Below are 144,179 nucleotides of genomic sequence, written 5' to 3'. Positions count from 1 at the left end.
AAGTATTTAAACCTTTATGCCATCTTTATGGAATGTATCCTATTTTACCCATATGCTACCACTTAGACGTGTGGGGGGGCTTACTCGCCTTAAGCTTGTGGGCTTGAGCCCATCTTCCAACACTCCCCCTCAAGGTGGAAGAGAAAAAACATCATAGATACCCAACTTGCCACATATAAAGGATAAGATTTTATAGGTAACTGCTGGAAGAGAAACTCAAGCCCACACGACCAAGGAAGGCCCACAAGATAGGCCCAAGCCCATAAGAAGTAGGACCCACAATGATTACCTTGAGCTGACATCCTTATCACATAAGTTGGAAGATCAAGAAGGACTCACAAAAGAATCTTATCTTATGGTCACGTCAAAGAAGAGTTTTAGTTTGAGTTATGTTTGTCTTTTATCTATATTGAGTTATTTAATTATGTTAGGACTTATCTTTAAGTGTTAGAGTTTGGGTGTAATTGGGATAGGGTAGTTTTATTGTAATTGGACTCTACTACCTTCCTCTATTATAAATAGAGGTTCATGTACTCTGATTACAACAAGTTCTTGATGTCAATGAAGTATTTCACTTTTCCATAAATTCAACTTGGTATCAGAGCAGGTTCTGTGAGTTCACGGAGGTAATGTGATCTTTTTCTCTAAACCCTAAACCCTAAGTCTAGGTTCGTAGTTATTTTTTCCAGTCCCTATACCCATAGTTTTCATTGCATTATTTACCTCTTTATGGAGTTTTTCATATTGTAAATTATATATTGGCGGAAAGATATTTGAGTCTACTTTCCAAAGAAAAATGATTTGTTCAAATCAGAGTTATCTACAGAGAGATGTTGATATTTGAATGAGTGAAGGTCAGATTGCAAATAGGTTCGAGCAGTAGCAACAAGCTTCAGATTCCGAGGTATTTTTTTTGCTATCAAGAACTATACTTTATATGGATAAATATATATCAAAAGAAGGATATGTAAGTTTATTCTCTTACCTATTCAACCAATTTTTTATCTGAGCTATCTACAAAGAGAAATCGATATTTGAAGCGGAAAATGTCAGATTGAAAAAGAGGTTCGAGTGGTAGCAGAAAGCCACAAATTCCGAGGTATTTTATGATATCAAGAAAGAGACTTTATATGGAGAATTATATATCAAACAAAATATATGTAAGTCTATTTTCTTAAATATTCAACCAATTCTCGGTATGACTTTTGTATAATGAGATATTGGTCTTGGAAGAGTCAATGGTCATGCTTGAAAAAAAAAGGAAACAGTGCTTGGTTCGGCTAGATAACAGAGACCAAAATCGATCAGATTATTTATTTACTGATAACTACATTTTATGAAGTAAAGTTATAATTGGATGAAAGGTATTTAATTCTAGTTTCATAAGGAAAACATTTCATGTCAATCTTATCTATATTTAAAGATATATTCTCATTGGAAGAATCAAAGGTCATGCTAGTATTCAGTTGTATTGAAAAACCCGAATTTATGCCCCATTGTTTTGCGTCACTTTTTGAGTTGATATATCAGAAAAATATCTCACTTCTCCCTGGTTTGAGGGCTTTTTTATACATCTCTGTTATTTGGACCTATTACTACATCTATGATATTTGGTTCAAGCTGGGATCACTGCCATTACCTCGCAACTTGTGAGGGAGAAGTACAAGAAGTGCAAGAAAGAGGTATTTTATTTCATATGTTGTGAATAAGTTTATGTGACCAAAATATTCAAGAAAGGGGGAACACAAAAGATGAAGTTTGTGCATCTAAGAAGAAATTTTTATATCGGATTATTTCATGGATTCTTTTACAAAGTTTATTATTTGGTTCGTGTTATATGTGTTGGAAGATGGACGTGTTATATACAACATCTGCTATTATGTCTTTTTGGGGACATTATTATTGAAGAAGAGGTGGCCTCATATCATCATTTGTTTTATCCCGTAAAAAAATATCACGGTTGGGAAACCATGATGGGCCCTATAAAAAAAAAAATATATATATATATATATATATATCACAATTGGGAAACCATAACGAAGGATACCCTGTCAAAAAATATCACTATTGGGAAACCATGACGGAGGAACTTATTATTACATCTATGTTATGACTCTTACCACTTGAGAGTCGTTGTCCTGAGGAGGGACACGGTGGTGGACACTTCAGAGCAATGCTGATAGACACACTATCGATAGAAGACGGAGTGTGCCCTACATCCAGCATTAGGACTGGAGTATGAAACAGTGGCTTACGGGCTAGGAGTGATTTTTACTCTCACTTATAATATGCTAGTAGGGCCTCATGGAAGGACGCAACAGAGTGAGGGGGAATGTTGGAAGATGACGGCATATTGGAAGATGTGCCATTTTATACAAAAATATTTTATACATCATTTGCAACAAGCTGGAGGTTCATGTTGTTCTCTCACCCCCAGCTTGAGGGGGAGAGTTGGAAGAGAAGCTCAAACCCACACAACCAAGGAAGTCCGACAAGATGGGCCCAAGCCCATAAGAAGTAGGGCCAACAATGATTACTATGAGTTGGCATCCTTATCACATCAATTGGAAGATCAAGAAGGACTCACAAAAGTATCTTATCTTATGGTCACATCAAAGAAGAGTTTTAGTTTGAGTTATGTTTGTCTTTTATCTATATTGAGTTATTTAATTATGTTAGGACTTATCTTTAAGTGTTAGAGTTTGGGTGTAATTGGGACAAAGGTAGTTTTATTGTAATTGGACTCTATTACCTTCCTCTATTATAAATAGAGGTTCATGTACTCTGATTACAACAAGTTCTTGATGTCAATGAACTATTTCACTTTTCCATAAATTCAAAAGTAACTAGTTTAGTGAGGATATCTGCTACTTGTTCTTAAGATGAAACGTGTTTGAGGGTGATTATTCCTGCTTGAAACTTCTCCCGTATAAAGTGACAATCCACCTCAATGTGTTTAGTCCTTTCATGGAAGATTGGATTTGAAGTAATATGAATGGCTATTTGATTATCACAATGTAGACCATGGGACCTCCTTTATAAAATCCTAATTTGGTAAAAAGGGTCCTGATCCATAAGAGTTCACTAACTGTGTGGGCCATAGTTCTGTATTCTGCTTCCCCGCTAGATCTTGCAACCACATTTTGGTTCTCAAGTTCCATCCAACAAGAGTGTAATATCCAGACGTAGACTTCCTATCATCAAGGTGATCCAGCCCAATCTGCATCTGAGAAGCCTTGTATGTTGAAGCGTCCATGTTTTTTATAAAGCAATCCTCTTCCTGGAGCTCCTTTTAGGTATTGTAAGATTCTATCTAAAGCATGCCAGTGGGTAAGTTGTGGTTTGCGCATGAATTGACTCACCAAGCGTACAACATATGATATATCTAGTCTAGTTACTATGAGATAGATCAGTTTTCTCACAAGTCTTTGATATTTGCCAATATGAATATCTTCTCTAGTCGTTGAACATAATTTTATATTTGTATCCATAGGTGTGTCAACTGGTCGACACCCCTTCATTCCTGTTTCTTCGAGGAGGCCCAAGATATATTTCCGCTGAGACAATATTATCCTATGTTTGGATTGAAGAACTTCTATGCCCAAAAAATACTTAAGTAGTCCCAGATCTTTTAGTTTTGAATTCCTGACTTATCATATTTTTCACCTCTTGTATGTCATGTGCATCATCGTCAGTTAAGATAATATAATCAGCATATACAACAAATATTATTTTTCCTTTGACAATATCTTTAAAATATACCGAATGATCTACCAAGCACCGATGAAAACCAAACCGTACAAGCGTTTGGCTAAATTTATCAAACCAAGCCCGAGCAGACTGTTTAAGCCCATATAAGGATTTTTGTAACCGGTATACTGACTCCCCTTCAACCACATTACCTAGTGGTTGAACCATATAAATTTCCTCGCGTATATCAAAATATAAGAAGGCATTCTTGACATCCAGTTGATATACGAGCCATGATGAGTTTGCAACAAGAGATAAGAGGATACATACCAAATTTAATTTTGCAACAGGAGAAGATCTCCTCATAATCTATCCCATAGTACTAAGTGTATCCTTTAGCAATGAGTTGGGTTTTAAGACGATCAACGGACCCATCCAGGTTATGTTTAACAGAAAAAACCCATTTACAACCCACCATTTTTTTTCCTTTTGGGAGCAATGCTAAGTACCAAGTTTGATTCTCATATAAGGCGTGCATTTCTTCATCCATAATTGTCTTCTATCTTGGATACTTCAGGGCCTCATGATAGGACTGTAGAATGGAATTTAAAGAAAGAGATACAAGGAACTGAGAGCAATCGAAAGACAAACGATGGTGAGACATAAAGTTGGAGATAAGGTGAGAAGTAGTACAAGAATGACGTTCATTTCTTAAAGCAATAGGCCAATTATCAAATTCTAGCCCAAACATAGGAGGAGAAGGACTTACCTCGGGTGGATCCAACAATTCCATAGGTGAGGTGGTGGCCGGTGCTTCAGGGGGTTGAGTAATATCGACATTGAAAGGCACAAGTGGACAAGGCGTGGTAGGAGGAAATGACAACCCCAGAGGAGCATCATGCGAGGAGTAGGAGGTGTCCTCAAAGAAGGTCACATCCCAAGATAAAATCATCCTCTGAATGGTAGGATTGTAACAGACATATCCTTTCTAGGTGCGAGAGTACATAAAAAAAAATACACCTCATAGAACGAGTATCAAACTTACTCTTTTGTGGGGAAGTGACATGGACAAAACATGTACATCCAAAAACCTTAAGAGGAAGAGAAAAGAGATCTCCACTATGGAATAAAACAAATTAAGGAGTTTTATTGCTAAGAACAGAGGAAGGTAACCTATTGATAAGAAAATAGGCCAAAAGTATAGCTGGAGCCAATAAAAGTAGGGTACCTTCATGGAGTGGAGGAGGCCCCGAGCGACTTCAAGAAGGTGACAATTCTTTCTATTAGTAACACCATTCTATTGAGGTATATAGGCACACAATGTTTGATGGATAAGCCCATTACCCTCACAAAATGATTGGAACTCACTAGATAATTATTCCTTAGCGTTATCAGACCTAAGGATTTGAATTTTCTTTCCAAATTGAGTCAACACCATAGCATGAAAGGTTTTAAAAATAAGAGGGATTTTAGATTGTTCTTTAAATAGATATAACCAAATGACTCGGGTAAAGTCATCAACAAATGTAACAAAGTATTTAACTTGAGAAATATTAGAGACACACAAAGGCCCCCATACATCAATGTATTAAAGCAAAAGGAGTAGTACTTGTAGTTGTAAGGCGAGGAGAATATGTATTCCTATGGTGTTTACTTAATTGACAAACCTCACAATTGAAAGTAGAAAGTGGTTTTAATGAAGGAAGAAAATGATGAAGTGAAGATGTAGACGGATGGCCAAGCCAGTTGTGCCAAAGTTTTGCCTCGGATGTAGTGGATGATAGGGCAGCTAATGGAAAAAAAGTGAAGTAGTACAAGCCCCCTTTTTCATGGCCGCCACCAATCACCCGTTTCGTAGTTAGATCCTGAAATGTACAAGAAGAGTGTGAGAAGGTGATAGAGCAATTTAATTTTTTTATTTGATTAACTGAAAACAAATTTAGAGGAAATTGAGGGACAAACAAAACATCTTGAAGAGGGATAGAGGATGTAAGAGACGAGGAACTCTTGCCAAGTACCTTGGTTTGGGTACCATTAGCACTAGTAACAAATTTATGGGGAAAACATGGAGATAAGGAATGAAGCATGTGTTTGTTATCTGATAGAAGATCGGAGGCCCCGGAGTCGATGATCCAAGAGGAAGAGGATGAAGAGGAAGAAAATATACCTGAGGCAATGGTGGTAGTAGCAGTAGGTAACGGTGGAATGGAGGACTCCATTAGAGACTTCATCTTCTAAAATACGGCATAGTCTTCAATAGTGAGAGTCACTTTCCCGGGAGTCAACCTTTTCTTCCCGTTTATCAACATTAATAGAAGTTGGGTTAGTCGTGGTCCAATCAGGCTTGCCATGAAATTTCTAGCAAGTTTCCACAAGGTGATTCTGACCACCACAATAAGTACAAAGGCGAGGCTCAGTGCAAGAATGGGTCGAACATGTTCTACCACCTCTATTGCGACCCCCTCTAATATTTTTGTCATGCCCTTAGTATGAGGATGATGTACCCTATTGCCGGAGTACATAACAGATGAAGCATCAATGAGGGAAGTAGGAGATGGATCAGGGATCCGTAGCAACGTGGCACTGATGTCATTGAAGGATGGAAGAGTGGAGGAGCGAAGAAGCTGGGTCTTAGCAACCTCAAGGAAGGGCTTGATATTTTTCAAGCAAATGGTTGCTGCCAAGGCCTCCCGTTGCCTTTCTTGAACTGCAATGTCTTTTCAATATGGTTGAGTGATTTTCCATTCTCTGAGAAGGCCCCAAAATCAGACAAAAAACTCATGAATGTTCTCCTTGTTTAGTATTCAGCATACTTTGTAAGACATCGAATAATTTTTGTAAGGAGGTTGGACTGGAGTATAGCTTAGGACATGTGTCCCAAATGTCCTTTTCTATTTCCAAGTAGACCACACTGTTAGCTACATGCTCTTCCATGCTATTGATGAGCCAACTAATAACCTGGTTATCATTTTTAACCCACTTGAGGTAGGCTACATCTTCTTCATCAATCGAAGGAGGGAGTTTGAGTACGTGAGTGAGAAGGTCACGAGTAATAAGAACCCGCCGTATTGGTTGTGACCAACTAAGATAATTGGAGAGACCTTTTAATGGGATTGTAGTAATGCAGAGTATGTCACTCATACTACTTACTTGTATGTCCAATCCCCATCATGAGGTAATTCAAATTCTGAGGTCAATTGCAAGGGGCATCTTCAAATTACAATTACGCAATGCAATTTGAAGAAACCGTGGACCAAATCACGTCACTGAAATGGAAAGAATAGAAATTTTCCACGAGAGCAAACACCAAATCATCAAGGAATTTGTGTTTTTTTCAAGTGGGGACAAGATCCAGCTATCACTCAATTCCTCTTATATTCTTATAGAAAAACAAAGAGGATAGGATAGATGCAAACTTTTATGCCTTAATCCAAACTCCAACACAAGACCATGGGCAAACATGTGAGAACCACTCTCTTCTTTAGAAATACTTTGAGGCAAATTAGGACTGTAGGAAGCAAAATTTTCTCATCTCATGGGAACACTCCAACGTAAGAAAAAAGGCAATCGTTGGAGTTCAAGAGCAGCAAAGTAATAGAGATAAGTAGGTGCTGGAATTTTAACCATTTGACGGTCATCGAACAACATAACAAGATCCCATGAGCAGCTTCAAGTGAGAGAATTTACAACAACATGTGATGAAATTCCACCTAAAAGAGAATTGATCCAATTTACATAAAGGTGATCGAATCGCAAATCATCAATTTATCAATCTTGATAAGACACTAGCAACAACTAATCTTGATCATGCTTGTAATTTAGCTACAAGAATATCAAGATTATAACATCTTCTTAGTCAAAAGAGATAAATCTCCACAACCTCTCATATGAAGATTATCTTGACTTGATGTAATTAAAAAATCAAGAATTCAATAATTAAAGAAAAAGTATGTAAATAATGGCTAGAATTGACTTATCTCTTCATGGATGGAATCCTTTTTTATGAACAAATTCTTGGATAGACTTCATAAATAATTCCTTGTATACTTCACCAAGGGGGATCATAAACTCCTTGCTCTGATACCATGTAGAATTTAGGAACACATGTGGAGGATTTTAGATCAACGAAGAAGAGGAAGAAGAAGAGAGGAAAGAGAGGAGAAGGAGAAGGAGAAGGAGAAGGAGAAGAACCAAGATGGAGAAAGTTTGGATTAAGGGAGAAGAAGGTGCACCGACCAAGTGAGGAGGGAGGCTGGACAAATTTATTGAGAAAAGAGGGGAGCGCTTCAATGTTCTACCTCTTAACCAATGCCTTTATTTATAGCTTTGCCACCCCCTTAGGGCTACAACTTGATAAAGGAAGAGACATAAAAAGAACAAGTATTTACACCTTTATGCCATCTGTATGGAAAGTATCCTATTTTACCCATATGCCACCACTTTGATGTGTGGGCTTACTAGCCTTGAGTTTGTGGGCCTGAGCCCAGATTCCTACCAACTCCTTTTTCAATGCCCCAATCAAATTCAAATTTCACAACCACTTCAAATTCTCTTGTTAGACTAATCCAAATAATTTTAAAGTAATAAGACAAGAATTAAAAATGGGGATTAGGCTAAACAAATAAGAATTTAAAATACTAGCACAAAAAATGCATAAGTTCTTTCCTGTATGGATTTTCATATCACGACTTAGTCTCCAAATTTTGATTTCAAAGCATGGGAGACCTTTAGAGTCATACTTTTCTTCTAGGAGTCGACAAACCTAGGTCTAAACATCTTTAAATAATTGAGCCCTCAACTTTCAAAAATTTTTGTTGAGCTCAAAAGGGAATTTTCATCCTTTTTAAAAAAATCGTGATTAAGCTGAACTAAAAATCTAGAAAACACTAAAAATATTTGACATGAGTTCTTACTCAATTGTTGATTTCTAGGAACAAGACATAAACATAAGAGATCTCAAGGGAATGAGAGAAGAGAGGAATTCTAGCTCTTGGGAGAGAGGAGAGAAGGAAGAGGAAAAGAGAGAGGGGTGCATGGACGAATTTGAGCCATGAGGAAGAGGCTTAAAACGCTCTACACCATGCCTTGAGGTTCTAGTTATAGTTATGTGAAGGTGTTTACAATGACTATAATGCCCTTAGGGCTACATGCTTCAAAAGGAAAAAAAAATATAAGAGGATATACACCAACTTCCGTAATTCTATGTCATCTTTATGAAAGTTCTCCTTATTTACTAGCCATGTCACCCCTACACACGTGGGTGTCTTTTAAGATTCCCCCTCAAGTTGGTGTCTGTAACTTCACTTTTCAAATAATCTTGGTCAAGAAACTTGTGTGCTTGAAAAAAGAAAATTTGATTGCCTTGCTTGACTCATCTTGTTCTTGTTCAGATCTTGCTTGTAGTCTTCATCTTGTTCTCATTTTATCTCCCCTTTATTTGGATATTCTAGCCACACAAAACTTGATTACTACAACACGTGGAATTCTTAATCATTGGTTACCTCTATCTTGTACTTCTTCTTCTACTTCTCCCCCTCAAGTTGGGGTTCTCTTTGTTCTTTACCAAGAGACCCAACTTGCACAATATAATGGTGAGAGAAGAAAAATCACTCCTAGCCACACACAAAAAACTCCATACACCAGTTAAAATGATCATAGTTTGAAGCACACTCCGCTCAATTTCAATGGCGAAAATATAGCCCAAATTTCAGGCACAACAAAGAGACTAGTCACTTTCTAAGGGTAGCTCAAACAAAAAACACCTCTTGGGTGAAGAATAAAAAAACTTGAGTCAAGCTAGATGTTGGGCACCCTCTACTTTTTAGGTAGTGGGTCTATAGGCATTGCTCTGAAGTAATTTTATCAAACACAAATTGAAAAAACGTACTTTGAGGAATTAAGGGAGTGAATAAAAATATAGCAACTCCCATACTTCAAAAGGAAGGAGGCGCACAATGCAGCTCTTCATACTTCCAAGTAAGAAAGATGCACTTTTAGACCAATAGAAGGATAAAAAGTGGCCATGATTGACTCAAGAGGGATATTAAAAAACTCTTCTCTGATGATGATGAATGAGGAAACTTAAAAAAATATCTTCAATACAAAATTTGTGAGATGGGAAATAATAATGAAACTTTCTAAAAATAGACTTATATAATAAGGCAATTACTTTTTAACACAACTTGACCAATTTGCAAAGAGAATATTCAAGAGATTATTTCTTTAATGAGAGAGGTTTTATGACACTAAGATTTGAAATTTAGAAAGAGCAAACAAGACTTTCTAATTCAAAAATTTTCAGACTTTATAAAAAATGGAAACTAAACTCATAATGGGAAAGACTTCTCTTAAGAAAACTATTGTAATATGAGATCAACAAAATAATCTTTTAAGGAAGGAAAGATATTCAAGTTGGTAAAATATTTACTAGAGTTTGAAAAAAATTTGAAACTTAACCAACATTAGCAAAAGCAACTGAGTTTAGACATTTGTCTATTACACTTGAGCTCTAGTTTTCTTGTTGTCTTCTTCCTTGTGGGTGCTTCTTCTAGAGATGTTCTTCAAATGTGTTTGAGGTCTTGAGTTTTGGCTTGATGCTTCAGATCTTGAGATGCATTTACTCTTGAAGATCAAGTATCTAAAATACTTAGATTTTTAAGTTGCTAGATCAATTAAGTGTTGTTGTCATTAAAAACAATACTGGAGTCAACCTACGGTCAACAATCTCCCCCTTATTGATGATGACAAAATGTAACTTGGAAAAATAAAAAAAATACATGTCCCTATGGGTTGGAGTTAAGTAAATGATGCAAATTTAACATAAGCTCTCCCTCAATCTTTGTATAGCATGTTTTAATCCTTTTAAGCACACGATTTTTAATTTTGTGAGTGCCTAGGTCTTTTTATCTAAGTTCCCAATTTTCTCCCCCTTTTGTCATACTCAAAAAGATAGGCAATGAAATGCACAAGATATAACAAAAAGTGGGTCAAAGGCTTTTCAAAACAATGTGTACACAACATATAAGTGAATACATACAAATATATCATCAAAACATGTACACAAGGAGTAAAAAAGATGGGTGGATCCTATGACAACTAAGTTGGAGGCGGGAGTCGGCTGAGGATTGTCTCGTGGTGGTGCTCTATCCTCTATTATCTGGCTTTCAACTCATCCAAAGTGGATAGGATTGCTACCTGGGTAGCCCTTACATCATCCATGACATCCTTTAATGTTCATATCTGATCAGTGGATGACGAGCCGCCTTATTCCATTCTTCTCCTTTTCACAAATTCAAATTGATCCATTGGAGGCTCTGAACTGAGCTCATCTCTAGAAGCTGTAGGTTGAGGGTAGATTCCTTCAGTATCTTCCCCTTTAGAATCCACTGACCTCACCACTTGTCGAAGCTAAACTTTCCAACCTTAATCTCCTCGAGGGACATCTTCTTAGTTATGTCCACCAACACCTCATCTGAGAGGTCCACTCTGCTATGTAGGAGGATGCCTATGATCTCCTGAGTGAATGGTAGATTATCCACTATCGAGCTTACTGCAATATTGGCCATCCTGCTAGCCATGAAGTATCCAAAGTCGAGTGGAGCCTTCTAGAAGATCGCCACCAACCAGGAAATGTCGACCATCGTGAGCCTTGAGATGGTGCACTTTCTTGGATGAAGCACATGAGTCACAATCTCCATGTAACTCTCTGAGGCATGGTGAGGTCTCGTATCCTGATATCATAGGAACTCCCAGTTATCTAACCAAAGACTGAGAGGATAGCATCTTGAATATTTTGTGGGAGGTCCTCATGGAGATCCATCAACCAATTTTCTTTAACATACCTTGTCATGCCTGTGACGGTGGAGTCGAGGAGGTGATTCAGAGCAGGAGTCTGAATGAAAAAAAAAGTGTTTTCTTCACATAGGAAGAAATCCAAAGGCTATGAGGCCCAAGATCCCCAATTTCTAAATTTGTCTAAAACACCTTCACAAGAAGGGGATACACATGCTCCTCTCTCTCCAATAAGCCTCTATATGGCTGGAAAAGCTCTTTAAATCCATCAATTTCCCTCTCACAAAAGGAAATATCATTGTTGTCTCATATGAAAGTTCCCCCCTCCAATTTGGCATTTCTTCACAAGAATCACTCTCCTTCCTTGGCATCTTCTTCTTGATGATGACCTTGGTCCCAACCATTGTTGCTTATTTCGGTTTTGGAGAGAAAATGTGAAAAATGAGTGTTCTAGCTTCAGATTTGATGAGAAATTACTCAAAAACGAAAGTGGAATGGAGGATTCAGGTCACTGGAGCTCTGGAAATTTCTTGGAAAGAGGTTTGGAATGATTTGAGATGAAGAGATGGGTAAAAATTAGATTTTGACTCTTCTTCTCTGTTTATGCTGTGAATGATCTATCATTCTGTTTTGATTCATCGATCAATTGCTTTAGTTGATCGATTAACCAATAGGTGTTGATTTTCAAGACTCCTTGGATTAGCTCATGGAGAAAAGGAGAGATGACATATTGGGGAAAAAATAGGAGGAAGAAAGAGGTTATGGACTTGTGTCCAACCAATCCCTCCCCCCCCCCCCCCCCCCCCCCCCCCCCCCCCCCCCCGCCTGAAGCTCTATTTATAGATTAATAAAACTAAAATATTTTAATTATGACCTTGAAATTTAAAATAATTATATTAGTGCTATATTTATTAGATGACTTTTTATTTACCATCATGCCACTACTGTGTGAGCCTTCCTTGATCTATGGGCTTGAGCCCATCATCCACCCCTATTGGATGTGTGGGTCTTCCTTGGTTGTGTGGGCATGGGCCCATCTTCTAACACACTTGGACATGTGAGCCTTCCTTGGTCGTGTGGGCTTGGGCCCAGCCCATCTTCCAATACTCTCCCTCAAGTTGGGGGTGAGAGAACATCATAAACACCTAGCTTGCTGCAAATGTTGTATAGGATCTTCTTGTATAAAATGGCAATCCACCATATCTTCCAGCACTCCCCCTCAAGTTGGTAGTTTGTTTGTTCTTGTCAAGAGACCCAGTTGGCGTAATAATGGTGAGAGAAAAGATCACTCTTGGCCGCATGACAAAGCTCCATACTCTAGTCAATGTTCATAGTTATAAATACTCCTTGCTCAATTCAAAGGCAGAAAAGTAGCCCAACTATGGGACACAGAGTCTACCCACTTTCTCAGGGTAGCTCAAAAAACACCTCTTGGGTGAATAATAGACTTGACACACACTGGATGTTGGGCTCATTCTTATCCTTTGTAGGTAGTGGGTCTATAGGCATTGTTTTGAAGTGATAATAATAGGGTAATGGAGAATCACCAGAAGATAATATGATGGGACCACCATGTGCTTTCTTCTTCACTAGAATAACTAATGCTGACAATAGTCAACAACCGAGAAGTCCTTCAATAATAATTTTTTAGTCAGAGAGACATAATAACAACAATGAAATTGGGTCTGGGCCAAAATAGAACGTACAAAATAATGAAAGTCCTTAATAGGGACATAAAATAATCCAAAAAGTGTCCATCCTTGAATAATAAACCAAATAATAAGCTGTTAATAATTCAAGATAATAATCCATTCGGAGCCAAGGGACCGAGTCAGACTGAGGCAAGCGACCGAGTCTAGCTGAGTCAGGTATCATACTAATATAGCCGAGTCATGGAAGAATTGGTATAGAACTCAGGACCCGGACCCATATAAATGAGGTAGAAAACAAGTGGGATGAGTCAATTTGACCCGGTCCGAGTTGAGTTGAAACCAGATCTACTTGACCTGACTCCGTGGGTAGACTCGAGGGTTCTTTGGTTCGGGTCACTCGATGGATTAAATAATCTTAACTTGTCTTCCCTGCAATGCTCGCTTCCAAACAGATCAGGACAACAATGAAAATAAACTTCCGAAGATAGTTTCAAGATCTTTCTGAATAGAGATGACAACCAATGAAGGATAAGGTGCCAGATCAACAACGATGCCAGCTGGTTTCTTACACCATAAACTGTTGAATTTAAGGAAAAGATAAATACTTTCCTGACCTCATTAACTTATTATAATCAAAGTACATGAACCTCTATTTATAATAGAGGAAGGTAGTAGAGTGAAATTACAATAAAACTACCTTTGTCCCAATTACACCCAAACTCTAACACTTAAAGATAAGGCCTAGCACAATTAAATAACTCAATATAGATAAAAGATAAACATAACTCATACTAGAACTCTTCTAGGATGTGACTGTTACAATGTGGGACCCACCATGGTGCTCGAGCTGGTGGGACCCACCATAAGGACGTGAGACTCCAAGAAGAGTCCTCACCCAAGCTAGCACGACTTAAGGAGTTAAGAAGCACAAGCTGAAATGAGTTAGAAGACTTGAAGATCAAGTAGGACCCATAAATATCCCACGAGCTGGCAACCTTATCAAGATAAGTTGGAAGATCATGAGGGACCCATAAGGATAAGGCCACGAGCTGGCCTCCTCCCTTATATTCACGTGATTGAAGAAATAGTTCTAGTTCAACTCATGTTAGTCTTCTAGTAGATTGTTTTGAATAGGCTTATCTTAGAGAGTTGGAATGTAATTAGGAGATTGAAAGGATAATTGTATAAGGACTCTATCTCTTCCTCTACTATAAATAGAGGTGTTGTAATTCAGGATTAATAAAAGTTACACATCTCCTTCTTGAGTAAATATCTCCCTCTCTCTTTGTTTGGCGCATACCTCTTTTTCTCTTTTCTTTTTTCTTCTCTCTACCCAAGAGTTCTTCTTACCTTTTCTTCTTTTTCTTTCTACTGTCTCTTGCTCAAAATTTTGGAAAAGGGATCCTAAATTCAACATGGTATTAGAGTATTAAATTTAAGATCTTTCGTTAAAGGAATGCTCTAAAGAAGTGATGATCAACACCACTCAAAGAAGGCTCTTTTGTGAAGGAAGATCACAAGCCGTGATATAAGTGCTTAAAATTTATTTTTCTTCATGTTACTAGTTTCCAAATTTAGTAGATGATTTAAATATGAGTATGTGAATGCTTTAATGTTATTATATTATGGATATGAATGCCTCTCAATCTAGAAGAAGCAATCAAAACAGTTTTGTCGGTTTGGAAATTCTGTTAACCGAGACCAGTCCATGATCAGATTGTTGGATTATTTTTTCATGGGAACAAGAGTCCCCTAATATAGAAGATTTTTATTGATCCTCTTATGAGTGGTATTAGAGGGGAAAAAATCAGAATAATAATTTAGCATCAATGCTAAAATTCCCCATACATCGAGTTGTTTGAAGAGTACAACTTGGTGTTATTATTAGAATTTTTTGAAGAAGGGCCTATCATGGCTGAAGAGAATATGAATATCAAAAGTGATATACTGAGAATTACCACCATACCCTTATGTGGGGTATCAAATTTTATGAGTTGGTCCACATCGGTACGGAGGTTCCTTATAACAAAAGACCTACTTGGTCACCTCACCACCCGAGGACCACCTATTGATGAAGATGATATTTTTTATAAAAAATGGTTGAAAAATGATACTTTGGTGATTAGTTGGCTAATCAATAGTATGGAAAAATATGTCTCCAACAATGACATTCATCTTGACATTGCTAAACAAATTTGGGAGAAATGTGCTAAATTATACTCTTGCCTCGTGACACAGAGATTATTCAATGTTAAGCACCTAGCCAATACTACCCAAAAGACCGACCTATTAGGAGCGGAAGACATAGGTACTTAACGCCCAGGACCCTAACATTACACCCCCCTTCGTGAGCCGACGTCCACGGCGGCCAGCACCAGCGGTGGCCCACTCAAGCGGCTGCCCCACTCCTAGTGCCCCATCGCAGTTCTCCAGGTCGGCCCCTTCCACTTGGTCGCCCCTTCCGCTTTGGTAGAACACACTGGGATTCGAACTCGCGATCGAGCGCTAGCTCTGATACCAAATATTAAGCACCTAGCCAATACTACCCAAAAGACCGACCTATTAGGAGCGAAAGACATAGGTACTTAACGCCCAGGACCTTAACATTCAACCCCCATAGCAAGTGGACAATACCACACCTGCCGAGTTAACAGATCCAACAGAGGTAAGTCTTTCATCACCAGTTATGTTTGGCCCTCAATATGATACTCGTCCTATTGCTATTAGGAAAGAACCTAGATCATGTAGTAGACCTTCTACTTCTCATCCCATTTCAAATTTTGAGTCTCATCATCGACTCTCACCTTTATATTGTCAGTTTCTTTCTTCTATTACCCCCATATCTGTTCCACAGTCCTATCAGGAGCCTCTACAACATCCATGGTGGAAGGCAGCAATGGATGAAGAAATTAAGGCACTTAATGACAATCATACATGGTCACTGGTTCCTCTTCCAACAGATAAAAAATCCGTTGGTTGAAAGTGGGTTTATACTGTCAAACATAATCCAGATGGGTCTATAGCATGACTGAAGGCTTGATTGGTTGCCAAAGGTTATACTCAGTGTTATGGAATTGATTATGAAGAAACCTTCTCTCTAGTAGAAAAAATGAACTCGGTACGTATATTATTATCTCTGGCGGCCAATTCATCATGGCCGATCTATCAACTTGATGTGAAAAATGCATTTCTTAATGGTGATATTAAAGAAGAAATTTATATGCAACAACCACCAGTGTATGTGGTTGAGAGGGAGTCAATATGCCGCCTACAAAATTCTTTATATGGTCTAAAGCAGTTCCCTTGGGCATTGTTTGAGAAATTTAGTCAAGCCCTCATACGAGCCGGCTTTTACAGATGCTCTAGAGATCACTCTGTATTTAATTAAAATACACCGAGAGGCAAGGTGATTTTGGTTGTATATGTACATGATATCATTTTGACTTGGGCATCCATAAAACAAAGGAAAAAATGTGCTGAATTCAAGACGAAGGATCTTGGACTACTCAAATATTTTTTGGATATTGAAGTATTACAATCTAGACATGGGATTGTGCTATCCCAAAGGAAGTATGCCCTTAATCTACTAGAGGAGACATGAATGATGGGATGCAAACTAGTAGACACTCCTATGGACTCAAATACAAAATTATGTGGAGGCACGGGAGAAGATGTAGATATTGGGAAATATCAAAGACTAGTGGGAAGACTTATTTATCTATATGTAACAAGGCCGGATATTTCAAATGCAGTAAGTGTAGTAAGTCAATACATGAACAAGCAACAACTTAGTCATTGGCAAGCACTTGAAAGGATACTACGATATCTGAAAGAAGCTCTAGGAAGAGGGCAGACTGGACCGGATCCCTGGATGACAGAAAATCTACTTCAGGATTTTGTACGATGGTTGGAGGGAATTTGGTTACGTGGAAAAGCAAGAAGCAAAATGTAGTAGCACAGTCTAGTGCAGAAGCAAAATACAGAGCTATGACACACACTGTTAGTGAACTCCTATGGATAAGATCTCTTCTCATTGAATTGGGATTCTACAAAGAAGCTTTGATAGATCTATATTGCGATAATCAAGCAGCGATACACATTACATCGAATCTAGTCGTCCATGAAAGAACAAAGCATATTGAAGTGGACTGCTATTTTATACGAGAAAAGTTCCAAGCAAGTTTCTTATCTCTAAATCATATATCATCACAAAATCAAGTTGCAGATATTCTCACCTAGCCGGTCACTCACAAGATTATGTCTACCATATGTAGCAAGGTGGGCATTTATGATTTATTCTCACCCCCAGCTTGAGGGGGAGTGTTACAATTTGGAATCCACCATGGTGCTCGAGCTGGTGGGACCCACCATGATGATGTGAGACACCAAGAAGAGTCCTCACCTAAGCTAGCACGGGTTAAGGAGTTAAGAAGCACAAATTGCAATGAGTTAGAAGACTTGAAGATCAAGTGGGACCCACAAATATCCCACGAGTTGGCAACCTTATCAAGATAAGCTGGAAGATCATGAGGGACCCATAGGGATAAGGCCACGAGCTGGCCTCCTCCCTTATATTCACGTGATTGAAGAAATAGTTCTAGTTCAACTCATGTTAGTCTTCTAGTAGATTGTTTTGAATAGGCTTATCTTAGAGAGTTGGAATGTAATTAGGAGATTGAAAGGCTAATTGTATAAGGACTCTATCTCTTCCTCTACTATAAATAGAGGTGTCGTAATTCAAAATTAATAAAAGTTACATATCTCCTTCTTGAGTTAATCTCTCCCTCTCTCTTTGCTTGGTGCATACCTCTTTTTCTCTTTTCTTTTTTCTTCTCTCTACCCGAGAGCTCTTCTTCCTTTTTCTTCTTTTTCTTTCTTCTGTCTCTTGCTCGAAATATTGGAAAAGGGATCCTAAATTCAACAGTGACCATAAGATAAAGGTGCCTTTGTGAGTCATTCTTGATCTTCTAACTTATGTGATAAGGACTTCAACACCTTCACTAGGTATTTACTCTTCTCCGCTCACATCATTTGTTTTTAAATCAGTCCAAATGTTCTATGGGTACCTTAGAAGTGGCATACTTGGGCCATGTTATTTCAGCAGTTGGGGTGAAGGTAGACCAAAGTAAGATTCGGGCCGTCACAAATTGGCCTCCTCCCACCTCCATTACAGCATTAAGGGGATTTTTGGGCCTATCTGGGTATTACAGGAAATTTATCCGCAGCTATGGCCAGATTGCAGCACCGCTTAACAACCTACTCAAGAAAAATTCCTTTACCTGGTCCGAGATAGTGGCTCATTCCTTTCAGCAGTTGAAAGAGGCATTATCATTCGCACCGGTTTTGTAGCTACCGGACTTTGATGAGTCATTTGTGGTGGAATGTGATGCTTTGGGGGGCGGTATTGGTGCAGTGTTACACCAACAAGGACACCCGATCACTTATTTTAGCCGCCAACTTGGCCAACACCACCACAAATTAGCAGCTTATGAGAGGGAATTGATCGGTTTAGCTAAAGCAATACAGTATTGGTGGCGTTATCTCTGGGTTTGCCCATTTCTGATTCGCACCGATCATTGCAGCCTCAAGTATTTGCTTGAGCAGCGCCTCACTACCTCACCGCAGCAGCACTGGTTAAGTAAACTTATGGGGTTTGACTTTACCGTGGAGTAAAAACCTGGGAGTTTGAATGTGGGGGCTGATGCTTTATCTCGTCGGGACATTCCAGAGCTGCAATTACATGCCATCAGTCAGCCCAGAGCTCTCTTGTTGGATTATATTCAAGAGGACACACAACAGTATCCGGAAATTATTGCCTTCTATCATGAGATTCAGCAGGGGAGATCGAAAAAACATTGGACGGTTCAGGATAGTCTGGTCCCCTTCAAAAACCGGATTTTTTTACACCACATGTCACCACTTATTCACAACATTTTAGCCTCATTTCATGACAGTACACATGAGGGCCGACAAAAAACATATTTTCTAATCAGTCGAGAATTTTATTGGAGGGGTTTGAAGCGTAGTATAGCCGATTATGTGGCGGCTTGTCAAATTTGTCAACGGAATAAAGCTGAATCATTAAGTCCAGCAGGTTTGCTCCAACCACTTCAGCTGCCATTACAAGTCTGGTCAGATATTTCCATGGACTTCATAGATGGCCTTCCCTCGTCGTTTGGCAAATCCGTTATCTTTGTAGTGGTTAATCGTTTCTCAAAGTATGGCCATTTCCTCCCTCTGGCGCATCCGTACACTACAGCTCACGTAGCTCAGCTCTTTATGGATAATATTGTCCGATTACATGGGATGCCTACCTCCATTACCAGTGACAGAGATGTCATCTTTACCAATACATTCTGGAAAGAACTATTCAAGCTGCAGGGCACAACGTTAGCATTCTCTTCCACCTACCATCTGCAGACTCATGGTCAGACCGAAGACTTCAACCGGATGATTGAGATGTATCTTCGTTGTTTCATGGGGGCTCACCTAAACGATGGGTTAAATGGCTCGCCTGGGCAGAATTCTGTTACAACACCTCCTACCACAGCGCACTCGGAACTACCCCATTCAAGGTAGTACATGGCAGAGACCCACCCCGCCTTTTATCGTATGAACCAGGTGCCTCCAAGGTCGCCACTTTGGACCAAGAGTTAGCAGAAAGAGACACCATGCTCACTGAGGTGCGCACTCATCTCCAGGAGGCCTAGAATCCTATGAAGTTTTATTATGACAAGAAGCACCGAGAAGTCTTCTTTTCTCCAGGAGATGTATGGCTGCGTCTCCAACATTACAGGCAGCTGTCACTGACAGACTCCAAATGCCACAAGCTCTGTCCGAAGTATTATGGTCCCTTTAAGGTGATGGACCACATTGGCACAGTTGCCTACCGCTTGCAGCTTCCACCAGAGGCCAGGATTCACAATGTGTTTCATGTCTCCCAACTGAAGGCCTTCCAAGGTGACTCTCCCTTGCTGCACACCCCTCTGCTCCCACTACATTAGGGACGTGTCATTTCTACCCCAGCACAGGTGTTACAGGCTCATTTTATTCAGGGTGATTGGGAGATACTAGTGCAATGGGCTGATGTTGATCCCAGTGACACGACATGGGAGCCATTAGCCGCGTTCCGAGCCCTCTACCCCTATTTTGAGCTTGAGGACAACCTCTTTCTCCAGGAGGGGGGTGATGTTATGAACTCCATAGCATCACGAGTTATCCACATGCATAGGAATTAAATTATGTCAATTTACTTTTAATGTAATTTCATTTGGTTTGGTTTGGTTTAGATGTAATATGGCATGAACCAATTGACCCATGGGTCTAATTTGTATTTCCGTCCTCAACCCTATTTATGGGGACGTCAAGGTGAAGAAAAGTAAGTATTGAGAAAATTAGAATTAAACAGGTCAGATGCTCCCTCAGAGGTCTAGGTCGGATTCTCCCTCTGAGGTCCAGGTCGAGCTTCCTGCAAAGCTCAATCATTCCATTCCGAATTTCACCATTCCACGTTCAAGAAACAAGAATCCTCTTCCAATGTCAAGATTCAATATGGAGGGAAGAGAGGAAAGAAGGGTGACTCGATCCATGGCTCGGGAAGAACCTAACAGAAAGCTCGTGGTAATCATGGTGGGTCCTACTTCTTATGGGCTTGGGCCCATCTTGTAAGCCTTCCTTGGTCATGCGGCCCATCTTATAATACTCTTAGATATGTGGGCCTTCCTGGGTTGTGTGGGCTGGAGCCCATCTTCCAATACTTCCCCTCAAGCTGGGGGTGAGAGAACATCATGCACTCCCAGCTTGTTGCAAATGATGTATATAATATTTTTGTATAAAATGGTAGTCTTCCAATCTTTCAACACTCCCCCTCATGTTGGTGCTCTCTTCCAGGAGGCCCAGTTGGCCAATTCAAATATTTTTGACTGGGTATTAAGTTCCTCCGTCATGGAATCCCGACCATTGACATTTTTTATATTTTTGACGGGGTATTAAGTTCCTTTGTCATGGAATCCCAACCATTGACATTTTTTATATTTTTTTACAAAGATTATTTCAGTTGAATATAACACGAGCCAAATAATAAACTTTGTAAAAGAGCCCATGAAATAATCTGATATAAAATTTTCTTCTTAGATGAACAAGCTTCATTTGTACTCCCCCTCTTTTGAATATTTTGGTCACATAAACTTTATCCAAAATATCTAGAATAAATACCTCTTTCTTGTACTTCTTCTACTTCTCCCACTCAAGTCGGGATGTAATGGCAGTGATCCTAGTTTGAACCAAATATTATAGATGTAGCAATAAGCCCACATAACGGAGATTTAGTAATAAGCCCTTAAACTAGGGATATGTGAGATATTTTCCTGATATAGCAACTCAAACAGTGACGTAAAAAAATCGGCTTAAATTCGGATTTTTCAACACAACAGAATACCAGAATTCTTCCAATACGAATATATATATATTTAAATATAGATCAGATTGACATAAAAAATTCTCCTTATGAAACTAGACTTAAATACCTTTCATCCAAGTATAACTTCTTTTAAAAAAATATAGTTATCAAAAGATAAATAATCTGATAGATTTTGGTCTCCATCATCTGGCAGAACTAAGTATTGTTTCTCCCTTTTTTCCAGCATGACCATTGACTCTTCCAAGATCAATATCTCCTTATAAAAAAATCATACAGAGAATTGGTTGAATAGGTAAGAAAATACACTTATATATATTTCTTTTGATATATAATTCTGCATATAAAGTCTCTTTCTTGATAGCATAAAATACCTCGGAAGTTGAGGCTTTTTTTGGGCTTCTTGAACCTCTTTTGCAATCTGACCTTTGCTCATTCAAATATCTATATCTCTCTGTAAATAACTCCGATTGGAAAACATCATTTTTCCATGGAAACTAGACTCAAATATCTTTCCATCAATATATAGTTTTCTATATGAAAATGTTGAATTTAGGATCCCTTTTCCAATATTCTGAGCAAAAGAAAGAAGAAAGAAAAAGAAGAAAAGGGAAGAAGAGCTCTCGGGTAGAGAGAAGAAAAAAAGAAAGGAGAGATGTGAGACAAGCAAAGAGAGAGAGATTTACTCAAGAAGGAGATGTGTAACTTTATTAATTCCGAATTACAATACCTCTATTTTTAGTAGAGGAAGAGATAGAGTCCTTATACAATTAGCCTTTCAATCTCCTAATTACAATCCAACTCTAGGAGAAGAACCCAGCATTGTCTTCATTTTCTGAAATAGTTCATACTCTTCATCAGTAAAAAAATTCCGTGCTGCTGATTTTGTGGGTTGTTCTTCTTTTGTATCACTTACAAAGGCTTGATTATCCTTTGTAAATTCTAACTATCCATTGGCTTTATAGCTTATTTCTTTATAATTACCATATTGTCCACAGTAACTGCATGCCTTGTAATCCTTGTAATAGCATTGATCTGTAGTGTGGCCATTTTTTTTACAATGAGTACATTCGTTCCCATCTACTCTGCCAACACCAGTCCTTCCACCTCTTCCTCGGCCTCCTCTATAACCTCTGCCTCGGCCGCCTCTATAACCTCTGCCTCGGCCTCGGCCACGGTCAAATGATGGTCCTCTATGATCTGAATACATAGTGGATGATACTTCAGTAGTGGAGGAAGAAGTATCTGCAATACAGAGTAGTGTTGCATAGACATCATCAAACTTGGGGACAACAGAAGCACTCAGAAGTTGACTCTTGGCAATCTCAAGATGGGGTTTAATATTTACTAGGAAAATAGTAGTAATAAAGGCTTCCTTCTGCTTGTCTTGGATAGAAATATCTGTGGTTGAAAGCTGAGCTAACTTCCACTCTTGAAGAAAGCCTCTAAAGCGGGTCAAGTACTCATGGATATTTTCTCCTTGTTTAGTATTCAACATCCTTTGGAGAATATCATATGGTTTATGTAGAGTATCCGGGGAAGAGTACAGTTTAGCACATGTCTCCCAAATTTGTTTAGCAGTGTCAAGATGAATGGCATTGTTGGAAATATGTTCTTCCATGTTGTTGATTAGCCAACTAATCACCAAGGTATCATTTTTTAACCATTTATTATAAAAAAATATCATCTTCATCAATAGGTGGTCCTCGGGTGGTGAGGTGACCAAGTAGGTCTTTTGTTATAAGCAACCTCTAAACCAATGTGGACCAACTCATAAAAATTGATACCCCACGTAAGGGTATAATGTTAATTCTCAGTATATCACTTTTGATATTCATATTCTCTTCAGCCATGATTGACCCTTCTTCAAAAAAAATTCTAACAATAACACCAAGTAGTATTCTTCAAATAACTTTAGCATTGATGCTAAATTATTATTCTGATTTTTTTTCTCTAATACCACTCATAAGAGACTCAATAACAATCTTCAATATTAGGGGACTCTTGTTCCCACAAAAAAAATCCAACAATCTGATCATGGACTCGTCTCAGTTAACAAAATTTCCAAATCGACAAAACTGTTTTGATGGCTTCTTCTAGATGGAGAGGCATGTATATCCACAATATAATAAGATGAAAAGCATTCACGTACTCATCTTTAAATCATCTTCTAAATTCTGAAACAAGTAACATGAAGGAAAAAAATTAAGCACTTATCTCACGGTTTGTGATCTTTCTTCACAAAAGAGCATTCTTTGAGTGGTGTTGATCATCACTTCTTTAGAGCATTCCTTTTGATGAGGGATCCTAAATTTAATGCTCTGATACCATGTTGAATTTAGGATCTATTTTCCAATATTCTGAACAAGAGAAAGAAGAAAGAAAGGGAAGAAGAGCTCTCGGGTAGAGAGAAGAAAAAAAGAAAAGAGAGATGTGCGCCAAGCAAAGAGAGAGATATTTACTCAAGAAGGAGATGTGTAATTTGATTAATTCCGAATTACAACACCTCTATTTATAATAGAGGAAGAGATAGAGTACTTATACAATTAGCCTTTCAATCTCCTAATTACATTCCAACTCTAACTCTATAAGATAAGTCTATCAACACATTCTACTAGAAGTCTAATATGAGTTGAACTAAAACTCTTCTTCAATAACGTGAATATAAAGGAGGAGGCCAGCTCGTGGCCTTATCCTTGTGGGTCCCACATGATCTTCCAGCTCATATTGATAAGCTTACCAGCTCTTGATATCTTTGTGGGTCCCACTTGATCTTCAAGTCTTCTAACTCATTTCAGCTTGTGCTTCTTATCTTCTTAACTCATGTTAGCTTGGGTGATGACTCTTCTTGGTGTCCCACGTCCTCATGGTGGGTCCAACCAGCTCATGCACCATGGAGGGTCCCACATTGTAACAGAAAATCTCAGTATGGAGGTGAAAAATGTAAAGAAAACTACGGGTGTAGTGATTGAAAAAAAAAAACTACGAACCTAGACTTAGGGTTTAGGGTTTAGAGAAACGGATCTCATTGTCTCTATGGGTTGACTAAGTCAACTCACTGAACCTGCTCTGATACCATGTTGAATTTATGGCAAAGAGAAATACTTCATTGACCTCATTAACTTATTATAATCAGAGTACATGAACCTCTATTTATAATAGAGGAAGGTAGTAGAGTCCAATTACAATAAAACTACCTTTGTCCCAATTACACCCAAACTCTAACACTTAAAGATAAGGTCTAGCACAATTAAATAACTCAAACTAGATAAAAGACAAACTTAACTCAAACTAGAACTCTTCTAAGACGTGACCATAAGATAAAGATACCTTTGTGAGTCCTTCTTGATCTTCCAACTTATGTGATAAGGATGTCAGCTCGTGGTAATCATGGTAGGTCCTACTTCTTATGGGCTTGGGCCCATCTTGTGAGCCTTCCTTGGTCGTGCGGCCCATCTAATAATACTCTTAGATATGTGAGCCTTCCTTGGTTTTGTGGGCTGGAGCCCATATTCCAACATAAACATAAATGAATTAACAACACTTATATCCCAGAGAGGGAGCTTTGTAGAGAATCAAGAGTTTCAGAAAAATAGCATCGCAGCAACGTAGAAAATGAGAAATCATCAGCATAGACAGTAACAAGAAATAGGAAGATGCCAATAGATAGAAGAAACTTCCAGGAATAGAATAGCGAGATAAACAAAATGATACTACTATTGTAACGAACTGTTAGAGCAGTCTTCGGCAGTAACAATCTCAGAATGTAATCTGTCAGCATATAATGGGTTGGGGATAAACTTTTGCTTGGAATGGAAGATTCATAGAGCATGCCAGCCGGGAAATTGTCCACCAATGCATCAGTGACTTCGACAGATTAACACCGCAAAACTAGCAGAGAGGTAGTCAGCCAACAATGCGGAAGATTTTATGATAGTTGGAATAATATCAGGAGGGCGACTGTTGTATTCTTCTAGAAATAAATCATGGAAATAAATCTTCCAGTTGTTGTATCTGCTCAATCACGGAGTAGATTAGTTAGCGAGAGTCTAGAAAACCGATACTCTCGTCACATAGTAGTGGTTGCCCGAGAGATCTGTTCCATCAACTGTCATGTAAGATTCATCACGACCATCAATTTGTAGTTATAGAATCCTCCAAAGCCAATTCCCCAGCTTTGGAGCACCTTCTCTACTTGGAATCTATTTGGCTACAGAGATACTCTGAATCATGTTATAGATTTCTACAATGAATTGAAGAGATTAGCCTCCAGCGCCTAAGAGAAGGATAAATCCAACATAGCGAGAGAGAAACAGCCCATGATCGTAGAGGATAAGACCATTGCTTGTAAAATTTCGGACAATAAAAAAGACAAGGCACATCCATTAGACATTTCCTCATTGCAAGTGAGGTCATGAGGGGCTCCATCCTCTAGCTGAAGAACTGGTTAATGAAGGAGAGAAAAACACTCGATAGCACTCCAAGGAACAACATATGAAACGTTCACATTGGGAGACTCGTATCGTCCATCGTTGAGTCTCATTATTTCAGGGTTGTTGACATCATATTTGAGAATACAACTTTGATGCCTTCTCCTGGAGCAATAGGTGCTCAGGCAGAGAAATATGAGCAAAACTAGTGCAACTATTTGTATGTTGAGTAATGTGGACGGAAGAGGAAACTATTGGGATGTGAAGTTATAAACAAAATATGAGCAATATGAGCAAAATAAAAGAAAAATCCATGGGTTTCTAGAATCTTGAAAACCATACCTTTGAGTCCTGAAAATCAATGTTGATTTTCAGGATTCCGTGGATTAGCTCATGGAGAAAAGAAGAAATGACATATTGGGGAGAAAACTAGAGGAAGAAAGAGGTTATGGACTTGTGCCCTAACCCTCCCCCTAAAGCTCTATTGATAGATTAATAAAATTATAACATTACAATTATGCTCCTAAAACTTAAACTAATTACATCAGTGCCATCTTTATGAGATGTGTTACAATGTGGGACCCACCATGGTGCACGAGCTGGTGGGTGTTACGGTCTCGGATCTGACACAAGGATTCTTTGGGAGGATCTGGGGTTTGCCACGGGTTACGGGTATTCCAAGCATTACCGTAGGGGTAGTAGGAAGACATGGGGAAGACAAAAACGAAGATCAAGCCTAAGGGAAGCTTGAAAATCCTAGAGCTCGTTGAGGAGAACTCTAAGCCTCTTTATGCTAGATTTAAGCTAATTCTTAATACTTCAATGCTTCTCTTTTTTCTCATTACTCTTACCCCTTAAATAGGGTTCACCCTGTTAGGGTTTAATAAAATATTACAAAAATATCCCTATCAATAAAATATTCCAAAAATATCCCTATTAATAAATAATTCCAAAAATACCCCTATGGCCTAAAACTGAAATAAAATAAAGTAAATTAAATAAAACAACTAAAATAATAATATCATTGCGTGCATAACATTACACCCCCCTTGGAAGACGAGCTTGTCCTCAAGCTCGGAAGTAGTGTCGGTATGCCGACGTCTCCACCGGTGCTGAAGTAGCATCCGCGATAGCTATGACCCCCCTTCAGGATGCCAATTTTTTTTTTTTTTTTTTTTTGCCCGGTCTGAGTTAACCTAGGTTGACTCGGTTCAGGAACCCCGGTCCGGCACAGACCCCCCTTCTGGACGCCAATTTTTTTTTCTTGGCCCGATCCGAGTTAATCTGGGTTGACTCGGTTCAAGAACCCCGGTCTGACGCATGACTCAGCTTCGTGCGCTGATGAAATTTTCCTAACTTAGGAAAATTTGAATTGAACCATCTTCTTCCTTCAGCGGAAATTTTGTCAATGATTCTTCGGAAATCGGAATCCGACGTTATCCTCCTGCCGATCCCAAGCATAGCGGCCATCGGTAAGTGCCGAAACCTTGTCGACAACTGCTCCTTCCCTCAAGGCGACGACAAAGGCGGGCGACGGTCGTCTTCCGTCCACACGGCTCCGAACAGGGCAGAAAGTTCATGGTCGAATAGCATACAGGGGATCCAGAAAATTAAATCCCACAGCTGCAATTCGAAGATCCACATCCGCACAGGTATTGTGCCCATCCATAGAAATACAAAGCCCCTCAAAAAAAAAATATTCTGATACACTTACCCCCCCCCTCCCCCCCCACAATTTGGAACAATGGTTTGCTCTGTTATGTCGAGAGGTGGATTGAGTGTGGGAGGTGGTGGCCGGAAGTCGAATCCCACTAGAGTTGTGTCTGACGGCGCTGACGGAGCCTCCTCAGTGTCTGGTGGCAAAGGGCAGCCTTTTAGGGCTTCGCCTCTTGGTTAGTTTCCTCGATCAAGGGCTCTCAGAAACGCCTCCTTGTCAGACAAATCGCTTCTGCTGGCCATGAGGAGGGGTTTGTTGAGGATGAACCCAAATCAACCCTTACCAACAGGTTTGTGGTCGCATACCCCTCTGATTTCTGATTTCCAGGGTCCTTCTTGGCGTCTGCCTCTTCTGCAGGGACATCTGCCTCTTCTGGGACGTCGGCCGATAAAGAAGATAAAATCTTTGAATTTTCTGGCCAGTGGCCGTTCTGCCCGTCCGAGATAGTTTCTGCTACCTCTAGTGCGCATATTTCATGGTCGGATATTTGAGGTCGTCTAACCTGTTTTGCTGCAGCAACGAGTTCCTCCCTTGCATAACGTTCAATGGAAGCATCTAACCGCGCTCGTATTTCCTCCAATTCCTTACCCATAGTAATCCATCTTTCTTGGGATATAGAATAACCAATTGTGTTCCCGAAAACGAAGATCTAGCCTAAGGGAAGCTTGAAAACCCTAGAGCTCGTTGAGGAGAACTCTAAGCCTCTTTACGCTAGATTTAACCTAATTCTTAATACTTCAATGCTTCTCTTTTTTCTCATTACTCTTACCCCTTAAATAGGGTTCACCCTGTTAGGGTTTAATAAAATATTACAAAAATATCCCTATCAATAAAATATTCCAAAAATATCCCTATTAATAAATAATTCCAAAAATACCCCTATGGCCTAAAACTGAAATAAAATAAAGTAAATTAAATAAAATAACTAAAATAATAATGTTATTACGTGCATAAAAGTGGGACCCACCATGAGGACATGGGATGACAATAAGAGTCCTCACCCAAGCTAGCATGAGTTAAGAAGATAAGAAGCACAAGCTGAAATGAGTTAGAAGACTTGAAGATCAAGTGGGACCCACAAAGATACCACGAGCTGGAATCTTATCCATATGAGCTGAAAGATCACGTGAGACTGTTAGGGTCCTGGGTTAAGTACCTATGCCTTCCGCTCCTAACAGGCCAATCTTTTGGGTAGTATTGGCTAGGTGCTTAACATTTGGTATTAGAGCTAGCACTGCATCCCGACTTCGAATCCCGGTGTCCCCAAGGCGGATGCGGGTGGTCATGGACCTGGACTGACCCGGGTTCAACCCAGCTCCGGTTGCTCTATTGTGGTAGCCTCCGCGATCGTCGGCTTGGGGAAGGGCGGGGTACTATTAGGGTCCTGGGTTAAGTACCTATGCCTTCCGCTCCTAACAGGCCGGTCTTTTGGGTAATATTGGCTAGGTGCTTAACATTCATTGTTAGGATCCTCACGAGCCATGGATCTTGTCACCCTCCTCTCTTCTCTTCCTTCCATTACCTTGTTTGACGTTGAGATAGAATGATGTAAAGATGAAGATTGAATTTCAGAAAAGGGAATTTCGGAAAGGAATTGGGGAAAAACGGGAGAGAGCTTGAAGGAGCTCTCGACCTGTTTATCTAATTTACTCTAGCTAAAGTAGACTCAATAGCTATCCTCTCATTACCCTAGCCGTCCCCTTAAATAGGGTTGAGCACGCCCAAAACACTCTAGACCCCTTGGGTCAATGGTTCAAACCAATAAATGCTAAACCAACTCAAAAACAATTACATGGAAATTGAAAAACACATTAATTAATTCCTACGCCTGTTGGTAACTCGTGATGTTATAGAGTCCATAACATCACCCCCCCTCCTGGAGAAAGAGCTTGTCCTCAAGCTCGAAGGAAGGATATAGGAGTCGAAATGCTGATAACGGCTCCCATGTGGTGTCACTGGGGTCGGCATCTGCCCACTGGACGAGAATTTCCCAATCACCTTGATTGTGGCGTGCTTTTAAAACCTAAACTGGAATAGAAAGAAGTCTGCTCTCATGTAGTGGCGGTAGTGGAGTGTGCAGTAGGGGCGAGTCACCCTGGAAGGGCTTCAATTGGGAGACGTGAAATACATTATGGATCTTTGATTCCGGTGGTAGCTGCAAGCGGTATGCCACGGGCCCAATTTTGTCCAATACCTGAAATGGACCATAATATTTTGGAGATAGCTTATGGCGCTTGGATGCAGTCAGGGACAACTAGCAGTAGTGTTGAAGCTTTAACCACACATAGTCTCCAGGGAAATAAGATACCTCCCGGTGCTTCTTATCATAATAGAGTTTCATAGAGTGTTGGGCCTCCTGGAGATGAGTACGTACCTCAATGAGCATAGCTTCTCTTTCAGGTAACGCTTGGTCCAAAGTGACGACTTTGGATGCCCCAGGTTCATATGATAACAGACGAGGTGGATCTCTGCCATAAACTACCCTGAAAGGAGTAGTTTCCAGTACTATGTGGTTAGATGTGTTATAGCAAAATTCTGCCCATGAAAGCCATTTCACCCACTGTCTAGGTGTGTCCCCCACAAAACAACGAAGATACATTTCAATCATGCAATTGATGACCTCTGTTTGTCCGTCCATTTGTGGATGATATGCAGACGAAAATGCCAATTGGGTGCCCGATAATTTGAATAATTCCTTCCAAAAGATACTTGTAAAAATGGCATCCCTGTCACTGATAATGGATGTGGGAATTCCGTGTAATCGGACAATGTTGTCCATAAATAATTAAGCGACCTGAGTAGCAGTATATGGATGCGCCAAAGCAATGAAGTGACCATATTTTGAAAATCGATCAACGACGACGAATATCACAGATTTACCTGAGGAAACGGGAAGGCCAACAATGAAGTCCATTGAAATGTCTGACCAGATTTGAGATGGTAGTTGCAGAGGTTGCAGTAGGCCGGCAGGACTTAAAGATTCGGCCTTGTTTCGTTGACAAATCTGACAAGCAGCTATATAATCAGCAATTGTGCTCTTCATGCCCCTCCAATAAAAGTCCCGATTGATTCGGAAATATGTTTTCTGTCGACCCTCATGTGTGCTATCATGGATAGAGGCCAGGATGGTGTGAAGAAGTGGGGATGTATGATGCATAAAAATCCTGTTTTTGTAAAGTATGAGACGATCCTGAATCGTCCAATGAGGAGTTGTTGTCCCCTATTGAATATCCTGATATAATGACATGAGATCCGGATATTGATGTATTTCCTCACGAATAGAATCTAGCACCAGTGAACGTGGGTGACTGATAGCATAAACTTGTGTTGCTGAAATATCCCGACGTGATAAAGCATCAGCCCCCAAATTCGAACTACCTGGCTTATAGTGAATCGTAAAATTGAAGCCCATGAGTTTAGTTAACCAATGCTGCTGTGGGGATGTGGTGAGGCGATGTTCAAGAAGATACTTGAGGCTGCAATGATCTGTACGAATGAGAAATGGTCATCCCCAGAGATAAGGTCACCAATGTTGGACAGCCTTGGCTAACTCAATCAATTCCCTCTCATATGCAGCTAACTTATGGTGGTGTTGTCCCAACTGACGGCTGAAATAAGCAATGGGGTGTCCCAATTGTTGTAACACTGCCCCTATACCTCCCCCGGATGCATCACATTCACCATAAAGTCTCCCTCAAAATCTGGTAATTGTAGGACTGGCGCTGAGGCTAAGGCCTCCTTTAAGAGGTGAAAGGCCTGTTCCGCTGAAGAAGACCAGTGGAAGGCATGTTTTTTGAGAAGGTTGTTGAGTGGTGCTGCTATCTAGCCATAAGATTGGATAAATTTTCTGTAATATCCCGCTAGGCCCAAAAATCCTCTTAATGTTGTGATGGAGGTGGGAATCGGCCAATCTGTTACTGCTTGTATCTTGCTCTGGTCAACTTTCACGCCCACAGTTGATATGACGTGGCCCAAATATGCCACCTCAGATGTACCCATAGAACATTTGGATTTATTCAAAACCAAATGATGAGAGCGTAGAATGGTAAATACCTGATGGAGGTGTTGGAGATGTTCTTCCCAATTTTTGTTGTAGACCAGAATGTCATAAAAAAATACTAACACATAGTTGTGCAGAAGCGATGAAAATACCTCATTCATGAGGGCCTGAAAGGTGGAGGGTGCATTGGAGAGACCAAAGGGAATGATGAGGAACTCGAAATGACCGTGATGTGTGCGAAACGCAGTCTTCTCCACATCAGCTGGGTGAACTCTTATTTGATGATAGCACGATTTCAAATCTAACTTGGTAAAAATTGTAGCACCATGTAACTCATCCAGCAACTCGTCCACGACTGGAATGGGGAACTGGTCTTTAATTGTTTGCAAGTTGAGTTGCCTATAGTCAACACAAAACCTCCATGATTTATCCTTTTTATGTACTAGTAACACTGGTGAGGAAAAAGGAGATCGACTGGGTAGGATCACTCCGTCTTCCTTTCTTGGTAATAAATCTCCTTACTCTATATTGTTACCAAATGATGATCCATTTTCACTGCCCTTGAAAATATTTGGGTGTCAATGTTTTGTCCATATTTTCTCCCCAAAACAGAGTTAACTTGATCCTAATCTATCAAGTGTATCTTTCTAGGATACTCTCATACACAAAAGGGTTATGTTTGTTATAATCCCACTCTTCAACATTTACTTGTGTCCATGGATGTCACATTTTTTTAAGACTCTCCATACTATTTTGACAATGCACCTCCAAGTTTATCTTCAGTACCAAGTTCTCTTCAACCGGTTGTATCCCGTGCTATAGAAACTTCTCAGCCCCCATAAACATCGACTGACACCACACCTACTGTGTTTATGGATCCCACTGAGGTAAGTCAATCTTCTCTAGTTGTTTTTGGCCCACAATATGATACTTGTCCTATCGCACAAAGAAAAGAACCCAGATCATGCACCATACCCTCTACGTCTCAACCCATATCAAATTTTGTGTCTCATCATCATTTGTCCCTTACTTGTTGTCAATTTCTCTCTATTATTTCTTCCATATCTCTACCACAGTCCTATCAGGAGGCTCTCAAACATCCAGAGTGGAAGGCCGTAATGGATGAAGAAATGAAGGCACTTTCTAAAAATCAAACATTGGCTCTAGTCCCAATTCCATTAGATAAGAAACCCGTCGATTGCAAATGGGTGTTTACTGTGAAACACAATCCGGATGGGTCTGTGGCTCGGATGAAGGCTTGCCTTGTGGCTAAGGGCTATACACAATGTTATGGAATTGATTATGAGAAACATTCTCTCCAATGGCAAAAATGAACTCTGTGCGTGTGTTATTATATCTAGCAACTAACTTTTCCTGGCAGATATATCAACTTGATGAGAAAATGCCTTTCTGAATGGGGACATCAAAGAAGAAATTTATATGCAACAACCACCTGGGTATGTGGTTGAGGGGGAGTCAATATGTCGACTAAAAAAATCTCTATATGGTCTAAAACTGTCCCCTCATGCATGGTTTGAGAAATTTAGTCAAGCCCTCATATGGGCAGGATTTTATAGATGCTTTGGAGATCACTCAGTTTTTATTAAAAACATACCTAGAGGCAAGGTAATTGTGGCAGTATAAGTTGATGATATCATTTTAAGTGGTAGTGATTCCGAAGGCATCCAGAAAATAAAAGAAAAAATATGTGCTGAATTTAAGACAAAGGATCTTGGACAACTCAAATATTTTCTGGATATTGAAGTATTACAATCCAGACATGGGATTGTGCTATCCCAAAGGAAGTATGCCCTTGATCTACTGGACGAGATAGGACTGCTGGGATGCAAACTAGCAGACACTCCTATGGACTCAAATACAAAACTATGTGCAAGTATTGGAGAAGATGTACATATCGGGAAATATCAAAGACTAGTGGGAAGACTTATTTACCTATGTGTAACAAGGCCAGATATATCATATGTAGTAAGTGTGGTGAGTCAATACGTGCACAAACCACAACTTAGTCATTAGCAAGCACTTGAAAGGATATTACGATATCTTAAAGGAGCTCCAGGAAGAGGGCTTCTCTATAAAAATCATGGTCACTTCAACATCGAAGGATTCTCAGATGCAGACTAGGCCAGATCCCCGAATGACAGGAAATCTACTTCGGGATTTTTTACGATGGTTGGAAGGATTTTGGTTACATGGAGAAGCAAGAAGCAAAATGTAGTAGCACGGTCTAGTGCAGAACCAGAATACAGAGCCATGGCACACACTGTTAGTGAACTCCTATGGATAAGATCTCTTCTCACTGAATTGGGATTCTAGAAAGAAGCTCTGATGGATCTAGTCTTCCATGAAAGACCAAAGCATATTGAAGTGGACTGCCATTTTATACAAGAAAAGTTCCAAGCGGGTCTTTTATCTCTAAAGCATATATCATGACAAAGTCAAGTTGTAGATATTCTAACCAAGCCGATCACTCACAAGATTATGTCTACCATCTATAGCAAGTTGGGCATCTATGATGTTTACTCACCCCCAGCTTGAGAGGGTCTGTTACAATGTGGGACCCACCATGTTTCACAAGTCGGTGGGACCTACCATGAGGACATGGGATGCCAAGAAGAGTCCTCACCCAAGCTAGCATGAGTTAAGAAGATAAGAAGCACCAGCTGAAATGAGTTAGAAGACTTGAAGATCAAGTAGGACCCACAAAGATACCATGAGCTGGAATCTTATCCATATGAGCTAGAAGATCACATGGGACCCACAAGGATAAAGTCACAAGCTCACCTCCTCCCTTATTTCCACGTTATTGAAGAAGAGTTATAGTTCAACTTATATTAGAACACTATTAGATTGTGTTATCCTTTCAAGATAGACTTATCTTAGAAAGTTAGAGTTGGAATGTAATTAGGAGATTTAAAGGTTAATTGTATAAGGACTCTATCACTTCCTCTACTATAAATAGAGGTGTTGTAATTTAGAATTACTCAAGTTCTACAATTCTCTCATGAGTACATCTCTCTCTCTTTGCATGGCGCACACCTTGTTCCTCTTCTCTTCTTCTCTCTACCCAAGAGCCTTCTTCCCCTTTTCTCCTTTTTCTCTCTCTTCCCTTGCTCGGAATATTGGAAAAGGGATCTTAAATTCAACAAGATGACTCTTTATTTACCATCATGACACTAATGTGTGGGCCTTCCATGGTCAGTGGGCTTGAGCCCATCATCCACCTATCTTGGATTGTGGGCTTGAGCCCATCTTCTAACACAGTTAGATGTGTGGGCCTACCTTGGTCATGTAGGCCCAATGGACCCATCTTCCACAAATAGGCATTGATCGATCAATGAGCTTCGTAGAGTGACAAAAATGTAATCTTTTGACTTCCACTTCATTCTATTGACACTACACTCATGAGATGTGTTCATTAAGCTCAAAATTTTTAGCCTAAGTGTATGAAGGTGGGTTGCTCATGCCTAGTTCTACTAGAAGCTTAGAGAAACAGTCAAATCCTAATGGCTTTTAAAGATATCCGCTAATTGATTTTTGGTGGGGACAATTTCAATCTTAATAACCTTGGTTTAAACTAGTTCTATGATATAGTGATGTCTAATTTCTCCATGTTTTGATTGAGAGTGGTGAACCGGGTTCTTACTTAGACTTATGGCACTCATGTTTTCACAATGGATTGGAATTTCTTTATGCTTTTTGAGCCGTAGTCATTTAGTTGTTGTTTCATCCAAGGAAGTTGAGCGACTGAATGTTGTTTCTTGGAAAACCAAGAGACAAACATATTTCTGAGTAATTGGCAACTACTACTACTAGTACTCTTTCAGTCAATTTTGCAATTGAAAAAATCAGCATCCAAGTAACCGACTAGATCAATGGTTGAAGAGTTTGAGTACCAAAGACCAAAGTTAGGTGTCCCAAGTAGATAACTGAAAATTCTTTCACTGCCACTAAGTGAAATTCTCTAGAATCAGATTGAAATCTAGCACATAGGCATACCGAGAATATTATAACTAGTCTACTGGAAAAAAGTTATAGTAGGGATCCTGTCATATTTCAATAGAGTTTTTTATCTATGGCCCTACCGAAGTTGTCCATGTGAAGTTTCAACGAAGAACTCATGGGTGTACTAATTGACTGAAGATTTTCTATATTGAATCTCTTAAGCAATCCCTTAGTGGTTTTTGACTGATTTATAAATTTTCCTTTTCGGTTTGTGTACTTGAAGTCCAAGGAAGAATAAGTTCACCCGTTAAACTTATTTCAAGCTCATTCTTCATTACACTAGCAAATTCTTGACATTAAGAGGGGTTTGTAGAACCAAATATGATATCATCCACATAAATTTGAACGATAATCAAATCGTGATCATGGTTCTTAGTAAAAAGTGTTTTATCTACTCTTCCTCTCTTATACCCATTATTTTCTAAGAATTCGCTGAATCTTTCATACCATGCTCTAGGAGCTTGCTTTAACTCATATAAAGCTTTATGCAATTTGTACATATAGTCAAACTTGCTCATATCTTAAAAATTTTCAGGTTGTTCCACATTTAATTCTTCTTGAATGTACCCATTTAAAAAATGCACTATTTACATCCATTTGATACAATTTGAACTTCATGTGACAAGCATAGGCTAGAAGGATTCGAATTGCCTCTAATTTTGCCACGGGTGCATTAGTTTCTTCGAAATCAATACCTTGTTCTTGGTTGTATCCTTTGGAAACTAACCTAGTTTTCTTCCTCACTACTTGGTTTTCTTCATTTTCTTTGTTCCTAAAGACCCATTTTGTTCCTATGACGTTGATTTTCAGGTCTACATACAAGAGTCCAAACTTTATTTATTTTATATTGATTCAATTCTTCTTGCATTGCCATAATCCCAAAAACATCCTTTTTTGATTTAGCAAAAATTTTGGGCTCTATTTGAGAAATGAAGGCACTATTTGCCACGGTCTCATGAGTTGCTCTTCTAGTTGAAATTTTACCTTGAGGGTCAACAATAACTTTTTTCTAGAGGATGATAAGCCATGGACTTGTAGTTATTTGGCTCTATAGGTGGTTCTTCTTGGTTATTAGGTTCATTTTGATTCTCTTCAAGATTTTGGTCTTGAGGTTGAGATCCAAGGGATGAATCAAAGGGGTTTCCCTAGTGGTCATAAAAAAATGGAGTTGGAGTTGGATTTGGTAAATCAAATTCGTCAAACTCAACATGAACCAACTCCTCCACTCTCATAGATCTCTTGTTATAAACTCTATAAGCTTTGATATGAGTAGAACAACCCAAGAAAATTCCTATATCAATGCTAGAGTCAAATTTCCCTAATGTTTCATGTGGTTCTTTGAATAGAATACTTTGCATCCAAAGATTCTAAAATATGTAATGCTGGGAAGGGTGCCCATATACAACTCATATGGAGTTTTGTTGAGAAGTGGCCATATGCTAACTTGGTTAAGGATATAACATGTGGTGTTTACAGCTTTGGCCCAAAACCTATGTGGCATGTTGTATGCACAAAGCATACCTCTAGCCATTTCAATTAAGGTTCAATTTCTTCTCTTAACAACACCATTTTGTTGTGGAGTTTGAGGAGTTGAAAATGTATGCTCTATACCATGCTTTATGAAATATTCCTTGAAGTGTGAATTTTCAAATTCTCCTCCATGTCCACTCCTAATTTTGACAATGTTATAGCCTTGCTCTTTTTGAAATTTTTACATAGTTTATGTTACGGTCCCGGGTCATGGAGTAACACGGCGTGGAACTTGAGACTCCAACACTCAGAATTTAAGCTCACTTCACGTCAAGGGTCTGTATATGAGTCTTTCTCTTTGACCAGTGCTCGGCCAGGAGGAAAGCTCCTCTTTTGATGGTCCTACCGAGTTGTTGTGATAGGTAGGATACCCAAAGCAACGCTGAGCTTGCTAGAGCAAGCTACCCACTTTTCTTTCTCACGGCAAAGAGGGTTTGGCCCTCTTTGTTTCTACTCAAGCTAAGAGTGCAACCCTTCTTTCTGAATTAACTTGAAACATGAGTTTGGGATAGACTATTACCTCTTCTTTGCTGCTATGATCAGCTCCCACCTTGCACCAGGATTGCTCAAGATCTGAGGATGAAGATCCTCACTTTTCTGCTCAATAAGAGAGGAATTGAGGCCTCTCTTGCTGTTGCTGCCGAGAGGGAGGACAGACCTCCTCTTTGGACTCAAAAAAGGGGCAGGAAGCTCCTTTTCTTAGTAGGGATGAAGGTGGGTGAATTTGGATGGATGGCAATGGAGGGTGAAGGATAGGTTGGATTTTTGGAGTAAACCCTAAACTCGAGATCAAGAGGTGATCTCAACCTGTTTATACTAGGTTATTCTAAAATCTCAAAGCTTACCTATTTCATTCATTTCTTTCCCTTAAATAGATCACGTCATGGAGTTTTAGGGTTAGGGTTACAATAATTCCCCATAATGCCCCTACATATAAAAGTAATTAGAAATAACTCCTACTTAAAACAATATAAGAAATAAATTCTACTCAAAGTAATATAAGAAATAAATCCTATTGAGTGAGTTGTTGTTGCCTCCTTCGTTATGTGACTCGGTGTGCTATTGAGTCCACAACATCTGCCTCCCCATGGAGAAAGAACTTGTCCTCAAGCTCAAAAGCTAGGTAGACTTGTTTGAAGATGTCCACACATTCCCATGTTGCCGTGTCGGGGTCAGTGTCCGTCCACTGAACGAGAATCTCCCAATGGTCATTGGTCAGTCGATCCCATAACACTGCAGTTGGGTTAAGAATAACCTCGCCATTATCAACGGGTGGTAGGAATGGAGTGGATGTAGGCTACACCCCGGAATGTGGCTTCAATAGAGAGACATGAAACACATCATGAATTTTGGCTGTGTCCGGTAATTTGAGCTGATAGGCGACTGGTCCCACACGTTGAAGAATTGGAAACGGCCCAAAAAATCTGGGAGAGAGTTTATGTCGTGAAGGTCCCGCAAGAGACTACTGACGGTAGGGTTGGAGTCGTAGCCACACACACTCCCCAACCTCAAAAGAGACCACACGGTGGCCTTTGTCGTAGACATCCTTCATCCGAGCTTGGGTGCGTCGTAGCCGTTCTGTGATATTCTGTAGCAACAGATCCCGGTCCATGAGTGCCTGATCAATTGCGTCCACGCGGGTGGACCCTGGGTTGTACGAGATAAGGCAAGGTGGATCCTGGCCATATATAACCCGGAAAGGAGTGGATTGCAAGGCAAAGTGGAACGAAGTGTTGTAACAGTATTCGGCCCACAGAAGCCATTGAACCCATTGCCGCAGACTATCACCCACCAAGCACCGTAGATACATCTCGATGGTGTGGTTCACCACCTCTGTCTGCCCGTCTGTCTGTGGATGATAGGCGGAGGAGAACTTCAATTTAGTCCCGCTCAAGAGAAAAAGTTCCCGCCAAAAGGTGCTCGTGAAAACTGCATCTCTATCACTCACAATGGATTCTAGAATGCCATGTAAGTGGACTATCTGCTCCAGGAAAGTCTGAGCAGCCCGTGTTGCTGTATAAGGATGAGCCAGCGGCATAAAATGTCCGTACTTGGAGAATCTATCAACCACCACAAAAATTATGGATTTGCCGGAGGACAAGGGTTAGACCTTCCACAAAATCCATCGAAATGTCGGCCCAAACCTGCGTAGGAAGGGCCAAAGGCTAGAGAAGACCGGCTGGACTCAAGTGCTCGGTTTTGTTGCACTGGCAGACCTGAAAGTCGCCCACATAAGTTGCAATAGAGGGTTTCATGGCTTGCCAGTAAAAATCAGCTCGAATTTTGTGCAAGGTCTTCTGTATCCCCTCGTGTGTACTGTCATGGTAGACCGAGAGAATAGCTGGAATCAACTCGGACTCAGGTGGAAGGAAAAGTTGTTGCTTGTAATAAATAAGTGAATCCTGGATGGACCACTTCGAATTCATTGTCCCTTCCGAAATCTTCTGATGCAGTTCCTGCAGTGCAAGGTCAGTGGCATGTGCGTCTCTCACCAAGTCCGGAATGAGAAATCTCGGCTGGCTCATCGAATAGACCAACTGCTGATCCTCAAAACACCGTGACAAGGCATCTTCCGCCTATTTAATCTCCCCGCGCAATATTCCACTGAGAAGTCAAACCCCAACAACTTACTAATCTAGTGCTGCTATGGCGACGTCGTCAAAAGCTGTTCTAGTCAGAATTTAAGGTTGTAGTGATCCGTGCATATGAGAAAAGCCCTACCCCAGAGATAAGGCCTCCAATGTTGGACCGCCTTGCCCAACCCAATCAATTCGCGCTCATAGGCTGCCAGCTTGTGATGACGGACTGCCAACTGTCCGCTAAAATACGCAATAGGATGGCCCAGCTGCTGTAAAACGGCGCCAATGCCCACGCCCGAAGCATCACACTCTACCACGAACAATTCGTCAAAGTTGGGAAGTTGTAATATTGGCGCAGATGCGAGGGCAGCTTTGAGTGCCACAAACGACTTAGTGGCCTCCTCATTCCAAATAAAGGATTTTTTCTTGAGTAGACTGGTCAATGGTGCTGCCATTGGCCCATAGTTCTGAATAAATTTGCGGTAGTAGCCCGCAAGACCCAAAAAAACCCGTAATGCATAACACAATTGTGGCTGCGGCCAATCGTGAATAGCTCAGATCTTCTCGGGATCCACCATAACCCCCTCATGTGAGATAATGTGTCCCAGATACCCCACATGTGAACACACAAAAGAACACTTGGAATGTTTCAAATAGAGTTGATGTGCTCGTAACAAGTCAAAAACAACCCTCAAGTGTGCCAAGTGCTCCTCAACCGAGTTGTTATATATCAACATATCATCAAAAAATACAAGAACAAATTTTCAAAGATAGGGGCTAAATACCTCGTTCATCAAAGCTTGAAAAGTGCAGGGTGCATTGGATAACCCAAACAACATGACGACAAACTCAAAATGGCCATGGTGCATGCGGAACGCCGTCTTCTCGATATCAGAGGGGTGCATCCGGACCTGATGGTATCCCGAATGGAGGTCGAGTTTAGTGAATAACCACGACCCATTTAACTCATCTAGGAGCTCATCCACTACCAGAATCGAAAACTTGTCTTTTACTGTCTGCACGTTCAACTCCCGATAATCCACGCAGAACCTCCATGTCCCATCATGTTTCTTCACAAGTAAGACGGGTGAAGAGAATGGGGAGCGTGTTAAGCACCTAGCCAATACTACCCAAAAGACCGGCCTGTTAGGAGCGAAAGACATATGTACTTAACTCAGGCCCATAACCAGGATGTCCCATAACATCACACCCCCCCTTCGCGAGCCGACGACCACGGCGACGCAACAACACAGGCCCGACCCGGGTTTTTATCCTATGACCTACCTGTATTTTAATCCAGCCTTTGTGCGCGATGCAGTGACACTGGCCCGACCCGGGTTTTTTTATCCTACGACCTACCAGTATTTAAATCCAACCTTTGCAGCGTTGCCAGGAATCGAACTTGCGACCGAGGGTCGGCTCTGATACCAAATGTTAAGCACCTAGCCAATACTACCCAAAAGACCGGCCTGTTTAGAGCGGAAGACATAGGTACTTAACTCAGGCCCATAACCAAGATGTCCCATAACAGAGCGACTGGGACAAATAAGACCTTGTTTCAACATCTCCTGGCACTGACGCTCTATCTCGTCCTTGTGAAGGTGTGGGTAACAGTACGGTCGCACGACCACTACCTCAGATCTTGTGGTCACAGTGCCTCAGGGGAGGCAACCCCAAAGGCTCCTGGAAGAGGTCAGAGAAATCCTCAACAAGACCCTCACTAGTATTGTCAGGTTGTTCCTGTGTCTGCAAAGTGTGCATGTGGTGGGCCCTGACAGCCCTGTAAGAGCACCCGACTCCCGGCCAAATCAAAGCTCATAGTTAAAGCCAAAAAGTCCGACAGAATGGGCCCCAATGTTTGTAACCATTTAATGCCTAATACCATATCAAATCCTGCCAGTGGAATAACAAAAAATTTAGCATTAAACGAAATAGAGCAAATGGAAAAAGTTACCGCCTTACTAATCCCATAGCTAGGGACCTTCTCGCCATTGGCCACTGAGACGGTGGCTGTCGGATGAGTGTGTATCTGAAGCTGGAGATGTTGTGTGGCTGTCAAACTCAAAAAATTGTGTGTACTCCCCAAGTCGACTAGTCCCACCAGTTCTCGATCGATGACATGAGCTCTGACTTGCATTGTATTAGGCGATTTCTGCTCAGTCTATGTAGAGTATCCGGGCTAGAGTACAGCTTAGCACATGTCTCCCAAATTTGTTTAGCAGTGTCAAGATGAATGACATTGTTGGAGACATGTTCTTCATGTTGTTGATTAGCCAACTAATCACCAAGGTATCATTTTTCAACCATTTATTATAAAAATGTCTTCTTCATCAAAAGGTGGTCCTCGGTTGGTGAGGTGACCAAGTAGGTCTTTTGTTATAAGAAACCTCCGAACCAATGTGGACCGACTCATAAAATTTGATACCCCTCATAAGGGTATAGTGGTAATTCTCAATATATCACCTTTGATATACATATTCTCTTCGGCCATGATAGGCCCTTCAATGAAAATAACTCTGCAAAAAAATTCTAACAATAACACCAAGTAGTATTCTTCAAACAACTCGATGTATGGAGAATTTTAGCATTGACGCTAAATCGGTATTCTGATTTTTTTCCTTAAATTTCACTGATAAGAGACTCAATATCAATCTTCTATATCATGGGACTCGTGTTCCCATGAAAAAAAAATTCAACAATTTGATCATGGATTGATCTCGGTTAACAGAAATTTCAAACCGCAAAACTGTTTTGATAGATTCTTCTAGATAGAGAGGCGTGCATATCCACAATATCATAAGATGAAAAGCATTCACATACTCATCTTTAAATCATCTTCTAAATTCATAAACCAATAACATGAAGTAATAAAAAGAATGAAGAACTTATCACACGGTTTGTGAGCTTTCTTCACAAAAGTCTTCTTTGAGTGGTGTTGATCATATCTTCGTAGAGCATTCCTTTTGACGAGGGATCCTATATTTAATGCTCTGGTACCATGTTGAATTTAGGATCCCTTTTCCAATATTCCGAGGAAGAGAAGAGAGAAAGAAAAAGAAGAAAAGGAGAGAAAAGCTCTTGGGTAGAGAGAAGAGAAGAGGAAAAATAGAGAGGTGTGTACCAAGCAAGAGAGAGAGATTTACTCAAGGAGTTGTATAACTTGATTAATTCTGAATTAAAACACCTCTATTTATACTAGAGGAAGTGATAGAGTCCTTATACAATTAACCTTTCAATCTCCTAATTACATTCCAACTCTAACTCTCTAAGATAAGTCTATCATGAAAAGATAACACAATCTACTAGAAGTCTAATATAAGTTGAACTAGAACTCTTCTTCAATAACGTGGCCACAAGGAAGGAAGCTTAGCTCATGGCCTTATCCTTATGTGTCCCACATGATCTTCTTGCTCATATTAATAAGATTATCAGCTCGTGGTATCTTTGTGGGTCCCACTTGATCTCCAAGTCTTCTAACTCATTTCCGTTGGTGTTTCTTATCTTCTTAACTCATGCTAGCTTGGGTGAGGACTCTTCTTGGCATCCCACGTCCTCATGGTGGGTCCAACCAACTCATGTACCATGGTGGGTTCCACATTGTAATAGAAATCAACACATTTTTCAGTGCCTTGGCTCAAAGACATACCTGCACCTTGAAAGATTTAACCCTTAGAGATTGTGTTAGAAGGCACCCATGTGAAGTGTAGCACAACTGGTAAAAAATAGGAACTCCTCACCCACATCTAGAGGTGGAAAAGGAGGTAAATAAAGTAATCTTCATAAGGATGGCATAAGGGTGTAATTATGTAAGATTATGTATGTCCACTTATGTCTTTTCTTTCATAAAGTTTGTAACCCTAAGGACATTATACTCATTGTAAACCTCTTCCCACAACTACAAATAAGAACCTCAAGGCATGGAGTCAACGTATCAAGCCTCTCCCCTTCTCATAATTCGTCCATGGCCTATTCTCTCTTTTCCCAAGAGCTCTCTCTCTCTTTCTCAACCTGTCATCACATCTCTTGCTCTTCTCTTCTTCTCTCTGCTTCCTTTTTTCTCTTCTTTTTCCTCCTCTCTTTCTCCACCACCTTGATCGAGGAATTCCACCATGGAATCCTAAATTCCATATGGTATCAGAGCAATGGTTTTTGGATTCTAAGTCCCTTGGTTAAGGTGTTAATCATATGAGTTTATGAAGCTTACCAAGTTGGAGTTTCGGTTGAAGCAAAATTGAGCAACTCGTGCTCATCCAAGATAAGTGTTCTTTTTTTTTTAGCTGAGATGATTATTTATGATTAATCTCGTGAAGAAGGTTGGAGGATGAGTATTCTCCTCTTATTTTTCATTAACATTAAGTGCTGCTACTGTATATGAATCAACTTAAGGGTATTTTATTTGGTTTCCTCTCATTCATTCAAGTTTCGGTTAAGGAACAACTTTATATCTTAATGATGTTTTTTTTATCTTTGGAATCAATATGAGTAGATTCTCTACTGAAATCATGATTTATTAAGCTTAGTACCATGGTAAAAATAGCCCCTAGAAGACTGCTACTCTTGGTAGTTTGTTGCTTGTTTTCCTCTACCTTTGAGTTCTTGGTTGATGCAAGGCAAGGAAGATTTATTTATTTTTGCAACAAGGGTTGCTGAATTCTGAAATGTTTAGGTCCTTCTAATTAGGACTATTTCCTAAGATTTATTTCTCTAAGTACTCAAGAGCCAAAAGAAAGTCCAAAGGCTGATATTTCTTTACATATGGGGCATGCACTTAAGGAGGAAGATTTCCTTCTTTCGAATTGACTTGATTTTAAACAAGATTTTATGATTTTAATTGTTCTTCTTTTTTATTTGGAGATTATGTCTTGATTAAGAATGATATGAGACTCCTTATAGATTGAATGGGCCAGCATGTGGAAGGATTATTCTTGTTGGATGCATGCATTAGGATTTAAGAAAAACAATAAACGGTATTTGTTCTCCTTGTTTCATTTGTTGCTCTCTTAGCTTAATTATGGATTGTATCATCTTATACATGAATCTATGTTTGTTATCTCTTTGTTTACTTCATCTTTGGCTTTAAAACCAAGAGGAAGTGCGGTTAAGAGATTGTTGTCCCGTGTCAAAAGGAGAAAAAAGGTGCTGAAATTTCTGTAAGTGTAATAGATTCTTGAAGATACAACTTCAGCCCATACATTCTTTGTGGGATTATTTGTTTAGTGGTTAACCTTTAATGTCTGAAGATATTGGATTTAATATGGCTGAAAAAAGTAACCTACTCAAAATCAAATTACTTGAGTTGGCCGCAATCTGTGAAGAGATTTTTCATCACTCATGACTTTGAATAAGCCACCACCTCTTTTAGATGAGGAAGATAGTGTATACACCAAATGGCTTAATGAGGATACACTTGTCCTTAGTTGGTTGATTAACAGCATGGAAGAGACTATTGCAAATAATGTGATGCATCTTGAGACTGCTAAACAAGTGTAGGATACTTGTGCAAAGCTATACTCTAGTGCCAACAACTTGCAAAAATTATATGGTGTTTTCAAAACAATGACTATCATGCGTGGTTTAGAGGTCTGATTGAAGAGTACAAAATTGCTCAACCCTATTCCACAAATATTTTAGTTCAAGAGAAACAAATGGAAGCATTAGCAGTAGCTATCTATCTCGCCAATATCAAACTGTATCTTGAGGTAGCCAAAACTTAAATCCTCAGCTTAGGAATTTTTCCCTCCTTTGATGATATAAGTGCTACACTTATACGTATCATGGATCCATTCACCAACTCCCAAGTGATGTCTCATCGGCCATGTAATCTAATAGTAAAGGTGGTAATTCAAGTAATCAGGGACAGGGAAGAAATACTAGAGGTGGTCTGGGAAGAGGTGGTAGGAATGGGTAACGCTCTTCTCAATCTGAAAATGAAACCTGCTCTCACTGTAGAAAAATAGGTCACATAGTGGACTCTTGCTGGAAAATCCATGGGAAACCAAACTGGGTTACAATTAACCAAGCTTCTACCAATAGTAGAGATAAGGTAGAAAACAAACCTGACACATCTAGAGGCAAGAAAACTGTATCTGAAGAAGACTATGAATTACTTCAAAAGATGAAGAGCATAATGATATCTCCCTCAAACAAGACTTCTCCCACTATTACAACTACAACTATTTCAGGTATGATCTCAGCTACTTCACCCTCTCCATCCTAGATTATTGAATCTGGGGCCTCCGAGCACTTGACAAGGAATGGTAGTCTTTTGTGCTCTATCTCCCCTTGTTTATCTAATAAATTCGTTTCCAAAGTAGATGGATCCCAAACCAAGGTCCAAGGGATAGGTCCACATATGCTACACCACATTGCACTTACAAGGTGTCTATCAACCAGTCAATTAACGAAAAGATTTAACTGTTCTCATTGGGCCACAATATTCCACAAAAAGACCTACCATATATATCAGCACCTGACACTTTTCTCTCTTACTACAAATCACTCACCTGTGGAGCCTCCATATGTTTCTAAGGACCACTCTTCCTCACCTTCTCATGTTGTGTATGGAACTCCTTATGACACTGGACCTATTGCTCTTTGTAAAGAACCGCGCTCATGTACCTCTCAATATGTTACATATTTTCTATCCACCCATCAATTGTCTTCAAGTTATGCTTCCTTTTTAGCTATAGTATAATCCTCTATCACACCTTCCATTTATGAAGAGGCATCAAAAGATTCAAGGTGGAAAGTTGACATGGAGAAAGAAATGCAAGCAATATATAAGAATCATACTTAGAAGTTGTCCTCTCCTCCCCCATCTAAGAAGGCATTCGATTGCAAATGGGTGTTTACACTGAAAATAAGCCTTGAAGGTATGGTTGCTAGATACAAGGATAGGTTAGTTGGTAAAGGATGTACACAGTCCTATAGTATAGACTATGATGAAACCTTCTCTCCCATGGTCAAGTTGAATTTCGTATAGGTTCCTATTTCTCTAGCAGCAAATTTTAAATGGTCTATCTATCAGTTATATGTTAAAAATGCTTTTCTGAATAGTGATTTATCGAATGAGGTATATATGATTCAACCATCTAGTTATGTGGTTGAGGAGGAGAAAGTATATTGTCTGAATAAGGCTATTTAAGGGTTGAAACAATCTTCTCATGCTTGGTTTGACAAGCTTACAATAGTTGTTATTCGCCTTGAGTTCACAAGATGTGGAAGTGATCACTTTGGATTTTACAAAACCAACTACAAAATGTATGATTCATATAGTTGTTTATGTTGATGATATTATTATCATAGGGAATGACACAAGGTGGATTCAATAATTGAAGAAATATTTGAATAAAGAGTTTCAAACCAAAGACCAAAGACTACTCAAATATTTCTTGGGTATAGAAGCTCTTCGGCCTAGTTAAGACATAACTTTGTCTCAAAGTATGTCCTTGATCTTTTAAAACAACTGGAATGTTTCAGAGAGAGGGGGGGGGGGGGGGGGGGGGGGGGGTTATGGACTCCATAGCATCACGAGTTATCCATAGGCATATCCATAGGCATAGGAATTAAATTATGTCAATTTCCTTTTCATGTAATTTCAATTCCGTTTGGTTTACTTTATTTGGGTTGGTTTATTTTGGGTTGGTTCAGTGTAATGTGGCGTGAACCACTTGACCTAATGGGTCATCTTTGTATTTTCGTCCTCAACCCTATTTAGGGGGACGTGAAGGAAAAGAAAGGCAAGTATTGAGAAAATTATATTTTACAGGTCTGATTCTCCCTCTGAGGTCAAGGTCGGATTCTCCCTTTGAGGTCCAAGGTTGAGCTTCCTCCAAAGCTCTTTCATTCTCATTGAGTTCCACCATTACTCGTTCAAGAAACAAGGGTTCTCTTCCAACGTCAAGAACATCCATGAAGGGAAGAGAGGAAAAAAGGGTGACTCGATCCATGACAATGGAAGAACCTAACATCTTGGTATCAGACAGGTCCACCCTTGGGGATTCCTCTTCCCCTGACGATTTGAGACAGTTAGTGGAAGATACTAGGCAAAAGACAGATAACCAGGCTCATGCCCTGGAAGAGGTGCGTCAAACAACCTCTGATTTGCGTGAGGCAATAAAATCAATGGATGCTGCCATCCAAGCTCTCCTCCGGCGACAAGAGGACAATGATACACGAGTCCAACATCCAGCTGCCTACTCTCCACCGGCCGAACACCATCCATTGCACCCACCACCTCCCCCACAACCACCAATGCGTCAACACCACTCCCATCTGGGGCCTGCCGTTCAAGGACCAAACACTGTACCCAGGTATTTAAAATTTGGCTTTCCTACGTATGATGGGTCTAAGGACCCTTTGATTTGGTTAGCCAAGAGTGATCAGTTCTTTTACCATCAAAAAACACTTGCGGATGAGAAAGTGTATTTGGCCGCCTACCACATGCTCGATGAAGCGCTTCTATGGTACCACCAATTCCGAAATGACCAAGTGGTTTAGGATTGGGCAACTTTTAGACAGTCTTGCATGATGAGATTTGGTCCTCCTGCTAGTAGCAATCCATTGGGCGAATTAATCAATTACAAACAAACTGGAACACTAGAGGTGTACCAAAAGACCTTCCAGGAAAGGTTAGCCCGAGCAAACCAATTTGTTAGCCACACACAGTATGTTCATATTTTTACTGTTGGTTTGACAGAAGCTCTGCGTTTAGAAGTTGAATTACATGCTCCTACAGATTTAGACCACGCTATGAATTTAGCCAGGGCAATTGAGCACAAGCAGCGTGTTCTAAAGGAGTCACTGATCAGAAAACCAGCTTGGCCAGGGAGGCACAATGCCTCTGCACCAAACCCTTCCTATGGACCTCCAAGATTTAGAGACAGTGCAGCCCCACGCCCAGACATCTCTAATTCGGCTCCACCTGCTCCTTACTTCAAAAAGCTTACTAGACAAGAAATGGACCAGAGAAAGGCCAAGGGCCTCTGTTTTAACTGTGATGAACAATATGTCTTTGGTCACCACTGCAAACGATTATTCAGTATATGTCTATGGGAGGATGGAGAAGAAATACCACCAGAGGAAGAAATTGTGGAAACTGACCAAGAAGGTCCAGAGATTTCCCTACATGCTATGACTGGTCTACGCAGTGCAAGCACAATGCAGGTTAAAGCCCAATTACATAATTTACAGTTACTGGCTTTAGTTGACTCGGGTAGTACACATAATTTCATTAGTCAGCAAGCGGCAGAACAACTTGGGTTAGTAGTACAGCAACAGAATGGTCTTTCTGTATCAATAGCCAATGGGGCTAAAATTACTAGTGTAGGCATATCACCAGCCACACACTTTGATATTGAGGGATATGAATTTGTTGCAGATTTTCTGGTGATTCCACTATCAGGATTCGATTTGGTGCTAGGAATTAAATGGCTACAATTGTTGGGACCAATACTATGGGATTTCCAAGCTTTGACCATGTCTTTTATAGAGGACCAACATCAGATTATATTGCATGGCACACAAGCACCACTCACCTGCGCACTACAGGTAGCCCAGGTCCAGTCCACAAACACATGTAAGTTATCTCACTTACTTACAGAATTTGAAGATATCTTTCAAGACCCTACTGCCTTACCGCCACTTAGGCACTGTGATCACCGTATCCGTTTGAAAACGGGTACCGAGCCGATAGTGGTACGTCCGTATCGTTACCCTCACTTACAGAAGGATGAGATTGAAAGGCAGTGCCAGCAGATGTTAGCACAGGGTATTATTCAGCCCAACAGGTCTCCTTTTTCTTCACCGGTATTACTAGTCCGCAAGCATGATAAGTCATGGAGGTTCTGTGTGGACTACCGACAACTCAATGCCTATACAATTAAAGATAAGTTTCCTATTCCAATGGTGGACGAACTGTTAGACGAGCTACATGGAGCTACTATTTTTACTAAACTCGATTTGAAATCTGGCTATCATCAAATCCGAGTTCATCCATCAAATGTGGAGAAAATAGCGTTCCGCACGCATCACGGCCATTTTGAATTCCTCGTAATGCCATTTGGTCTGTCAAATGCGCCTTCCACATTCCAGGCCCTCATGAATGAGGTATTTTCCCCTCTCTTGAGAAAATATGTGTATTGGTCTTTTTTTACGATATTTTGGTCTATAGCAACAGCTGGGAAGAACATCTTCAGCACCTTCACCAGGTATTTTCTCTTATACGCTCACATCATTTGGTTTTAAATCGATCAAAATGTTCTATGGGCACATCAGAAGTGGCATATTTGGGCCACGTTATTTCAGCATCAGGGGTGAAGGTAGACCAGAGTAAGATACAAGCGGTTACAGATTGACCTATTCCTACATCTATTACAGCCTTAAGAGGCTTTTTGGGCCTAGCTGGATATTGTAGAAAATTTATTCCTAGCTATGGCCAGCTTGCAGCTCCGCTCAACAATCTCCTCAAGAAAAATGCTTTTACCTAGTCAGAGACAGCAGCTCATTCCTTTCAGCAATTGAAAGGCGCCTTATCATCAGCCCCAGTTTTGCAGCTCCCCGACTTTGAGGAGTCCTTTGTAGTGGAATGTGATGCTTCGGGGGGCGGTATTGGCGCAGTTTTGCACCAACAGGGCCACCCGATTGCTTATTTTAGTCGTTAACTAGGCCAACACCACCACAAGTTGGCAGCTTATGAGAGAGAATTGATTGGATTGGCGAAAGCTATACTGCATTGGCGCCCTTATCTTTGGGGACGTTCTTTTTTGATTCGCACTGATCATTGCAGCCTCAAGTATCTTCTTGAGCAGCGTCTCACTACTTCACCACAACAGCATTGGTTAAGTAAGCTTCTGGGGTTTGACTTTTCTGTCGAGTATAAACCGGGAAGTTTGAATTTAGGGGTCGATGCCTTATCTCGCCGGGACGCTCCAGAGCCGCAATTAAATGCCATCAGTCAGCCCAGAGCTCTCTTGTTGGATTCTATACGGGAAGAGGCACAACAGTACCCGGATATTATCTCCTTAGGCCAGGATATCCAGCAGGGCACAGCGGCACCACATTGGACAATTCGGGACAATCTCATCCTTTATAAAAACAGAATTTTTCTACACCACACATCCCCTCTGATTAACAACATTTTAGCCTCCTTCCATGACAGTACACATGAGGGCCGATAGAAAACATATTTCCGGATCAGTAGGGAATTTTATTGGAGGGGCATGAAGCGCAGTATAGCTGATTATGTGGCGGCTTGTTAGACATGTCAACGGAATAAAGCTGAAACATTAAGTCCAGCGGGATTGCTCCAACCACTTCAGCTTCCGTCACAGGTCTGGTCTGATATTTCTATGGACTTCATAGATGGACTTCCATTTTCGTCAGGTAAATCTGTTATCCTTGTAGTGGTGGATCGTTTCTCTAAATATGGGCATTTTATTCCTCTAGCACATCCTTACACTGCAACTCAGGTCGCTCAACTTTTTATGGATAACATTGTACGATTACATGGGATGCCTAATTCAATTACCAGTGATAGGGATGCAATCTTTACAAGTACCTTCTGGAAAGAACTCTTCAAGTTACAAGGCACAACGTTAGCCTTTTCTTCAGCCTACCATCCACAGACTGATGGTCAGACAGAGGTCGTCAACAGAACCATTGAAATGTATCTCCGCTGTTTCGTGGGGGGCTCACCTAAGAGGTGGGTTAAGTGGCTCGCCTGGGCTGAGTTCTGTTACAACACCTCCTACCACAGCGCACTCGGCACAACCCCATTCAAGGTGGTATATGGTAGAGAACCTCCCCGTCTTTTAGCATATGAACCAGGGGCCTCTAAAGTCGCCACTTTGGACCAAGCATTGGCTGAAAGAGACACATTCATCACTGAGGTGCACACTCATCTACAGAAGGCACAACATTCTATGAAACAATATTATGACAAGAAGCATCGGGAAGTCTTCTTTTCTCCTGGAGATTATGTTTGGTTGCGTCTCCAACACTACAGGCAGCTGTCGTTGACAGCCTCCAAACGTCACAAGCTCTCTCCAAAATATTATGGTCCCTTTCAGGTGATGGACCGCATTGGGACAGTGGCCTACAGATTGCAGCTTCCGCCAAAGGCCAAAATTCACAACGTCTTTCATGTCTCACAATTAAAGGCCTTCCACGGTGATTCGCCCTTGCTGCACACCCCGCTGCCACCACTCCATGAGGGACGTGTACTTTCTACCCCGGCACAGGTATTACAAACTCGCCGTATTCAAGGTGATTGGGAAATCTTAGTGCAATGGGCAGATGCTGACCCCAGTGACACGACATGGGAGCCATTAACGGCGTTTCGCACACTCTACCCATACTTTGAGCTTGAGGACAAACTATTTCTCTAGGAGGGGGGGGGGGGGCACACTCTACCCATACTTTGAGCTTGAGGACAAGCTATTTCTCTAGGGGGGGGGGGGGGACTCCATAGCATCACGAGTTATCCATAGGCATAGGAATTAAATTATGTCAATTTACTTTTCATATAATTTCAATTCGGTTTGGTTTACTTTATTTGGGTTGGTTCAGTGTAATGTGGCGTGAACCACTTGACCTAATGGGTCATCTTTGTATTTTCGTCCTCAACCCTATTTAGGGGGACGTGAAGGAAAAGAGAGGCAAGTATTGAGAAAATTATATTTTACAGGTCTGATTCTCCCTCTGAAGTCAAGGTCGGATTCTCCCTTTGAGGTCCAAGTCGGATTCTCCCTTTGAGGTCCAAGGTTGAGCTTCCTCCAAAGCTCCTTCATTCTCATTGAGTTCCACCATTACTCGTTCAAGAAACAAGGGTTCTCTTCCAACGTCAAGAACATTCATGGAGGGAAGAGAGGAAAGAAGGGTGACTCGATCCATGGCAAGGGAAGAACCTAACGGGGGGGGTGTTTAATCAACTGGTATAGCTATGGTTGAATCAGGTGATAATATTGATGTTTGGTTGGTTGGGAAACTAATCTATCTCACGGTTACGAGACCAAATATTTGTTATTTTATAAATGTCATTAGTCAATTTATACTTCAACCTCGATAGATTCATTGGATGGCATTAGAAAGGATTCTCTAGTGTTTAAAGAAAAATCAAGGTCAAGTATTGTTATATAAGTGTCATGGGATTATTGACAGCGAAGGTTTTGTGTATGCAAATTGGGTTGGTTCTCTTGATGATAGAAAATCAACTTCTGGTTATTTTACAACTATAAGAGAAAATTTGGTCACTTGGAGAAGCAAGAAACAAAGTGTTATGACAAAGTCAAGTGTCGAGGTAGAATACAGGGTCATGGCACATATTGTAAGTGAGTTATTATGGCTTAAGTCATTAATGACAAAATTTGGGTTAAAAAAAAAAACGAAGCCCATTCAACTCCATTGTCAATCAGGCGACAATTCACATAGTAGCCACCCTAGTCTTCCACGAAAGAACAAAACACATTGAGATTGAATTTGAGAAAAGTACAAGTTGGTGTCATATCTACGCAACACATTCCTTCAAAAAATTACCTGGCAGATTTTTTACAAAAAGGTTATTGCAACAAGACCTCTCTCTACCACTTGCTTTAAGTCGGGAATATTTAATGTGTTTGTACTAGCTTAAGGGAGAGTGTTAAAGAAGCACTAGTGACTTAACTTCATTCTTTCTTTCACTTGTACTAGGATTTCTAACCTTCTTCTATAAATAAGAAGGGGGAGAGGCCCATATCCAACAAGCTCCCCTTGTGTGGAAAAACCCTAACTCCTACAAGTTGAGCTCTCTTTCACAACCTATCCTTCTCCTCTATTTTTCTCTTCTTTTCTTCTTCTTCTTCTTTCCTCTTAGAGTTTCTTTAAACCACAGAATCTAACATGCATAATTTTATGCTAGAAAATGTATGTACTTAATCTTTTACCAGAAATTGAAATGTTTGGGTATAAGCCTACAGTTACACCTTAGGAACCAAACGTAAAATCATGTATTGAATATGAGGATAATATTTATATTGGTCGATTCTAAAGATTAGTTGGAAGACATACATATCTTACAATAACTAGACTAGACATATCTTGTACCGTTAGTGTTATAAGCCAATTTATTCATCAAACTTTACTGTCACATTGGCTAACATTAAAAAGAATTATTTGATACTTTAAGAAAAATCTGGGAAAAAACATATGTCATGGACATATTAATATTGAATGTTTTGCTATGCCTATTGGGTTGGGTTACTAGATAACCAAATCCACCTCAAGTTACAGCACTACAATAGGAAAGAACTTGGTCACTTGAAAGAGTGAAAAGCAAAATATAGTGTCTAGATCTAGTGTTGAAGTAGAATTCAGGACCCAAGAAATATCCTTGGAAAAGGTTTTCTATCTACTCCAACTTGAAAACCCCTTTAAAAATAATTTCATTTTCTTTGACAAGTGTCCTCTCCTAAAAAATTAGTTTCTTTTTCACCTAAAATTAACAAAAAAAAAAAAACTCTTCAAATTGCATTCCAGAAAAAATGCTTTAGGGAATCACATTCTAGGACTAATTTCTCAAAAAATTTCTGGAAAAATTACCTATGCAATCAAAGATAAAATACATCTCATAATCTTTTTCCAGAAGTTTACCAATACAGTCAAAAATTCACATTTCGAAGCACGCGAGTAAATCTGTATGGACCATAGTCTGGTAACAGACATCACCAGCATTACTCGTCAGCGATGGCTTTTGTTCTACACAAGGATCTAAACCTAAGGTATATTCGTTAGAAGTATCTGAACCTAAGGTATTTAGTGGAGGTAGCTAGTCAAACGAGGACTTACAACTCAGATTTTAACAGTAGCAAAGAATAGAAAGGAGTGAGAGAGAAGTGTGTAGAAGTCGAACATATAATAAATCAGATTTGCAGACTAGCATGAGGAAACAATAATGAGAGGTAGAGATGAAATTGCCAAGGACTATAAACAAGCACAACGTGCGCACAAACCGATATCAATCCAAAGCTCATCCAGATGCACAAGTTTTGGCTGCAAGATGTAGGAGTGCCCGCCTGTGATAAGTCATTCTCAACTTCTTATACTTGTGTACAAATACTGTTAACTCTATTTCCTTCTCAAGGAGTTCCGAGTGAAATTCTTCAGACTCTTTTTCTACTTTATCCATGGCATCTGCAAAATGGACCCGATCACTAATTGCATTCTAATGAAAATAATAAAACAAAATCCATTCCAATTTGGTCACAATTTATTCAGGTATCTGTTTTGCACTTGCTGCATCAACTATACAGCACATAGTGGAGTATTTCCAGATTATGCAAGGAAAGGAATGTACGGCCAACATACAAGGAACGAAGTGTACCATCATCACCAACATTCAAGGAAAGTGCACATTGCTTACCATGTAACCTCTGGATCTGTGCAGATGGAGCATAGCTTTTTAGGATTTCATCCTTCTGCTTCTCTAAGTCATTTAGTTTTTCTTGGGCAGCAGCTAACTCAGTAGTCCTGATAATTCTACACTGTATGATCAAGTAAGCAGGAAGACAGTTAAGAGTTAATTTAAAATTATATCAAGCAACGAGAAAAATGGCATATATAAAAACCTGGTTCCGGAGCTCCAGGATTCTTGGTTCTTTTTCCAAGTTATGCCCTACAATAGAGAATGAGCCAGATCATATCCTTCCATGTGTTAAATACAAGACCACAGTACCAGTATGCAGCTAGGCAGGCAAGAATCAGATCTACGAACATGTTTTCATAGATACAAAAAAAAAAAAATCAAGATATGAAAGAAAAGTATAGATATTATTACACAAAAATGTCAAAATTTTAAAGATTCTTATCTACTCTTGTTCCTTATCAACAAGATGAACCCTCAACCCCACCACAAGAAACATTTTGAGACCAGTTTGAACACAATAGCATTTACTTCAAACTGCTTAGGTAGAGAGCATACAGGGAAAAGATGAGACATGTAAAAGAGTAAAATCAGCGAGGATGCCAATAGTATTCAGTTGCGTCAAAAGACAGGCAAAGACATCTAAACTTTTTCCATCACAAAGCTCTAAGAACAAACAGGATAGAGGAAGATTCCTGGAAACCAGGAATGCAGATTAGAAGGTCATGGCAGCCAAAGAGAAAACGATGGCGGGCACGAGCAGATAGAGAAAAACAGTCCAGCCGGGAGAGAAAAAGACAATCATGAAGGAAGATAGTAAGACAGGACTTTAGGCTTCACAAATACCTCGAGCTCCATAGAATGTCAAAGTACTCTTGAAGAAGCATCCTCAGAAAGAAGAAGAAAAATTGAAGACTAGAGTTTAGGAAGTATTGAGATAAGTCAAAAAACTCGGTCTATGTAAGAGAGCAGCCCAATTCTTCCAAAACTTGAGGTACAATTTAAATTTTGGAGCTTTAGGACATACTTTGCATCCAAACATGTTTTTTTATAAAAGTATACGCACACTTCATAAATGTTAGAATCACTTAGGATCATAAATTCCCATGCTTTAAAATTCACATAGTGAACTAGTACTAGAATGTTCGATCAACATCTACTAGAAGTGTGTTATGAACACAATAACATTATTATTTTATTGTTTTTCTTTAATTTACTTTATTTTATTTTAGTTTAGGCCACGGGTATTTTTGGAATATTTTATTTATAGGGGTATTTTTGTAATATTTTATATTAAACCCTAACAGGGTGAACCCTATTTAAGGGGTAAGAGTAATGAGAAAGACAAGCATTGATATTAGGTTAATTTTAGGTTAAACAGGCTTGGAGCTCTACGAGTTCTAGGGTTTCCAAGCTTCCATTTGGTTTGATCTTCGTTTTCATCTCCATGTCTCCCTACAAATCCATGTGTCAGATCCGGGACCGTAACAACTTGGTATCAGAGCAGGGTAACACGGCAGAGATCAGCACCAATGAATTACTTGAAGCGATCCTCAAAGGCCAAGCAGAGAATGATAGAAAATTTGCTGGATTGGAGGAGAGGTTCTCTAAATTGAATCTTGATATAGAGAGGTTGAACTGGAGGATGAACAACATAACAAGTCTAACGAGTGGAAGGAACACAACGCCGGCACAAAGCGGAGAGGACTACTCGTATAACAGAGGAGGAGATGAGGTTGCTTCGATAGAGAAACTCGCTGCCACAGTCGCTCAAGACGCTGTCTCGGAAGGGCAGGAGACGCAAGAAATTAGAGCGCCCTCTGTCTCTCCGGTGGCGGTGAAATCCGAAATTGGGGAAACCAATCAGAAATCAGACTCCAAACTTCCAAAATTTGACGGCAGGGACCCGGGAAATCCAAAATCGGAGGGGTTTTCTGCTAACACCTCATCGGCGTTGGACAAACTGGGTGAGACATCAAATCCGAAATCACACCAACAAGGCTCACGGCAAGCAAAACACCTTGCCGACCAGGAGAAGGTAATATTTACGGTGCTTCTTCCGACCGGGATGTGTTTCCGAGAGCACTCTGTCTCAGCAAATATCCAAGCGGCGACGCCTCCAAGGGCTGTTGTTCGCCACAGGAGAAGGAGGCGACTCCGTCGGCTCCGTCAAACAAATTTTTGCTCCACCTCTCCGTTGGCAGTCCAGCGGGGAACCACCATCAACGTTTTGTAAACTTCTAACATGGCCTCATTCGATATGTATAAACTATTTTTCCATGGGGGTGAAGGGGCTACCAGGGGCTGAGCAGCAGCACCTTTGCTCGAATGTTTGGCCAGGAGGTTCTCTGTTCCGTGAAGCAGAGAAACAGTACCCAATTGAAGGTATTCGGGCTTGGGTGTATGTATTTCGAGAGGAAATTTTCTGGGGATGCCGGGATTCATAGGAAAAATTTTATGGGAACTGCTGAAAATTTTTTTTGGGGGGCTATATTTTGCTGTTGATGAGCACAGTCACTGTGCGTGTAAAATGCCTGGAATTTTCATGGATGGTAAAAATGAAGATGGGGCTGTACATGCCGTGAGCCCCACACTGAAGGAAAATTCTTCTGTAAATAAGTTGACAAAGAGTACTCTTAGTCCTCACAGTCCTCGAAGCGAGGCTATTAATCTTCCTGAAGAAGCTTGTGTGGATACCTCAATTGAACGGTTGTATGATATCGTCTGTGACATGCACACCTCTGCTGATGGGTCCCCATCAAGGCCAAGTTTTGGATCTGAGGGTGATGACTCAAGGATTGATTCTGAGTTATGCCATCTTGTTGGTGGAGATAGGTGGGTGTTAGAGATAATGGAAGAGGAGTCAGAGAAAGAGGAGCCCGTTGCAAAGAATGCAGCTTCTAAAGAGGAAAATGGCTCTCCAAGTGCAAAGTCCGAGCAGACCCACTCTTCTGGTCATAAGTCTGTTTCTTCTGGACACTCAAGAGAACCATCTCAGCTGCAGTTGGATGCTGAGCCGCCAATACAATCTGGTATAACGAGTAAAGGGTCCAATATAAAGCCTTCTACAGAGGTAAAGGCTGATAAAAACGTAAGAAAATTGAGGTTTTGTGCTGCTTCCAACAACAAAGAAAAGAATTTTACCTTAGGAGCATCAAAATTACACAATGGAATTGCAGATCCAGCTGAAGTAGCACTCAACAACCCTGATCTTGGACCTTTCCTACTCAAGCATGCAAGAGATTTGATCTCCTCAAGAGATAATCCACAGAAGGCTCTGAATTTTGCTCTTCGAGCAGCAAAATCTTTTGAAAAATGTGTTGATGGGAAACCAAGCTTAGAGCTGGTGATGTGTTTGCATGTGGTAGCAGCACTATACGGCAGCTTGAGACAGTCCAGTCAGGCTATCCCCTATCTTGAGCACTCAATTGAAATTCCCAACTTGCATGAAGGTCAGGAGCATGCTCTTGCCAAATTTGCTGGCCATATGCAATGGGGTGATACTCATGCAATGGTCGGCCAACTTGAAAATTTCATACAGTGTTACAAGATGGGCCTGAAAATCCAGAAGCAAGTATTGGGAGAAACGGATCTAAGGGTGGGGGAGACTTGCCGTTATGTTGCTGAGGCCCTCCGAGCACTTCGGTTTGATGTAATAGGCAATATGGCTTCCATAGAAAAGGATGTAACGACAAATATTGAAGAGATAACAAGTCCTGAAAATATGGGGAAGCGCAACCCCGTAAACTATAGCGTGTTGGCCACTAATGAAGCATCCATTACTTCAATAACTAACAAACAGAAAACAGTGGACCCAGAGGCAGCTTCTGATCTTGTGGAGGGCAAAATGGCTGAAAGTACATCAGGAGTCCACCCAAACATTGGGATTGAAGTTCCTATTACAAAGCAAAGTTTCTATTCAGGCAAGGGAGAATTAGAAGCAGATGTTGCTGAAAACAGTTGGTCTCCTATTCATCAGGAGTTATACATGAAAGGAATTGAGATTTTTGGAAGAAATAGTTGCCTTATAGCTAGGAACTTAATACCTGGCTTGAGGAGCTGCATGGAGCTATTCAGTTACATGTTGAATGATGCAGACGCTGCTTCAAACAGAACTTCCACATTGCCCAGCTTAACGTTGGACGACAAAGAAAAAAATGAACTGGAGTATATGGAACAGGAAATACCAACAAGAACAAGATTCTTCCGCAGAAGAGGTAGAGCACGTAAAATCAAATACACTGGGAAGTCAGCTGATCATATGTCCATACGCAAAAGAATAGCTGTTGGAAAACAACAGTCTTGTAGGCAGTTCACACCATGTGGCTGTCAGTTGATGAGTGGGAAGCAACGTCCATGTCTTCATAATGATACTTGCTGCGAGAAGTATTGTGGGTGTTCAAAGCGCTGCAACAACAGATTCAGAGGATGCCATTGTGTAAAGAGCCAATGCAGCAGTCGGCAGTGTCCATGCTTTGCAGCAGGACGGGAATGTGACCCTGATGTTTGTAGGAACTGCTGGGTTAGTTGTGGAGGTGGTTCGCTAGGTGAGCCACCAGCACGAGGGGATGGCTACCAATGTGGAAATATGAAGCTTCTCTTAAAGCAACAACAGAGAATTCTATTAGGAAAATCTGATGTTGCAGGATGGGGAGCCTTCATAAAGAACCCTGTGAACAAAACTGATTTTCTTGGAGCATTTGGTGGCAATCCAGCAGAAGTGTCCTTCCATACTGTCACTGTTGGCACTGCTTGTGTCTCTGTCCCTACAGGGGAGACATTAGCGCTGTCGTGCATAGGAGGCCGCACCTTCTCTGAGATTCCGTTTGCCAGCTACGGGGATGCTACTGGTTTATGTGGGACGTTTAGTGAAGTCACTTAAAGGTCGGAGACTGCTCTCTCATATTGCTACTGCTATTGCAGTGAAGTTAGGGGCACCCTAGCAGTAGCTCCAAACTGCGAAATATTATGCCGCTTATATTGTGTACAGCAACAGGTCCATGGATTGGACATGGCCTTGGATACGAAATTGCTAGCTTCATGCACACCAACTTTGAAAAGTGGCCTGCAAGTATACATAAATCTGCCTTTTCGCACTACCTTCGAGCTTGAGGACAAGCTCGTTCTTCCAGGAGGGGTGTAATGTTATTAACACAATAACATTATTATTTTATTGTTTTTCTTTAATTTACTTTATTTTATTTCATTTTAGGCCACAGGGGTATTTTTGGAATATTTTATTTATAGGGGTATTTTTGTAATATTTTATATTAAACCCTAACAGGGTGAACCCTATTTAAGGGGTAAGAGTAATGAGAAAGACAAGCACTGATTTTAGGTTAATTTTAGGTTAAACAGGCTTGGAGCTCTACGAGTTCTAGGGTTTCCAAGCTTCCCTTTGGCTTGATCTTCGTTTTCATCTCCATGTCTCCCTACGAATCCATGTGTCAGATCCGGGACCGTAACAAAGTGCACAAGCCAAAAATATAAAGCATGATCGATCTACCAAGGTCGATTAATCAATCATCCAGAACATGGCTAAACTATACAAAGCATGATCGATCAACCCATGTGGACTGATTGATCAATATTGTCCAAGCAGAGCAAATTTTTGTTGATTGACCAATCAACCCTCAAGGACTGATCGATCATATAGAATTTTGCCAACCAAGGACATAAAGCATGATTGATCATTGAAAAGTCATTTATCGATCATACTTGTTATGCATTGCTAGTGAATATTCTGATTGATCGATCAACTTAAAATGTCATATCCAATTGGAAAATATTGATTGGTCATACCATCGATCAATAAGTCACATTCTGACAGAAAAATAGTCGTTATACATGATTGATCGATTAATCACTTTACACTGATCGATTAATATAAAATCAACTTTTTGCAAACGGGCAAAAAAGGGCTACTTTGGCTTGGGGAAATTATAAATACCCCTCCAAACCTCCCATTGAGAAATTAATGAGCTTTTATTGGCATACCTACTTCAATTTATTATCAGTCATTTGAAAATTTTCCGAAGTTCTATTTTGAGAAAGAGAGTCATACTTAGCAGAATTCTGCATTCCTTTCTCATTCAACACCTTTGCATTCATAATTAGTCAAGCTCCTATCTCTCCATTGTGCATCAAAGGCTAAAAGCTCAAAACTCTCAAAGGAGAAGAGTATTTCTCCAAATTCAATGGTGTAAGTTTTACCTTCCTTTGTAATTTTCATTTTCTGACAGGTTCATCTAAAACCTAGATAAATCTAGATAGAAAGGACCTAATAAAACTAGAATCTAGCTAATCTCTTGGGAAAATTAAGTTGCAATCATATATTTGAGCATACACATGGTTTCAAGGAGAGATGGAATCTCTTTCTTGTAATTTCAAGTTAATAGAGCGATTATTAGTGGAATTTCCCAAGCACGGGTTATTGGGCGGTGAATACCAATAGGGGAACATCGATAACAAAAAAATTGGTGTTCAAATTTGGTGTGTGAATTTTTGTCTATTTATATGCATTTTTATTTGATTTAATTCTTGAACGCCTTAAATCTTAAAATTTTATTTTATTTTTATTTTATTTTTATTTTATTTTCATTTTATTTGCAGATGTCGGAATGCGAGACCAAGTACAATAAAAAAGAGAGGCGATATCCATGATCAAGAAAAATAAATCCCAGTGACGCTAAGGGGGAGTGGAGGTATCAGCACACCAGCCAATCACTACTCTCTAGTGTCCTTCAACCTGGAGAGGGCCACCCCAATGGTCTCGAAAAAAAATGCAAATGCCATGGAGAAGGCTAGAAAACTCAGTGGTCATCGAATCAACAATTCCCAAGGGCCCAACAAAGGAGATAATCTAATTGCCAGTGGAGTCCCGAATGACACCACCAAACCCAGCCATTCCAAGATTGCCGAGAGAGGAACCATCAAAATTTAGCTTGAGAGAACCAAGCCGGGGGGATAGCCATTCCTGGATGGTGGGGGGCACGAGTGAGCCTGAAGTTGAGCCAAGCACAACCAGTTGTCCCGAATAGACAAACCAAAGAAAGATGAGAAAGCCCTCTTAGTGCGCAGTTAAGAAGAAATATGCCCCGAGATAATGTCAACAACTCACTAAATAGAATCAAACTTTCCTTTGAAGCGCCTGAAATTCCTCTCAGTCCAGAGGCCCCACAGGATATAGGCCACGCAAGTAGATATCAGCAATTTCCCCAACCCTGGTAGGGCAATGCCCAAAAGCATCCAACTGGCAATGATCAAATCTGGGGGCAAACAGAACTGTAAACCAATGCGGCAAAGGACTAAAGACCAAACCTGCCACGAAAAGGGGCAGAGCAGGAGATGAAAACTGACTCCACTAAGCCGCAAAGGGGGCAAAGGGGATCAACTGAAAGGTTTCCACGACATCGAGATTGTCTATCATAAGGACAAGCTTCAACCACAATGATCTCCGACTGTAAGGATAAGCAGAAAAGTCCAACAAAAGTATTCACCAAATGTTAGGAATTAGACACCCTAATTCCAAACTAATGAGAGCAATAATAATAATCGAGGAAGAAAAGAAAAACAAGCACGAAAATACAACAAGATTTATACAGGTTCGCCTCAAGATAAGATTACGTCCTGTCTTCCGCCGCTGCAATAATCTACTATAAAGCTTACACATTTTATTTTAAAAAAAATAATCTACTATAAAGATGAAATAGTTTACAAGAGAAATTGCACATCATTGTTGACTCAACGACGGCAGAGATTCAAGGTCTTCTCAATGGGCTTCGCGTTTACCGTGACCATTACAATAGTCCTATTCACATTGAGGGGGATTCGAAAGTGGTTATTGGTTGGTGTGATAAGGCTCCCCCCCCCCCCCCCCCCCCCCCCCTATGGCGCCAGTGGGATTCCTTGCGGGAAATCCTTGAAATTTCTTCTCAATTTTCTTGTATTTGGTCTCACATTCCGAGATTTGTTAACTCGGTGGCAGATGTACTTGCCAAGTCAGGAGCTTCCTTACAATCTCTTGTTCTTAGGGAATTGCTCCGTCCCTCTATAATTCTTTGTTCATTTGTTAATATATACATCCTTTTTCAAAAAAGAGAAATCGCACACACTTACAAGTGATTTCTCTAACCGCTCTCGGGCTGCAACTCTAGCTCTTTCTCGGTGATGATCAAACCCTAATAGCGGCGCCCCTCGATTATAAAGAGAAAATTAGGGCAACCGCGATACAAGAGTAAATTCCTAAATTGCCCTTAATGAAACAACAATTAATATATCGTGGACCAGGTGAGGGCTCCACCCCCACACCCCCCAGGAGAGGGGCTTCCCGCCCCCCTTCCAAGCTCCACGGCGACCTTACCGCAAAGGTCGATCCGTGTACTGACTCAGCATAGGGCGTTGATTAGGGTCCACAACTTAACACCAAAAGCTCATCACCGGCCCACCAATCCCCCCAGAATTTGATAGATTGGTCATTGCCCACATAATATCTGATAGCCGAGCAAAAAGTCGGAAGCAGCATATAAAGAGACCTCCATATAGGCAACAAATTTCTCCTTCTACCCCCCGAGGTCCACCAAGAAAAGGACCAACTGAGCTTCGAAGCCACCATGTTCTTCCAAAGGTTGGGGAGCGGGAATTAAACCTCCAAATCCATTTTAGAAGAAGTGCACAGTTCATATCCTTTCTGAGGCGAGTACCCAAACTTGGGTCGACAACCATCCTTCTAATTCACCAAATGATACTTGAAATCAGCACTAGAACCTCTCCAAAGAAATCAGCTTCTGATTTTTTTCCAAATACTAATAGATGGAGGCGAAAGATATCACATTGTTCGAGGAACCCTAGATGTTGTCGGAGTAAAGGATCATCAACAAGGGCGTTCTAGTGCGTTGTAGATTCTTATCCAAGACTTGTATTATTTGATGATGCCATATGAATCGCTAGAAACATGTGAAGTGTATGGCCAACCCAATCACGAAAGTTTCGTAAGAGGATTGGAGCAGGCTTCCATGACATAAAAGATCAGGGTAAGGGCAAGAAGGATAAGTAGTTTGGAATACCAGCAATACAAGAATTGAGGAGGGTGAGTCTCCCTGCCTTGCTGAGAAGACGTCCTTTCCAAGTGGCAAGACGCAACTCAAGCTTCTCAACCAGAGTCCAAAGATCCTTGGAAAGCTGACCAGTGAATAAGGGGAGCCCCAAATGTTGCAGGGATGGAGGAGGTCGAACAGCACAATCCGCTAGCCATCTCAGAGAGACTATCTCAATCAATATTGATGCCCAGCAGTGTAGTCCTCCCCCAATTTACCCTTTTGCCCGAGGCCATCTTAAACAAACCAAGCATTGCCTTGATCCTTTTAATTCCTTCAAGGTTACCATACCCAAAAATAATAGTATCATACGTGTACTGCAGAATAGGAACATCAAAGGTCAAGAGCTAGCTGATTAGAGGCAGCCACCAGCCACACTCTTTAGCCGAATATATCATGGAGCATAGGAATTCTGCCAAAATGTTGAACAAAAGCGGGGAGAGGGGATCACCTTGCCTTATGCCACTAGAGCCTCTGATTGAAAGCCTTTTCCAAATCCAACTTGAGGCCAAAATGAGGATCCTTTGAGCAGCTGAAGTAACCAATGAGCTCATGCGAAGCCATGGTGGAATCGAGGATATTCCTTTCTTTTAGAAAAGCGCCCTGCCCATGATGAATCACCATAGGAAGGAGCACATTCAGCCGATGAGCAAGGAGCCGAACAATGATCTTGTACATACTGGAAATAAGACTGATGGCCGGAAATCACCATGAGAGGCACCCATGTTGCGAAAGGTAATATCCCGAGAATAGAATCCTCGAACCATAGCAAACACGTCCTCCTTAATAATCGGCTTAGCTCGAATATAAAATCACCATTGAAGCCATCCACGGCCTGGTGCCCTATCGCACGCCATTCCCAGAACAGCCCTTTCAATCTCATTTCTAGAGAAAGGAACCTCCAAAAAAGAAGCCGCCGCAGGGGAGATATTGGAGAAGTGAAGGTGCTGAAATTTTTGCCTGATTGTGCAATCTTCAGTGTAAAGATCTGAGAAAAACTTGAGCAATTCGATAGTAATGGAGGTTATATCCAACGTTTCCTTGTTATGGACACATAAGGAGGTAATTCGGTTAGATCTCCTCCACGCCCGAGGCGAGGGTGTGAAAGAAATTAGTATTCGCATCCCCATCAGTCAACCACTTGAAACGAGCCATTTGCTTCCATCGGACCCACTCACGGTGCAAAATGGACTTGAGGTCATTTGAAAGAGAAACACAAGTTGAGAATTCAGAATTGAGAATTCAGATATCTTTGCTCCTCGAAAGAATCCAGGTCAGCAATCCGAGCAAGAAGGGAGACTTTCTCACACCCAGCAAAAGACGACAACAAGAGGACCATTCCTTAAGTTTTCCTTTGAAGAGCTTCAGCTTAAGAGGGAGGAACCACTCATTTCTGCCATGAGAATGAAAATTGGACCACCAATCCTTTAGAACGGTGTCGAAGTCCGGTTCCAACATCAAAGCATTTTCAAAACGGAAGGGCGAGGGCCCCCATCTGCCAAAGGAGGTAGAGAAAAGGATGGGTCAGTGATTTGATCCCACCAGGTTGAGAACCATCCCATTCACATTTTCATACTGCCACAGCCAATACGAAGATGCGAGGAAGCGATCTAGCTTCTAAAGAATCGAGTGTTGCTGCCTGTTGGACAGCCACCTATAAAATCAGTGAAACCCTGCATGGAGGAGGAAATGCTGGCAGCATGTGGCATCTTCTCATTACAGAACCGAATGGCATTAAAATCCCCTGCAAAGAGCCATGGATGAGGGCAGAGTTGATTGAGGTCCAGTACCTCATCCCAAAAACAAAGCCTCTCACGATATCTAGAGGGACCTTACACACAAGCTAAGCACCAATCTCTACTAGAAGAATGGTCACAGAAATGGACACCAATGGAAAAGCACCCATGAGTGACGTCCAGTGCATCAAACAGAGAGTCGTCCTACAGAATGAGAAGACCACCGGGGGTGCCCAATTGTGTCAACAGCAGTCCAATTGAGAGAGGGACAATTCCGGAGCTTCCTAGCGAGAAGATCATCCATAATTTGACATTTAGTCTCCTGGAGGATCATGATTGAAGGCTTGAATTGTGCAAGGCAACGACACATAACGGGCCATTTACAGACAGACCCAATTCCTCTCATGTTCCATGAAACTACAATTATTTATTGTTCTTTTTTTTTTTTACTCCCCAAGTTTTTTCATTTTTCGGTAAGTAACCGCTGTAGACGACTCCTATGATTCTGGCCAAATTCATCATTTGCTGTCAGGTTTCATCTTTATAACGATGTTGTTCTGATTGAAGTTCAGCAACAAATCGGTGGGACCTTTCATTCGAAGGGAGGAAAGGGATTCGGCTGAGTTCAGCATCGGATTGCGAGTTTGCGGCAGCACTGGATTCACCCTGTTGGGGAGACCTGTTCTGACCTCTTCGGCGCCTTTGGTAAGTAGCTAGAATTGGGGGGGACAGGTGGGTTATACGAGGGCCAGCACCTGTAGTAGATTCCGAATCAGAATGGTAGTTTTGCTCTGGTGGAGAGTGGGGAGGGGAGCAGGAAGGGGCAACCATATCGTGGGGAGAGTTGCCGATGTAGAGGTTCGGACGGGGATTTAAATCATGGGTTGTATTAATTTTTTGGGGGGGCGTGGACAGGGTAACCAATGGCTGGGTTTGCCCTCCAAACCTCTACATCGGCAACTCTCCCCTCCATTGCACCTTTCCTTCTCACATTTGAAGCTATGCTCTGCAGAACTTTGGGATTCAATTTTGCTTATCTCTATCTCCTCTCCAACTATACGAAGGGTCTAAATTTTCCAGCGGATTCAACTGCTAGGAAAGTTTGGCTGGTCTTTGAGACAGCCACTTATTGGTGGTTTGGGAAGAGATAAACAAAAGAACATACATCTAGGTGAAGCTCGACCTCCATTGGTAGCACAATTAAAAAATAACTCATAATATCCTCTTTAGAGCAAGAAAAATCCTTGACCTTGAGCACCTCCAAGGTGTTGTCATAATAGGAGACCTGTCACCTCATTTTCCCTGCATCATGTTTCTATCCCTTTTTTTTAAATGATGATGATTTTATTTCAAAAGAGAGCAAGAAAATACATTAAGGGAGTCCTCCCCTTACAACAAGAGATTGAAGGGAGGGACCCAATTTAGCACAACAGTCAGCAGCCGTATTGGCAGATCTAAGTACATGCCGAGAGGACCAAAGTAGGAAATAAAAGTTGTGCCTCTAGGATCAAAGATCACCCCACCAAAACCCGCCATCCCAGGAACATTGCCATCAAAGTTGAGCTTAAAGTGACCGGCAGGGAAAGGCGTCCAAACAACCACCCCTGGAGGGGGGGAAGGAGTGGACATCTGAGCAATTACCTTCCAATTGGTGCAGAGAGGGGCACATGAAAGACAAGTAAATTCTTGCTGAGTCCAAATCCAGGTGGAGATGAGGCCCGTAACAGTACAAATGATCTCAGCGGCTGAGCGAAAGACACAATCACAACATCGAGAGTTCCTCTCTTTCCAAAGCCAAGCAACATAGGCAGATAAAAGGAGCTTGTCCAAGCTGGGAAGGCGGACCGCGGAGGGGTAGCGACACTTGGTGCTCAGGTCGTGAGGGATGCAAAACTAGAGACCCGTATTGTAGATCAAAGAAGTCCAAATCTGCCAGCCGAAGGTGCAGTGCAGGAGGAGGTGGCTAGTGGTCTAATTCTCCAACATGCATAAAGGGCAAAGGGCATCAGGAGAGGTATTGCCTCCTGAATGAGATTATCAAAAGTGAGGATTCTATTGTGGCAAGTGCTCCAAAGGAAGAACCTCACCTTGGGAGAAGCCATGAGACGCCAAGCAATGGCAGCCAGGTGAGAGGTGGGGGGCCTGGTCCAGCCCATCAGGAGACCATAGGCAAAGGAGACTGAGAAACATCCGTTGTCATCAAGAAGCCAGATCATCCGGTGGGCCACCTAAGCATGAAGCTTAATACCGTCAATCAAGATCCCAAGAACCATTTCCCCAAGTGTCAACAACAAAGAGATCATGGCAAGGGGTAAGTTGGAGAAATGGGAGGAAGGATGTGGCAAGAGGACCGTCACCCGACCACCAGTCAGTTCAAAAACAAAGGTTGGATCCATCACCAACAAAGTAGCGAATGGCAGTGCGGAAGGTGGGGAGGAGATGAAACATGGTCGTCCAAATGGAGGGGAGGTGGCAACTGCTGCCATCGGTAATCCATCTATCCCCAAGACGTCGAAGCTTTGAGGCCACCATCGGTTTCCAAGATGCCGTCGAGGGGAAGTTAAGTTTCCATAACTACTTAAGCAAAAGGGCAAATCCCATCTCCTTGGTACGTCTGATCCCCAGACCGCCCAAGGACTTCAGCATACAAACATCTTCCCAGATGACAAGATGATAGTGAAAATCATTACTAGTACCACACCACAGAAATCATCTCTTGACAATATCAATGTGTCGGTAGACAGAGGCGAAGCAAGGTAGGAACGAGAGGAAATAGTTGGGTATACCAACCAAACAACAGTTTATGAGAGTCAATCTGCCAGCTCTAGAGAGCATCCTACCCATCCAAGTGGATAGCCGACGCTCAAGCCTTTCAATAACTTGGGGCCCATAATCCCATCAGGGGTCTACAGTCAATAAGAGGAAGGCCGAGATAGGAAGATGGGGGAGACACAATCGAGCAACCCAAAGTGTGCACCATGAGCTAGAGGGGAGGGTCAATATGGAAGCAACAGAGCGGGGGGCAACTGTTGTAGACTACGGCTGAAGGAGAGGAGGTACAATGTTGTGGAGTAGGAGGGACAAGTTGTGGGAGGCTCATGGTTCCGGTTAAGACAGGCAAAGGGGGGAGCAACAGGCAGGGCGGGGGCAGTTGAGGGATGTAATGAAGAAGGGGTACAAAGTTTGGCATGTGGGTGGGTTCACTAGATGAGGGGGACCTCCAGGTGGGAGAAGAAAGGGCCAAGTGGTAGAGGCAGTGGGAGGGTCTGATTTCGTAGCAAGGCTAGGCAGGGGGAGTTTTGCAAAGGTGGGTCAGGGTTTGAATTCGAAAGAAAGTGTAGGGGAGGCAGCTCTGGCAGAGTGCCAGGAGGCTGTGAAGGGGTTTAGAGGTGACAGAGGGGTGGGGGGGTGTCTACAGGCCGGTCGGGTGGCTCACTGGGTTGGCTGGGCTACAACGGTTGGTGAATCGGGGTGGGGTTTCATCATTGCTGCTGCTGCCAGTGGAGGTACAACAAGGCCTTTGAATGAGATCCCGAGCCAAAAGGAGGATTGGCTGGTGTCGAGCAGTAAGAAGGATGTCTCAGATTGGACGTTGCAAGGGTTGATGAAAAGTCGGGCATGGTCAAGCCTCCAGCGATCAGCAATGCACTTATCAAATCTGATGAGAGTGCCGAAATGGTTGGCAATGAGGTTGAAGATACTCTCGCCACACAGTTCAGGTGAAAGACCCGCAATTCGGATCCACTGTCCGAGGCATCGTCGGTGCAAAGTTGGGCTCCAATCCCGGACTAGAGAAATGGGAGCCGAGCCGCCATCTAGTGATCCCTGAGTGAGCGAAAAGTGACTATCCACTCACCCGGAGAAAAGTAAGAAGACAATGGACTGTAGTCAAGGCATAGCTGACGGGAGAACTAGTCAAAGATGGTCACATTCCACTCGGTCGAGGCCAGAACAAAGCAAGTGTGGGGGGGACCAAAATGGTTGGGTGGTCCTGGTCCGAAGGTTGGCATTTTGGGTTTTGCAGTGAGGATGGATAACGGAGGGCGGTTTCGGGGTTGTCGGATTGGGTAGCAGCGGGAGGTAATCAGTTACAATGGTGGGGGATTGGGTGCTAGCTGGCGACTAAAGTGGGAGGAAATGTCGAAGGCATTGGGTAAATTTGGTCCAACTAAAGGTGGTATTTGTGGCCTCCAGGATGGTAATGCTGGACATGATGATTATGGATCTGTACTGGACGATGCAGCAGTTGGTGGTTCCTCTCTGGTGAACAGTGGGGAAGATGAAATGCCAGGGTCCAGACCAGAGCTCTTTGGTTCTTGACGGGGAGTCGTGGCCAGCAGCAATAGCTTTTGTGAACTGGGAGATGAAAGAGGCACAAGCAACAACCGGGATGGTGATGAAGGCACGACGAGCCCCAGTCCTTCCTGTCACCCGAACGCAGGGAGTGTCGTGGAGAGCCACTCGTGCAATCGACAGTGAGGTTGGGCAATACTCAAAGCAGAATGGACCAATGGGGGCGTCGCAGAGCCGAGGGGGTGCTGGTCTCAATGCTGTGTCGTCAATGGATGGTGGTCCAGTTGACGTTGCCATCATCGTCTTCGGTCCTCGGAATGTCGCACGGAATGCCAGGCCTAGAAGTCCTCTTTGTGTCTTCAACAATGCGGCGATGAGGTGACATCGGTCATCGACAGCGTCGCCGGGAACTAGAGCCCGGCAGGGCTGTTGGGCTTCTTCCTCGAGGTGGGTGTGTTTGTGATGTCCGTCGCGATTGGGTGGAGATTCCGATCAGAGACGACGATTGCCCTTCACGCTCTTGCGTTGCTCCTCTCTCTCTCTCTCGCTCGTCGCTCATCTCTCTCATGCCGCTCGTTGCTCATCGTGCATCGCTTATCTCTCATTTTCTAATCCCAACTTGTCACTAATGGATACGTTCATCATGTTTTCATCCCTATTGAGGATTCCCTTTCTAAGACATGAGAAACTTAATTTTGATCATAGCTCAAGAGCAACCCCAAGCTGCCAGGCGGGTATGTAGGGGTAGAGTAGTTAGAGACACCAAGGGTGGTACTCATTTGGTCTTCTCTACCCCTTTCAACACTTGTGACTCTATCGTAGTAAAGCTGAGGGCCCTCTTGAAGGGTTGAGAGTGTACACCGGGAGGTTCTGTTCTCCCATCCTTGAGGAGTGCAACAATCCCACAATCATTATTAGTTGGGCATTGAGGAAGGTCGTTCCACCTAGGCACCTTCTCCCTATCAATGATAAAATTCAGGATATTTGTGCTGACCTTTGCATTAAGTGGAACCATGTAAGTCGTTCTACCAATAGCATCAGACTCTTGCAAGAAAGGGTGTGACCGTCCAAGTCTTTGTTGTTAGGAGTTCCCTCCTTTTGGCTTCTTAAATTTTCCCTTTTTTTTCAGAATGTATTCAATGGTGTGCTCAGAATCGTCATCTCTCCTTAATAAATCACTGTTCTCATTAACGTAAAAAAAGGGGTTTATCTGCCTCTATATAATTCTTAAGTAATGGGTTCATATCTGCTTTCACCAACATTTTCTAATTTTTCTAATCATTGGGCAAGTATCCTCTTGGGTACTAATGCGGAAGGAATTTCAGAACTTAAAAAGATCAAATTTGCGTGGAAATTGGCGTCTCATTGCGGAAATGTCTTTCCCGTCGCGCCCTTCTCCTATGACAATTTGGTCTCCACCCCCATTGGGACACGTCAAATTAAACTTTGACGGAAATGTGTTTGGTTGCCTTGGGCCAGCTGGATTTGGCGCAGTCATTCATGACGAGAAAGGGAATCTTCTTTTATCATATGCTGGACCAATTGGTATATCTGATTCAACCAATGTTGAGCTACACGGGCTGTATAATGGGTTAAAACTCTTCAAGCAAAAGATGGAGGGCCCTCTCTGTGTTGAAGGCGATTCAAAAGTTGTTATCAGTTGGTGTATGAATTCTTCGAAGCCTCCTTGGCGACATTGGGAACTATTTGAGGATATTTGTACTTTATGTTACCCAAATGCATTGTAAATGGAATTATATTCCTAGATCTGCTAATCATTTAGCACATAATCAGGCTAAACAAGGCATTTCCCTCCAATAGCTTGTTGTGGAGGAAGACCTTCTTTAGCTAGGTATGTATACTTTCTTCTTCTTGCAATACATATTCACACCTTATTTAAAAAAAAAACATTTTCTAATTTTTCTAATTTTAGAACTGAAACGATAATACTTTTAAAGATTTTACATGTTATTTACAGGTTGACAAAGATACATGCTATCTTCAACTTAATTTTAAAATATATGATGCATATTGTGCCACTCAACATGTATGAATAATTTTTTTATGTAGAATATTTTATTAATTAAATATAAGATTAATACTTGTAAATAAACGTCTATATTTGATATACACTGATTACATAAAATATATGTATATCTAATGTCAAGACATGTCGAACCCAGTCCAGTGGCCTCACTGCATTGGCTTGTGAAACATTAACAATTACACTAAGAGAGGGAAGGGGAAAGGGGAAAGAGAGAGAGAGAGAGAGAAGGTTTACTTTCATACAGAAACAAGCTAGAACAGAAAATGCAGGAAGTATGAATAGATACTTACTTGCAAGTTGGACTGTCTCCTTTCGTAGCTCATCCCGTAGCTGAGAGATAAGGAAACAGCTTTATTATGTGAACACGTGTATCTCGCAAAAAGAAGCAACATGGCAGCATTACATTGATACAAAGAGAAATTTTAACACATAAGAAGTATACACACAAGAAGAATGAACTAAAACCACAGGAAAATTAAGACATGAGAAAGCCGTACATCTTTTTTTTTTAGATTTTCAGTTAACATCTGTAGTTAGATATGAGAGAAGATGAGGGAAAATTTTTGTCAAAAAAGATAAGGGAACCAAATTTGAAACTAACAATATAGAGGCAAAAAAAGTTAAGAGGGCTTTGACAAGAATATCAATTCCCTAAAGATTTGTTGTACCTGTTTGAAGGTAAGAAGATACAGCAAACATTAAAAGTACAGAAATAGAAATTATTTCCCCAACAATTCAATACTGCGCTTTCAGAAACAGAATTCATTAAAATAAGTTAGCATCACGTATCCTCATTTTATCTGAATTTTGAAACCTAAAATCACCAAGAGTTAGCCGGCTGTCATAATGGACCAGAAGGTCTTGTTTTGTGCAATGAGAAATTCTCAAGAGAGAAAAAGAACACGAGAGGAGGAAGAGGAAGATCCTCAAGTCTCAACCAGGTAAGAGAAGACTACCGACTTCAAGATTCTGCTAGGAGACTACCATGTTAGCCAAATTAGTGATACAATTGCCACCTCTAAGGGTGTACATCCAAGAGATAGAGAAAGATCCAGGAATATCAGATATCTCTTCCTTGAAGGAGAGGAGTTTCAAGCGCCCTTTTATCCAACTAATTAAAATGGAGAAGTTTCCTCCGACGACAAGTGGAAAAAAGCATCCTGTAAGAAAATTTTCAACTCCACCAAATGCACAAATTTCCAGTTTAACTGAACCACGGCAATCAGCTGGGCCCAAGAAACATAGCACACCATAATCACTGCTAAACCACTCACTCCCATGGGCCCAGTATACTACATAGATCCAAGATCAACTGAAATTGGATGACAGAGCAAGGGTAGAGACTAAGGCCCTTAAGAAGCTTGCCCACTACATAATGATGCGAAATATACTTTAAATTAGGCATAGAATGGAATTGGAACATCTTTTGAAATGTTCTTTTATTCTGCTCTTTCCAAGGCCACAAAGGGACAACTGCCACAGGATCCTTTTTAAAATGTTTTACCTACCTTCAGAAGAACATGGAGAATGAGGTTAGAAACCAGAAGTGCACTTAAAAATTGTTGAAGACAAACCCCCCAAACCAAAGAAGCCAAAGGGCAATGCATGATCTTACACTCCATGTTGCACAAGTTGCTTAAAAGGGTTGTCCACATGAAACCCACTTTCTAGCTGGTTACTTGAGAGGATTTAGTCTCAAAAAGTTAGAGCATTAAAAACTAAAATTTCAGTAGCAAACAATCTCAATCACAAGTTCATATTGAATGACAAGTTAAAGGCCTATATGTTAAGGATTTCTTCTGCCAACTATCCTATCAAAATAGAACCCATCTGAACTCCATCATTAACTTCTTCCATTCAGATTGAATCCTGTCATTCTTTTTGTCTCTTTTCTCGTGTATGCTATGCATGGGAGAAGAGATGAAGCCAACCTCCAACAATAGCTTTTCAAAATCCATCAAATTCAACAATTACAATGAATTTTTGAGAGGATGACTTGACATCGGAGAGCAACAAATGATTATTAGTTTAAAGGATGACTTAGAAAACTTTGTTCATCAAACTGTAGGACAAAACTAAAATATCTGCACTTATTTTAGCATCAAACTTATTAGGTGGGCAGTAAACTCCTGTATTTGATATAGGATGACCAAATACAAAATAAAGTATCATCAAACTTATTAGGTGGGCAGTAGACTCCTGTCATAATAAAGTATCAAAATTGGGAACTAACGTGTCCCATATTACAAATCATATGGCCCACTATGTAATGTTAGACAGTACATCATATACATTGAGCTCAAATTAAGGCGAACCTTCAGAATAGGATTTATTAGATGGATTCATACATATGACTTGAGACAACTACAAGACTCAATATCTAATGTTTTTTTTTTTTTGAGAAAGATGTATATATAAACAAGAAAAAACAGAAATTACAAAGAGGGGAGCATATCCCTGACAACCAGCGATTGTAAGGTAGCTCCGTATTTAGCAAGAGCATCGGCTGCTGAATTTGCGGATCTCGGAATGTGAGACCAAATACAAGATAAAAATGAACAAATTTCAATAATCTCCCAAAAAATATCCCAATGGCGCCACGGGGGAGGGGATGCACACTCGCACCATCCAATGACCACCTTCGAGTCCCCTTCAATATAGAGGGGACCTGTGCACTTATCTCTGAAAACACGGAGTCCGTTGAGGAGACCATGAAGCTCCGCAGACATAGAGTCGGTGATTCCTAAAGGGCCAGCATATGAGTAAAGCTGGTTGCCTAAGTGATCCGAGATAACCCCACCGAATCCAAAGAACCCAGTATTACCTAGAGAAGAACCGTCAAAGTTCAACTTAAGGTAACCAGGATCAGGAGGGGTCCATGCCTGCATAATTGGGACCTTTATCCTTTAGTGCATCCTAGCCAAATTAAACCAGTTCTCACGGATAGGGGTCCCCACAAATGAGGAGAAAGATTTCTTCGTCAGGAGCCAAGAAGAAATATGCCCCCACCACTCGGTCCGCTGATTCGATTTTACCTTCGAACCTCCTACGATTGCGTTCATTCCATATGCCCCACAGTATGAAACTGGCACAAGCCGAGAGCATCACCTTTCCAAGCACAGGAAGGGATATACCAAGTAGCAACTTACTGAATGAGAGCAAATCGGCCGCCATACAGAATTGGATCCCCAACATGCTAAGTATGGATGTCCACACCTTCCATGAGAAGATGCATTGAAGCAAAATGTGACTTGTGGACCCAGCTTCTATATTGCAAAGAGTACTGAGGGGTGACCTCTTCTTCTAAGCACGTCTGCCGAGAGAATCTTGTCGTGACAAACACTCCACATAAAGAATTTAATCTTAGGAGGAACACATAGGCGTCGTACAAAAAAGATCTCATGATCCTGATGAGGCGCATTCCAGCCATTAATGAAACTGAATACAGATGATACTGATAAAATGCCTTTTTTCTTCGGCCACCAAACGAGTTTGTCTGCCGCCAAAAGACGATTTTTTACCGACATTACAGAGTCCATCAGTCAACTAGCCTCTAGCACCTCAGTGTCCAAAAGACCTCTTCTAGGATGAAGGTTCATACCACCCCCCTCGAAAGCATCTGCTACTAATATATTTCTACGGGTGGATAGGAGAAACAAGCTTCTGAAGGCATTCTGTAGTGGCTCCTACCCCATCGATAGATCATCCCAAAATTTGAGGGACCTACCGTTTCTAAGATAGAATCTGCAGGCAGTTGAAAATTTTGAAAGAAGTAGATATAGTGCTCTCCAAATTGAAGATAAACCTCTCTGATTTCCCTCTGACATCCTCCAGTGAGTAATACCCCCAAGTTTGGCGATAACCATTTCCTTCCAAAGATTTGAGGAATGAGTATTGATTTTCCATAACCATTTAAGGAGCACAGCTTGGTTCATATCTTTGGATTTCCGAATCCCCATGCCACCCAATTTTTTTGGCAAACAGACTTCATCCCATTTTACCAGGTGATATTTAAAAGTATCGCTTGATCCTCTCCATAGAAATCTTCTTTTGAGTTTATCCATTGTCTTACTTATGGATGCAGGGCAGGGCATAAAAGATAGTGCATAATTTGGAATACCTGCAATGCAAAACTTGAGAAGGGTGAGCCTCCCCGCCTTACTAAGTAACCGCCCTTTCCAGGTTGCCAGCCGGGATTCAATCCTCTCAACCACCGGGTTCCAAAAACTTTTACAAATGCAGCCGTAGAATAATGGCAGGCCAAGATATATGGTCAGTACGTGGCTTGTTGTACAGCCAAATATACTAGTCATCTCTGTAAGAAGCTCAGGGCTAACATTAAACCCCATTAGAGAGGTCTTTCCCCAATTGACTTTCTGGCTTGATGCTAACTCGAAAAGACCCAAAACCGCTTTGATCTTTCTGAAGCCCTCAATGTTACCGATTCCAAATATAATAGTATCATCTGGATACTGAAGGATGGGGATGTTAAAAGCTTCTTGAGGGCTGATTGGAGGAAGCCATCCAAGATTGACTGCCGAATAAAACATAGTAGAGAGAAATTCACCAACCATATTGAAAAGAAGAGGGGAGAGCGGTCACCTTGTCTAATTCCTCTAGACCCTTTGAAATATCCGCAGACAGTGCCATTTAGGAGGAGAGAATATGAGGCCGAGCCCACACAGCTCCTGATCCAAAATCTCCATCTTTCTCCGAAACCCATTTTTTCCATGATCTCGTCGAGGAGGATCCAATTGACTCTACCAAAAGCCTTTGCTAAATCAAGTTTCAGAGCAATTCTAGGTTCTTCATTATGCCAGAAATGATCAATAAGCTCATGCACAGCCATAGTGGAATCCGAAATTTCTCTTCCTTTGAGGAAAGCACCTTGCCCTCTGTGTATGACAGTTGGAAGAAGAACTTTTAAACGATGAGCCAGAATTCTAGCAATAATTTTGTAGGCGCTTGTGACGAGACTGATTGGTCGAAAATCCTCCGGCCTCTCAACACTAGCCTTCTTCAGGACCAAGGCAATGAATGACACGTTGAGACTGCAGAAGGTGACCCCATTTCTGAGATATCCTCCTTGAGCCGGGGCCAAAATCTTTTTAGAAAATCTCCATTGAAGCCATCAAGGCCCGGCGCTCTATCACTTTCCATGCCTAAAACAGCACGTTCAATTTCCCCGGCCGAGAAAGGTAACTCTAAAAGAGAAGCGGCGGCAGGAGATAGACGAGAGAATCTGATGTGCTGCAATTTAGGCCTATTGAAGCATTTCCCCGAATATAGGTCTATAAAATACTTAAGCAACACTTTAGTAATCGAGGTCCGACACAACATTACTTCATTATTAATACATAATAAGGTAATTCGATTGGACCTACGCTTTGCCGATGCCACGGCATGAAAGAATTTTGTGTTGGCATCTCCTTCTTTCAGCCATTTAAATCTAGCATGTTGCTTCCATCGGATTTTCTCTTGTTGAAGGATAGAATTAAGGTTAGAGTTGAGAGAGACTTGGGAAGAATATTCCTCCGGAGTCAAGTACCTTTGTTCCTCCGCAAGGTCCAAGTCCGCAATCTAAGCAAGGAGAGAGGACTTCTCAGTAGCCAACGCGGTACGGTGGTAGGTGGCCCATTCCTTGATTTTGGCTTTTAAGTATCGAAGCTTCAGAGAAAAGGCCCATTCTTGTCTACCCAAACTTGGGGCCTTCCGACCAACCATCAATAAGGGTAGCAAAAATTTTCACAGACAACCATGAGTTCTCGACCCTGAAGGGAGAAGGTCCCCATTTCTCAAAAGAAGTAGTTACCATGATTGGCCAATGATCTGACCTCACCTTGTTGAGAACATGACCCGAGACATTTCCAAAGAGCTGCAACCAATCGGGGCATGCCAAGAAACAATCCAGCTTTGATAAAATTGGTTGTTGTTGGCAATTTGACCATGTGTAATTTTTCTTGGATAATGATATCTCGTCCAATCCACAGCTGCCAATGAAGTCTGAGAAACCCCTCATAGAAGCAGATATGCGGATAGCTAGGGGTTTCTTCTCATTACAATATCGGATTGCATTGAAGTCACCCGCAAAAAGCCATGGGAGCCTCCAAGATTGATGTAATTCACACAATTCTTCCCAAAAAAGAGCCCGCTCTTGATATCTGGTTGGGCCATACACTCCCCCTACACACCACATTCTGTCGGAGGAGAGATCCCTGAACTGGATGTCCAGGGAGAAATGACCTTCAGTCACATGGAGGGAGTCCGAAAGAGAAGAGTCCCAGGCGACAAGGATGCCCCTGAAATGGCCTACTGTGTTAACAACCGCCCATTTAATAGAAGGATTCGACCAGATCTCCTTTTTTTTTAAATGATGCTGAATTTTATTATGAGAGCTCAAACGAGGTGATTACACAAGGGGAAGCCTTCCCAAACAATGAGAGATTGCTGGGAGCTCCGAATTTTGCCAATTTATCAGCCAAAGAATTGGCTGATCTAGGAACGAGGTTCCAATTACAATAAATGGATGACACAATGTCAGGAATACAATCAATGATTGGCCAGTGGCGCCAAGGAGGGGAGCTTTCTTTTGAACACCAGTTGATGATAGTCTTTGAATCGCCTTCAATAATCAGCTTGCCATGGAGCCGCTCTTTAAAGATTTGGAGGTCGAACAAAAGAGCACTCACTTCAGCAGTATTTGAATCAGTGATACCCACTGGCCCTATATAGGATAAAATAGGGTCTCCACTGCTATCTCTGAAAACACCACTAGCTCCAGCCGGCCCAGGATAGTCTAAAGCACTGCCATCAAAATTGAGTTTGATGCAGTCATAAGGGGGAGGATCCCAGGTGGCCATAACCGGATTCCTATGAGGGCCCGCCATGTGCGCTATCAAACCCCAATTTTCTCGAAGGGAGACGCCCGATAGAAAAGCAAACTCTTTCCTAGAATGTAGCCAGCCTGAGATAAGGCCCACTGCCTGAGAAGCTATATTATCCAGGTTGCTAGCCTTGGAATTGAATCTCCGATTGTTTCGCTCTAGCCATATACACCATGGGACATGCCCAAGGCATGCCAAGAGAATTATCTTGCCCAACTTAGGAAGGCGCATCCCCATTACCATCTCAAAGGTGCCAAAAAGGTCCTGATGTAGCCCCATTTAGAGACCAATCTTCTGAAATATCTTCATCCAGACATGCCATGAAAAGTCACAATGTAAGAGAACATGCTGGACTGTCTCATCGCACACACCACAAAGGGGACAAGTGCGATCGGGGGCGGTGTAACCTCTTTTATGGAGGTTATCATAGGTAAGGATTTGTTGCCTGATGGTTGTCCACACGAAAATTTTGATTTTATTAGGCGCTGAGAGCTTCCATGCCAGGTTTGCCTTGTGTTCATGTATGTTGTAATCTTGTTTGCTAATGTGAGAGTAGGCAGATGCAACTGTGAATCGGCCATTAATGCTGGGCTTCCATATCAGTTTATCAACTGCATGCTCACGAATAGTAGTGTTGCTGAGCCTGGAGAGGAGAGAACAAAAAGCAGTAGTTTCCTCGTCATTTAATCCCTGGCGAAATGTAAGATTCCATGAGCGATCTCTCCAAGAGTCAGCCACTGAGCAAGAGAGATCCCTCGCCCCCCTAGAGAGCCCCGGGAAATCCTCAGAGAGGGGGCGGGGCCACACCATTCATCCAACCAAAGGAGGGTCCTTCCATTTCCTGTGTGAAAGGAAGTTGCATCTCTAAATATTGGGAGGAGCTTTTGAATTGATTTTCATATAGGGGATAGGAGCCGAGTAGCGCCATCCTCCCTCCACCAGGCACCCAAAGGTTGAAGATAGAACCTGACCATATCACCCCATATATGCTTGATGTTGAAGTTCCAGATCCATTTGAGCAATAGGGCATTGTTCATCTCCTTCGTAGGCCGTAGGCCTAATCCACCCCGATTTCGAGGCATGCAAATATCCTTCCAACTCACCAAATGGTATCTGAAGGTGTCCTCTGATCCTCTCCAGAGAAAGCGTCGACAGATGGCATCAATCCTGTTGCAAACTGAGGCCGGACAGTGCATGAATGATAATAAGTAGTTTGGCAGTCCTGCCAAACAAGACTTGAGGAGAGTGAGCCGCCCAGCCGACTAGATCTCCTTAACAATAAGATCAGACATCTCCTGACATCTTGTCTCTTGTAAAATAACCACAGAGGGTTTGAACTGGGAGAGAAAATTTGATACCATTTCCTTCTTCTGAAAGCCGCCAATACCCCTTACATTCCAGGATAACACAATCATCTGGAATCGAGTGTTTGAACTCCCGACGAGGTGTTGTCTCCAGGCAACTGACCTTTGTAAACTGCTCCCAAAAGATATGCGAGACTCATCATTTGTTGCCATGTCTCGCCATCATATTTGTGACGCTCGACCTGGAGTTCTTCCACCAGATGATCAGGTCTACCAGGTGAGGGAGGTGGGAGCTGAGGACTATCATGTCTCTCAGGCATTTGGAGGTTGTACAAAGGCGTACTTTCTTTGTTGATCTCTGCCTCCAGGCGTCGCCGTCTTCTTTGATATGTAGCGAAGACAGGGGGGACGCTGGGTTTAAGAAAGGTGAATGTTCAGGGATTTCAGGATCCATAGATGGAGGGAGGGACGGGATGGGAGGTGCCGATGGTTCTGATTGTTTGGGGAGAGGTGAAAGGTTACGGGAAAAACATTGGGTGTCAAAATGGGAGTTATGTTAGACTTGGTTGAGCTGGATTTTAGGAAGAGGCGAGGGAGAATAATTTGTCCCGAGAGTTGGAGGAGAGAAATTTGTTTTCTCGAGGCCAATAATCCACTTGAAACCAGCGGTTTGCAGGTCTCTGGATTTCTGGCTTTAAGAAGACTCTAGGGACAAGGAGGAAAAGGAGTGAGAGGGGAGGTTTTTCCGAAAGAGGGGATTAGTCAGGTTTGAGAAGCGTGAGTGGGATTTCGGGGATGTAGGGATTTCGGGGTTTGGGAAATTTGGGTTAGATGAAGACGTGTGGGAAGATGGAGAAGTTGGAGAGGACGTGTGGGAGGATGGGGTTACGGGAGTTGAAAAAGTAGATTTTGGGGGGATTTCTGACGAAAGGACGGGAGAGGACAGAGTTAGGGGAAGGGTATCGGGATTTGGGAAAGTAGGATGTTGAATTGAGGGAGGCCGGCATTACCGTTTGTCCCTTGTTTGGAAAAAAAATTGTCATGCTACTATTTGACTTCTGCAAGGCAGTCAAATTGTACATTAGTAACGGTCGGCTCACAAAGTTCTGGTTAGATTAGTGGCTGGAAAACAGTAGTCTAGAAAGAAGCCATGGTTCCATGTCAAACCTGGCCAGAAGCAAAGATGTTTGTTTCTCTGACCTTTGGTCTGAAACTAATGGCTGGATTTTGAACCTTCGAAGAGCTCTTACAGACTTTGAAGCCATAACGGCATCAAATCTCCTTACCAGCCTCTCCAATGTAAAAATCCGGGTAACCTTATTTGGACCCCATGGCCCAAAGGATCTTTTACCACCGCCTCGGCCTATGACTTCCTTTGCAGTCCCAACTCCCCTCAACCTTGCCACCCAATGGCCATTGCCAGGACCTTACTTGCCCACCTCGTGTGAATTTTTTTATTTGGTGTGCCTCTAGAAATAGAATTCTCACCTCTAATTCCCTCATTAGGCACGACACTTCTGTCTAGGACCCCTCCTGTCCCTTTTGCCTAATTACTCCCGAAACACCCAACCATGTCCTTCTCCACTGTCACTTCTCCCATGCAGTTTGGGCTAGCCTCCTTAACAAAATCAGACTTCAATATTGTATCTCCCAAAATTTGCCATCCACGATCGTATCAATCACAAGTTCTTGCTCATATCTAGTTGTGTGGACCATATCCTTTGGGCCCTATGAAAGAAAAGAAATAGCCAGAAATTCAAATTTAAATCTTCCATAATTGAAGTACTGGTAGATAAAATTGTTGGTCAAGTAATGGCCTGGCTTATGAATCGGAAGGAATTCAGTTACCTCAATGGCACAAATCTCAGAGGGAATTGGCAATTGATTGCTGAGATGGCGTACTCTACTCTCTTGTCCCGTCCTCCTACGGGTCACTACAAGCTGAACTTCAACGAAAGCACTTTTGGCTGTCCAGATCCAGCTGGTTTCAGAGGAGTTGAAAACAGTTGTCTCCTTTACTCTTTCACCGGCCCTTTGGGAATCTCCAACTCCACCACTGCAAAACTCTCCAGATTACTCAACGGGCTTTAGGTCTTCTAGGGCCATCTTGTGGGTCCCCTCCTTATCGAAGACGACTCCAAGATTGTCATTGAGTGGTGCACAAAGGCAAACCATCTTCCTTGACGGCATTGGGACATTTACTTTGAAATATGTAATATAACATCTCATTTGAATTGTACTTGGACCCACATCCCTAGGTCTGCCAATCACTAGGTAAATTCTCAAGCTAAGTAGGTTGTTTCCCTCCAACACCTTGTTGTGGAGGAAGACCAACTTAGTTAGGTTTGCATATTTCTCTCTCCCTCTTTTATATAAACTTTACATCCTTTCATAAAAAAAAAAAAAAAACAAATTATTGAAGGAGATTCCAAGATTGCCATTGGTTGGTGTTCAAATGCTACCAATCCTCCTTGTTGGCATTAGACAGTTTTTTATCAGATTCTTATCATTGTTTTTTACTTTAATTGCTCTTGGTCTCATGTGCCTAGATCAACAAATGATGTTACTGATTCTTTAGCTAAACAAGGAGTCTCCCTTCAATCTCTTGTTGTAAGGGGAGTTCTCCTCTAGCTTGTAATCTGATTCTTTAATTAATTTATCATCTTATTAAAAAAACAAAAAAAAAGGATATACAGGCGTGAATTTTCCAGCCCCAATGTTGTCTGCCCTCTCTGTGACACCTGCAATGAATCGGTCCAGCATGTCCTTCTGCATTACAGCTATTCTTGGAAAATCTGGATGGGCATTTTTCAGAAACTTGATCTTCAGCTCTGCCTTCCTCAAGATTTAATTGGAACCGTTCCTCTGGTTATGAGCACCCCTCTTCCCAAGCTTGGCAAAATCCTCTTATCTGCCTATCTTGCTCACTTTCCCTTGTGCATTTCATTGGAGTGTAACAACAGGCATTTTAATCATAAGTTCAGCAGCATTGACAACACTATTGAATCGATCGTGGGACTTATTTCCAGCTGGCTTCACTCTCGTCATGAATTCTTAGCGCTGAAGGGGATGCCACTTCGAATTAATTGGCGTATCTTCGCACACATGTCTGATCCATCCAAGCTTCCAGCTATGGTTGAATGATTTCCCCCTCCATGCATTAAACTGAACTTTTTTTTTTTGGATGAAAAAAAAAAAATCAGCTAAATGCTTTAGCGCTTTGGGGGACCTGTTGGCTTTGGGGGCATCTTTCGAAACTCCTCAGGTGAGGCAATTTTGTCTTATGCGGGACCCTTAGGGTTTGTTGACTTGTTAAGCACCTAGCCAATACTACCCAAAAGACCGGCCTGTTAGGAGCGGAAGGCATAGGTACTTAACCCCAAAACCATAACAGTACACCCCGCCCTCCCGAGCCGACGACCACGGCGGCCTTAGCACGACAACGGGGACCGGGTCAGGAGCCCATACTCCCTTACGACGCCCCGCCAAGGGCGTGCGGTCCACCTGCGCATGCAAGGACTCGAAATTGGGACATAGCGCCTGCTCTGATACCAAATGTTAAGCACCTAACTAATACTACCCAAAAGACCGGCCTGTTAGGAGCGGAAGGCATAGGTACTTAACCCCAAGACCATAACAAGACTCTACCACCGCCAAAGTCTCTGCTCTCCTACATGGCCTGGATATTTTCAAGGAATGGCTCTTTGGACACATCCTCATTGAAGGTGACTCCAGAGTTGTTATGGGCAGGGGCTCGGGTTTGGCTTTCCCCCCTGGCCCCCCTGGCTTACCTTGCATTCCATCTCTAACATTGAATCTGTTTTCTCTTGCACTTGGAAGCATGTAAAAAGATCGGTAAACTCTTTTGTCAATTTTGTCAATAAACTAGCTAAAGTTGGGATTTGGAATGGGACCCTCCCCCCCCCTTGATGTTTTTTTGAGAGGTGCATGGCGCGATTCGAATTCACGACCTGACGCACATGATGTAATGAGAATACCACTAAACCAAACGGCCTTAAGCCCCCCCCCCCCCCCCCGGATGTAATTGCTTCCTTCTTATGAAATTATCAGCACCGTTTCAAAAAAAAAAAAAAAAAAAACCTGGTGAGCACCCAAACCACTATGTAGAAGTGACCAGATTAACATGAGAGGACCAAAAAACAAGTCCAAAATAAGTTAAGAAAGTTAAGTGACATTTATACATTAGTCTATTTAGTTCTTCTTTCTTCCCTTTTATCAATAAAACATCAATCATGACCTCATAAAAGTTCAAACAATAGGCGAACCCATTAGAACCAGGTTGGATAGGAACCAGAGGGAGCCACTACATCGATGACCCATCAATTTGTGCAACTTCGCAGGGGAAGCAATGAAAGCATAAGAAAATTGTCCACAACGGAGAACTCTATTTGATATCTTTTGGCCTAGTTGGTACATTAAGAATTGATCTATTATGTGATTAAGTAACGAAACTGAAGGCAAAATAGGTAAAGTGATGCACAAAATCAACAATTAAGTTCCAGAACTTACATTATTTTGAATCTTCACTTGATCAAGGGAGTGGAAGAAAGCATCATATGCACCTTTTTCAGTTAGAAGTTTCCGCAACTCATCAACACTAACAAAAATGCAGGAACCAGTCATGTAATATTAAGCAGTCAGAAAAAATTGTGCAAAAAGAATGAAATCAGATATATTAACATGGAATTCAGATATTTAATAAAAAAAATTCAGTATTTGTTCAGCCCTCGCCCCTATCACAGAAACTCTATAGGTTCCTTCAACCATTTCATAAGTTTACCCACTTTCCATGTATATAAGAACATTCAAGTTAACATAAATGAGTCATAGAACCCCCGCAGAGTTGTTGTATGGGAGCCTCCCCCCACCGGACATTATAAACTAAATTTTGATCGAAGCGCCTTTGGGAACCCACGTATAGCTGGCTTTAGCAGGGTGATTTTTATCCAAGCGGCACTGCCATACTCTCTTACTCTGGCCCTCTTGGAATTGCTGACTCGACCACTGCTGAGCTCTCTAGTCTCCTTCACGGCTTGCGTATCTTTCAGGACCGCTTCAGTGGTCCTCTTATTGTGGAGGGGGATTCCAAGGTCGTCATCGGATGGTGCTCCACCTCATCCTTCCCCCCATGGCGTCACTGGGAGATTTTTCTTGATATTTTGGACATTGCTTCCACCATTTCTTTTACTTGGTCTCATGTTCTTAGATCAGCCAATTCGGTTGCTGATTTGTGTGCTAAGCTTGCCCTCCCCCCTTCAATCTCTTGTTGTTAGGAGAGGCCTCCCTTGATGTATTTTCCCTTTCTTTGAAATAAAATTATCATCGATTCAAAAAAAAACAAAAAAAAAGAAATGAGTCATAGAAAAATATTCAAATAAGTTCTAACCTAAGGCCTTGTAAGTTTAAAACATGAAGATCCACTGAATAGCTTAATGTACATAGGTATTCCAACATTCCATAAGCGGATTAGCATGACCAAATTATGGAGTTTTAGCCAGTGCAGTTATTGGGCATTTGCTGAAATATATGGCACATTTGGCTAGAAACTCCATCCCACTGTTGAATCTTGGACTCACAAACTGCCAGTAATCTGAGTATTAAATTGGAAGCTGTGGACAGCTATCTGTGAGGAACCACTGAAATAGAAACTGGCACAAAGAAGCACCCCTAGCCTCCTTGTAGGATTTCTGGCATGGATCTCACTACATTTAAATGAATAACAAAAACTTAGAATGTGCAGGGAGTGTGAACCATGGCTACTTAGAAGTGAAGACAGGATCTATAGGGCAGAGTTAAATCAGTTGAAGCAACATGAGAAAATATCAAGGCATTTTGCACTTTAAAACCTAAGGGAGAGATCTACAGGTCACACAAAAATATGGAAGATTCAGCGAAAATAAAAGGTCAAGAAAGGTACCCTGGTGGGACATGGACATAATCCCTCATTCTAGAAACCACCCATGTCATCATTGAGCCAAAGGGTACATATTGCCTTAATATATTTGTTCTTTTACTGATTTTGGGAACAAAACTGCCACCAATGTCTTCACACTGTCATTTACCTCTTGTTTTTCTTTTACCAAAAAAAAGCCTATTTTGTTGCTTCAATTTTATTTTATTTTTTTGATACAGAAAAAGATGATTTATTAAGAAAACACAAGAAATACAAAGCCCTCTAGAGGAGGCCACCCTTTACAACAAGTGATTGGAGGGAGGCTCTCTATTTGGCAAGCGAGTCAGCTAAGAAATTAACTGAATGAGATAAATGAATCCATGAACAGTGGAAAAGGGATACAATTTCAGAAATGTGGTGAAAGACAACCCAATGTCTCCAAGGCGGGTTTATAAAGGAAGAACACCAATTGATTACCACCTGAGAGTCACCTTCAATGATGAGAGGGCCACTTAGGTGACCATGGAAAATGATGAGCCGGGCGAGGGCAAAGAGCTCAGCTGAGGTACAGTCTTAAATACCCACCGAACCAAGATAGGAGATGAGAGTAGTACCATCAGCATCTCTGAAAGCTCCACCTAATCCAGCAATGCCTGAATTACCACAAGCGCTCACATCAAAGTTTAGCTTTATCGAACCAGGCCAAAGAGGTTTCCAAGCAATGTGAGCAAGAGGACACGAAGAGTCAGACATATTCGCAGTAGTGCACCAATTGGTGCGAAGAGGGCTGCCCAAGAGGTTGGTGAACTCCTTCATGGTGTTAAGCTAGGAGGAGACATGACCGACGATGATGCATGAGACAACCTCCGCACTGCAGAATTTGTGGTTGAACCTTCTGTTCGCTCCTTCCCAAAAGCCCAAGGGATATGGGCGAGGTAGGCAGAGAGCAAGATCTTCCCCAGCTTGGGTAAGAATGAGTTTACTAGCGCTAAGAAGATCACCAGGGACATAAAGCTGAAGCCCGATTTGACAGAGGATGCTGGTCCAAACATTCCAGGAAAATTGGCAATGAAGGAGTAGATGAGGAACCGTGAGGGGGCCGAGATTCTCCAAGTGATGGCAGTGTCTTGAGAAATAATGCTATCAGTCCAGCCATTGATAAGTTTGTATGCCGAAGTAATCGAGAAGAGACCACTGCTTTCAAGTCTCAAAATTGGTTTGTCCTGGTTACTTTGCCGAATTCTAACTAGTTAGAACTCAGCAGGAGCCTTGTAACTTGCTGGGCCTCGTCATCAACCAATCCCCTCCGGAAGTTAAGATTCCAGCAAGCATTTGGAGCCCACAAATCAACAACTGAGGCGTGCTTCCTAGTACTGATTTGAAGTAGAGGGGCATACGCATTACAAAGTGGGCCAATGTCACTCCACCAATCGAACCAAAACTTAAGTACAAGCCACAGCCAGCAAAGAATTTAATCCCATACTCAAAGATACTGAGGAGAGGGTAGAAAGACCACCACAAGGGGGAGAGACTCTGACGTTGTCCACCAGAAATCCACCATTTCTCGGACCAATTTAGTTTGGCCATAATCGTCTCCAAATATATTTTGAGGTAAAGTTGAACTTCTAAAACCATTTAAGGAGGAAGGCCTGGTTCATGTCCCTAGTTAGCCGAATGCCCAATCGACCAATCTCCTTGGGTAGGCAAACCTTGGACCAGCTGACAAGATGATACTTGAATGTATCACTAGATCCTTTCCATAGGAAGCGCCTATGAGAGCTTCAATTTGGTGACAAATAGCTGCTGGCCAATGGAGGAAGGAGAGGAAGTAATTAGGAATCCCGGCAATGGAAGACACCCTCTCCAAGTGGCCAGCCTCCTCTCAAGCTTTTCAAAAACCGGGCTCCAGAGATGCCTGTGAGGACGGCAATGGAATAGAAGAAGACCGAGATTAGTCGAGGGCAGAGTGCTGATCTTGCAACCAAGATAGGAGGCCATGGCTTCCAGCGTCCCATCCTCAATGTGATAGCCCATGATTGAGGACTTTTCCCATTTGACTTTCTGACTAAATGCAATTTCGAAGAGGCCAAAGAGATCTTTGAGTCTCTTCACTTCATCTAATGCTCCCACACCGAAGATTATCATGTCATCAACAAATTGCAGCAATAGGATGCCAAATTCCGGTGAAGAGGAGATGAACTGCAACCAACCAAAGTTCTTTACAGAGTAGATCAGGCCCAAGAGGTATTCAGCAACTATGTTGAATAAGAGGGGTGAGAGCGGATGCCCCTGACAAATGTCTCGGGAGCCCCTGAAATAGCCCACCACAGTACCATTGAGTAGAAGAGAGTAAGAAGTGGATGAGATACAGCTATGAATCCAGAAACGTCATTTGGTTCCGAATCCCATTCTATCAAAGAGATCATCAAGGAGCGTCCAACTGACACAATCAAACGCCTTCTCCGATCCAATTTGAGAGTGAAGTTGGGCCATCCTGCCATCTTGAAGTGATCAAGGATTCCATGGGTGGCCATTGCGGAGTCAAGGATGGTGCGACCGCAGATGAAAGCACATTGTCCAGAATGAATAACTATGGGCAATGCGACCTTGAGGCAATGAGCAAGAAGAGGGCCTATGATTTTATATGTATTAGGCATGAGGCTGATGGGCCCGTAGTCACTAGAATGCCCAACTGAGTCTTTCTTAGGAACAAGCACCATGAAGGAAGGTAGCCCATGCCTCTAAATGTTATTCCTTGGTTGTAGAAGGAATGGACCATGGCCATAATCTCCTCCTTCAAAATAGGCCAGCAGCGATTATAAAATTCCCTTTTGAAGCCATCCGATCTGGGCGCACAGTCAGCAGCAGTATCCATCGTGGCTTTCTCAACTCCTTTGGTAGAGAAAGGAAGTTCCAACAGAGCTGCAACCGAGGGGGGAATTTGGGAAAGATGAACTTGTTGAAGCTTGGGGCGAGATGGACATTCCTCCTCGTGGAGACCTGCAAAAAAACTGAGAAAAGCGTTAGAAATAGTGGACCTATCCAAGGTCACTTCACCATCAAGACACAGTGATGTGATTCAGTTAACCCGTCTCCTAGCCGAGGCAATTGCATGGAAAAAAATTGTATTTCCATAACCCTCCGAGCGCCACTTGAACCGAGCTCTTTGCTTCCAACGAATTTGCTCCTTGTGAGAGAAGGCCCGATATTGAGATTGAAGAGAGATTCGATCATGTGGAGAGGGGGCAGAGCTCTTCCACCGAATCCTGATCAGTTATTCTAGCAAGAAAGGAGGCTTTTTCAATGGTTGTTGTAGCATGGTGATTCAAAGCCCACAACTTTAAGGCGAGGTTTCAGCAGCCTTTGGGGAAGTTTCCACCTAGTAACACCCAGGTGGTAAGGGTGGGCCAAAGGTCAGAAATGAACTTGTCAAACCAGTCCCATGGATCCAAGAGCTCTCAAACCTGAAAGTCTTGGGGCCCCATTCTCCGATTTTGGTGTCAAGAAGGATGGGTCAGTGGTTTGAGTAGATATAGTTTAGGAGCCTTCTAGTGGCATGTTGATAGAGCAGGAGCCAATCGCCATTTGCAAATAAACGATCCAGCTTGAAAAGAATAGGCCGACTCAGCTGACCCTTGGTCCAAGTGAAGCTCTTCCCCGAGAGGGCAATTTCTTCCACTTCGTAGCTGCCAATGAAATAGGCATATTTTCTCATTGAGGCGAATATGTGGTTGTACAAGGGGAACTTGTGATTGCAATACCGGATGGAATTAAAGTCTCCAGTAATGAGCCAGGTTTGCTATCAGTGTTGAGAAAATGTGAGTAGCTCATCCCAAAAATAGTTTTGGTGTTTGTACCATGTAGGACCATAGACGCGATGAGACCCCAAGTGTTGTCAGTGTTCCCGTCTCGATAGCCTAATGCATTAGGCTAATATAGTAGGAGTCATGTTGTTCACCCAGAACGTCGACCAAACTGGAATTCCAGAGGGTGAGAATGCTGCCATAATGACCAAGGCAAATGAAGGCAGCTCTACAGCTAGTGTGGGCCAACTGATCATTCACACAATGAATTTTTGTTTCTTGAAAGATGATAGATGCCTTGCACGAAGCAAGTACGCTGCGAATTGCAGAATGCTTTCTAGAAGAACCAATTCCACAAGTATCCCATGAAAGAAAATTATTTCTTCCTTCCTTTTTTTGACTCCTGATTTCTGATTAATGCCTGGGAGTTGTCCCTTGTAGATGGCTCCCATAAGCTTAGCAAGACTCATCATTTGGGCCCAGCTCTCCTAGTCACATCTATGGTGCTCTGACTGCAAGTCAGCTATGAGTTTTTCAGAGTTCTCTCCAGGGGGAGGTAATATGAATCTTCCCAAGTCTAGATCAATTGAAAGCTGGAAGGGGTATTGATTGATTCCCCCTATAAGAATCTTCTAGGTTGGGATCTTCCTCTTCTTTGGTATGTGGCGAGCTGGGGACAGGGGGTTGCTTGATTCAATGTCTGAAGCCTGGTCAAAAGGGTGGTGAGATGAGGCGGGTGGTAGTTCTGTTTTTGTGTCTAAGTCCTGGTTGGGATGGTGATGGGCGGGAGCAAGTGGCGGTGTGTGTGTGTGTGTGTGTGTGTGTGTGTGTGTGTGTGTGGGTGGGTGGGTGGGTGGGGGGGTAGTGCAACTCAGGTTGTCGGAATGGATTTGCAGGAGGGGAACATGGTAAGGGCTTTTTGAGGTGGTGGTAGTGGCTACAGCGTTATCTGCGATATGTAACTTTGGCCTCTTTTGTGAGGTGGCCAGTTTCAGTGCATTGATGAGGAAAGTGACACCTCAAAGAGTTAGTGGGAGATTGGTTATTTTGAGGCATTGACCTGGTGGCATTGCTTGACCAGTCAATTTCGGATTCAGGTCGTAAAGCAGGCAGGCCATGTGAAGTAGGCTGACCAATTGCTATTTTGGGAATCAGGACGTAGTCAGGTTTCATGAAAGGAAAGGTAGGGCATAGATTATTTGGGTCATGGGGTTCAAAATAACTCTCAAGATAAGGGGACAGGTTTGTCAAGATGGGGTCAGTGGCGACAGCGGCAGGGTAGCAATGTGGGTTAGGTGGGAGGTTTAAATTTGATTTTTGGTCGTTTTGACTGGGAGATCAATGGGGGTCGATTCACTAACTGCCAGTGGTGAGATGGGTGTGGCTGTGCAGCTGGGTGGACTCGGTCAGCACCAAGTGAGCTCTCCATAGTTGAGTGGACTCGGTGTCGTCTTCCTTGCAGGTTACCTCCGGTGTCCAAATTCTGCTCACGGCCAATGTCTTGGAAGCAAATTTTGATCCAGAAGAGCATGTTTCTGATTGAGACCTCAAGGAGGGTGGATCCCCTGCCAGTTGCTGAACGGAATGATGAATAAACTTGCAACATCCAGCCAAGTTTTTATGGAAGTGGTATCAACGAGCTTCACAAGTTTGTCGAATCCCTTGACAATTTGGGTGAAGACCTGGTTTTGCCAGAGCTCAGCCAGAAGCGCAAGATACTGATCCAGTGTCTAATGGTAGGGTTGGGAGAAAAGGGTCTCCATTCACAGACCTCGTGGAGGTTTCTATCAAGGGTAAGTGGGATTTTGTGGGTTGTGTCCTTTCTTCATGGGTGTAGAAATGGAAGATCCAATCCTGGCCACTAAGGAAGGAGTGCGTTGGAACATAGTCGAGCTTGAGATTGTCAACCAACTAGATAGAGATTGGGGATACACCTTCCATTAACCACTCCACAGTGAAACTAAGGGAGAGGGAGAGCTTTTCTCTTCCCTCATCCAAGATATGGGTTGTCAGGGTGATAGTAGGTGGGTTGGGTGTTTGAGCGGTATACGATGTTTTTTGCATGGTGTTCATGTGAGGTGCAATGGTAATCGGGATGTCTGGTTATTTCAGTGGATTTGTGTGTACAGGGGGGGGGGGGGGGGGGGGGGGGGGGGGGGGGGGGGGGGGTGGTGAGGAATATTTGGCTTTGGAATAGTTGTTGTAGTTTTTTGGGTACACAGATAGTTTTTGGATTTTCTCTCTAAACCTCCTCCATCCAAACCCAAAAGTTGGTGAGCTCAGGGATGTAGATGTGCGCCATGATTGACCCTTCCCAGCATTGTGTTATCTTGCATCCATTTGTTCCCTTGTATGGGAAGACTGATAGGTAGAAAACTATCTGGCCCATCCATAGTCCTTTGGTTTGTCTTCCCGACCAATGGCCACTAGTAACTCAGTCAAATTAATGTATGAACACATCACAGGTAAGCAGGGGGGTGGAGATGAAGGAGCTCTTTTCACTAGTGGTTGTCGTCACCCTAATCAGTTGGCCAGATCGGTCAGCAATTTTGGCAATGGTGAAAGATGACTAACTCGGAAGTGCCCTCCATCATTGGCTTGATTTACTCCAAAAACTTGCCATACCAACTTCAAATCATTCAAGAGTCGGATGAGAGGCATGCTCTCTCACCGACCTCCCTCCCTTTTCTTTTTCTTTGATTTTTTTTCCGTTTCAGTTTTTGGATCATATTGTGTTTCCCTATTAACCTCTATATCGATTCTACTACCATTATTGTCGTTCAGATGCCGAACCTGTCCTAACGAGGTTCAAGGTTCCTCTTCTCGCCGTCATTGGTCCTTCTCTCCTCTTCTCGTCTCTGTCTCTTTTTTTTTCTCGCCGCTATCTCTCTTTGCTCCCTTTCCAAGCCTAGGATTGCTTCAATATTTTCATTTCCCTCATTTTGTTTGATCACCTACACAATATCCATCTCACCTGGTATTAACACGCAATTTTCCATTCTACTTAGCATTGGGTTTATAAGGTTTGATGATCAGCTTGATAAGATTGTCCTATGATTTATAGGTTTAATCATCAGATTATTAAGAGCTCCCAGGCCAGAGGTCAGAGCAAAATTGATTCAGATCCAGGTGCCAACCTCCAGATGCTCTAATAAGCTAGATAACCAAGCAGAACCTTTAAGCTAGAGCGAATCCATAACTCAAAAGGATAGGACAAAGCTTGACATGTAATATCTGATGACTATGTGCAATAAAAAAAAACAAAAAACATGATGCACTTAAATCACAAGACATAAATAGACACTACATGGGACTTTACACAAAATTAAAAGTCCAACAACTAGGTCATGATCAAAGTTCACAGGTTATAATAACAGTGAAACCCAATAAAATGCATGTCCGATTTTCAACTATATTAAATGCCCGAATGTAGCTAGTAAGATTGGTCGTAACAAGATTAAGAAACAATATTGAGTCCAGCTCTACCTCTTATCCTTTAAGAGAGCAATTATACCCGCAGCCTCAGCAGGCGGAAGCTGCCCATATGGAGATGAATGCGCGCTGTCCGAAGTTCTGTCATGTGCATTAAAAGAAGAAGAGCCCGGAGGCGAAGCTCGAGATGAAGCTGAGGAGGTAACCACTGATGGAGGATACCAAGATTGAGAAGGGATCTCTTGTGTAGGTCGCTGCGACTGTTGCTCCTGAGAACCCCTGTTTCATGTTCATCAGCCATTACCAAACACAGACCAGGATTATTTCGCTCAAAAATATCTAGTTCTAGAAGTTAAATTGTTATATGGATAAAAAAAGTTACGAAACTGAAATTATTAAAAAAGAAAAAGAAAAAAAAAAAAGCTAGACGAACCATGTAACAGTATATCCCTACGTGGAATCCGATTCTAGGAAGATAAACAGAAGCTCAAAAAATCACATTGAGATGATCTACAGGTGACTAAAGGAGAGAGAAAATATAGACATCAAAGAGAAGTACCAAAACGATTTAAACATGGCTCAAGAGGATAAAAAAACTGATTGAAGACGCAAAGACGTAGTGGCAAGCCTGTTCCTCCAACAAAAAGAGAAGAAGAGCGATCTTTCCTCAGCAATTGACAAATAGCAAGCAAGAGGTTACTCAATTCCTCCTTCCTGCCCCTCGCCGGGTGCTGCAAGGGTGTCCGCGACCGTGAGGACAGTTTCTTCGCGTTTGCTGCAAGGACGCTTTTGACAATCACTCGACGCGTTATTTTGTCCTATTTGAACGTGGCACCTCCGGGATGGGCGTGGGTTGGGTTTTAAAGAACCAATTCGATCTAATCGTTTGACCCTGATAAAGATGGTTCCTCTTCACATAGCTGATGGATTGGTTTAAGAGAAAAAATCCCGTGCAACTATAGGACGGAAACGGGTTTTCCCTTTACCTGAACTTGGACTAAACATTCTAATTATTTTTATTATTGGAGGTCAATTTAATTAATATATAAGGTTTGTAACAATAATTATTATATATTATAGAATTTTTATTATTCATTTGTAATCCAATAATTTAATAGCAAGATTACAAATAAACACAATTAAATGTAGCGTAGGGATGATAACTCTTCAATCCATAACGTCTTTTATAAACTCAAAATAGTCTGCCTAAATAGGTATAACACGGAATGACAGTAAGTTGAACATTAATTTGAATCCTAGTTGACTTAAATCTTGTATATAATGATACATATTGCATATTGTGGAGAATAAGAGTATTTTCATATATAAATTCCAATTCTACTTCTCTGTCACTAATAACTTGAATAATACTGAAATTACCCATTGTAAAAATTCTCCCTTTTAACCTCTTAGTAGGAAGAAAAAATGAAATATCATAACAAATACGGATAGTTACTCCTATTTTAAGCTACCCATTAGTTCGATTAAATGTCAGATTTATCTCTAAGTCCCATCATATGTTCCAACTAAACTATTCCCAATTATCATGTTTACTTGAAGAGTCGTAATATCATCTTACTCTTTGTCTTTCTCTTTTCTATGTTTACACTATTTAGCAAAGTGACCCAAATTTTTATAAATATAACATGCCATCATGTTCTGTTCCTTTTAAATTTTCTATTTAGGCTTACCAAGGTATTTCTTGGGTTTCTTATATGTGAAGTTAGTCTTCTTAGATTCTATCCATTTTATTTTTCCACTAACTTCTAAATCATCACTCAAATTTTTCTATTTGTTGTTTTCGTGTATTTTTTCAATCTGCATTGAAACTAACAGTTTGTCTAATGAGGGAAGTTATCTTTTAAACGTCATTTGGAGTTTGAAGTCTAACCATGATAGTAGAGGTTTTTCTATGAGAGTAGATGTTTGAAATCTATCATTTATTTTTTGAATCTCATATGTTTGATCAACCATCGATTTTCCATCTATCATCATATAGGTGAAATACTCTGTTATACAAAAAAAAAAAAAAAACTTTTGTTTAGACTCAATTTCTTGCCTATATTTTGTCTCTAAAGTTTTCTGTAAACCTCTCACATTTTTTGCATCAGAGTATAGGTCATGTAAACTATTACTCAAAGCGCTAAGTATTAGCCATGATACAAATAGTCATCCTTATCATATTTGTGTTTAGCTCATAATATTCGAAATTACTTACTGGAGGTTCATTTAGTATCAAATAAAATAATTCTAAGGTTGTTAACCAATATTTCATTCTTTTATGCTATCTTGAAAAATAATTTCCATCAAATGGCTCGAGTTCTAGTGTTTTTATCCATTCACTAAATTCTTGGATTTTTCCATTCTAATATTCTAGAAGTTTGAATCTCTTTCAAAATTGTTGGTGGTAATAATATACTCACGTAACTTAAATAACACTTTAACGAATCCAAATAAATGTCGGTGCAGATCCATACCTTTGGTCCAACCGCTTTATTAACCACATAAATCAATAAATAAATTAAATAATACCTTTTGATTTTCTACAACGACTCTAAACCCCTAAGAAAACCACTAGTCGAAGTTTCAGCTTGAGAAGCTGCCATTTTACTTTCTAGGCTCTTCACCATGGAAATAAATGAGAAGGTTAACTGGAAAGTAGGGTATGTTATTGGAGGCATATCAAGAGAACATATCATTTACCCTCATGTGTACTCAAGAGAAGCTGAAACTCGGTCTTAGACTAAGTGTATTATTGCTATTTCTAATCGTGATAGTTTCTCCAAACTTTTCATACTTGATTGAATCTCCATTTTATACTAATCGCCTGGGATCCTTTTCTCTATTATTGGGTTTTTTTTTGGAAGTTGTTTTCTCTAAGAAGCCAAGAGATCTTTACCTATTGGGTCTGTTTTCTTAATGAACTTGCATATTGTGCAGCTTCTTATGAAAGCAACGGGTGTGGGGTTAACCTTGACTGCTGCAAGTATAGTCATCTTTGCAGAGTTATCATGGAACCTAGGTGATATCACTCAAGCAGAAGACGAGACTCATCGGATAGGCCAGGTATGAGAAAAGACGTTTGTGTTTGTGGGGTTTGCAGCATAATATTCCTTCAGCTGAACATTGTACCATACCAGGATCCTGACATCCAGTTCACATTGCTTACTATCTAGCATTTGCTTATATGCCTATACGTTTGGACTTTGGACCATATTGTACGGTGATAAACTACTATGCTAGTTCTCCTATCTTATATCTGGGACAGTAGAGCCGCTACGTTATTTTCCATCTTATACCTCAGACAGTTAAAAAGCACATAAGATTTACCATAGAGTGTAGAAAAATATTTGGTACTCAAACTTGGTTAAAATTATTAGACTCGAGCTTATTCCAATTTTAGGCTCGAGGCGGGGTTCGGCTCATGCTCGAACATATGCAGGTTCGAGCTCGGCTCAAACTCGATGCTACCCCTATTTAAAATCGATGCCATCGAAATTCCCAGTTTTACTGGCAGAGTTCAGAGTCTATGCCAACAAATGAGAACTTCACTAGCATGATTCAAATTTTACTTCAACGAAATAAAACTACGGTGGTAGAGTTTGCTAGTGAAATGAAAAATTCGCTAGCATAGTTCAAATTCTATGCCATCGCTTTTTCAAATTTGTATCTTAATTTTTGGACTATGCAATCGATTTTGTCTGCTAACTGAAATGAGAGCGAATTTTTCAATGGCAATTGGCAAAGATTATGCTAGCGAAAATTAAACTTCCACCAACAATTTTTTTTGCTGGCAGAAGTCGGCACACATTGTAGTGAATGGGGTTATAAGGGGGGACTTTTAATTTTTCCATGAATGTGTATTTATTTTCACAACTAGAAGTTTATGTATAAAATTTTAAATGTGGTTAGATAAAAAGGGGGAATTTTTGTCTTCAAGTTGCACACATTCCTGATCTCTCATTGAGTAACATATCTAAGTAGTTACTTCATATATACTTCCTTTGTAAGGTCGTCTTTTTTTACGTCTATTTGTAATAATGCATAATCTTTGTTAACAAATATAGAGATTAGAACACGTATTGAACTATTGGGGAAATGTGTTAATAAAGTCTACACTATATGTCCCAAGTATACCATTTTGCTACCAATGAAGCCTTGAAATATTCAATTAACACATGGTTCGTATTTGATGGTGTATACCCACTAACAATCTACAACAATCACCTTGTCACCTTGTCTAGAGGAGGACGAAGTTGCCCTACCTATCTAGAAACCAAGGTTCACATTTCTTCGTCCATGGCAAATTTCTACTCTAGAATACTCAAAGCCTTCAGACAAGGAGGTGCCAAAGGAGCTATAGTTATTTATTTTCCACATATTCTGTCCGCTTCATTATTTTCTTACTTCTCATAAATTCTCCATCCAAATAGAAGAAATGACCATTAAATCACATGAAACACTTTACGAAGTTATGTATATTCAAACAAGAAGAATATGCTCAGCCTCACTGCCCCAACAAGTTATCGTATAACCTTAATTTCAGTTTACAAAATCAATATTGGTTGTGTATAGTCAAATCTTCACATCCATAACTCTGGGTCAAATCCCATGTTTAAACCTCAATTGTTAATTTTCTGAATCTATAACTTCTAACTGGCAAAGTAATCGCCTTTAATGAAGAGATATATGATATGTTACATGCCCTTTAACCTGGTTTGACAGTCAAGCTTGTATAATCATCAAACCCAATGGCAATTGAGAAGGTGCTCAACAAAAAATATAAGGCACTTTCTGCAGCCACGGATACTGAAAGAGTTGAAGGCTTACTTCTCTATGAATTCCTGAGACTGAATTGTCCTATAAAGCTCCTTCAAATTAGCCAATACTTGACGTGGTCCCAAGCTTTCAACTCCAATGTAATTCAACAGTTGCTCTAAATCCTACAAAATCCAAAAGATTGGGTCACTTACACTCACTAGAGTTGTTGGAACAGCAAAACAGCAACAACCAAAGATAAATTAGAGAGCCAAAGGGGCAATAGCGTCTTATCAAGCAAACAAAATATTCACAGAATTTAAATACAATCCAAAGCAATCATGTAATGTACTTGTCTCCACTGAAGGTTGTCATTCGTACCAAAGAGCACATCTAGACAAATCTTTTCTCAACAGACAAAAAGGAAGAAGTGCACAAGTATGCACTTGATTAAGTGGACTGGCATAAAATCATTCCCACCTGTTGTTTCTGGCAAATGAAAAGATGATAATTCAAGGGCAGAAAAGTATGATCTAGCAGACAGAAAGAACAGATTGAGAAGAAACTTTTTTCATGCAGAACTACTAATAAGATCTGTTGAAATAGAAGAGAAGCAATGCGACATAATATAGTTTCATAATCCTTGGGGTTAGATAATTTAGTCTCTGCAGTAATTGTCTTTGTTTATTAGAAATATAATGTATTAGATAGTGTCTTTCTTAGGAGTCTCTTATTTCTAACGATGTTTATTTAGTTTAGGAGTTTCTTCTTTCATTCTTATCTTTCATTTCTAATTAGGAGTTTCCAATTTTAGGTTAAAATTTTCTACAGGAGGAATGCTTAACTTGTAATTTCTGTTTAAGGGTTTTGACTTGAAGAGAAGTAAAAGTCCTGTTTGAAGTAAGTTTCTATGTAAAGCCCTCTCCACGCCCTGGATAGAACATTTAGTCTTGTTTATAGTTAACAAAGTTATTTGAGTTTTATTTTTTCATTGAAAGTCATCTTGCATTTTGTTGTAAACCTTTTCTCAGGTCAAGTTGCAATTATAGAGCAAGTTGGTCTGTAACATGTTTTTCAAGCATTTAAGTGCAAAATTCTATAGTTTCCCTATTCTTCCAATTCTAAACCAGAAAACACAAGAATTTTTATAGATATTACTGTATTTCAGTACAGAGGTTAGTCATCCTCACTGCCCGGTATGGGTTCTTTGTGTTAGATACATCCTCTAACCATGTGTGCATCACTTAACATATTTCATTTGGAATTAATTTATAAAGAGGATTTCTGAAATTACTTATTTAGACAGATGATTCTATTTAAAAAATGGTTCCATTCACTCACCAAGCCTAAGTACATTATGTACACCTGGCTATAATCAGGAGCCAATTAGTAACCGGGCCCAGATTTGGCTCCTTCCTCTGGACTGGGATCAGTAGAAGCGGGTACAGATCTAGCTATTATCTAACCTCAAGCTGACCCAGTTGACCTGTTTTATTATTTTACTATAAGAATTTTCAATTTTTTTTTTTAAAATGGTGACCTTTATTAAGCAAAGAACAAGCTATAAACAATCAAGGATGGGAGCCCGAAACAACAAGAGATTGGAGGGGGATCCCATCCTAAGCAAGAGTCGCCCAAAGAAATTTTAAAATGAGACCAAGAGTCTAAAAAATGTAAATACTTTGATAGGTAACAACAACAAATTTAGGTAGTTTATAAGGAACTAGTATGAAAATACCAAGCAGGGAAAAACCAGAACAGAAACAACTGTTTTTAGCAGTTAATACCTTGTTCAACAGAAATATTGCATAAGCAGCTCGAGTAGGGTCTTGGCCTTCTAAAAATAGAGAAAATTCAGCAGGCTTCACATTGATTGCAACTGCTGAATTAACAAGCAAATCAGATGACATGGGTTCAATTGAAGGAGCACTGTCAGAAATATATGAGTGTGAACCACCTAAGCGCAAAGGGTAGCGTAAAGGAACATCAAGGTAAGATGCAACACGTGAAAGAACCTGCAAACATGTGTCAAACAACCTTAGGTGACTTGTAAACCACTTTAATTGTAACAATTTGACATGTACAAGAGTCTTGATCAAGTCAGTTATTTCATAGTTTCCTATTTGTGTTTAAATTCTATGTAGGTAGTTGATTTTGTGCTAAATTACCGGAGTATGAAAGGAGGCCCTCATCCCTCTTGAAGGCTCAAACACTTGTCTAAAGAAATTAATGATTCCTGTAGTTCCTTGGTGGCCTCTGAGGTCCACATTTTGAAAGAGCTGAACTCTACCATGGATTCATTAGCAAAGGAAAAAAAATCTCTAATAACATTCTTTTGCTGACAATACTCATCTTTTGTTTAAGATTCTTTATGTTATGATTTGGAAAAGTTGTTGATGGGATTTCAATTGCGCCTCCTTTAAATCTTCTCCATTATACTAATATTTGTGGGTCAGTTTGCAACCTATTCAAGGTATAGAACAAAAATACGTGTTAACATCAACCAATACTGCCGACATAATTGGAGAGGTTAGGAAGATGCAACTGAAATTGCTGCAACCATGGATAAATGTTCTCATTGACATATTTGTTGGCACGTAATGTGTAGAATTGTCAAACACATGTTACAGTTTATAGCTACATAAACAGTGGATGTGTATACATAAACCATGAAACTACGTATTGTCCAAACACATGGCAAGAGAAAAAAGAAAAAAACACAGACATAGGTAGACGCCACATGGGAGATTCGCACAAAAGAAAGGATGCAGGCTTGGGGATATTCACAAGCATGCCACAAAGAAATGAGTGGCACCACATCAATAACACTTGGGAAGAACAAATGGGACATTAAATTTTGCACGAAATGTCCCCCAAAAGTGAACAAGTACATGTGCTTCCTATTCAAGAAATTTATGGAGAAGAAACGAAGAACAGCATAAGCATGGAGGAACCATTGATGATATCATGCATCATTTATACCAAAAAGATAATACTGACAACAAGGACAAAGACCCTGAAGCCATCATGGTGAATACGTGATTATTTGACCCAAAAAGAATGGCAAGGTCAAATACTCAGGGAGACAATAGGCAGAGTGGACCAGCAAAAGCCAAATATCCTCCTCTAATAGAACAGTGGGTGGGCCTGCACCCAAATTTGTCCACGTGTAAGAGCCATAAAGTGGGTCCACATGTAAGGGAGAGTGAACAATAGCCCCATATGGATTAAAGATTAGAAAAATGTTGTAGTCACTAGTTTGGGCTTGCTTCAAGTTATTCTCCACCACTTCCATCCATATGATTTTTTTTAATAAAGTACAACAGAAATGGAACAGGCTGCTATAATACAAATGAAATGAAAGAATACAAACTAATGAACATCAATAGAAAAGGAATCTGCCACTAGAACTTCTAATAGATCAACTCCATGTCTCGCTAAAGAATCTGCCATGCTGAACCCATTGAATGTCAAGATGCTGAATTTATTGAACAATCTCATCGTGAACATATAAAAGTGAAATCAAGAAATAATTACCAACGAATCACCTTCAATAATGAGGGGAGCCGAAAACTTCTGGAGAGAAAATCCTTACACACCAAAAAAGGGCACGGAGCTCAGCTTCAGTCAGATCACAGCAACTAAAGGCACAGAGTACACACAGAAAACTAGACCGAAATAGCCCCAACCACACCCCCACCTCTAGCGGGACCTGGGTTACTCCTTGTACTCCCATCGAAGTTGAGCTTGTACCCTCAGGATGGGAAGACCAAGGCACTTTAACAGCCATCCATAGAGTCAGAAGAAATAGTTATTTCATGCCAATGCATTCTGAGGACAGCTTAAAATCGTTGAAGGCCATAATGCTAACTAACTGAAAACTGTATATCATGAATTATCCTCTCAATCTCCCTCCCAAAGAACACTGCATGCTATTAAAACCCCGGTCATTCCTCTCCTTCCAAAGTAGCACTAACAGTAGCAGCAAAAGAAGCTTGCCATAAAATCCAACCTTAGGAAGGCAAAGATCGTTTTAAAAACTTGTTGGAAAACGAGAACAAGGGTATTTTGGTCATTTTACCTTATCGTTATTTATATTTCTTGATGTAATCTTGTTCTACATGTCAAACTATGTCTATGGGCCAAATTTCATGGAAAGGGGAAACAAAGAATAGGAGATATAAAAAATTAGGGTTTTCACTTAAAGTAGGGGCAATGATGTAAATTGTACTCAACCCTAAGTTATAAATAGAGGCTGGGGGACGTGCAGGCCACCCATCTCAATCTCTTTCTCAATTTTTCTCTTCTCTACTTCTTCTCCCTCTCATTCTCTCTCTTCAACCTTCTTTCTTCTTACTTTTTTCAAGGTATCAGAGTAGTAGATCACATCAGGGAAATATTTTTTGTAAGTTTTTTCTCCTCTTTGAAGCAAACGTCTACATAAAGGATATTTTTCCAGTTTTTCGGTTACTGGCTAGTAAAAATCCAATTTTCTCCCTTTCTCTCTGCAATAACCCTAGGGTTATTGGCTCTAATGTTCTAAGAACAAATTTTGATATTCTAAACTGCCAAAAGAGGGTTCTTTTATGCTGATCTAGAGGTGTGCGGCAAAGTTCCAAAATTGTGACTGCTGACATCATCTACACACTTACTGACATTAGCCCTAGTGCAGGCTCCAGTGCACTTTATCTTGTGAATTTGATCCCCTTATTGGATTTTATGGATTTTTTTTATCAGCCCACATCTTATATCTGCCCTAATTGTGATTTTACGTTGTGGGGTCAACTTGAGCAGGTTGATTTGGAACTTTTTAGAAGGTTTATTTGATCTGTTTGGTATTCTTATATATCCGATACGGCTGACTCTAGTGAGGTTTACACTCCAACAAAGGAGTCATATAATCTGGATGGTAAAAATATTATTACTATCACCTCTGAAGAGTTGAATGGTGATAATTACCTTGGTCCAGATCTATTAAAATGTATTTGAAGGGCAGGAAAAAGCTGAAATTTATTAGAGATGACCCCCTGTTCCTCGGGCTGATGACTGGGAGGCTGAAGACAGTCAAGTGATGACTTGGCGTGTCAACAACATGGATCTAATATCAGGAGCCAAGTTATGAATTTTGAAACTACTAAAGCTATGTGGCTATCCTTGGAAGCTCTTTATGGACAAGAGAGCAATCTTTCCAGGGTTCATGAATTATATACATAATTTTTTGGCTTAAAAAGGGGTAACAGAACTGTGACATACTACTATAGTTTTTTTTTTTTTTTTTTAAAAGGATATATATAAACAAAAAAACAAAGAATTATAGAGGGACGGGGAGCAATTCCCTAACAACAAGAGATTGTAAGGAAGCTCCTAACTTGGCAAACACATCTGCCAGCGAGTTAGTAGATCTCGAAATGTGAGACCAAATACAAGAAAATTGAGAAGAAATTTCAAGGATTTCCCGCAAGGAATCCCAATGGCGCCATGCGGGGGGGAGGACGCCTTTTCACACCAACCAATTACCACCTTCGAGTCCCCCTCAATGTGAAAAGGACCACTATAATGGTCACGGTAAACGCGAAGCCCATTGATAAGACCTTGAATCTCTGCCATCATTGAGTCAACAATGCCAAGCGGACCAGCATATGATAAACATTGATTGCCTGAGGAGTCTGAGATAACACCCCCAAAACCCGCCTTTCCGGGATTACCCTGAAAGGAACCATCAAAATTTAACTTAAGGAAACCAAGCTCTGTGGGGGGGGGGGGGGGTCCATTCTTGCATGACCGGGGTCTTGGTCCTACACCGCATTTTTGCAATAATGTTCCAATTATCGCATATGGATGAACTAGCAAAGGAGGAGAAAGACTTCTTTGTAAGGAGCCAAGTAGAGATTTTGACCAGTCACACAATCCGCCACCCTAATCGCAGAATTACTTCTAGCATCAAAATGCCTTTGGTTACGTTCATTCCAAAGCCCCCACGGAATAAAACCAGGGAGGGGAGTACTAATGAGCATCTTAATAAAAGAAATCAGATCCACTGACGTACAGAATTGTAATCCTGTCTTACTGATGATGGAAGTCCATACCTTCTACGAAAATGAGCAATGAAGCAAAATGTGATTGACTGTTTCGACCTCAGAGTTGCATAGAGGGTCAATTGCTGGATGACCACTTCTTCTGAGTACGTTTGTCGTGAGTATCTTTAATGGTAGGCACTCCAAACGAATTTTTTTATCTTTGGCGGGACATAAAGACGCCATGAAAAAAGAACCTCATGATCCCTTTGGTTTGTATGCCAACCGTTGATGAAGCTGTAAGCAGAGGACACTGTGAAAAGACCACTTTTATTAGGCCACCATATCATCTTGTCAGCAATTAAAGGCCTCAGTCTGCAGGATTGTAGAGATTCCATCAACCTTCTTGCCTCCAGAGCCTCGGTATCAGAGAGACCCCTTCTAGGGTGTAAGTTCAAACCATTCTCTTCAAAAGCATCAGCAACCGATATATCCTTTTGCACAGATAGGAGGAGAAGGTTCCTGTAAGTTGACTGTAAAGGCTCTTGACCCATCCATCAGTCCTCCCAAAACTTTAAAGATCTTCCATTACCAACATAGAATTTGATAGCTGAAGAAAACTTGGGGATAAGTAGATATAATGATCTCCAAATTGGAGAAAGACATCTCCGATTGCCACCTGAGATCTACCAAGGAGAAGGGTAGCCAAGTTTCGCAGATACCATTTCCTTCCAAAGATTAGAAGAAACATTATTGAACTTCCAAAGCCATTTTAAGAGCATGGCTTGGTTCATATCCTTTGATTTCTGAATCCCTAGACCTCCATATTTTTTGGCATGCAGACATCATCCTATTTTACCAAATGGTACTTATAAGTATCATTCGATCCTCTCCATAGAAATCTTCTTTTAAGCCTATCCATGGTATTGCAAATTGAAACAGGACAGGGCATAAAGGATATAGCATAATTTGGAATACATGCAATACAAGACTTCAAGAGAATGAGTTTGCCTGCTTTGCTAAGAAATCTGCCGTTCCAAGTTGCCAGACGGGTCTCCAATTTTTCCACTACCGGATTCCATAGACTTTGGTAAATGCGGCCATTGAAGAGAGGAAGACCAAGGTAGGTTGATGGGATAGTGGAGGTTTTACAACCAAATATATTTGCCAGCTCCTCTAATAACGTAGGGCAGATATTGAAACCCATAATGAAAGTTTTCCCCCAATTAACTTTTTGCCCCGAGGCAAGTTCAAATAGGCCCAAAACAACTTCGATCCTTCTAGCACCGTCTATATTTCCACTCCCAAAAATAAGAGTATCATCTGCAAATTGAAGAATGGGGATGTTAAAAACTTGCTGAGAGCTGGTTGGGGGGAGCCACCCAAGATTTACCGCCGAATAAAACATAGAGGAAAGAAATTCCCCAATAAGGTTGAAAAGAAGCGAAGAGAGCGGGTCTCCCTGATTGATCCCCTTGTCCCTTTGAAATAACCGCATACGGTTTTCCGAGATAAGTGCTCCGGCCCTCTCCATATTGAAGGGGACTCGAAGGAGGTCATTGGATGGTGCGAGCGTACATCCCCACCCCCGTGGCGTCATTGGGACATTTTTTGAGAGATTATTGAAATTTGTTCATTATTATCTTGTATTTGGTCTCACATTCCGAGATCCGCAAATTCGGCAGCCGATGCGCTTGCTAAAAACGGAGCTACCCTACAATCCCTGGTTGTCAGGGACATGCTCTCCTCTTTGTAATTTCTGTATTTTCTTGTTTATATATATACACATCTTTTTCAAAAAAAAAAGAAATAACCGCATATGGAGCCATTAAGAATGAGAGAGTAGGAAGCCGAACCCACACAACTCTGAATCCAAAATCTCCATTTTGGGCCGAATCCCATTTTTTTCCATAAGCTCATCTAGAAGAATCCAATTAACCTGATCAAAAGCCTTTTCCAAATCAAGCTTGAGGGCGATTCTTGGCTCTTTACTACGGCTGAAATGATCGATGAGCTCATGTGCAGCCATTGTAGAGTCAAAAATTTCTCTCCCCTTGAGAAAAACGCCTTGTCCGCGATGAATGACGATTGGGAGAAGGGCTCTTAGCCAATGTGCTAGAATTTTTGCAATGATTTTGTACGCACTAGTGACCAGCCTGATAGGTCGGAAGTCTTCTAGCTTTTCAACATTGATCTTCTTCGGCACCAGAGTGATGAATGTTGCCCCAATGCTGTGGAAGGTGATACCATTCCTATAGAAGCCAAGCAACATAGCAAAAAATATCCTCTTTGAGCAGTGGCCAAATTTTTTTTAGAAAGTCTCCATTGAAGCCGTCTAGGCCCAGAGCACGATCACTTTCGATTCCCATTACAGCACGCTCAATTTCAGCAGCAAAGAAGGGGCACTCCAATAGGGAAGCGATCGTAAGAAAAAAAAGAACCTGATGTGTTGAACTTTAGACCTATCTGAACATTCCCCGAATATAGATCTGTGAAAAACTGAATCAACACATTAGTTATCGAGGTCCGACACGAAGTTTTTTTTTTTTTGATGAATAAAGCGTATATTGATAAGACAAAGAAGAGAATTACAAACCTAGCCTTGGGGGCCTGTCTCCACAACAAAGTGTTGGAGATAAATGCCAGCCTTGGCCTGAGAGTCTGCTAGGTGATTAGCAGAGCGCGGAATGTGATTCCATTTATAGCTTAATTGGGAAAATAAATTACATATTTCGTATTCGCATAGCCTTCTTTCAGCCACTTAAATCTAGCTCTTTGCTTCCATCTAATTCACTCTTAATACAAAAAATTATTTAAATCAGAGTTTAGGGAAATTCGGGAAGAGAACTCAAAAGGAGATAGGTACCTTTGTTCCTCCACCTGGTCCAGATCTGCAATCTGAGAGAGGAGAGTAGCCTTCGTGGAAGCCCAAGAGGAACGACAACTTACGGCCCATTCCTTCAAGTTCCTTTTTAGGGAACGCAATTTTAAAGGAAAGGCCCACTCTCTTCTGCCAAAACTCGGACCTTCACCCCACCAACCATCAATAAAGGATTCAAAGTTTTGCACAGAGAACCATGAATTTTCAAAACAGAATGGAGAAGACCCCCATTTCTCGAAAGAGGTAGATAGCATGATAGGTCAATGATCTGAGCCCATCTTATTAAGCACCCTTCCAGAGACGTTACCAAAAAGTTGAAGCCAATTTGAGCAAGCCAAAAATCGGTCCAATTCGAGAGGATGGGTTGTCTCTGGCTGTTGTACCAAGTATAGCATTTCAAAGAGAGAGGAATCTCATCAAGATTGCACCCACCATTGAAATCTGAAAAACCCCGCATTGAAGCTAAATAATGGTTTGACGGGGGTTTCTTTTCATTGCAGAACCGGATGGCGTTAAAATCTCTCGCAAAAATCTAGGGGAGATTCCACAACCGATTGAGATCCGCAAGCTCATCCCAGAAAGATTTTCTCTCCCGATATCTAATCGGGCCATAGACTCCACCTAAACACCATATACTACTAGAGGAGATATCTCGGAACTAGATTCCAATAGAGAAAACGCCCTCAAAAATATTGATAGCATCCAAAATGGTAGAATCCCAGGCCACCAAAATGCCACCGGAGTGACCGATGGAATTGACAGCCACCCACTTAACTGAAGGACATGTCCACAACTCCCTGGCAATGTGGTCTGACATCTCCTGGCATTTCGTCTCTTGGAGAATTACAATTGAGGGTTTATACTATAGTTTTTTTCTGAGTATCTGAGAAGAAATTAATGTCTTTCATCCTTTTACTACGGATGAAAGGGAACTCCAAAAACAGGAGAGTCAACTTCTTGTGGCGAAATTTCGAGATGGATTGTGTGTTGAATTTGACAACATAAAGGCACAGATTTTGGCCTCAAATGAAATGCCTAACCTCTCTACTACGTTCAATAGGGTACAGAGAGCTGAAAAGACAGTTGTGCCTAGAGCTGAAAAAGACAATAAAGTGGGGGAAGTTACTGGCCTTAATAAATCAGCTACAACATCTGATTCTACTGATACGTCTAAGGGATGCATGGGAACTGGTAGAGGTAGAGGCAGCATTAGAGATAATTCCGGAGGGACGAGGCCAAGAAGATAGTAAAAAAATTTGAGCGCAAGTGTGTTAATTGTGGACATACCAATCATTACTCAGATAGATGTTGGATGAAATTTAGGAAGCCTGGATGGGCAAATGCTATTACACATGAAGGTACAATACCAGGGTCTAAAATTATAATCCCACCTGGAGCTCCAAATGAATTACAAAAATTGATTCAACATCAACAACAAATCTCATAGTAACAACAACAGATTTCCCAATGTATGGCACAACTATCTACACCCTCTGCATCATTGGCACATACGACTCCTCCGATAGGTATGTTTGCACTCTCAGTGTCTCATTCCCCATCTTGGGTTCTTGATTCCGGTGCCACAAAACACATGTTAGGTATGTCCTCACTATATTCTGACTTAAAAGAGTTTGTTCTCATTAAGCATGTTAATCTTGCTGATGGGTTAGTTTCACCAATACAGGCAGTGGGAAATGTTACTCTTGCACCTTTTCTTTCCTCTCAATTTGCACAGTTAGTTCATAAATTTCTTTTAAATCTACTATCTATCAATCAAGTGGCTAAGTCTATGAATTGTTCTCTAATTTTTTACCCTACTCATTGTATCTTTCAGGATCTTGTGATAAGGAAGATGATAGGTTCCACTCGTGAGAGAGGGGGGACTATACTATCTGGACAACCATAACCCAAACAGTACTTTACATGCACTACACACAGTTGATTCACCCCTTTAGTGGCATCTCAAACTTGGGTCATCCATCTTCAGCGTCACTGATTCAAGTAGTTCTAGATCTTCCTTCTAGTATTACTTTTCAATTCGAGTCATATCAGCTGAGCAAACATCACCAAAGCTCCTATCCCGTTTCATCTCATAAGACAAGTAAACTTTTTGAGCTTGTCTACCCAGATTTTTGTGGTCCTTGTCCTGTGACTAGTTAGTTTGGTCATAGGTATTTTATTTCCTTTATTGACGATTTCAGTAGATGTACCTGAATTTATTTCATGCGAGAAAAATTTGAAGCTTTTGATGTATTTCAACTATTTTATAATGAAATAAAGAATCAGTTTGCAACTTTTATCCAGATCTTGCAAACAGACAATGGTCTTGATTTTATGAATTGTAAATTTGACTCTTTCTGTTAGTCAAAAGGAATCGTACATCAGACTTCTTGTGTGTTCGCTCCACAACAAAATGGAATTGTTGACTGTACGAATCGTCATTTACTTGAGGTAGCTCGCATTATGCTGATTTACATGAATGTACATAAGCCTTATTGCAGTGATGTTGTTATTAATGCATGCTTTCTCACAAATAGAATGTCGTTTTCTACTCTTGATGGCAAGATTCCTATGCAAATTGTTTTACTTATTGCACCTTTGTTTTCAGTGTCACCTCGGGTCTTCGGGTGTGTATGCTTTACACATGTATTTGATCAGTCCAAGGATAAATTGTCTCCACGGTCTATTAAGTGTGTATTTTTTGGGTATTCTCAAATGCAAAGAGGGTACAAATGTTATTGTCCGTCTATTAGAAATGTATCTGCTAATGTTACCTACTTTGAGGATGTTTCATTTTTTGAATCTTCTAAATCTAAGTCGGTTCCACCTGAACCCTTTGTACCTAGTTTGGCTATTCCTCTTCTTATATGGTGACCTTGAGGAGGAAGTCTATATGGAGCAACCTCCAGGGTGTGTTGCTTAGGGGTGGATACATAAGGTATGTCGACCCAAGAAAGCTCTTTATGGCTTAAAATAGAGTCCGCGAGCTTGGTTTGAAAATTAGCCAAGTGGTTATATCCATGGGATTTCGTACAAGCCATTGTGATAACTAATTATTTATTCTGAAACAACCGCCGGGATAATTATCTTACTGGTATATATAGATGATATCATCCTATCTAGGAGTGACAGATCAGGCATTGAAACAGTTAAATCCCATTTGGCAAATCACTTTCAGACAGGATTTGGGTCAGCTGAAATATTTTATAGGTATTGAGGTAGAGAGAAGCAAGGAAGGAACAATACTAACTCAGAGGAAATATGTTATTGACATGCTTCAAGAACTAAACCTGCGGATACACCTATGGAGGTAGGACTTGATCTTCATGATCATCAAAGTCCAGAACTGAAAGATCAAACCATGTATCGAAGGATAGTAGGTAAACACATCTACGTTACAATTACTAGACCAAATATTTCATTTGTAGTGTGTAATGAGTCAGCTCATGGAGCATCACACGTAAGATTCACCTAGAGACTTCACAAAGAATCTTGAGATATCTAAAGGGAGCTCCAACAAAAGGTCTCCTTTTCAAACCTAATCACTTGAGGATTTAGGCTTTCTCTGATGCTGACTATGCAGGCTCCAAACTTGACAGAAAATATACCACTGGATATTGTGTATTTCTGTGAGGAAATCTAGTCAGCTGCAAAAGTAAACAACAGAATATTGTTGCTCGATCCAGTGCAAAAGATAAATATAGCGTAGTGGCCCACACTTTCAATGAGCTAATGTGGATAAAATCTATTGTCCAAGATTTGGCCTCGATTAGAAGGATCCTATGACCATGTATTGTGATAACCAGGCGACGATCTTCATTCCAAACAATCCAGTCTTTCATGAAAGAACAAAGCATATAGAGGTAGATTGTCATTTCATTTGAGATGCAGGAATGAGGAAAGAGGTAACTACTCTATTTGTTCGGTCTGGTGATCAACTTGACGATATCCTAACTAAAGCACTGGGAAAGCGTGAATTTTTGAACTTTTGTGGCAAGCTGGGATTGTTCGACATATACTCTCCAACTTGAGGGGAGGTATTGAAAAACAAGAATAGGGGCATTTTGGTCATTTTACTTTGTCGTTATTTATATTTCATGATGTAATCTTGTTCTACATGTCAAACTATGTCTATGGACCAAATTTCATGTAAAAAGGACACAAAATAGGAGATATAGAGTATTAGGGTTCTCACTTAAAGTAGGGGCAATGATGTAAATTATAGTCAACCCTAAGTTATGAGATTGGGGGATGTGCATGCCATCCATCTTAGTCTCTTTCTCAATTTTTTCTCTTCTCCACTTCCTCTCCCTCTCATTCTCTCTCTTCAACCTTCCTTCTTACTATTTTCAAAACTAAAGCATAAAATCTGGAAAATAATTAGGAACACAACGAAAAACCAAACTTACTCCAATATGGCACCCCTGACTGCAAAAAAGCAAGGACAATGGCTCAAATAAATTATGCACTAACTCCTCAATTACATTACAAAATCTACATCAAGTATCCTCAACAACTTGACCTCACCTAATCAGTTTGTCTGTTGTAAGAAATTTTCCTTTGGCCACACACTAGAGGAAACGAACAACCTTAGGTGGGGCAGGAATTTTCCAGACTAAGAGTAAGGCATGATGACAAGATGATAGATCAGTCATTAGGTGACTATAAAAAGATGAAACAGAGAAAACTCTGACGCACAGATCTTCCAAATGAGCTCAGCATCCTATGAGAACCTCAAAGAACGAGTCTGCAATAAAAAAAAGAGACTTGCGACATCAACCACTCTCTCATCAGTAAGATGACCCCGGAAATTAAAACTCCATGCACCATCGGCATATGGGTGTGAAATTAAAACCTCATTGTAAGATCACCTGAAACAGACACAGAAAAGCCATAGCCAAAGAAGAGGTCCCAATCATCTCGTCTAGCCAGAATCAAACTTTAGTGCCACATCTAACATTAAACCCAATTGCAGAAATGAAAGAAGGTTTAACATGAATAATTGGTTTCCAAAAGCAAGATGCACAAGAGAAATCAAAAGGCATCCAGCAGTCCTCTGGATAGTTATACTTTAGGGCATCCAGCTGTCTTTTGGATAATCAAAATGCCATAACCATTTAACCAACATGCTGTGTTCATCACATTAATAGACCTCAGACCTAACCCTCCTGATTTAGACATGCAAATCTCATCCCAATTGACTAAATGATACCAAAAACAATCCAAAACACCCCTCCATAAGAAGCACAGCATGATTGAGTCTACCCTTAAGGATACATATCGAGGACAAGTCATAAAAGAAAGAGAAAAAGTAGGAATGCCCCACTAAAGTCGCTCTCCTACAAAAGCTAAGTAAATTTCCCTCCCCACGTACTTAACCTTTTCTCCATTCTTTCCACCACTGCAGCCCAAAGATCTATATAGTAGGTCTACCTCGGAACAAAGGAAGCCCTAAATATAAGGTGGGTGAAGTGGATACTCTACAACATAGAGTACAACCGAAAGAATTCTGAAATCTTCAATAAGGTTGACCCCGATGAGAGCTGATTTTACCCAATTGACTTTCTACCCTGATATCATTTCATCGATGGACAAGAGTGCTTTAATTGTGAAATCTTTGTCAACACTGCCCTCACAGAAACAAAAAGTTTCATTAGCAAACTGAAGGAGAGGAAAAGCTAATTGACCAAACATATTGGGAAATGGACATAACCAACCATAAGTTTGCACAGATGGAATATAACAGCAAATGCCAACAATTTCTAAAAAAATCAGAAAAAGAGGGCATCCTTGCCTAATTTCCACCGACCCTTTCAGAAAACCTTTAGGCTCCTTATTGATAAGCACAAAAAAGGATGCCAGCAATGCAACTTTGAATCCAGAATTTTTATTTTCCACCAAATCCCATATTGCTCATTATCCAATCAAGGAAAATCCAACTTAGTCTATTGAAAGCTTTCTCCATGTCAACCTTTACGAGTACCCCTTGACCACCTGACCTATGAAGAGAATGCAGAAGTTTATGAGCCATGAAAACTAAAGGCACTTTTACTAAAACTAATGACAGAATGAAGAACCTTCCTAAGCCTATTGGCTAGAACCTGAGTGACCAACTTATAAGCACTAGACAAAAGGCTTATAGGCCGGAAGTCTTGAGGGTCCTCAGCACCTGAATCTTTGGGGACAAGTGCAGTGAATGAAGCCCCAATTGCTTCCACTGTTACACAATTATGGCAAAATTTATCAAAAGAGGCCAATTTTTTTTTTAAAAATCAAAAGCAAATCCATCAGGGCCTAGAGCCTCGTCACTGGGCATTGACACTTTAACTTCCTCCTTTGTAAATAGAAGTTCAAAAGTATTGGCCTCCACTCACGAGATGGAATGGAAAACAATGTTGGTGGGAAGAGATTGATCTGGCATGTCATCAATATATAACTTGGCAAAATAATTAATCAAAGAATTAACTATAAGGTTCTGATCCAATGACAAAACTCCATTAACGCTTGATGAGGTAATGGAGTTTTTCCTCCTATGAGCAGAAGCAAAAGAATGAAAGAACTAGGGTATTAGCATCTCCCCCGCATGAAGCCACTTAAAAGGTGCCCTCTGCTTCCAGTAGGTCTGCTCATTATACACCAAATCACAGAGATGGTTTTTGTGTTGATGTCTAAGGTCCTCTTCAGCAGGCAATAAAGGTAGATCCTCCATAGCACGATCCAAATCACAATGAAATGAAGGAGATTTTTCTTTTGGAGCTTGTGCTAGCAAAAGAAACCTTTGACCACCTTGGTCTTCACATTAAGCTCCTCAAACCTGAAATAAAACTTAAAAAGAAGAATTACCTACAACATCAATTTCTCTCCACCAACTCTTAACCCTCCCCAAAAAACCATCCTCCTCAAACCAAACTGTCTCAAAGAACCATCATCAATGTTGAATTTCTGGAAAAGAGAAAAACTTCACTAACTTGATGTAATTTGAATACAACGAGTTTCTATTTATAATAGAGTTTTCTATTTATAATAGAGGAAACAAATAGAATCCAATTACAATTAAACTACCCTTATCCCAGTTACACCCAAAGTTAAACACTAAAAGATAAGTTTTAGAACAATTGAAGAACTGAACATAAATAGAAGACTAATATAACTAAAATACCATTAACTGAGACTCTTTTGTGAGACCTCCTCTTGTAAGACTCCACATTATTAATTCTTGCTCTGTGAGACTTCTTATTGTGAGAGTTATGTAATACTCTTCCATATTTTCTCTTCAACACTCCCCCTCAAACTGGACTTTTTAACTTCAGCTTGCAATTAAAAAGATTCTTGGTATTCAATTTTCTTCTGATGAAAAAAACATCTTCATAGATGCAAAAATTTCATCTTTTGTGCTTACCCTTTTTTGAATATTTTGATCACACAAAAATTACCATAACATGTGGAACAAAATACTTCTTTCTCGTACTTCTTCTACTTCTCCCCCTGAAGTTGGGGATAAAAAGGACATATAGACCCAACTTGGACAAAACACAATATGGGAGAAGAAAATCACTTTTAGCCGTACGATAAAGCTCCATAAACCAACCAAAACAGTCATAGTCTAAAACATACTTCGCTCAATTTTAAATGCGGAAAAATGCCCTACTTTTGGGCTTAACAAAGGGACTACTCACTTTTTAAGGGTAACTCAAACACAAATCACCTTTTGGGTAAAGAACAAAAGACTTGACTCAAACTAGATGTCGAGCACACTCCCATACTTTTTAGGTAGTGGGTCTAGGTATTGCTCTGAAGTGATACAAACACCAGATGATAAACTGAAGAAATACAAGAGGAAAACAACTTTAACCGGAAGGAGGTGACTATGCAACACTCATACTTCCGAAGTGACTTTTTTTTTTCTTGAAAACTAGGGAAAACTATAATGGTAGAACTTAATAAACTTGTCCCACCTGAGAGTGACACTTCAATTATTGAGAACCGATCACTTGGTATTAAACCTAAAAAAGTGTGCCTTCGGTAAACAACAATTGGATTATCTAGGTCACTTATTTCAGGTAGAGGGGTATCAGTTGACCCCTCTAAGGTAGAAGGTATGCTACGATGGGAAGTGCCCTTGGATGTCAAAGGCCTAAGGGGATTTCCTGGCCTCACAAGCTATTATCGCCGGTTCATGAGATTACAGAAAAATAGCGGCGCCCTTACCCAGTTGCTTAAGAAGAATTCCTTCTTGTGGAATGATGAAGTGTAAGCAGCATCAGTTGAAGACAGCCATGACCACGATACCTGTACTAGCCTTGCCAAACTTCTCCAGGACATTTGTTCTTGAGACCGATGCCTCGGGACGAGGGGTGGGGGCGATCCTCATGCAGGAAGGGCGACCCGTAGCTTATTTTAGCCAGGTCTTATCAGACAAAACAAGGCAAAAATCAGTATACGAAAGAGAACTCATGGCCATGGTCTTAGCAGTGCAAAAATGGTGTCATTACCTCATGGGTTGGCACTTCATAATAAGGGTAGACCGGGCAGTCTATGCTTCTTGTGGGAGCAAAGTGTGATGGCTGATGAACAACAAAAGTGGCTTGCTAAACTCATGGGTTACGATTTCGAGATCTAATATAAACCCGACCAAGACAACAAGGTGGCAGATGCCTTGTCAAGAGAATCAACAACCCTCACCCTCTCAGCTATATCATTCACCTGCTTCACGGGACTGGAGAGCATGAAATCCATCAAGATGACTGCCTCCGCCGCATACATCAAGACCTACTGGTCAATCCCAAAAGTCACCCTAACTACTCCCTTATCAACGGCTATCTTGTGTTCAAGAACTGCTTGGATCTCCCCCTTTCTTCAGCATGCATTCCACGTCTACTCAAGGAATTTCATTCCACTCCTGCCGGTGGCCACTCAGGATACCTTCGCACCTACAAGAAGCTAGCTAGCATACTGCATTGGAAGGGCTTAAAACAAGACATGCAACAATTTGTCAAGTCTTGTGATATCTGCCAACGAAACAAAGCCAGCAATCTCACACCAGCCAGGTTACTACAGCTGCTTCCAGTGCCCCTTCAAGTGTGGGCGGACATCTCCCTTGATTTCTTAGGTGGACTCCCAAAGCTAGAGGCTACAACACTATCGTGGTGGTGGTAGACAGATTGAAAAAATATGGTCACTTCATCCCACTCAGTCACCCTAATACGAGAAAACAGGTTGCTGCAATCTTTGCCAAGGAGATCATTCGCTTACATGGTTTTCCCCGATCCACCATCTACAACAGAGACAAGGTTTTCACCAGCCATTTCTGGAAGAAACTTTTTTCTCTCTGGGGCACAAAACTCCATATGAGCTCTGCCTACCACCCATAGACAGACGAACAGATTGAGGTAGTGAACCGCTGCCTAGCAACATATCTTCGATGCTTTGTGGGTGACCATCCAAAAATCATGGCCCAAGTTCCGTGGGTAGAATTCTGGTATAACACCACATACCATAGAGTAGCAGGGATGACCCCATTCAAGGCCCTCTACGGGAGAGACCCACCTTCACTCCTCAAGTTTCCATCCACCTCCCTCACCATCTCCCCGGTCCAAGAAGTCAACCAATAGTTGCAAGACATAAAAAGGAATAATCCTTCCCAGGACAGTTAGTTGAGGCCGAACAACCGTAGAAGAATAAAGGAATTGGAGGAGAAGAGGATAGCAGAGAAGAACCTGGAATTTGGGAGGTCAGGACCCTCAAAGTCTCAGGTAACTCACTCTCTCTTTTCTGGTTTTCCATCATTTTATAACTGGAGTTTGCGACACAAGGGGTGGTTGAAGCAGAACATCTCAATATGACCTTGGAGACATCGTCCTGAGATTATTAACATGTAAACAGTCCTGAGATGGAGAAGACAAAGGATGCTTGGATTGTCTTTCCAAGGACGACTAGGAAACGGAAACCTGCAATTCCATGAGGGTGCATGAAAAGACTTCCCATCCAAATCCTTCAAAAGTTACCCTCAAAATGTGAATTGCTCCAATCCTCTGGCCATGTCCATGCTCTGCAATTCTACATGTTCATGACTCAGCCCATGGCTCAACCAGCAATCGAAATTGGAACTCCCACACCAGTCCAATCTTCAATCTTTGCCAGCAATATCTTCTTTTAAAATGAATCTCAAAGAAAGGATGATTGAGTCAAGAATTTGTTACAGAAGGCAAACAAATCTCTGTCGTGGTTCCTTTTTTTTTCAGAGACTTTAACTGCATAGGTTTTTCTCCTCCTAGAATATCAACGTAGATATGAAGAGAGCCGTGATGGAAGAAATATGAACGACGGTCCCAAAACATTTTGTACTGGATGTCTATCAAACATGTCCAAACCATCTGAAACAAATCTCATCTTTTCCTTGAATATTAGCACTATTTCAAACTACTCTCTAATAGTTTTCTCCTTGCTATTGTGACACACATCCATCTCAATATCCAAATACATGCCACTATCTACTGTTCTTCATCACTCAACACTCTGGTCTACATAGTACAGTTGGTCTAACAATTGTAACACTCACTTTTATCACCCTTTGCAGCATACACCTATCAGAAAGCAAACTATGTGCTAATGTTCATTGCAGTCATCCATTATGTACTGTAAAATGTTTCATCCTTTTCTACCTACCTATCTGAAGCATTTTATGTGAGAGAAAGTGTAGATGCACGGTGTTGCTTGGCACTTGTTCTACACTGGAAATATGCTCCCTTGAATCCATCAATTAAAATTAGACCAACTAGCTACTATGCATATGTATACTTAACCTGCCCTCCATATTTCTAATTGTCTAGCTACTTTGTCCCTAGATTCAGCAACAAATGCTATACCATGTACACACAAGTTACAAAGGGGTTGTATCTAGAGATTGTTTCTTAAATTTAAGATGAAAGTTTATCCTTTTGTTTTTTTTTTACAAAGAGCTGTACATTCATTCATTATATGTATTAAAGGTCAAAGCTGGAAAGTTTCTCTAGTTTACCTGAAGGTAAAGCATGTCCTCCCCCAGTCCCGTCCCAATTTTTCTCACCCTAATCACACCCTTATGTCTTCCATTATCAAAATTATCCTATTTCCATGATGATAAACAAAATTGTGCCATCCAAATACCTGTCCAGAATAAGAAGAAGCAAACTTACATGTGCAACATACCCCAAAGCAGACGCAGACCTCTGAGCCTCTTTTTTATGACTGAAAAAGCTCATCTTCTTGAAAGGAGGCACAAAAAGATGTAGTCCTGAAATGGTTAATGGCGACATTCCTGAATTGCTGACGTTTGGTAAAATGGATGGCTGTGAATTGGAATCATCAACACCTAAAAATAGGAGTATCTGGCTCAGCTTCCAGTGGTAATACAAACTATGAACTTAAAATACCAAATTGACATTAGCAAGTAGCAAGCACAAATGCACAAACAAACACTTGGATTTTCACATTGAATATTAACAAGTCAAAGGGTATATGCTTCCTGCAAATGTCAAGACCTATCCATCCTAAAAACTTGCATTTTATTTCTCCATTTCTATTTGACAAATCCTAAAAGGAAAAGCAGTCTTACCTGATCTGTTAACTTTATTTTGTGACCGAACCTTTCCAGGGGCCAGTCCTGCCGAGCCTTTCACAGGATAAAGAGCTGATATTTGCGTTACCATATACTGTTGCCTCATCTTTAGCATCTTCTCCATATTCTTGAGATGAGTATAACCCCTGTCCCCAGCTAATAATCTATGAGTTTCCTGTCAAAGTTTTGTGTCGATAATCAGTTCTCATTTATTTTAACAAAAGATGTTTTATGTAGTTAAAGATGAAGCGCATATTTTGTTAATGACTCAGGACAGCTGCTCCCTGCTTTTTAACTGTACATCTAAGAATGCTTAGGCTACATGAAATGAACATATTCTGTCATCCAAAGTTGTCTTTGGTGTTTGTATACGTCCTGGAAAGATAGAAGGGCCCATTTATGCTACACATAATTGAATTGCAACAAAGAATCTCAGGAAGGATTAACAATAAAAAGAATGAGGTTCACTGGAAAAAGGGCAGTCAGCCTACAGAAACATTTATGACTTCCATTTTGTATGAAATTGCAACCAATATAATCTTTTAGCCAGTAAACAAATAAAAAATGCTCCTAAATTGAGGTAACATAAATCCAAGGAGGGTAAGATAATCAAGGCATGATTATATCAGTCACCATTACATGCAAGAATTGCCTCCAGAATTACCTGCAATCGCTTGCATGCAGTGGAAAGGGCTTTGCTTGCAGTCAACAATGGCCTGACTGCAACACTAAGCTGCTCCCTTTCAGTTTTTGAGGCCTCCACCATGACCTTTGAGTGCATCAGCAGATTCTCAAACGCCAACTTTTTATCTTCAAGTTTCAAGCCCATCTCCTCAAGCTGGTTGAAGCGATGCAGTGGTTCTTTCCTTACCTGCCTTCAACCCGCTAAGCAGCGAACTAATCAATTAAAGTCCAAAAAATTAAACAAGAATAAAGACAAGAACAAAGGACAACACTGACATCGAAAATTGCAGAGCATTTGTTAGCTAAGCAGGTTCTACAAGGCAATTGACAAGTACTTGAGCTTCAGAAAGTAAAAAACCAGGGTATACTAATGTACCATTATATAAATTACCCTGAAATTTTTGCAAATCAAACTATGGACTGTATCTAGGTGAGCATTCTCGGGTAGTTCATTCCAACATCATCTCACTTCTGCATTTCAGCTTTTAACAACTTCAAGGAGCCTAAAAGCCTACTGCATAAAATGGATTTTACCAAAAGAACTGTAGCCAAGTTGAAAATGGAAGGAAAGGACAACCAATTCACAAATATGTCCACTTCCCCAAGCATTCCCACATCGACCACCCCTCCCCCAACCTTCCCACATCGACCACCCCTCCCCCAACCTTCCCACATCAAATCATCCATCATCCCGTTCCTCTTCTCACCATCCCATCAGACCCTACCCCTCTGACACAAATTTCCCCATATGCAGATCCTCCTCGAGCCCCGTCAAGCCCCCCATATCCATCCCTCCCTAGTTTGAATCCCAATTCCACCTGGGATTTCGACCCCCCATATCACTCCCCACCCACTCTATATATCCACTCCCCCACCACTCTCTGCCCACTCCCCTCCAAATTATCAACCCATATACTGACACTATGGAGGCCTCAACCCCCAAAACAACCACCCCTTCCCCACAGACCAATGCTGAAAGAGAATATGCCACAACCCCTTACCTGTATACCTACTCCAGAAAAAAAAAAAAAGGAAAAGACAGCCAAAGTTCCCCCCCCCCCCCCCCCCCCCCCCCCCATTTTAAACTCCCCCCCTGTCCTTCCCATGGAGACCCCTCCTGATTGGCTCGATCTCCCCCCAGTCTTCCCCTCTGAAATCCCCCCAACTTGGTCTGACCTCCCACCAACTATAATCCCAAAACCTACCCCAACCATGGCCGTACCTCTCACTTCGCTGGATGATCTTCTCCTGTTTCTGCTGGAGCAAGAACAAGACTTCCCACGGGAGGAATTTTCGGAAATGACGGAGCTTGCTAATATCTTCTGTTCGAGCTACCTTGAAGCTGGCTTGGCGGAGCGGAATATCAGCACCCCCCGATCTACATGATTGTTCTATCCTGGAATATCAGAGGACTCGGCTCTCTGTCTAAGCAAGCCCTCATCAAAGCAGTGCTTTTTTATATGAAACCAAAAATTGCTATTCTTCTTGAAACTAAGCTGCAGTTTTTTTATTTTTCAATTGTATGTGATTTATGGTATGACACCAATCCTGCGTGGGCCAATTTGGATGCAATTGGCCATTCTGGTGGCATAATTGTCATCTGAGATCCAAATGCTTTTGATGCAATATCCGACGTTTCGGGACACTTTTCAATCGGTCTCCAATTTCTCGATCATAATCTCGGAACATCTTGGGCGCTAGCCGGCATCTATGGGCCTACCCTATAGCGTGACCGGGCATCTTTCTAGGAGGAAATCTTCCAACTTGTCCAGTTATGGGACCTCCCTTGGCTTCTTGGAGGAGATTTCAATGTGACACTTCTTTGCTCAGACAAAAACCCTCTTGCCACTAGAACCTCAACAACCATGAGAGCTTTTTTCTGATTTTATTAACAGTCTTGCTCTCTCCGAGCCTCCTCTCTCGGGAAAAAAAATTTACCTGGACAAATTGCTAGACCCCCCCCCCCCCCCCCCCCCCCCCCCCCCAATCTTATCTAAACTGGACCGATTCTTTGTCAACAATGAATGGAACCTCCTCTTTCCAAGCGTCTCTGGTCAAGTTCTAAACAAAATCGTATCTGACCATTGGCCTATCCAAGTCAATACTCGTCCGATTGCATGGGAAAGATCTCCTTTTTGTTTTGAGAACGCCTGGCTGTTAACTGAGTCCTTCATTCCTTCCTTCAAAATCTGGTGGCTTGAGAAGGAAAATCATCCGAACCAGGGCTGGGCCCTCCCTCTGAAACACAAAGCCCTCAAGACAAAGATCAGACTGTGGGAAAAAAATCACCGAATTTCTGCTGCTTTCTAGAAAGAATCGATTCGCCGCCGCATCTCTGAGCTGGATCTACTGGAAGAACAAAGGTCAATCTCTCCTTCTGATTTACTGGTTAGAAATAATTTAAATTCCAAATATCTGATGATTCTTTGTTCTGAGTCTGTTCGTTGGAAACAACGTTCTAGATTTAGATGGATGGCTGAGGGAGATGGAAATACAAAGTTTTTCCATTCCATCGCCTCGGCCAGAAGGAGGACTAACAGTATCACTGCTCTATGTAATGGAGAACAAGTGATTACGGATAGTGCCTCCATTTCTAACCTTTTGGTGAAGTACTTCACAGAACTATACTCAGAAGTCTGTTTTAGAAGACCAAAACTCCATCAGCTCGACTTTGAGAGTATCTCATCTGAAGATGTTGCAGATCTTGAAAAGCCATTCTCATCAGAAGAAATTGAATGGGCTGTCTGTGACCTACCTAAAGATAAAGCCTCCGGACCCGATGGATTTAATGGTGAGTTTTACCACTGTTTCTGGGACCTATTAAAAAACGATGTATGTGCTTTCATTAGCAATTTTCACCAAGTGGGAATAACTCATTCTAGGATCGGCGCATCCTTTATTGCTCTTATTCCCAAAAAAACAAACTCGGAGCTGCCCAAAGACTTTCGTCCCATTAGTCTCACTTCTAGCTCTTATAAAATCATTGGGCGCCTCTAGGCAAATCGGCTAAAAGTAGTCATTTCCAAGGTAATTAATCCTTGTCAAAATGCTTTTATCCGAGACAGGAACATCCTGGACTCTTCTCTAACTGCTCATGAACTCCTTTATTCTTTCAAAAAATCCTTCCTTCCAAGGTTTGTTCTGAAAATTGATTTTGAGAAAGCTTTTGACCAGGTTGACTGGAAACTTGTTGATTATCTTTTTGATCAAATGGGTTTTGGCACAAAATGGAAATTTTGGATGAGGAGTTGTATTTACTCTCCTTCTTATTCTGTCCTGGTAAATGGAAAACATCGAGGTTATTTCAAAGCTTCTAGGGGAATAAGACAAGGAGACCCTCTATCTCCATTCAATTTTACTCTCGTAGGTGAATACCTTACCTCAATGATCCGTTTTGCAAAACGCTCGGGTTGGCTAAATCCTATTTCTGAAGATCCGAATCAAGATATTCCTATTTTACAATATGCTGATGATACTATCCTTTTTGGAGAAGGGTCCATGAGACAAGTCTCTCACATGAAAGCAGTTTTGAACATTTTTTAATTGACCACTGGTTAAAAAATTAATTGGGAGAAAACTTCACTTTTTGGATTTAACATTGAATCCTCTATGCTCAATTCGATGGCGAGTTATCTGGGGTGTAAGGTTGCGTCTTTTCCTAGCACATATCTGGGCCTGCCTCTAACTCCGCTATTGCCTTCAAAGAACTCCTGGTTCCTCGTTGTTGAGTGTCTCGAGAAGCGGCTATCTTCGTGGAAAGGAAATTTTTTATCCAAAGCTGGTAAGTTGGTTCTCATCAAATCTTGCCTTCATGGTATTCCATCCTATTTTTTATCTTTGTATCATTGTCCAGCATCTATTCGGGATAGAATTGAGTTTTTAAAAAGAAGATTCTTATGGGATGGGCCAAATGGGGAAAGAAAATTCAATCTTGTAAAATGGGGAGATGTTTGTAAACCAATTATAATGGGGGGCCTCGGGATTCGGGACATTGCTACGACAAACAAGGATTTGCTTTTGAAGTGGATTTGGAAATTCAACATGCAACCCAATCTGCTGTGGCGCCAAATCGTTAAAATTAAATCAGGAAAAGACCATGAATGGTGGATGGACGGGGGAAGACTTTATAAATTATCTCCTGTATGGAAGAAAATCTCCAAATTCTTACCTATCTTCAAGTTTGTCGTCAAATGCTATATCAGGTGTGGAAAGGAAGCTCTGTTTTGGACGGACTGGTGGCTCGGCTCAAGCTGCTTAAAGGAAAGCCATCAACGTCTATATCAATTGTCAAGATCCCGTAACACAATGGTTTCTGACCATTGGCAGTCTTCGGGTGACTGGAATCTACATCTTAGGCGAGCGCTGAATGATTCTGAAGCTCTGGAAGCAACTAGCCTGGTCCAGCTGCTCTCCGATGTAAGAATAAAAAGCTCTCCCGACACACTCATCTGGACGCCGAATAAACAAGGTATGTTCTCTTCGGCCTCTGCGTACCACCATATGATCTCGTACCCAACCCCCCAGGCAGTACATCCAGCTGCTTTTGCATGGTCACTGCATATTCCTCCTCGAGTAAAGTTCTTGATCTGGACTATATGCCGCAAGAAAATTAACCTCTGACGCGTTACAAAGACGAGGCACAAATATTCTTAACCCTCAGTGCCCGTTTTGCAATACGTCTCCTAAAACCACAGACCACACCCTTTTGCACTGTGAATATGCTCATAAGATTTGGACGGAATTGATGGATAAAATCGGAATCTTATATTGCCCATCGCAAAATTTGCATAACACAATCCTCACTTTGGTCAGCACTCATCACCCGAAGTTGGGGAAAATTTTAATCTCTTGTTGTGTTGGGCACATTGCGTGGAATTTATGGAAAGAGAGGAATAATCGAAAATTCAACTAGAAAGCTCTCCCTCGGAAAATTCTTTGTGATCAAATTATTGGTCACGTAACCTCTTGGGTTCTCCTTCATAAGGAATTCTGCAATTTAAAAGGGACAAATATTCGTGAAAACTGGCGAAATGTTGCAGGTATGTCTCCCCCGTCAAAAGCCCCTAAAATGGTTGAATGGTCTAAACCCCCTCCTAGGCACTTTAAATTGAATTTTGATGGAAGCGCCCTGGGATGTCCGGGTCTGGCTGGATTGGCGGAGTCATTCACGATGAAAATGGTAATCTTCTCTTCACATATGCGGGCCCAATTGGTATTTCTAACTCTACTAGTGCGGTGTTACATGGGCTGTACAACGGTTTGAAACTTTTCAAACAAAAAAAGGAGGGTTTTCTCTTAGTTGAGGGAGATTCTCAAGTCATTATCAGCTGGTGCACAAAGCCATCCAAACCTCCTTGGCGTCACTGGGAGTTATTTGAAGAAGTCCGTAAATTAATTTCTGCTTTACAATGTAAGTGGCAACATGTTCTGAGATCGGCTAATCATTTAGCCAATGCTCAAGCGAAAAAGGGTGTTTCCCGAAGAATAATTTGCTTGAATGTAAGCACCCAAAATTTCCAAAATCGCCTATTTGTTTTTATTAATTTCCTTCTAGCTACCGTTAATCCCATCAAAATGTATCCACGATCCAGAAGGAAACAATATGTGTTACTGAAAGCTAAATAAATAAAATAAGAAAGATTCGTACCTGGATTGCAGATTCTAGCTTCTGCGCAAGGTACTCCTTCCGCTCTTTAGCTTTCTTGAGAGCAGATGAGAGGCTCCAAAGGCGCACGAGTTCTTGCTGGAGCTCTTCCCATTCGATGATCTTGGGTTGATCCTGCCCATCCATCTCGATTTCCTCCGTCGTGGTCATTGTTGCCATGGTATCCTCTTCCGATGCCGCCATGAGCAGTAGCAGACCGGAGAAACGGTGAGCTTCGACTCAATCCGAGACCATGGATTGTCGAACTCATATCTTTCCGGAGAAAGCCGAGATCCGACGCTTGCTGATCATCGACCAATAGCTGGAACTTCGCAGGAGGGTATTTTGGTCAATTGCATGAGGAGGCTACAGGATTTGCTCAGAACTCAGGAATCAGGAGCACCTCTGTGCAGTCTGCTGCTTCATTGTATTAGGCTTTAAAAACCTATTACTTCACTTTTTGGAGCCAATATAAATCAGATATCAGCATATCGGGAACCGGAGGATCCGATACAATGTTGACGTTACCGTTAGAAATCTAACGAGGGGCCTCTCTGGCTTCTCCGGTATCCCCAAAGAGACTTTTTTTTTTTTCTTGAGGCCGTTTGGCATTGCTTCATCAGACCGCATATCCGGAGTACTTGATAGAAAAGCATAAAATTCATTAAAAGTTGCTTTTAAAATAAAATGCATGTTTGGAAACATAATTTTTAAAGCAATTTTTGTTCAGCTATCCGAACTTCGAATTAGGCAGTGATCATTACTCTTAAAATTCTCTTGTTTATTTCGAATCCTACTGGAACAAAATCTATTTACATCCAAGTGAAAAATGCAACCACAGAAAAATGTCCCAACAAAAATGGATAATCAAGCCTAGAAGCCCTAGGTTGCATGCTATTTAGTTAAATTTTGATCATTTGAGCAACCTTGAACCCCATCACCTTAAATTCCTCTATATTCAGTCTCAATATGGATAGAATTCACATAAAAACACAAACAAAGTCAAGGTATACAATTCATCAAAATGCCCAATGTATGGGAGAGAGTTTTGAGAGCAGGACAAAAGATTAATTGCTTGTGGAGGAAGTACGAGATGGAGGGGCAAGCCATTTGTGTACTTTGTATTAGAAGAAGTTCGTGTTCTAGCCCTTCTAATTAAGTTTTTTTTAGCTTTTTTTGAAGTGTTGTATTTTAGTTTTCAATTTTTTGAACACTATGTTGAAACATGGGCCCAAGGCCACACGACAAAGGAAGACCTACAAGTCCATGTATGTGGAAGGTAGGCTCAAAGCCCATAGACCCTAAACCCTAAACTTGTAGGCCATTTGTGTACTTCGTATTAGAAGAAGTTCGTGTTCTAGCCCTTCTATTTAAGCTTGTTTTTTAGCTTTTTTTAAAGTGTTATATTTTAGTTTTCAATTTTTTGAACACTATGTTGGAACATGGGCCCAAGGCCACACAACAAAGGAAGGCCTACAAGTCCATGTATGTGGAAGATAGGCTCAAAGCCCATAGACCAAGGAGAAGGCCCATAGGCCCATAGAGTGATGGCAGAATGGTAAATAAAATGTCATCTCATAGAGATGACATTGATGTAATTAGGTTAAGTTCCAGGGACATAATTGTAATGTTAAAGTTTGATGAATCTATAAATTGAGCTTAGGAGGAGGGTTAGGATAACAAGTCCATAACTTCTTCTTCCTCTTGTTTTCTCCCAATGGGTCTCTCCCTCTTTTTCTCCATGAGCTAAATCCATGGAGTCCTGAAAATCAACATGGTATCAAAGTATTCATTTTCAGGACTTCATAGCTATGGTTCAAAATTTTTTTTTTTATCTCATTGCCTTGTGCCCTTGTGTTTTGCTTTTTCCAGTTTGTTTTCTTCTCTACCCAATTTTTGTTAACATTGCATGAACCAATCTTCAGATGTTGCTCGATCAATGATTTCTTCTTTCTGAAAGTAATTTGAATGTTGCTCGGTGGATGATCGACTAGTTGATGCTCGTGTTCCTGTTTTAAAACAAGAATCAGGTGATCATGTTTCTGTTCATGCATACTTACATTTTGAAGGCAAGACGCAATCCTTTTGTCCTTTCATGAATCTAGGAATAAGGAGCTTTGTTCTTCATCAGTAGAAGCTTGAACATGGTGTCTGTTTTTTTTTCCTCTTGGATCTTTGCCAGTATGAAAAGGTAGGAATTCGATTCTCTTGTTTCTAAGTTGCATATTTATCATGAACTCACTAGCGTTGCTGGAAAGACTCTGGTATGGTGTCAAGGACTCTCCAAGGTGCTTCTAAAATTCGTTTTACTGATGTTGCTCTAAATCTCTGAGTATCTGGATAGTTTTTCAGAAACCTTGTTACCGTGTTTCAGAAAGATTTGCTGCTGCATGTTAAACTTGAACAACAGAAGTTCAAACATTTTCTTCTCTATTTTGTGGTTGAGAATTTAAGATACGATGGTATCTACTGAGAGGCCTTCTTGATTCAGAAACCTGAGGATCATTTTTTAGTAATCTTGTTATGGACTCAATAAGACTGAGTCATCTACTTTACTTTTATTATTTATGTTGCTTTTAATTTCGAATTTTATTGATTTGTAATAAGACTTAAAGGTAGGGGTAGAATTGGGTTTTATAACCCTAACCTATGTTGATGTTAATCACCCTATTTAAGGGGTAAGGATTGAGAAATAAAGAAAAGTTCGGAATTAGCATAAACTAGGGTAATTTAGGTTCCTTCTAGGCTCTCTATTCTAGGGTTCTTGGTGTGAACTCTCTTGGGGGTTTGCTGCATCCATTGGGGAGTCTTTGAGGAGATCTTGGAAGGAAAAGGAGGAGGAATCAGCCTTCTCTTCCATGCTGCAATAGTCATCCATCTCTTCCACGAACCAGCAGTGAGGGAAGAAGGATTTGGTTGAGTCTTAGCATCAAGAAAGGGATTTTCGAGTTGCTGAATTGAAGGAGGTCTTCAAGAGGTATTTTTGTCTATCTTTTCCGAATTTAGAAGAGCTAGAGACTGCCCTCTTTACATTCAGCATTGGTAGTTGCATGAATTCAGAAACCCTACTCATTGACGTGAGGTATAAAGTGGGGTTTCATAATTGGATCCTTAAAACAGTCTCTTGCTGGAATTGGTGCATTCATAATTAAGAAAAGGAAACTCCTTTTCAAGGGGAATGAATTCAGTAAAGGGAAAGGGGTTGTTCTTGAGTAATTACAGCAAGTAAACCCTCTTCACATGAATCATAAAAGAGGGGTTTCATATCTGAGTGCTTAAACAGTCCTTTAACTTGCTGGTTGCATCTATAATTGAGAAAAGGAAACTCATTTTCAATTATAACGTGTGAGGGAAGAAAAAGAGAGTTTCTTTTCACAAAAACGTGTTAAGAAACCCTCTAACAGTGCTGGATTCATATTCAACTCGCCGAGTTACTAGATCCATGGCTAGGGACCATAACAAATCTACTCAGAGAACATGGCCCAAAAGGAACCTACACATTGCTGCTATTTCAGGAAAGCTTCTTACACATTGCTACTATTCAGGGAAATTTTTGTTTCTTCTTGAATTGATATTGGAATGTTCTATTTTGAATCAATAACCTTCTATATTGAGATCCTGCAGACTACAACAAGTTTATATTTTGCTGGTCACATTACTGTTATTCAGAAAAGTTTCCAGTTTCTCTTTGAGTTGATATTGAAACGTCATCATTCTGAAACATCAACTTTCCATACTAAGAACATGCAAGCTAACTGTTCGTATCTGTCATCTTTCCTTTACTGCTGCCATTTCCATCACTGATATCATCGCAGAGCCTTTGGATATTAACAGTTCGGCAGTTTCGCTCATCTACTTTGTTGGCTCGATCATTGGATTATTTTGCTATGCCACATAAACCGCTGGTTGATAATCTATCAACTCTTGATTGATCTTCTGCTTCCGAAAATACATTTGATCCTCCCCTATTTGGAAAGTTCTCTCAGGATTTAACTTTGTTCGAAAAGCTTGTGGTAGACTCCAACCTCGGTTTCCATTAGCAGTCGGAAACTAGTTCGGAAGGTTCTGCCTGGATTATCTGCGAAGTATGTCTGTTATTGCCAATGATTTTCTTCCTCTACTGTTTCCGTTACTTCTAAAGATAGAGTCTTTTCTGCTGGCCTTTCCTATGCCAGTTGGGTTGCCGCTGTGTGGCCATTTCTGGAGGACGAATATTCAGCCATCTCTGGTTCATCTTTGTTCTTCTGCTGATGGGAGTTTATCATTGGTCAGAAAGTTTCCTTCACTGGTATTCAATCTCTACTAAAATTTTGAAAGTTCTTTGCTGGCATTTTCCCTTCTTTGGCGTCGCCTCTTGTGACTGGATTTGTATTTTTGGAGGTTTCCTTCTCTGGTTCATCGTTATCCCGCTCTGTTTGAAAGTGGAGACGACGACTGCCAAATTGAATGTTTCCATAAGTTAGGAAACTTATTTAATCAGGTGCTGGATTAAACCCAAATCAAGCATGTTCAGACCGAGCCAAGAGTCATATATTTCACTGGGTTAACCTAGCGGGCGGGCATTGACTCATTCTGTTTCTGCAGTAGGTTAACCTAGCGGGTCGTGTCAACTTGGTTTGAGTCAACCCGGTCTGGTATTCTAATGAAGAAGAAAGCACACGGTGGCCCCAAAATATTATCTTCCGGGTGATTACCTGTTACCCCCCCAAACTGTTGGGTTCTCTAGCCATGGATTGAGTCACCCGACGTTCTCCTCTTGATTCCAGTGTTGAAGAAGATGAAGGAAGTGTTGAGTGTCTCTTTGAACGTCCTATAGTTGCTGGTGAGTTCAGAGAGAAGGATGAATAGAGAGGTGTGCGTTGCTGGCGAGTTTGGTGAGGGAAAAGAATGTGAGCGTGAAGAGAGCTTGAGCTTCAAAGGAGCTCTACCTTAGGCCTCGATTTAGGAGAGAACTTGATCCAATTAATCTACTGAAAATGCTTCCTTCTTCATTCCATTTCACGCCCCTTATAAAACCAGGGCGTGCCTTAGACAGCTAACATCAAAAGACATGAGTTTTTAGCAAAATTACATCCACATGCCACTCAATGTGAAATCCAAAAATTACACCAATCACCCTCTATGTCTATCTGCTACTCTTGATGCTATGAAGTCCATAACATCACCCCCCCTTCCTGGAGAAAGAGCTTGTTCGCAAGTTCAAAGGTGGGTAAAGGGTCCGGAACTGCTGGAGGGGTTCCCATGAGGCTGGAAGCAATGCTGCGTCGACCATTGGACGAGCAACTCCCATGAGTCTTGGGTGCGGCGAGCCTACAAGACCTGAGTCGGGCAAGGAAGAGTATGCCCTTCATGGAGTGGAGGCAAGGGTGTATGCAGCAGGGGAGAGTCACCGCGAAAGGGCCTCAAGAGAGAAACATGGAAGACGTCATGGATACTGGTGTTTGGTGGGAGCGGGAGGCGAAACGCAACACTGCCAACGCAAGCCAAGACCTGGAAAGGCCCATAATACTTGGGAGAAAGTTTGTGCCAGCGAGCTTTTTTAAGTGACCGCTATCGGTAAGGCTGGAGGCACAACCAAACGTAATCGCCCGAAGCAAAAGAAAGGTCCCTGTGACGCTTGTCATAGTGGAGCATCATAGTGGCCTGAGCTTTTTGCAAATTCGCCTTGACCTGTGCTAGCAAAGTATCCCGTTCACCCAAGGCCTGGTCGATCATGGGTAGGGGAGATAACCCAGGTTCATAAGAGATGAGGCAAGGAGGGTCACAACCATATACCACACTGAAGGGGGCTGTATGGTACGACGTGTTGTAACAATACTCTACCCATGCTAACTAGTGTACCCAACTTTTGGATTGATCCCCAACGAAGCACCGCAGATAGACCTCAAGAGTACGGTTCACGACTTCAGTCTGCCCATCAGACTGAGGGTGGTAGGCAGAGGAGAAGACCAGTTTGGTACCTTGTAATGTGAAGAGAGTTTTCCAGAAGGTACTCGTGAAGATAGCATCGAGGTCGCTGGTGATGGACTCAGGCAAGCCATGGAGGCGGACAATGTTATCCATGAAAAGTTGGGCGACCTGAGCTGCTGTATACGGATGCGCCAAGGGCAGGAAGTGGCTATATTTAGAGAAGCGGTCACCACCACCAGAATAATCGCTTTGCTGGAAGACGTGGGAAGGCCTTCGATAAAATCCATGGAGAGATCTGCCCATACTTGGGACGACAGGTGGAGAGGTTGCAGCAGGCCAGTCGGGTGGAGGGACTCAGCTTTGTTCCGTTGGCAAACTTGGCAGGCAGCAACATAATCAGCAACCATCTGTTTCATTCCTGCCAATAGAAGTCCCGGCTAAGATGAAAGTAAGTTTTCTGCTGGCCCTCGTAAGTACTATCATGGAGGGAAGAGACAATGCTGGTGACGAGAGGGGATGTGTGCTGTAGAAAAATACGGTTCTTGTAGAAGATGAGGTGGTCCTTAACTGTCCACTTGTTGTCCATAGTGCCTTGCTCAATTTTCTGTAACAACTCGATAAGCTCAGAATGTTGTGGGGTCTCACCGTGGATGGAGTCGAGCAAGAGAACCCATGGCCGGTTGATAGCACGCAGCTGAGATTCCAACAAGTCATGGTGGGACAGCGCATCTGCGCCTCTGTTGAGGTGGCCAGGAGTGTACTCCACGTAAAATCAAACCCCATGAGTTTAGTGAGCCAATGTTGCTGGAGGGACGTCAATGGAGTAAAATACCTTTTTCTTGTACTTCTTGTACTTTTTCCCTTAAGCTGGGAGGTAATAAAAGTGATCCCAACTTAAACCAAATAACATAGATGTAGTAATAAGCTCATCCATCATGGTGTCCCAACCCGGGTACCTCCTCTCAAAGGTAGAAATGGGTGATAAGTGGGTAATGCCAGTCATTCACAAGATGGCGATAAAAGACCCATAGATACATATAAAAAGTCTCAATGGACTTAAAACACCTTTATATATATATATATATATATATATATATATATATATAAAGGTCAACCAACCGAAGCAACACACAAGAGATTGGCCCAAAGGGGTGTGTGAGAGTCTAAAAAGGATGGTAGAAGAAAGGTAATCGACAAAAAAGGGTAAGTGAGATATTTTCCTGATATTTTTTATCAATAACAACAACTCAAAAAGTGACGCAAAAATACAACTTAAATTCGGATTTTCACTGCAACAGGATACCAACATAACTTTTGATTCTTCCAATGCAAATATATCCTTAAATATATATAAAATTGACATGAAATTTTCTCTTTATGAAACTAGACTTAAATAAATTTTATCCAATTATAACATCTCTTCATAAAATATACTTCTTTTGAGATAAATAATCTGATAAATTTGGGTCTCTATAATCTAACCAAACTAAATACTCTTTGTCCTTTTGCCAACATGACTATTGACTTTTCCAAGATCAATATCTCAGTATAAAAAACTCAGACAAATAAATGGTTGAATAGTTAAGAAAATAGACTTACAAATATTTCTTTTGATATATAAATCTCCATATAAAGTCACGTTCTTTATAGCTTAAAATAGCTCAGAAGTTGAAGCTTTATGCTGTTGCTCGAACCTCTCTTGCAGTCTGACCTCTGTTGCTTAATATATCAATTTTTTTTTGTAGAAAACTCTGATTGAAAAATTTTCTTTATGTTGGAGAGGAGACTTGAATATATTTCTTTTAATATATAATATGAAATATGAAAATCTCAGTATAGAGGTGAAACTCAAATCAAACAATGGGTATAGGGACTAAAAAGAGAGAGAAAAAGATACGAACCTAAACTGGTAGAGATAATAGATAAGAAAAGAATCACATTATCTTTGTGGGTTGACTGAGTCAACTCATAGAACCTTCGCTGATACCATGTTTAATTTATAGACAAGAGAATGACTTGTTGTAATCAGAGTACATGAAACCCTATTTATAATACAGGAAAGTAGCAGAGTCCAATTACAATTAAACTACCCTTGTCCCAATTACACCCAAACTCTAACACTTAAAAGATAAGTCCTAGTATAATTAAATAACTCCACATAAATAGAAGACTAACATAATTAAAATACCTTTAACCTGAAATTCTTCTGTGGGACCTCCTTCCATAATAATTGTGGCTCTATAAGACTTCTTATTGTGAGAGTCATGTAAGACTCTTTCATATTTGCTCTGCAACACTCCTCCTCAAGGTGGAGTTAATAATTTTAGCTTGCAATGAAAAGGATTCTTGGTCTTCAATTTTAATTTGCAGAAAAAACTCTTGACAAATACAATTCTTCATAGATGCAAAAACTTCATCTTTTGTGTTTCCCATTTCTTGAATGTTTTGGTCACATGAAACTTACCACAACATATGGAATAAAATACCTCTTTCTTGTACTTCTTCTTGTACTTCTCCCCCTCAAGCTGGGAGGTAATGGCAGTGATCCCAACTTGAATCAAATAACATAGATGTAGTAATAAACTCCTCCATCACGGTGTCCCAACCCAGGTACCGACTCTCAAAGGTAGAAATGGGTGATAAGTGGGTAATGCCTGTAATTCACAAGATGGCGATAAAAGACCCATAGATACATATAAAAAGTCTCAATGGACTTAAAACACCTATATATATAAAGGTCAACCAACCGAAGCAACACACAAGAGGTTGGCCCAAATGGGTGTGTGAGAGTCAAAAAAGGATGGTAGGAGAAAGGTAATCGACAAAAAAAGGGGTAAGTGAGATATTTTTTGTCAATAACAGAAACTCAAAAAGTGACTTAAAAATTCGGCTTAAATTCAGATTATTCACTGCAATAGGATATTGGCATAACCTTTGATTATTCCAATACGAATATATCCTTAAATATATATTAGATTGACATGAAATTTTCTCCTTATGGAACTTGGGTTAAATAAATTTCATCCAATTATAACTTCTCTTCATAAAATATACTTCTTTTGCGATAAATAATCTGATATATTTTGGTCTTTGTAATCTAGCTGAACTAAGTACTCTTTCTCCTTTTGCCGGCATGACCATTGACTCTTCCAAGATATATATCTCCATATAAAAAACTCAGATCAATAATTTGTTGAATAGTTAAGAAAATAGACTTACAAATATTTCTTTTGATGTATAATTCTCCATTTAATGTTTCATTCTTTATAGCATACAATAGCTCAGAAGTTGAAACTTTCTGCTACTGCTCAAACCTTTCTTGCAGTCTGACCTCAGCTGCTGCTCGAACCTTTCTTGCAGTCTGACCTCTGCTGCTTAATATATTGATTTTTTTTTTGTAGAAAAATCCGATTGCAAAATTCATTTGTGTTGGAATGGAGACTCGAATATATTTTCGTTAATATATAATTTGAAATATGAAAATCTCAGTACAGAGGTGAAACTCAAATCAAACAACGGGTACGAGGACTGAAAAGAGAGAGAAAAAATGCGAACCTAAACTGCTAGAGATAATATATAAGAAAGAATCATATTATCTCTATGGGTTGACTGAGTCAACTCACATAACCTGCTTTGATACCATGTTTAATTTATGGAAGAGAGAAAAACTTCATTGACTTGTTGTAATCAGAGTACATGAAGCCTTATTTATAATAGAGGAAAGTAGTAGAGTCCAATTACAATTAAACTACCCTTGTCCAAATTACACCCAAACTCTAACACTTAAAGATAAGTCTTAGTATAATTAAATAACTCAACATAAATAGAAGACTAACATAACTAAAATACCTTTAAACTGAAACTCTTCTGTGAGACCTCCTTCCATAATAATTGTGGCTCTATAAGACTTCTTATTTTAAGAGTCATTTAAGACTCTTCCATATTTGCTCTTCAATAGGGTCCTAAATTCAACATGGTATCAAAACATAAAATGTAGGATCCCCTCATCAAAAGAATGCTCTACGATGTTATGATCAAAGTTACTCATAAAAGGCTCTTTGTGAAGCAAGATTGAAGCTTGTGAGATAAATTTTTCATTATTGTATTATGACTTTATGCTCTTGGTTTTCTGAACTTTAGAAGATGATTTTATTTGTTTCTTCATCTTATGAAATTATTGAGATTTATGCATCTCGGATTAGAAGAAGTAGCCAGTTTTGTCAGTTTGTAAGTTCTTAGTAGAAAATTGGTTTATGTTGAGATTTTCTGCACAAAAAAAATTAATTTCATGGGAATAAGATTTTCCTGATGAAGAAAATTTTTCTTGAGCCTATTATGAGTTGTTTTTTATGCATTGGATTTCAGAAATTTAATTACTTAGCTTCTATGCTAAGCTTCTCCATTAACTGAGTTGTTTGAAGAACTCTACTCGGTTTTGTGGTTTTTTGGGGAATTGTTTTAGAGCCTTGAGTTGGTTGATTGTTCTTGAAATATCAAGAATAGAATATTGTGTTTTGCATAGAAGGAAACCAGCACAAAATAAGTAAGGAAGTGGTCCTTTGTAAAGTCTAGTTGGCGCCAATCTATGTGAAGAAAGATTGCTGTTTTTTTGAGATCTCACATTCAATCAATATCTTCTTGATTAGGCCTAATTTGTTTGATTCCCAATCAATCATAACTTTCCTAATTCATGAGGAACTGAATCTAGACTAGTTTATTCTAAGTTGGAGTCAAATATATTTTTGGAATGATCTTGGAAAGATCTAGTTCGGAATTGCCACCTCACCTTACTTGATCTCTTGCTTATTAATTGATTTTTGCTATTCTTTACAAGGAAGACTAGAGAATTGATTATATAATTTTTTACCAGAAAGTTTACTGGCCTAAGAGTGTTCCCTTATTTCCTAAAGGCTTGATAAGCTCGGGTTCTCCTCCCATCTACCCGAGCTAGTCTTGGCTGCATTTGAATCTCCAAGCCTCTTACTTAGGCTACTTCAAATTTGAGAACATTATTACCCTTGAATTGCCTCTTATGGCTGAAGAATACATGGGTAGCAAGAATGATATTCTCAAGATTAGTACCATACCCTTGTGAGGGATATCAAATTTCTTGAGCTGGTCCACATCGGTTCGACGGTTCCTTATAACAAGGGACCTACTTGGTCACCTCACCAAACTTGGGCCACCCATCGATCAAGAAGATGTTTCTTACGCTAAGTGATTAAAAAATGACACTTTGGTAATTAGTTGGATCAACAACAACAGGGAAGAATCTATCTCCAAGAATGTTGTTCATCTCGACACCGCCAAGCAAATTTGCGAGACATGTGCTAAGTTTTACTCTAGATCTGACGACTTACACACGTCATATGATACTCTCCAAAGAATGTTCAACACTAGACAAGGAGAAAATATCCATGAATATTTGGGTTATTTTAGATGCCTTCTTCAGGAATGGAAGCTAGCTCAGCCTACCTCCACCGATGTCTCTATCCAAGACAAGCAGAAGGAAACCTTAACCACTGCCATTTGGCAAGCAACTATTTAGCCATATCTCGAGGTCGCTAAAAGTCTACTCATTAGCACCTTTGCTATTCCCACCTTTGATGATGTATGTGCCACATTACTCAGCATTCCAAACTCTACTTTATCTTCTCCTTCTAAAATGTCATTTTCTATGTACTCCGGGCATAGGGAAACATCAACCGACCGTGGCCGTGGAAGAAATTATAGAGGGGGATGAGGAATAGGTGGAAGGAATGGTTTCTTCAGAATAGAAGGCAGGGATTGCAACCATTGTGGGAAATATGGCCACACTATAGATTAGTGTTGGAAAATCCATGGCATGCCAGAATGGGTAAAGGCTAATCAATCCTCAGTAAGTGGTACAATGGAGGACCAATCTACCCCACCAATAGAAAAGAAAACCCTTATCGATGATGAGTATGAGTTATTCCAGAAAATGAAAACTCTGATGGTCTCTCCTCCAAGTTCCTCCTCAACTATTGCTACCACCATCGCTTAAGGTATACTCTTATTAACAAAAAATTACTCAAGGGCCTCTGAGAATATCACAGGTAACAAAAATCTACTCCACTCAGTTTCTCCTTGTCTCTTGAATAAATTTGTTACCATAGCTGATGGTTCCTACACTAAAGTTCTTGGGAAAGGATCCATCTTTGTTACACCATCACTTCCACTCATAGATATTCTTTTTGTTCCTACCTTTCCCTCTAATCTTTTATCTGTTAGTCAGCTAACACAATATTTCAATTGCTTAATTACCTTCTCACCCACTTCCTGTGTGTTTTAGGATCTTACATCGAAGCAGGTTGTTGAATTTATGGAAAAAATAAATACTTCATTGACTTCATTAACTTATTATAATCATAGTACATGAACCTCTATTTATAATAGAGGAAGGTAGTAGAGTCCAATTACAATAAAACTACCTTTGTCCCAATTACACCCTAACTCTAACACTTAAAGACAAGTACTAGCATAATTAAATAACTCAATATAGATAAAAGACAAACATAACTAAAACCAGAACTCTTTTAAGACATGACCATAAGATAAAGATGCCTTTGTGAGTCCTTCTTGATCTTCCAACTTATGTGATAAGGATGCCAGCTTGTGGTAATCATGGTGGGTCCTACTTCTTATGTGCTTGTGCCCATCTCGTGGGCCTTCCTTGGTCGTGTGACCCATCTTATAATACTCTTAGATATGTGGCCCTTCCTTGGTCATGTGGACTTAGGCCTATCTTCCAACACTCCCCCTCAAGCTGGGGGTGAGAGAATAACATGAACTCTGTGCTTGCTGCAAATGATATATAAAATCTTTTTGTATAAAATGGTACATCTTCCAATATGCCTTCATCTTCCAACACTCCCCCTCATGCTATTGCATTCTTCCATGAGGCCCTGCTGGCATAATATAAGTGATAGTAAAAATCACTCCTAACCGGTAAGACATTGCTCGATACTCCAGTCCTAATGCTGGATGTAGGGCACACTTCGTCTTCTATAGGTAGTGTGTCTAACTACATTGCTCTGAAGTGTCCGCCGCCGCGTTCCTCTACAGGACAATGACTCTCAAGTGGTAGGAGTAATAAAATCGATTAAAGGGGGGGGGGGGGGGGGTAGTGGGTTTATTTATAATGGTGTCCCAATCCGGACACTGACTCTCATGGTATCCCAACCGTGATATTTTTGAGAGATAAATTTATCATGGTGTCCCATTCTAGGCACTGACTCTCATGGTGTCCCAACCATGATATTTTTGAGAGTCAAATAATTTATGGTATGAGAAAATGTACTGAAGCCACCTCTTCTTCAATAATAATGTCTCATCCAAAGAGACATAATAGTAGTAGCTGTAATGTAACATGACCATCTTCCAATATATATAACACGAACCAAAATAATAAACCTTATAGAAGGACCCATGAAATAATCATAATTCGATGTAAATATTTTTTCTTAGATGCATAAGCTTCATTTTTTGTGCTCCCCCTTTCTTGAATATTTTGGTCACATAAACTTATCCACAACATATGGAATAAAATACCACTTTCTTGTACTTCTTCTACTTATCCCCCTTTAGCTGGGAGGTAATGGCAGTGATCCCAACTTGAACCAAATATCATAGATGCAAAAATAAACCCAAATAACATAGATGTAGTAATAAGCCCTTAAAACTTGGAGAAGTGAGATATTTTCCTGATATATCAACTCAAACAGTGACGCAAAACAAAGGGCATAAATTCGGATTTTTCAATACAATAGATACCAGCATGACCTTTGATTCTTCCAATGCGAATATATCTTTAAATATAGATCAGATTGACATGAATTTTTCTCCTTATGAAACTAGACTTAAAATTTTTTCATCCAAATATAAATTCAATTTATAAAATATAATTATTATTTTATAAATAATCTGATATATTTCATTCTCTGTCATTTGGCTGAACTAAGTACTGTATACGATTTTTTTCCAGCACGACCATTGAATCTTCCAAGATTAATATCTCCTTATAAAAAACTCAGATCTAGAATTGGTTGAATAGGTAAAAAAATATACTTACATTTATTTATTTTTATATATAATTCTCCATATAAAGTCTAGTTCTTCATAGCATAAAATACCTTGGAAGTTGAAGCTTTCTACTGCTGCTGAAACCTTTTTTTCAATCTGACCTTCGCTGCTTCAAATATCGATTTCTCTTGGTAGATATATACGATTGAAAATTGGTTGAATATGTAAGAGAATAGACTTACATATATTTATTTTGATATATATATCTCAATATAATGTCTCGTTCTTGATAGCATAAAATACGTCTGGATTTGAAGCTTTGTGTTGCTGCTCGAACCTCTTTCATAATCTTACCTTTGCTCATTCAAATATCGAGTTCTATTTGTAGATAACTCGTATTGAAAAAAATAATTTTTTTGTGGAAAGTTGACTCAAATATATTTCCGTCAATATATAATTTTCAATATGAAATTCTTAGTATAAAGGTGGAAAACGCAAAGATAACTACAGGTGTAGGGACTGAAAAAAAAACCACGAACCTAGACTTTGGGTTTAGGGTTTAGAGAAAAGGATCTCATTATCTCTGTGGGTTGACCAAGTCAACTCACAGAACCTGGCTCTGACACCATGTTGAATTTATGGAAAAGAGAAATACTTCATTGACTTCATTAAAATTTTATAATCAGTGTACATGAACCTCTATTTATAATCGAGGAAGGTAGTAGAGTCCAATTAAAATAAAACTACCTTTGTCCCAATTACACCCAAACTCTAACACTTAAAGATAAGTCCTAGAATAATTAAATAACTCAATATAGATAAAAGACAAACATAACTCAAACTAGAACTCTTCTAGGACGTGACCATAAGATAAAGATGCGTTTATATGTCCTTTTTGATCTTCCAACTTATGTGATAAGGATGTCAGCTTGTGGTAATCATGGTGGGTCCTACTTCTTATGTGCTTGGGCCCATCTCATGGGCCTTCCTTGGTTGTGTGACCCATCTTATAATACTCTTAGATATGTAGTCCTTCCTTGGTCACGTGGGCTTGGGCCTATCTTCCAACACAGGTGATTGTTGGAGAGCGTGTATAAGGGGGGCTCTACTACATAGATTGGACTTGCCTCAAATAAATTCCGTCTCAACCAAGGAAACTGAGAGAAGTCTATGGTACAATCGATTCAGACATCCATCCCCACAATCTCTTCATCTTCTTTTTTCTAACTTTAAGGGTAGGTCACTTTTAAATTGTACAGTGTGTCAATTGAGCAGACACCAGAGGACAAGATACTCACATCATCCAAAACTTAAGAGTGTTGCTCCATTTTCATTGATTCACATAGATGTATGGGGAACCTTGAGCATCTCAAACATTTCCCGAGTCAAGTACTTATTACTTTTATTGATGATTTTACTCGTACACATGGCTATTTCTCTTTAAAGAGCGATATGAATTATCATCCATTTTTGTATCCTTTCATGCTATGGTTAAAACTCAATTTGGTAGAAAAACCAAAGTACTTAGGCCTGATAATGCCAAAGAATATACTTCCATAGATCTTGACTATTTTTGTTAAGAGAATGGCATTATCCATCAAACATCTTGTGCCAACACCCCCAACAGAATGGTGTAGTAGAATGAAAGAACCATCACCTTCTTGAGGTAGCTTGAAGCTTACTATATACCATAAAAGTCCCATACTTTTATTGGCCGATGCCATGTTTGCTGCATGCTTTCTTATAAATAGGCTACCCTCTTCCGTTCTCAGTCAGAAATCCCCATATTCCTTATTGTTTCCATATGGTGATCATTTTTCGCTTCCCTTGAAAGTCTTCGATTGTATATGCTTTGTTCATATTACCTCCAACATAGTAAACTTGATCCAAAATCTGTCAAGTTTATCTTCTTAGGATAATCTTGCATGCCGAAGGTTTATATTTGCTACAATCCCACTCTCCAAAGGTTACTTGTGTCTAGTGATGTAACTTTTTTTGAAGACTCTTCATACTACTCTGACAATGCCCCTCTAGGTCTCTGTTTTGTACCAGCCTCTCCTCGACATGTTGTGCCCTGTGCTACGAAAACTGTTCAACCCCCTAAAGCACTGGCAGACACCACGCCTGTGGAATTTGCAGATCCCATCGAGGTAAGTCCATCTTCTATTCCTTTTGGACCACAATATGTTTCTCAACCCATCGCCTTAAGAAAAGAACCCAAAACTTGCACTGGGCTCTCTACTTCTCACCCCATATCCCATTTTGTATCTCACCATAGTCTATCCTCTTCATGTTGTCAATTTCTTGCGTCTATTTCCTCCATCTGTGTCCCACAATCCTATTAAGAGGCTCTGAAACATCAAAGGTGGAAGACGACAATGGATGAAAAAATGCAGACACTCTATGAGAATCAGACATGGGCTCTAGTTGGTCTTACATTAGGAAAAAAACTTGTCGGCTGTAAGTGGGTCTACACGGTTAAACATAATCTGGATGGGTTAGTTGCTTGCCTTAAGGCCCACCTCGTTGCCAAAGGCTATACGCAGTGTTATGGTATTGAAGTACTACAGTCTAAACATGGGATTATACTATCTCAAAGGAAGTATGTCCTTGATTTGCTGGAGGAGATAAGAATGATGGGGTGTAGACTAGTAGAAACTGTAAGGATTCAAATAAAATATTATTTTCAAGCACTGGAGAAGATGTGGATATTGAAAAAATGAAAGACTTGTGGAGAAACTCATTTATCTCTGTGTAACAAGGCCAGATATGTAATATGCAGTAACTGTGGTGAGTCAATACATCACAAGCCATAACTTACTCATTGGCAATAACTAGAACGAATATTATGATATTTGAGAGGAGCTCCAAGAAGAGGGCTTCTCTATAAGAACCATGGTCACTTCAACATAGAAAGGTTCTCAGATGCAGACTGGGGCGAATCCCCAAATGACAATTGTTGGAGGGAAATTGGTTACATGGAGAAGCAAGAAGCAGAATATAGTTGCAAGGTACAGTGTAGAAGCAGGATACAGGGCCATGGCACATACAGTTAGTGAGCTTCTATGAATTAGGTCCCTTCTCACTGAACTAGGATTATATAAAGAAGCTCCTATGGATCTACATTGCGATAATTAGGTGGCGATACATATCACCTCAAATCTGGTCTTCCATGAGAGAACAAAGCACATTGAGGTAGACTGCCATTTTATATGAGAGAAATTCCAAACCGGCATATTATCTCTCAAATATATCTCCTCACAAGGGCAAGTTGTAGACATTCTCACCAAACCCATCACTCATAAGATCATGTCCACAATTGGCAGCAAGCTGCGCATTTACGATGTTTTCTCACCCCTAGCTTGAGGGGTGTTACAGGTGGGACCAAACCCACCATGACCACACGAGTTGGCATGATAAGTCACCATGTGAGGTGGCATGATCAGTCATCACACGAGCTGGAATCCTCATCACATGAGTTGGAAGATTTGGCAATCTTCCTTGATTGATTTATTTGATTTATCTTCCCTTGATTGATGTAATTTAGTTAATCATGATTGATGTAATTAGGGATATTAGGGATCCTAATTGATTGAGGAGTTTCCCTAAATATGTAATGGAAATAGTATAAATAGGGGTCTTGGTTGAAGGATTCAATCAAACTCTCATCTTCTCAACTCGTGGAAGAATCTCTCTCTAGCCTAAAACCTCTTTTCTCTCTTTTCTCTTCTCTCCTCTCTACCCCAGCTCTCTCTCTCTCCCTTTCTCTCTCTTTTCTCTTTTTCTCTTCTCACTCCCTTCTCTTCTCCCTCTCTCATCTTGCTCGAGGTTTCAAGCATGGGGTCCTAAATTCAACATTTTTTGCAGAATCAGGAAAGGATTCCAGCCAGAATTTCATTGGAATTTGAATTGAAAGCTTTTCTCATATGGACTGATCAATTTAGGAAACAAATCTTGTGGATATAGTTACTATAACTAGGATTTTATTTCTTATTTTACTACTGCTATTACAATTTGTTGGGGGACAAAATTTTGGACTTGGTGTTATTGTTCACGTGGACACCACTGGTGTCCTTTTGGTGCTGGAAATTAATCCTTCAGATATCTATCCTAGCAGCTAGGGGTGGCATCGAGCCGAGGGAGCCCGAACCTGCCTATGTTTGAGCCGAGCTTGATTTAAATATTTTGAGTCGAGCTTCGAGCCGAGCCTCTTCTCGAGCCTAAAATTGTTATCGAGCTCGAGCCGAAAAATTTTAATCGATTTCAAAAAATATATTTAAAATAAATTATATATAAAATTATACATACATTTTACATAAAATTGGGCATGGCCTGTACATAAAATTAGGCATAACCTATATATATAATACATGTATAAGATTGAGGCATAACCTCTTCTTAAAATTGAGTATAAACTATGTATATAATACTTGTATAAAATTCGGCATGACCTCTACTTAAAATTGGGTATAATCAATATACATAATACTTGCATAAACACTCCATTAACACTCCATAAATACTCCATAAACACTCCATAAACACTCCATAAAATTATCTATATATTCCATAAACACTCCATGAAATTGTTTATACACTCCATAAAATAGTCTAAACACTTCATACACTGCATAATATTATAAATAAACTCGATATAATAATCAAACACAACAAAATTAAATGAAATATCACTATCAATTTACAACCACCCAAATAAAAACTATAAATCCATTATAAAATTACAAACTATAGTTGTTTCTCTTAATGCGAGAAAATAATATATGTCCCTACATGAGCAAAATCTCCACCTATGACAAAAACAAAAAAATAAAATTAGTTATTGTCAGATAAAAAAATACTCTTCCACTACTAGTTACTTAATGTCGTTAAGAATATTAAAATTACTATGATGAGAGAAA

At 40.7% G+C, this 144,179-nt stretch overlaps 2 protein-coding genes across 2 annotated transcripts; both read right to left on the bottom strand.

The window, feature by feature from the left end:
• Positions 1-54,362: 54,362 nt before the first annotated feature.
• On the bottom strand, positions 54,363-94,529 carry LOC137944601 (vacuolar protein-sorting-associated protein 37 homolog 1-like). Its single transcript, XM_068790290.1, has 7 exons — positions 94,290-94,529; positions 93,785-94,009; positions 85,112-85,199; positions 72,684-72,723; positions 55,428-55,474; positions 55,223-55,343; positions 54,363-54,993 (listed from the first exon to the last, which is right to left on the bottom strand). Exons 1-7 carry the CDS (start codon positions 94,304-94,306, stop codon positions 54,830-54,832), a joined length of 702 nt encoding a protein of 233 aa, XP_068646391.1. The 5' UTR covers positions 94,307-94,529; the 3' UTR covers positions 54,363-54,829.
• A 3,712-nt stretch (positions 94,530-98,241) lies between these two features.
• Positions 98,242-125,822, bottom strand: LOC137944567 (vacuolar protein sorting 38-like). The gene is made up of 6 exons (XM_068790252.1): positions 125,311-125,822; positions 119,644-119,850; positions 118,977-119,154; positions 118,558-118,733; positions 100,276-100,503; positions 98,242-98,673 (listed from the first exon to the last, which is right to left on the bottom strand). Exons 1-6 carry the CDS (start codon positions 125,509-125,511, stop codon positions 98,557-98,559), a joined length of 1,107 nt encoding a protein of 368 aa, XP_068646353.1. The 5' UTR covers positions 125,512-125,822; the 3' UTR covers positions 98,242-98,556.
• Between the last annotated feature and the right edge of the window lie 18,357 nt (positions 125,823-144,179).

This window comes from Aristolochia californica, unplaced genomic scaffold (genome assembly GCF_029961685.1).
Source record: "Aristolochia californica isolate CCGP_79_NKW_82.1479 unplaced genomic scaffold, dmAriCali1.0.hap1 SCAF_11, whole genome shotgun sequence".
Lineage (NCBI taxonomy): Eukaryota > Viridiplantae > Streptophyta > Magnoliopsida > Piperales > Aristolochiaceae > Aristolochia > Aristolochia californica.
The sequence above is the reverse complement of the archived record's forward strand: the minus strand, read 5'-3'. Positions and strand labels throughout refer to the sequence as shown.

What these genes read in the sequence shown, in the direction of transcription:
- LOC137944601 (XM_068790290.1), bottom strand. An exon ending in AAGTGAAGATTCAAAATAAT is followed by an intron (nt 72,724 to 85,111) that starts GTAAGTTCTGGA and finishes CTTATCTCTCAG; the next exon opens with CTACGGGATGAGCTACGAAA. An exon ending in GGAGACAGTCCAACTTGCAA is followed by an intron (nt 55,475 to 72,683) that starts GTAAGTATCTAT and finishes TCTCTATTGTAG; the next exon opens with GGCATAACTTGGAAAAAGAA.
- LOC137944567 (XM_068790252.1), bottom strand. Translation starts at nt 125,511, where the DNA reads ATGGCGGCATCGGAAGAGGATACCATGGCAACAATGACCACGACGGAG. An exon ending in CTGCATGCAAGCGATTGCAG is followed by an intron (nt 119,155 to 119,643) that starts GTAATTCTGGAG and finishes AAACTTTGACAG; the next exon opens with GAAACTCATAGATTATTAGC. An exon ending in CAATATTTCTGTTGAACAAG is followed by an intron (nt 98,674 to 100,275) that starts GTATTAACTGCT and finishes TGGATTTTGTAG; the next exon opens with GATTTAGAGCAACTGTTGAA.